General features: G+C 39.4%; 3 protein-coding genes across 12 annotated transcripts; 1 reads left to right on the top strand and 2 right to left on the bottom strand.

The window, feature by feature from the left end:
- Positions 1-6,435: 6,435 nt before the first annotated feature.
- Positions 6,436-72,065, bottom strand: C24H18orf54 (chromosome 24 C18orf54 homolog). Of its 6 annotated transcripts, XM_070361600.1 has the most exons (11): positions 55,901-55,969; positions 55,471-55,541; positions 24,061-24,164; positions 21,179-21,400; positions 20,039-20,245; positions 18,552-18,782; positions 15,710-15,863; positions 13,606-13,715; positions 12,935-13,048; positions 11,532-11,678; positions 6,436-8,794 (listed from the first exon to the last, which is right to left on the bottom strand). In XM_070361600.1, exons 3-11 carry the CDS (start codon positions 24,139-24,141, stop codon positions 8,660-8,662), a joined length of 1,401 nt encoding a protein of 466 aa, XP_070217701.1. In that variant the 5' UTR covers positions 24,142-24,164; positions 55,471-55,541; positions 55,901-55,969; the 3' UTR covers positions 6,436-8,659. The 6 variants fall into 6 exon arrangements, 5 of the variants coding, with proteins under 5 accessions (XP_070217701.1, XP_070217699.1, XP_070217698.1 ...); XR_011462434.1 differs by lacking the exons at positions 6,436-8,794; positions 11,532-11,678; positions 12,935-13,048; ... (2 more) ...; positions 18,552-18,782; positions 20,039-20,245 and adding exons at positions 63,162-63,264; positions 65,912-66,062; positions 66,401-67,183; ... (1 more) ...; positions 71,144-71,240; positions 71,854-72,065 and having other exon boundaries at positions 21,264-21,400; positions 55,901-56,032; XM_070361598.1 differs by lacking the exons at positions 6,436-8,794; positions 11,532-11,678; positions 12,935-13,048; ... (4 more) ...; positions 21,179-21,400; positions 24,061-24,164 and adding exons at positions 33,751-36,136; positions 36,784-36,831; positions 63,162-63,264; ... (3 more) ...; positions 71,144-71,240; positions 71,854-72,065 and having other exon boundaries at positions 55,901-56,032.
- A 3,044-nt stretch (positions 72,066-75,109) lies between these two features.
- STARD6 (StAR related lipid transfer domain containing 6) lies at positions 75,110-93,997 on the top strand. The gene is given in 6 exon segments (XM_070361609.1): positions 75,110-75,203; positions 75,361-75,439; positions 78,624-78,750; positions 83,739-83,856; positions 86,291-86,384; positions 92,900-93,997. Coding segments are annotated over 6 exon segments (714 nt in total). The 3' UTR covers positions 93,102-93,997.
- A 7,475-nt stretch (positions 93,998-101,472) lies between these two features.
- Positions 101,473-125,629, bottom strand: POLI (DNA polymerase iota). 5 transcript variants are annotated; one of them, XM_070361568.1, is made up of 10 exons: positions 125,459-125,629; positions 123,667-123,789; positions 120,181-120,345; positions 115,899-115,982; positions 113,896-114,132; positions 112,819-112,997; positions 111,924-112,015; positions 109,407-109,537; positions 104,131-104,336; positions 101,473-102,538 (listed from the first exon to the last, which is right to left on the bottom strand). In XM_070361568.1, exons 1-10 carry the CDS (start codon positions 125,604-125,606, stop codon positions 101,729-101,731), a joined length of 2,175 nt encoding a protein of 724 aa, XP_070217669.1. In that variant the 5' UTR covers positions 125,607-125,629; the 3' UTR covers positions 101,473-101,728. The 5 variants fall into 5 exon arrangements, with proteins under 5 accessions (XP_070217669.1, XP_070217668.1, XP_070217672.1 ...); XM_070361567.1 differs by having other exon boundaries at positions 115,899-116,051; positions 125,459-125,627; XM_070361571.1 differs by lacking the exon at positions 125,459-125,629 and adding an exon at positions 125,243-125,445 and having other exon boundaries at positions 115,899-116,051.
- Positions 125,630-127,631: the final 2,002 nt, after the last annotated feature.

The following is a 127,631-nucleotide window of genomic DNA, read 5'->3' as shown; positions in this document are numbered from 1 at the left end:
CAGTCGAGCCTTTTTATAGAAGCAGGAACAAAGAGCTTAGAGTATATGGCCAGCAGAATATGTATGAGCTTAAGACATAATCAGTAAAAGATATTTCAAGGACAGCACATTCTAAATGACCCAGGTGTTTATCCCATGACCCATTTAAATCTTGGCACGGGCATAACCAAAGGCAGGAGATGTACCACAGGAAAGACAGTTGTTCTGATACATATTTTCCCAAGGCTTCACACTTAATTTGATGGGGGATTTTCCTACTGCAGTTAAACAAAGGACATTTTACAAATGATACTAATTTGAGTTCATATTGATTTCTTAGATGCCTATTGTGGATGTGTGACTGGTGTTTGGACCTCAGCCCTACATCTAATCCATCGTTCAGATCATAATATTCTTACTAGCAACTGTCCCTAAACCCGTCGTACAAACTAAATTCAAATTTTCTACACATATTTTATAGCAAGGCCTCAAAAGGTAACTCTCTATTCTATTTGACCTTCACATCTTGGGTTTGGGGAATTTTTAGTGCCCACAGATGCAGGATTCTCAACATTTCATTTTACAAATGGAAATGGTTCTCATGCCCCAAGCAGAGGCACGTGGAGAGACCTCTCCAGATGAGCTCTGCCTCTGCAGTCACTTTTCCAATCAGGCAGCCAGGGTCAAGGACTGTGAGGAGGGACTTGCCAGAAGGCTTCAGCAGCCCCTGCCCCATAATCCACCTCCCGGACAGTCCTTCTCGCAGTCACTGCAGAGTTACAGGAGGGTCTGTATCTCCCTTAGCATCTAAAACCACAGCAACCATTACACTCTTCCTCCCACTTCCTCCTCCATTTCTCCCTGTCCTGCAAACACTGATAATAAATATAAAAAGAAATATCAGATGACAAATGCACAATTCTTTTGTCTTTGTTATATAACCACTTTGACTGCAACCTAAGAATCTAAGTTGACTTCATTCCAGAGAATCAGTTCAGTTCAGTCGTTTAGTCATGTCTGACTCTTTTCGACCCCATGGACTGCAGCACACCAGGCCTCCCTGTCCATCACCAACTCTCAGAGCTTGCTCAAACTCATGTCCATCGAGTCAGTGACGCCATCCAACCATCTCATCCTCTGTCGTCCCCTTCTTGTCCTGCCTTCAATCTTTCCCAGCATCAGGGTCTTTTCAAATGAGTTAGTTCTTCCCATCAGGTGGCCAAAGTACTGGGGCTTCAGCTTCAGCATCATCCTCTGCCTTTTAGGTCAGAAGAATAAGTTGGAGTAGTGTTCAAATATCTATTGATTTTCTTGATACTGCATTAGTAATTGAAGTAGACACATTCAGACAGCTATTGGCTTTACTTCTGCACTGTGCATTAAAATGAATGAACTGACACATACTTAGTAAAAAGAGGACCTTCAAAACTACAGAGCTACTATTATAAATTTCATTCTGCAAAGAGCCCAGGGGAAAAACTCTTGATAAAATCAATTGCTCAAACTTGAAAGAGTTATTTCATCTAAGCTATATGTTTGTGAAGTTTAAATCTCTCTCTCTTAAAAATAGCTGCTGTTAAATTTATTTTTATGAAGTACTAGCTCATTTCTCATGGACAAGGAAACCAGGAGAGGGAAAACAGTTATGAACAACTTGCCAACCAAACAAGAATGATGTTTTTTTTTTTTTTTTTTTATGAAAGCTGGTAATAGGTCACCTTCCTTTACTTCTAGGTCACCTTCCTTTACTTCTGCCTCCCTAATTAAAGAAAAAGGACTTCTGTTTGGGGGAAAGTGTTGCCATGGAATTGAACCTGGCTGGAGTAGTCAGCATTGATCACATTCCTCCCACCTGATGGACTGGGGTGGAAAGAGTTGGAGTAAGGAGAGTGTTAAAGGAAAAGAAACTTCAGACAGAAAGTGCTAAGTTTTTAGCACTTCTCTCTTCTTAGATCTCAGTTCTGCCCAGATAACAACCATGTAGAAGAAAAAAAAAGCAGGGACAGCCCTAGCGATGAAGGCCACCAAGAGGACCTGACTTCGAGTCACTCCACTTATACACATGTCATGGCTCCCTACACTGAATCAAGGAGGTGACACATGAAAGCAACATGTCTATCTGAAGAAAAAGGAAAAAAAAAAAAAACTAAGTGAAGAGGAGGAGCAACAACATGAATGAGTTTTGAAAACATAATGTTATGGAAAATAAATCAAGTCCCCAAAAGCACACAGACTATGATCCCATGCATACAAAGTTCAAAAACTGCTTATCATATTGGGGGTGGTGACTGAAGCTGGCCCCACAAGAGGACTTGCAGGTAATATAATATTTCTTGATCAAAGTGCTAGATGAATGCACATGTTCTGTTTGCAGAAATCACCAAGCTGTACACTTGCAATTGGACATTTTGCTCCTGTATGCTTTATCTAAATGAGGAACTGAAAGTTAAAAGACCTAAGGGGTAGTAGCTAAACATATAGGCCAAAGTAGATTATATCTGGCTAGAAAAGTTTTCCAGTCAAAAGCAAATATTTTAAAAGAAAACTGAACATGTCTCATGGAAAGGAAATTCAAGATTTCTACTCCAGCCCTTAAAACCACAGCTTTCCCTTTTCTTGTACGTGTTCCTGCTTCTCTCTGTTCTGGAGCTATCTGTGTATTTAAGAAAGCCTTCCCATACCCAGGCGAGGTGGGAACTCAGAACTATATAAACTTGTAAACTCATCTCCAATGGTTTATTTTACATTAGAGAAAGTACATTTGAAAGGACAATCCATCCTGGTTGACAGAAATTTCTTCTTCTTGGCTTTTACTATCTAAAACGCCTTACAAAGAGAGACAAAATTATCTCCCACGACAGCAATCCTCTGAGCAGTGCTGATTCTGGAGGAAAAGTTATCTAGGTACTGGAGACATTTAAAGGCTTTACATGAATCACTTGAGACCAACCTTAGGAGTAACTGTTCTATTTTTATTTAATTTATTCTCAACACGTACTAACAGCTGCAGCGTACTGCATGCTTAACACCAAAACAAAAACAAATTAAAAAACACTGCCTCTTAATTGTCCAATTTCCTGAAAAGACCAAAAAAAAAAAAAACACAGATACTCTTTCCTTTGCAAATTTTTCCTAGGTGATGATTTAAATATCTTAAAATCTTCATTGACCCTACATCCAAAGTGGTCTTTTGGGATGTGGGCTAATGCCTTCACTGAAGTTCATGAGTCCAGGCTCCCCCTCACTACAGCTGGCCCTTCTGGTACAACATCCATTTAGCCTGCACATCAAAGCCTGCTCCCTTTCATTGAGAGCTACTCCACATTCTGAACAAAGGAAGATGGAATTCAACAGGCTAACATAATAAAACAATAGGTATACTGCCAGTAGGATGAAGTTAGGCATTCCTCAATCAAGGTAAGAGATGTAAGGGACACCTGCTGAGGCTACATGGGGTTTCTTGTTAATGTTTAAAGAACAGAAGTCAAACACTCTGGATGACTAAACTTCAGGGACTAGAATGAGGTGCCTTCAAAAAAAAAGTAGAGGAAAAGCAATTTTATGAGAGTTATGAAAAATTTGAGGACCAAGAACTGTTATGACAGTCTCTGGAATGGGAACCACCAAAAAGACTGAGTGTTGCCTTCTCTGGAAATACAAATGCTTAATATAGACTCATGTCTTTAATTTTTTTCAATTCTGCTACTATGTACTCCTTGTGTGTGTGTGTGTGTTCAGTCATGTCTCTGTGACCCCATGGACTATAGCCCGCCAGGTTTCTCTGTCCATGAGATTTCCCAGGCAAGAATACTGGAGTGGTTGCCATTTCCTCCTCCAAGGGATCTTCCTAATCCAGGGATCAAACCCTTGCATCTCCTGCATCGGCAGGTGGATTCTTTACCACTGTGCCACCTGGGTAGCCCCTTAACGTGATCTAAATGAATAAACATTCTTTTGAATACTCATGATAAGGGCTGGGTTCATACAGGGGTGGGGAGGGAAGAGAAATATAGAACTAAATAAGAAATATTTAAATTATAAATTTGTAGAGACCACATCTTCATGTCTCTTGTGTATCCCAGCACAATGATAAGAATATAGTAAAGGCATAATTATTGAAAATGAGTAAAAAAATTCATAAAAATAAGGCCTGAGTAACATTGTATGACTCCACTTATATGAGGGACCTAAAATAGACAAATTTATAAAGACAGAAAATAAAGGTTACCAGGAGCTGGGGAGGAGAAGGGAATGGGGAGCTAGTGTTTAATGGGTATTATATTCCTGCTTGGGATGCTGGAGAGTTCTGGGAATGGACAGTGCTGGTGACTACGCAACAAGGCGAATATACTTAATGCCACTGAACTGTACACCTTAAAATGGTGACTTTTATGTTATGTTCATTTTATCAGTGTAAGTGTGTTAGTCTCTCAGTCACGTCTGACTCTGCGACTCCATGGACTATAGTCCGCCAGGCTCCTCTGTCCATGGAATTCTCCAGGCTAGAACACTGCAGTGCGTCACCATGCCCTTCTCCAGGGCATCTTCCTGACCCAGGGGTCGAACCCGGGCCTCCTGCATTGCAGGCAGATTCTTTACCGTCTGAGCCACAATATAAAAATTGTTTAATAAAACTTTAAAATGAAAACTCAAGCAGGGAATACTTGGCTACATAGGTACAGTGATCTCAGGGGGCTCTGGTCACCTCTTTACCAGGGGGTTGGACACCGGGCACGTTCCAGGCTCAGAAAAGGAGAAGCGGTGTTGGCACTGGGGCTGCTGAAGTGCAGGTGGCAGAAGCCACCTCTCCCACTTGAAGACGGTCCATTTCCTAGTGTAGAGTTCTGCTTCAGGTGGAGGAATCTTGTATATACTTGAAAACAGTCATCAAAAAACTCTACAAGGATACCACGGAGCAACTAACCCCGTGAGCCGTAACGACTGCAGCCTGAGCTCCACAACAGGAGAAACTACCACGATGACGAGCCTGAGCTCGGCGACTAGACAGCAGCCCTGCTCCCTGCAACTGGAGAGAGCCCACATGCAGCAACCAAGACCCAATGCAACCAAACATACAATAAATAAAAGTAAATAAATAAAACATTTACTAGCGGACCCTTTAAAAAATAAACTCCCCAGGGGAGGTGCAAAGCACCTCAAAAGATCCAGACTTTGTCTCAAATATCTTACTTACAATCTGGGCACCCTATCCTTGTCAGGTATCACTTTGTCTCTCTGCAAACTGAAGCACTGAGGTCACACGATACATGGCCTCTACCAGCTGTACAACTTCATTGTTTCTACGTCATCCCTTAACTTTTTTCCCGACAGTTCCAACTTAAGTACACTGAAGAAAACATAGGTTTTCATCTTTTTAGCATCAGTTTTCTTTTCTGGACTCTCCAGTGTCCTACTGTTCTGTATAAAGGAACAGTGCTCCAAAGTGAACATACGAGTTTCATGAAGCTATGGTGAGTGCAGAGAGTGGAAGAAATACCACTTATCACTTCTGATTATAGCACAAAGTCACTGTGGCTTTTTTTTTTCCACTTTCTTTTCTTAGTTTTTTTTAACAGTAGTAATGCTATATAACTGAAAATCACTTGCAACCGTTGGTAAATTACGGTCATTAAGAATCAAGTTATATAGTAAAAGTAAGTATTTTCCTTTTTCTAAATTGGTTTGGTGGTAAAAAGCAGCCTGATTACTCTTTAATAGGAAAGGATAAGAATATGAACAAGAAACTTTTTATAACCACCTTGCACTATTTATAAGCAGTAAGGAACACTCAGTGGTGTTTACCTAACCTTGTAGCTCCTCTAGGCAAATCAATTCGCTCCATTCAGTTATTCAAAGCTGCTGTTAAAAAGTTCTAAAGATTTAAGAACTTTTTATGTACAATTCAAACCATTTCAAATGAATCAAATGTAGCTGTATTATAGACTGGCTGTGTAAAGTGAGTAAGGTAGGTTCAGTTTTAAAGGAGCTTTTCAGTCAAATGCCTGGGTTTTGCCTAAATGATGACAAATAATCAGTCTGACTGAGCAATTCACTCTTCAATCTATTGATTTGATAATAAATAAAGTAGGTATACCAAAAAGCTTAAAAGCACTTGAGTAGTAATGGATGAAATTACCCTAAGGAATAAAATGGTATTAAAGTTAGACATCAGCTTTCCAAACAGGGAAAAAGGACTGAAATTAGAACCACCAAGTGAAAACTAAGAATATATCCTCCCCAGGGAATTTCCTGGCGGCCCAGTGGTTAGGACTTTGCACTTTCACTGCCATGACCCCGAGTCCAGTTCCTGGTCAGGGAACCAAGATCCCTGAAGCTGAGCAGTGTGGTCAAAAAGAAAAAAATCCCCCCATAAAATAATATACCAACAACATCCAATTAATATGTCTTCATTAGATCATTCAATTTTATTTTTACTATTTTTCTTTTTTAAATACATAATAGGCTGGAAACCTAAGTCAGGAAACCCAGAGAGTTCCAACACCATAGTATTTTGTCTTTAGATGATGATATAGCATATTTCAAGGATGCATAGAAGGAATCCAGTAATGTGCCAAATTCATAAAACTGCAAGAACAGGTTTCATTTAAAATTAAATGACAAAACAATGGGAATTTGCTGTATGACTCACAGAACTCAAACCGGTGCTGTGTGACAACCTAGAGCTGTGGGATGGGGTGGGAGGTGGGAGGGAGGCTTAGGAGGAAGGGGATATACATACACCTATGACTGATCCATGCTGATGTATGGCAAAAACCAACACAATATTGTAATTATCCTTCAATTAAAAATAAATTAAGAAAAGAAGAAAAAATTAAATGACAAAATAATATGCAGATACACAAAATCTTTATTAAATGATCACATAGTAATCAGATACACTTCCTGATTCAAGAAAAGGGATTATCACCTGGTTTATAATATATTTTTAAAAAGTCCCAAAGTAAAACAAGATTTGCAGGTAAGCTCTGTCCACACACACCGCCTCCTTTTATGAATACTCCCCCTCTCTTTGGACATCCACCTTCCACACACCTACTGTCCTATGCTCCTCCCTGCATCTTCTCAACCATGCGCCTCCTCCTGGATGGTGACGAACTCCCTACAAAGTCTCTTCAAAGCAAGACTACCACCACAAAATCCCCTGTGCTACCAAGCTCTAATCTCAGCTGGCTCTCCTGGAAAATGGCAATAAGGTAAATACACCTTGGTAGCAAGGGATGACAGGCCTTTCATGACCTGATCATATATAATATGCAAACGACTACTCCCCCATCAAAGGGGATCATTCCTGATTCTCTGTCTTCTATAAGGTCAACAGAGCTAGTTATCTAAAGAGAGAAACACACATAGAGAGAGAGAAAGGAACATATAAACAGATTCCTTCTTCGGCTAAGAACAAACATCCTTAAAATATCTAAAAATTTCATTATGAGTCAGGGAAATATAACTGAAAGAGGGTGCTGGCTGAAAGCATTAACAAGTGTCTATACTGACTAGAGCTGTATATAGTATAGCCCAGAATTGACAGTGGTACCCAAGCAAAACGCAGAGGTACCAGATACCTATTAAGATAAACTATAAAGAAAACTCAGGGCTTCCCTGGCGGCTCAGTGGTAAGGAATCTGCCTGCCAATGCAGGGAGCACAGGTTCGATCCCTGGGTTGAGAAGATCCCCTGCAGGAGGAAATGGCAAACCACTCCAGTATTCTTTCCAGGAAAACTGGACAGATGAACCTGGTAGACTACAGTCCACGGGGTCGCAAAGAGTTAGAACGACTTAGTGACAAAACAACAAAGAAAAATCAAGCACTGGTTAGATTTGAACAAACTCTTTTCTACTTAAGACAATGACCCCCAACTTAGAGACCACCAGCTCCTACCAGTTTCCAAGTGATGAAAAGTAGTCTTCAAATCCACATACACACCCACCCAATAGACTAAAGAAACACTTGCTTCTCAAATATACAGATGACTGTTCCTCAAAAGTAAATAGTCTGTGATGTGATTAATAAAATTCAAATACATTCAAAGAAAATACTGAATTTATAATTAGTTTGCCATTAAGTATTTTCTCAGCTAATATACAATAAGTAAACTACTCGTGTGAGTCCTTGAAATTTTGAGCCTTATAAAAAGTATCTTCATGTCGACAAAAGCATTGAGAGTGGCTAACCTAAGATTCTACACTAAACTCTCCAGACAAGGTTAGATGCACCTGGCTTCTTCTGGCTGCGTCTGTATGTACATACATAAGCAGGCTGATCTCCATACTTCCTTCCACAGTGATGAATAGCAAAAATACAAGCATGGCACTAAGTTTCACTCATGTGCAAAAAAAAAGAATGGATTTTCATTTGGAGTAATAAATCTGATGCAACAAAAGCAAAATAAATATATACATGCATACTAAAATCCATTAAAAAATAGTAATTTAATTGAGCAGAGCCCCTCTGTAGATAAGCTGCAGAGTACACGGAAATGTTCGCTTAGCACGAGTTGCCTATGAGCTTAGCTAAATGAGCCCGTGGGGCTGCTTTCACACCTGCTTGACCAATGTCTCTCTGTAAGGAGCTCCAAGTTCATGAGCCAAGTGGACCTTCTTTAAAAAACAGTAATAACATATGAAGAAAAAAAAATAGGTATGAACACGTCAGCAAATCTAAGGCAGGTTGACTGCCTGGTCTTCCTTAAATTGGGGGATCTTCTTAAACTCACTTTGCTTCTTGAAGAAAAGCTGAGCCAGGATGTGGTCTGCGGTGGCCTGGAGATAATCGTCCATGTCAAGGGTTTGCAACTGATAGTGGAAACCAAGAGAAGAGGTGTGAGCGCCAAAGTACGGCCACATATATCCTACAGCCAGCAGGGCATTTTCAGGACATTAGCTGCGCGGCTATGTAACACCAGGAGCTGTGAAATCCTGCAAATGGTCCCCTTGTGCTTATCTTCTCTTGCCAGGGGGAGCTCACCTTTTCAACTCCAGGAATAAGGAAAGTGACTGATGGCTAGAGATGCCGAGGCATCTCTTTAGAAGGGACCTCCATCCCACTGGGAGCTGGTTCTCTTTAAAGAGGGAGCACGAGCTTCTGCCCACCTAGAAGCAGGGATTATTGCCCAAAGGGCCTCCCCAGGCTCCACGCCCAGAGGCACATGATGGAGGCTCACCGGGAGGCCCTGTAAGCGGCCCTCCTTCTCCGTAGCCAGAGACAGTCGTTTGTCTCTGCCTCTGGGGCAGGGTGTCCAGCTGGTTTGACTCTGTCCGCCCTCTCTCCATCACTATCTTCCTGTCCTTCTCTCTGCTCCCCTCCCGCTCTGACACCACCTCCTTTCTCAGCCAGCCTCTCAATTTCTGCATGTATGTGGGTCTCTCTGTGTCGCTCACTGTGCTTCTCTGTCTGCGTGTGTCTCTGAGCTTGTATGTCTTTGAATCTCTCCGTGTGTGTTTCTCTCTAGGTCTGTCTGCCTTTCCCTCTCCTGTGTGTACAGGTCTGTTTGTGTGTGGGTATGTATGTGTCCGTGTGTCTCTCCTCCTGTGTCTCTCCCTATGGGTCTCTGTCTGTGTTTGTGTGTTTCCTTCTGTCCATATGTCTCTGCGTTGCTTCTCTGTCTGTGTCACTCTCCTTGTGGTTCTCCATCTCTATGTCTGTGCATGTCTCTGTCTCTGTGTGTGTGTGTGTGTGTTTCTGGGCACGTATGTCTCCTCTGTGCTCCCATCTCTCATCCTCTGTTTCCTTCTGGGTGTGTGTTTCCATCTCTCAGACTGTCTCTCATCCTCTCTCCCTCCTCTCTTTTGATGTTTTTCCCTTCTTTTCCTATTTATATTGGATTTGATTTTGCTTCGTGATTTGTTCTTATAATAACTGTAGAGAATAAAGACCAAGGCGGGGGGCAGTAGCAGTGCAAGTACCAGCTGAGCTACCAGGGAAGCCAGTGTATACCTTGTTTTGCATCATGTCCCCATGACTTGTTTATTTTATAACTGGAAATTTGTATCTTGTGAAAAGTGAAAATGAAAGTCACTCAGTCATGTCCGATTCCAGTGAGACCGACTCCAAAAGTATGGGACACCAGAATCCTATCCCTCACCTTCCCCCGAGCAAGTCTACAGCTGTTAATAGTTTTCTAGTACGTATCTTTCTCAAAGAGCTCTCCATAAACCTCACCCCAGGTACCACCAGAAAGGTTTGGAGACTCAGAGAAGCAGACTCTGGAGTTTTCCAGTCTCCCTTAAAGAGGGGAAGTGTCATCATGGAAAATGAGCATCACCCAGCAGGACAGGCTCGCCTCTTGGTGTAGGTCTTGTTGATGAAACTGCTGAATCCACACTGTGCTCCCCACTGGAGATCTTGCTGGGTCTCCACGTGGGAAGAACCATGGCCTGTCTGTTTCTGGACCTGCCCCAGGGGCCCCCAGACTCATAATTCTCACCCTGTCTCGGCAGGGAATCTAGTCCTAAGATCTTTTTCTAAAATCTAAGTTCTACTATTTATTCTTATTCTTCAAACACATTATTCCAGCTAATTAAGGAACACTGGGGTGAATTTTTGAAAGCAAACAACTATTTAATATAATAAATAATTTCTCTTAATATGGGTTTTATAATACAGATCATGGTATATCAGATTTGCTTCAAACAATGATGGGAGGGAATGCTACTCCTCCTCAGGAGCACTGCTGAGTCATACTTCATGCTACTTCGTGTCTCCTATAGTTTCTTTTCATATACAAGAGACTTTCTTTTCCTTCCTCCCTCTTTCTCTTTCTCTTTCTCCCTTATCTCTCTACCAAAATTTCAGAAGAATAATTTGGCCATGCTTACTTCACCTCCTCCCTCTCTGTTTGGGAGCTGGCAAAGCTTCAAAATTCAGGCTGTGTTTCTGTTTCTCTATGCCATAAAGTGTGTAAGAGCTCACCTCAACACCAATCCTGGCCAACCCAGTAGATATTAGGAAACCCACCTACCCACAGATGCTAATCATATTTCCAAATATCTTCATGATTAGTAATAGAAAGGATTTTCTAAGTCTCTGTATGCTGCTCTTTGGGCTTCCCAGGTGGCACTACTGGTGAAGAATCCACCTGCCAATGCAGGAGACTTAAGAGACACAGGTTCGATCCCTGGGTTGGGAAGATCCCCTGAAGAAGGCCATGGCAACTCACTCCAGTATTCTTCCCTGGAAAATTCCAGGGACAGAGGAGCCTGAAGGGCTACAGTCCATGGGGTTGCAAGGAGTCAGACGAGACTGAAGCAACTGAGCACGCACATGCTACTCTTTCATCTTTTTTCTCAGTTGGTTGAGAATTCGGGGAATTGAGAGAGAAATGTGATGTATTGGATCCCTTTATAACCAAATGAAAAGATTATTTGACCTCCAATTCTCCTCTTCACACATCGGTTCAGTCAGTTCATTAAACCAGTCATCGATTCAATATCCATGTGCTGAGTCCCCTCTATGACCCAGATACACTGCTTAGCAGAGGACTCTGCACATCACTGGCACTCACCAACATCTCTGCCACTGGCTTATTCTCACCTGGTCTCCAGTGCTGAAGGCAAGAATGAGAAGCAAATCCTCATCGCATGTGCTCTTAATGTAATGCTGGGTTCCAGTGGGGAAAAATATCACATCTCCAATGTGAATGTTAAACTCTGTGAAACTCTGAGCATTGATAATGCCCACCTAAGGAGGGGGGAAAAAACTATGCTGAACTGAAGCACATAAAATCATATATTCAATAAGGATAAGTATTCATAGTGAACAGATCAATAAAAGCACGTAGTTATAAAGGGACTTCTTAGAGAAGGTAAACAGTAAAAAAGAGGCAATCCTTCACGTTCACACTCCTGTTTCTGAGACAGAGTTCCACAAAACTCAGAAGATACTCTATTGAAGTAAATGTCCCTCAAAATGCATTAGTGAAATCAATACTGCAGAACTTCATACAAAAAAAGCATTAATTGCCATGTTCTAATTAAGGGTGTCAATGACATTCATTCACTAATTAGGCAGAGGATTTAAATTCCAGTGTTTTACTGCCCCTACACCCTCCTTTCCACTCATTTGGGAAAATTCAGCCTTCTGGGAGAGCAGCATCCTAAGGGTCTTCCTTTAAGAGGGCTGGAGACTGAATGCACATAAACGCACACACATGTGCACAAAGCACCTCACAAAGAACATCCGATCCTTGAAAGGAAATCTGTGGAGGATTAATGACAATGCCCTCTTCCAGTTTGGTAAAGCTGTTGCCTCTAAAAACTTAAAACTTTTGCTCCAGATGACATAAAAGGTGAATTTCAGTCTGGTCTGATTCTGTCACGACTGAGGCAGATATATGCTAGAGAAGCCCATTTTTACCTGCAGATCTTCCCAGGATCCCTACGAAAGCCCAGAGGAGCTTCTGTCAAATCACTGTAGTAAGATGATACTCTGTGTGGCTTTTCTTATGGTAATCATATAATTAATTGATCACCCAAACCAGGACTCTCTGTAGAGTCAAAAGGGGTGCTATTAATAATTTCACCAATGGGACATATGGCCACCCTACTGGGGCTCCACACCTCCCCACCACCCCCACTCATATTACACTGAGAGGCAAACAGCCAATTTCATGGTCCCCAAAGCAGAGCACATTAAATGCTTACGTTACCAGAGAATGCAAAACTCAGAAAATGTAAGCAGGTATTCCAGCCCTTCACCATTAGTGATAAGCCTCTCTATCAGTTCTGAAATGTTCTTAGAACCCTTCTCATGCTAAGAGCAAATTTGGAAGTTACCTCATAGGACATGCATGGTATCCTCTAAGGAAACCATGCCCAGAAAGCCATGTGCACAAAGTCCTATTCTATTACCAACAAATGAACCAAAACAAAGAAATACCTCCTTGTTCGCTTCCTTCTGCACTGAAAAGGAAAAAAAATTGTTCACAGAGAAATTACCTTTGCACATCCACTTATTACGTATCCCATTTCATTTGCATTAAAATGAAAGTGTGGCTGTCGTAATCCATTGTTATAAATCCTGAGTGTACTCAAAGTGAGGGCTTTTTGATGCTTAAGAAAAAGAAAAATGAATTCCAACATTTAGCCAACATTCAACTCAGCAATTTAGCAATTCATATTATCATCGTAGTAACTAATATTTATAAAGCCCTCACTGAGAACAGGCCAATTTTTTATATCCTTTACAGTTATCATGTCACTTATCCCTTATAACACTCTTGTAAGATTGCCACTAACCATATGAGATGAAAATAAAGTCTAGGTTGCCTGAGTAAACTAGGGACACACCGTGGCAGAACTGGGGTTTGAATCACGGGATTTGATGCCAGAGCGGTGCTCTTAGTCATTAAACAATACCGCCAGGTGAACATTTAAAACACATGAAAAGAGAAATCTCACAAGCCTCCAGTCTCTTTATTAATGTAACCATCCATGCCAAGAAGTTAAGCTTCCAAATTCACAATGAGGCCTCAATCCATAGTTTGCGCTGATCAAGTCAACGAGTGTTTGACTAGCTCTTTCCTTTTGCTTTGTCCAAAAAAACTGACCCAACCTAAAGCTCATATTTCATCCATTTTGATAATCATCAAAACATTTTTCTCAATTACCTGATTCAGGAACTCACTAAAAATTTTTTCATTGTGGCTCAGTTCACTTCTATTTTTCCAATATTGTGCCAACTGTATTATTCCTCCAGGAAATCGATGTTCTTTTGAGCCTGAATCAGATGAAATTTAAAAAACAAAATAAGACAAAACTACTTCAAAATGGTACCACAAACGGAGAGCCAAATGCAGTCCCAGGAACAGCCCTTCTATAGTCACAGAAGTTTCTGTGGTAGGAAGTGCTATAGCACATTCTGTGTGCTGCCAAGATATTGACCTGATCCCGCCAGATAGTCCTCCTGAAATTTCTAACATACAGTGACCTCTTTTAGGACGTTCAACTCAGGGGACCTCGTTGTACAACTAGCCATTCAGTTGTGTCCAACTCTTTGCAACCCTATGGATTGTAGCCTGCCAGGCACCTGTGTCCATGGGGATTCTCCAGGCAAGAATACTGGAGTGGGTTGCCATTCCCTTCTCCAGACGATCTTCCTGACCCAGGGATCTAACCCTGTCTCCTGCATTGTAGGTCGATTCTTTACTGTCTGAGCCACCAGGGAAGCCATGGAAAATGTGAGACTCATCCTAAATACCAATCTCTACCTCTCTCCTCGATCAGTCAATGAAGTCCTGTCAGTTAGGCAACTCTAAATCCCCTGCTTCTCAACAATTCTTTCTGTCTCACAGAGTGAGGCCACCATCATCTCCTACCTGAAAGACTGCAAGAGTCCCTGACTCATCTCCCTGCTTCTCAGCTGGCCACTTTCAATCATTCTCCACAATTCTGCTGGTCATCACTTCAAAAACAAAAACTAACACCAGCTCAGAGAGACAGCTGTGCCCTCGTTCACTGCAGCATTATTTACAATAGCCAAGATACGGAAACAATCTATGTGCCCAAGCTCACAGGTACAGGGAACAGAGTGGTAGCTGCCAGAGGCAGGCAATGGGGGTGGTTGAAGTGGGTGAAGAAAGTCAAAAGACACAAATTTCCAGTTATAAAATAAACAGGTCATGGGGACATGATGCAGAACAAGGTACCACAGTTAATAACACTGTAAAGCATACACTGGCTTCCCTGTGGGTCAGCTGGTAAAGAATCCACCTGCAGTGCAGGAGACCTGGACTCGATCCCTGGGTTGGGAAGATCCCCTGGAGAAGCAAAAGGCTACCCACTCCAGTATTCAGGCCTGGAGAATTCCATGGACCCTATAGTCCATTGGGGTCGCAAAAAGTCGGACACGACTGAGTGACTTTCACTTCACAATGCATACATTAGAGTTACTAAGATCTTGTAAGTTCTCCTAAGAAAAAAAATTGCAACTACTGATATGTACAGTGGTGATGTTACTAATAACTGGACTTATTGTGGTGATCATTTCATAATATATACAAATATTGAATCACTGTTTTATACCTGAGACTAGCGTAATGTTGTATGTCAATTACACCTCAATAAGATAATATAAAATAAATAATAAAAATAGGTAAATTAAAAACCTCACTGTATCACTCTCCTATTTAAAACCCCTTAATTGGGACTTCCCTGGTGGTCCAACAGTTAAGAACCCAACTTGCATTGCAGGTTCAATCTCTGATGGAGGAACTAAGATCCCACACACTGCAAAGCAACTAAGCCCGAGCACCTTCACTACTAAGCCTGTGCATCACAACTGGAGAGTCCATGTGCCTCAACAAAAATCCTGCGTGCAGACCTTCACAGGACCTTCACTGCACAAAGATCCCATGTAGCCAAATTAATCAATTATTAATTTTAAAATAAATAAAAATAAACCCCTTAATTGCTACATGGTTGGACCCCTCCTCTCTCATCAGGCTCTTCTGCGACAGCATTGCCCAGCCCCAACACACACCCCTTCATGCTCTGAATTTTTTCCCACATTCTCATTTGCTTCCAGGCCTTTTCTCTCATTTCCTAATCTGTTGAGAAATGTGTTTTTTCAAAGTTCTCTTGACTATGCCTTACTGTAAAAAAAATAAGTAAAACAAAAACACATTACATCTTAATTCAATACACCCATGTAATCATACATATATAAATACTTAACCAAAAAGTAAAAAGCCTTCACAAAATAACATACTATACCTTTCAAGTCATAGAAGTACCTCCACACAAAGTTATCTGGAGACTGTGAGTAATTAGCATTGACAACCAGTTCTGCCAAGTTGGGAGGAAGATTGACCCCCTGATCCTCCTCTTGCTTATGGAATGTTCTAATGAAATTAATTCCACCTTCAGGCTGAAACACATAAGAGACCAAATGAGTGAAAGTGAGTGAAATTCGCTCAGTCGTGTCCAGCTCTTTGCGATCCCATGGACTGTATAGTCCATGGAATTCTTCAGGCCAGAATACTGGAGTGGGTAGCCTTTTCCTTCTCCAGGGGATCTTCCCACAACAGGGATTGAACCCAGGTCTCCCACATTATAGGCAAATTCTTTACCAGCTGAGCCACAAGGGAAGCCTAAGAGACCATATAAGATATCTGTAAACTAAGACTCAGCACAGCTGAATAAATATTTTAAATTTTAAAAAGGAACAAAGTACTGATACATGCTACAACATGACTAAACACTGAAAACTTTATGCTAAGCAAAAGAAGCCAGACACAAAAGGCCACATATCATATGTTTTCATTTATATGAAATAGACAGAACAGGCAAATCCACAGAGAAGGCCAACTAGTAGTTGCCAGGGCCTGGGGGTAGGAGAGAATGGGGAACGAGGGAATGATATTTCATTTCTTTTTGAGGGAATGAAAGTACTCTAAAACCAGACAGTGGAGACTGTTGCACAGATCTGAAAACACACTAAAAGCTTTGAAACTATATACTTTAAAAAGGATGGATTTTACAGTACATGGATTACATCTCAACAAAGTTGTTATATTTTAAAGTGAATGTATATAAATTTCATTGTATAATGTTTTGATCCCATTAAAGTTGGTTAACCTGCACAAAAAAAAAAAAAAATGTCCAAAAAAAAAAGGTATTTGTGAAACATTCTACAAATTTTAGCAACAGAAGAGGACAGCTGAGGAAAGGGTAGCACTGACACCAGTGTGGTTTTCAATGGCCCAGTCAAAACAGCTGACCTCAACCACCCCAAGATTTGTGATCTTTATGAAAATCTTCCAAGTGTTCAATGGATTGGCACTGGTATTTTGTGTTCAATATAAACTCCTGTAAAAATATACACTGGTTCCCATGCTTAACAATACTCTCACTCTAACGACTCATTTCTTCTACTTCTCCCTAAAACGTTAGAGCAGGATCTAATGCAAGATAAATCTCAGAATCCCACTATTGAAGTCCCGAAATTTACCACAGAACCCCTCCAGATTGCCATGCCTGGACCATCTCCAGTTCTGATCACCGATCTGCACTTTCAGCATCTACATGTGACCCTCTAAACCCAGCACTATCAGCAGTTTCTCCAGTGATACTGAGATCAAAAGCAGCTATTCCTCAGGAAAAACTGTGAGCTCCTCTGCATTAGATTAAGAAAACACAATCACATCATCTGTAGCAAAGTTCTCCCTAGATGAGTTTATGGTTTTCCAGAGATGAAAAATTATAGTAATTTTTACTATCATAACCTTTATACCAATTCATTACATCAGTAGTTTCCGGGACTTCCCTAGTGGTCCAGGGGTTAAGAATTTGCCTTCCAATGGGATTGGAAGAGACTCAATTTGATCCCTGGTAGAGACACCACCCTTATGGCAGAAAGTGAAGAGGAACTCAAAAGCCTCTTGATGAAAGTGAAAGAGGAGAGTGAAAAAGTTGGCTTAAAGCTCAACATTCAGAAAACGAAGATCATGGCATCTGGTCCCATCACTTCATGGGAAATAGATGGGGAAACAGTGGAAACAGTGTCAGACTTCATTTTTCTGGGCTCCAAAATCACTGCAGACGGTGACTGCAGCCATGAAATTAAAAGACACTTACTCCTTGGAAGGAAAAGTTATGACCAACCTAGATAGCATCTTCAAAAGCAGAGACATTACTTTGCCAACAAAGGTTCATCTAGTCAAGGCTATGGTTTTTCCAGTGGTCATGTATGGATGTGAGAATTGGACTGTGAAGAAAGCCGAGCGCAGAAGAATTGATGCTTTTGAACTGTGGTGTTGGAGAAGACTCTTGAGAGTCCCTTGGACTGCACGGAGATCCAACCAGTCCATTCTGAAGGAGATCAGCCCTGGGATTTCTTTGGAAGGAATGATGCTAAAGCTGAAACTCCAGTACTCTGGCCACCTGATGCCAAGAGTTGACTCATTGGAAAAGACTCTGATGTTGGGAGGGATTGGGGGCAGGAGAAGGGGACGACAGAGGATGAGATGGCTGGATGGCATCACCGACTCAATGGACATGAGTTTGAGTGAACTCCAGGAGTTGGTGATGGACAGGGAGGCCTGGCATGCTGCAATTCATGGGGTCCCAAAGAGTTGGACACGACTGAGTGACTGAACTGAACTGAACTGAGAGGCACTAAGATCCCACACACCACAGAGTAACTACTGAGTAACTACATGCCACGGAGTAACTACTGAGCCCATATGCTCTGGAGCACACGCACAACTAGAGAAGCCTGTGTAATGCAACGTCTTTGCATGCCACAACTAAGACCCGATGCAGCCAAAGAAATAAATATTAAAACAAAGTATTTTAAAAAAATACTTTCCTATAGAAGCCCTTCACAGGGGAAAATAAAGAGCAATTCAACCTCAAGGAGATTTATGTGTTAAATAGGAAGCAAGTCATGTTCTTGAGCCCGTTACCCAACTGTTACTTTGTTGACTGCCACCTTAGAAACTCAAATAGCCATGCCCTCTTGGTGCCCACGGAATGCACATGCTTTCAGGATCTGTTCTCAGCAGTGGTTCACACCTTTAAGTGACCTGGAAGTATTCTCAGCAGTGATACAGACCTTAAGTGACCTGGAAGCAATATCCTCAGGTGTAGAAAAAAATACATCATCAACATCCAGGGTCTGAAGTTCCTCATGTGTAGAAAAGAAGAGCAAGAAAAAACAGTCTTCACTCCCCACATTCTTTATCCAGTGCACTGTGTTTTTCGGGAAGAAGATCACTTGGCCAGCTGTAACATTGTACGTGGTAATGACAGCACCATCATCAACCACCCCTACCCATGCCGTCCCCTGAAATGGAAATGGAAGAGCATATCCCAACATCAATTTAGAGCAGTGCTCTTCAACCCTTCTTCATTACCTGCCTTCTAAGGTACCATGCTAGACTGTTTTTCTAATCCCCACCCTATGAAATGTTACCATTACAGAGGTACTGGCGTATGAGACCTGTATACGGCATACACGTACTGCTCAGGTACTACACACACATCTATGCTGTGGACATGAAAAGAGTGATACTTTCACCCTGCTAACAACCAGTTTTTGCCCTCTTTGGGGCAATACCACCCCACTGAGCATTTAGAGCTCTAAGATCATGCTAGTTTGCAAAGACTGCAAGCACATGTGTGTGTTCATAGATGGTTGCACAGACATGCATGTGTATGCTTGTGTATGTTTGTGTGTTTGCAAACAGATGTGTATGTATTTACCAGGTAAGAAAAAGCCTACATATAATTTTAATAATAATAATAGTAATAACATAGTGCATTTACTGTTATGTCCAAGTATTCTTCTAAGGAGGGTTTAACCTCATAGATGAAGCTCTAATCTCTCTTCTTGTAAATTCTAAAATCAAGTGAATTGTCCAAGTATAAAAAAGGAATTTTATTAGCAATCAGAAATATGTCACACATAAAAACTGGCTGATCTATTAACAAGATTACCAGGGTAAGACCAAACTCTGAAAGTTCTATGAAAGCTTAATCACTCCAATTTCCCCAGTGTCTGGAACACAGAAGCCATAAATACATTTCAGAATTAATGAATTATTTGCAATTCAGGGAAGTACACTCATTTCTCTTCCAGCTCTATTTCACTTTACTTCCAAAGAATTCTGAAAAATAAAAGCCACAAAAGGGCATATCATTGGCTAATCTCAGGGACTCCAGGTTGAACATCAGCAAACTAGTTCGTTATTCCAGTCCCTGCTTTTTTCCCTAAAGGGAAACTGTAGTCTCTTTGATCATTAGATCAGAGCTACCAGGTTTAGCTTTGGCTCAAAGGATGGAACAGTGATCTGAGCTTAACAATGTATGAAAAATGATTTCATACTGAAGAATGAAGTTCAAAGTGATGCCACGAATAATTAAAACAAACAGTCTAATGTTCCAAGGCACTGCTAACTGGTCTAATTGGGTACACAGCCAAAGCCTAGATGTTGTCTATCATCCCCTATTAGTTAAGTAGGTTTTGCAACAACCTAAATAATAGCCTGAGGACACACAGCACAAATGCTCAAGCACAGAATGTGGGCAAACCAGTTACACCTGTACAAGATAGCCATGTTCGTTGGCATTGAAGTGCCAGTGAGGGGCCCGGAGGCCACTGCTTTTTATTCTCAGGGTCCCGAAGCTCATCTGTGATCTCTGGCTGTTCAAGCTGCTTCCAAAGGCCTCCTCTTCAATGCTGAGGTAGTCGTTGGCATTGTTCCTGTACCGGGCCCACTGGATTGCGCCACCAGGGAACTCAAACACCTGAAAAGTCATAGGTGAACCATCAGCATGGAGGTCATTTCCTGAGGAATGTGAGGCCACCACGGCCCCCAGAGTGAGAGGGCAGCACAGGGGAAAAAGAAACGGGGGTGAGTGGATACGGGGGTGAGTGGATATGGGAGGTCCCCCCAGAAAAGAAGAGAAAGAACAGGTCTGCAAGCTCCAGGAGACAACAGTGCCATCAGTCCCTGTTAGACAGAAAAACGAACACCTATCTTGACAAGAGAACACAGGGCTTTCCATCTGTCCGCCTGCACCTCCCCCCTCCAGCCAGAGAACCAGCTACTAAAGCAAAGTTCAGCCCAGAGCCAACATCCACCCACCTTTCCCCTTTTCCATCCCTCACTTCCCTTCATCCAAACAGCCCACGGCTACTTCTTTCCAATGAAGAGAGAACACAGCTTAGAAACAAGCAATGGGTGCACTGGGACGACCCAGAGGGATGGTATGGGGAGGGAGGAGGGAGGAGGGTTCAGGATGGGGAACACATGTATACCTGTGGCGGATTCATTTTGATATTTGGCAAAACTAATACAATTATGTAAAGTTTAAAAATAAAATAAAATTAGAAAAAAAAAAAAGAAACTTCGAAATCATCATTTATAATAGATGATTCTTTTTCTTAATACATGTGATCCATACCACAGAGAAGGCAATGGCACCCCACTCCAGTACTCTTGCCTGGAAAATCCCATGGACGGAGGAGCCTGGTAGGCTGCAGTCCATGGGGTCGCTAAGAGGCAGACACAACTGAGCGACTTCACTTTTACTTTTCATTTTCATGCATTGGAGAAGGAAATGGCAACCCACTCCAGTCTTCTTGCCTAGAGAATCCCAGGAAGGGGGGAGCCTTGTGGGCTGCCGTCTATGGGGTCGCACAGAGTCAGACACGACTGAAGTGACTTAGCAGCATACCTTGGATTTAGATAAATGATTAAGAAACTGAAATTTTGGATCAACAGCCTTTGGCACCATGGGAATTGCTGTTTGCAGAGATTGGGCTCCGGGTTCTGAATGAGGCTGAGGGTTGTTGACATAAATCAAGGAGACAATCAGGACTCCGATCACCGTGGTAATGGTGCAAGCCAAAAGACACACCAGGAAAATGCTCATCAGTGACCACTGCTTCGTCTTTTCCTGGAAGAAATTAGAAATTATTCTCCACTCTTGAGGCATCAGAAACATTGCCAACTGTCTGAGTTTGGTTTATTTCCTCTTTTATGAAAAAAAAAAAGCACATTTGTGGGATAAACATACCGAGTAAAATGAGAGATGTGTAAATCAGTACACACACACACACACACACACACATACACACACACTCACAGTATGGTCAGGCCCCATAAGATGGCTGCTCTCCTGCTTTCCGTACAGCCCTTGCCCCACTCTGCCTCACCCTTCCCTGATGCGCATGACTTCCTCCCCTCCTAAAGGGAAACTAATCAGTAACCACATGCATGATCGGCCTGACCCCCACTAATGATCGTTCCAGCCCTTGGACCACATCAGCTCCGGTATGTTCAGTCACCACGGAGGAACAGTGGCCCTTGCAATGGTTGCTAACCCAGAGCTGTGGGGAGATGCATTCCAACAGTCTCCCTGCAACCCAGGAGCCCTTCTGACATCATGCCCCTTATAATTGACAGCCCCTCCTCCCCTGTGCAGGGAAAATCGAGGCTGTGTCCGCCTGCCCTCGGCAGCACCCAGCGGGTGTCCTACCAGGCCCTCAGCCTCTGACCTGTAAGACGCCCTGTCCAGTGCACCACTGATGTGTCTGCTGCTGACTCGGGTTCTCTCTTCAGTCTAGCAGCTGGGCAAGTGCAAGGACTGTAGGACATTCACACATAGCCCATACATCAGATGACACTCAAATAAACAAGAATAAAAATAAACATTTGAGGACTGGGGCACAGAATAAATTAAGGAAATTAAGTACTAGGAAATTAAGTACCCAGCTAAGTACTTCCAAGTCAGTCAATTAGCCCCTATTTACCAGTTTCTTCACCTGAAAATCAATGAGGTTTTAAGGGGCTATTTTCTAAGAATGTTTTGGTTCCAGAATGTACAAATGCATTTATGTGTACAGGTACATGCATGGGAATAAGTAACATATCAGTAATCAATCAATGGGCCTGACCTGACAAGTCTCTGTCTCTCCCTCCCTCCTTCATTTAAATAGCTTCAGTAAATTCCCTTCAATAATAATACATATTATCATGTGTATTACCTATATGAGGTCCTAAGTCATCACTCAACTCTAAGTCACGGTATTTCCATGTATATCTATGTTACTACTTCCTGGTTTCATGTCACAAATATATGCTATAAACAACAGTATTATTTCTGAGTTACAATCCACATTACTGAAAGCTGCCAAGAAAATACTCACCCCAACCTTTGAACCAACTTGCCCTTACTCCTCTGACCACTAAAATGACGATTATCATCAATGACGGCAAGGAGTCCTTTTCCACTGCTCTCTGAGTTCCTGGTCTTGCTCTCTGAGCAAGTACATTTTTGATCACTAATAATTCTAACATAGATAGTCTTACTTTGAAAGTGAAAGTGAAGCCGCTCAGTCATGTCCAACTCTTTGAGACCCTGCGGACTGTAGCCTACCAGACTCCTCCATCCATGGGATTCTCCAGGCAAGAATACTGGAGTGGGTTGCCATTTCCTTCTCCAGGGGATCTTCCCGACCCAGGGATCGAACCCAGGTCTCCTGCATTGGAGGCAGATGTTTTAACCTCTGAGCCACCAGGGAAGCCTTACTTTAACACTCATAAATATTCAAAAGAACACAAATAACAAAGGTTGGCAAGGATGTGGGGAAAAGGGAACCCTGTACACTGTTGGTAGTCACTGTGGAGAACAATACGGAGGTTTCTCAAAAAACTAATGATGGAACTACTATATGACCTGGAGATTTCACTCCCAAGTATATATTTAAAACAAAAACACTAAATCAAAGGGATACATGCACCTCAATGTTCATAGCAGCATTATTTACAATCTCCAAGGTATGGAAGGAACCTAAATGTCCATTAACAGATGGCTGGATAAAGAAGATGTGGTATATATACAATGGAATACTACTCAGTCATAAGAAAGGAACAAGATTCCCTGCCATTTGTAGCAACATGGATGGACGGGGAGGGCACTGTGCTAAGTGAAATAAGCCAGACAAAGAAAGACAAATACTGAATGATATCACTTATATGTGGAATCTAAAAAATACAACAAACTAGTGAATGTAACAAAAAAAGAAGCATACTCACCACATAAAGAGCAAATTAATGATTACCAGTGGGTAGGGAGGGGAAGAGCAATGGACTGGGGAATAAGAGTACAAACTGCTGGGTGTAAGACAGGCAACAAGGATGTATTATTATACAACAGAGAGAATATTGCCAATATTTTGTAATACTTGAATGTAGTTTTGTTAATGTGCAAAAAAATTTTTAATGTTTTAAATTATTTAATGATATGTTTGGTATAGCATAATCATTTACCAACATATTCAGTTTAACATTGTGTGAGGGTATTATATTGAACAATAAATAACTCATTAATGCCAGGAACAACAATTCATGGAAAGCTGGGCCCCTAAACAGCTACAGGAGTTAACAGTTTAGGAGAGAAAAGGCAGGTCAGGAGATTTTCAGAATAGGACATGCTACCTTTCTTTAGAAGGTCACTTGAAGAAAACTGGCCTAAGGAGGGGCTCTTTCCTGAGATCTGCATAAAGGTTTTGAGGCAAGTAATCTCAAGATGTAAATCCCCATGTACATTCTTACCATTCTGGAGGTGTTCACCTTCCCCTCAGACACAACCTTCTGCTTTGCATCTTCATGCGTTTCAAATGCTAAGTTGTCCATTGGCTAAGAGGGTAAGCAATCCACTGAAAAAGAACAACAGGGGAGGGACGCAGCTTTAGCAAATGCAGAAACCCCTGAGAAGGATGATCATTCTTAAGTAAGGAAGTGCTTATATAAAGCTGAAAGTCAAGGAAATGAAATAAGGAAGCTGTTTCTCAAACAATAATCTTGGTTGGGGGAAAAAAAAAAACAACCCATAGAAAGAATTGCCAAATTAGAGACCAATAAACACTTCTGGTCCACTACTCTTTGCTCACTGATGACACATACAACAGATAATAACAGTAGCTACTAACGTTTATTTCCTCCCTTCCACTAAGTACCGAGCACAGTACTAAGTGCTTTCCATACACCATGGGATTTAATTCTTACAGCAATCCTGTCAGGCATTCCGGTGATTTATTCCCATTTTGTAAATTAGGAACCTAGGCACCAAGAGGTGTGACACCTGCCCCAAATCACACACCTAGTTTTAGAGTAGGAGCAAAGATACCCTTTATCAAAAGATTCTCTCATAACATTGGGTTCTCTGCAGAGTTTGATGTGAGTACAAATGTTTTTTCACCCGTATCAGTCCTGCCAGACAAGAATACTGGATTGTGTTGCCATTTCCTCCTCCAGGGGAGCTTCCAAACCCAGGGACTGAACCCATGTCTCTTGTGTCTGCTGCACTGGCAGGTGGATTCTTAACCACCGGTGCCATCTAGCAATCCCTGTCTCTTGACAGTGTGATTGATTGTTCTATGTGGTTTGTTTATTGGATAATGCTGTTAAAGTTAAATCTTTAAAATTCGTTTTACGTCATCTTTCCTGGTGATGAGTTGTGGCCTGAGTAAGCTAAAAATCTACTACTATAACCCACAAAACAATCAACCATCTGCATCCAGTAGGTGGTGTTTTGAGGGTTCTAAGGAGCTCTGGTCTTTCATGTCTCAGCACAAAAAGAATTCAGTGAAGGGCAAAGTGACTAGAGAAAGTCTGTGAGCAGCAACCAAGACCCAGAACAGCCAAAAATAAATATTTTTAAAGGATAAATTATTTATTAGAATAGGACATTTGTGAGGCTTACACACAGCTGGGTGAGAAGGTGCCACCCCGGGAACTTGGTGGGCTACATTCTTTTCATCAAAGGGAAAGTGGGCAGGGGGAATAGGCCGCCTCCTCCCTCATTCTTGAGTGGACATCATGCTTCCATCATCAGCTCCTTCTCCAGGCTGGGCACAGGAGTTTTCTTGTCCCTACCTGGTCAAGCCAGGACTATCAGGGCTCCATAGAAAAATTATTTCAGGTCTCAGTAAAATGAGCGTCTTTCAACTGTCACCTTTCCATAAATTATTGAATTTTAAGTGTGCAGAGAGCGTGTCATAGGGGTCATTTCCTTACTGAGCTCACTGAACAGAATGTGGGTCTCAGGCCACCATTACTTTATTGCTTTGAGGCATATCTTGTGCTTCTGTGGCATGGTTTGTTGCTAAGCAAGCCTGCTTAGTTTTGTGGTTAAGCAAACCTACTTTCTTGAGAACCAATAACTTACAGGTGTCTCCTATACTATATTCTTTATCTACCATTCTCTAGAGGAATTAACTATTTAATTATCTACTTTGTCCCTTTATACCTTCAATAAACAGGACTGAATGCCTACTCTATTTCAGGCTGTATACCACTCTACACATTAAGAAGGCTTTTATTACCGTGTAATCTAGTAGGAAAAACAAAAAGGAAAGCAAATAGTTTCCCCCAACAATGTGCTGAGTTATGATAGAAGTATGCACAAGATCTTGGGAAGACAGAGTTAGAGTAACTCTGTCTAAGAGAGAAAGAAAAGACAGGGCCAATCTGAAAACATAATTTTGAGCGAAGATTTCGAGTCCTGACACAATTTCACTTGTTAGGCATTCTTACTTCCATTCTATTTTATATGTCTGGCTGCCGAGAAGTAGCTTATTAAGAGAGGATGTAGTAAAAATATAGATCCTATCTGGGTCAGGCAGCTCTGACTCTGACAAGGCTGAAGGTTAACCTGTGCTCAAATGATGGGGAGTGACTTTGTGACTTTCCTACCATATCTTGTCAAATCTAAAACTTGTTAGTGACTCATATCAAATTAGCCTTTTCCCATAAAGACCTGGAATTTAAACGTATGGCATTTGATTTTTGAGATAATAAAATGTTCAAAATAATTTATCTGTGGCGCTAGCAAGGTGATTTTCTCATTGTGCTATTACAGTACCATAAAACATATTTTCCTGTTCAATTTTCCTGGTGCATTTGTCAAACAGAAAATTCTACATTTTTAGAATTCTACATTTTAACATCTCTAAAAAGGGGATGTGCTTTACAATGAGTGATCAATAAGATTCAAAGGAAATACAGTTGGTGTGGCCTCACCAGTATATACTAGATGAGTATCAGTCCTGCCAGTGGCTAAAACCAGGGCACAATCTTATAGTGTATGATTCAGAGTGAAAATTCTGGAACCAGACCATCAAGGTTTGAATCCTAATTCTGCTACTTAGTTGTGTGACCCAGGGCGAGTTATTTAACCTATTGCGCCTCAAGCTCTTCATTTTTTTGTTGTTTGTTATTTAGTCACTAAGTTGTATCTGACTCTTCTGTGACCCCATGGACTGTATAACCCATCAGGCTCCTCTAGTCAAAGGATTCTGCAGGCAACAATACTGGAGTGGGTTGCCATTTCCTTTTCCAGGGGATCTTCCCAACCCAGGGATCAAACCCATGTTTCCTGCATTGGCAGGCATATTCTTTACCACTGAGCCACTTGGGAAATCCTCTTCATCTTTACAATGGAGATAATAATGTTGCCCTCATAAAGGTTTGAAAAGATTGAGCCAGTTAATATAAATGTTTCATACAGAGCCTGCACATAATAAATGCCCAATGAATCCTTTTTAATAAGCCAAGTAGACTCACTACTTTAATAATTTGCTTATTTTAAAATGGCAGAAGTACATCTGAATTCATAAATCACCTATTGCCCCTCCTAGTAAGTCAAAGTGCTACATCTTCATCCATTACCTTGAATGATTTATAGAACTGTCCTTATTCTACAAATTAGAAAATCATAGTAAAAAACCTGCTTACATTAAGATAACAGAATTATAACTAAAACCCAGGTTTTCTTATTGCCAATACAATGAGCCTTCTATCTAGACCAGCTGGATACAGTTATGCACTGGGGTGGGGGGGCAGGGGGAGGGGGCAGAGCCACTAGAAGGGAAAGAGCCTACTTCTCTGATTCACTATGTAGAAGAAACCCACCTGCCAACCAAGAACACTCATCTCAAACTCTTGCATAAACAAATAATAAATTTCTGACATATTGAAATATTCTACATTTGGGCAATCTATTTTTTTTTTACCACATACTCAAACAAACTTGTATCCCTATAAAGTTATATCTCTAGTCCTAGTTCCACTAAAGTATGCCGCTAGGTTTATTCTTTGAATGTTTATCTCTATCACAAGGGCTGCTGCTGCTAGGGCATGCTAAAAATACACTTGGGAAGTGCAAAGAACTGACTCATTAGGAGACCCTGATGCTGCAAAAGACTGAAGGCAGAAGGAGAAGGGGATGACAGAGGATGAGATGGTTGGATGGCATCACCGACTTGATGGACATGAGTTAGAGTAAGCTCTGTGAATTGGTGATGGACAGGGAGGTCTGGCATGCTGCAGTCCATGGGGTCTCAAAGAGTCAGACACGACTGAGCAACTGAACTGAATTAACTGCTGATTGCAATATCTATCAAATGAATACATATTAAGATATAACTCTTCATTAGATGACTGGAGTTTATTTTCCTGGAACACATTCAATCAAAAAATGCTGTTTGTCTGAGTCAAGTAGGTTCTTCCTTTATGCCATGTTGGTGGATGAGAAAAGGAGGTGCTTCTATGTTCCAGTAAGAACATTTCCCCAGCTTCACCACCTCCAAGTTATCTGAATTATATAATGATTCAGGTGGAGAAAGCTGATAAGACGAAGTTGGGCAATCAGTTTTGATTACTTCCTTTGAAATGTCTACCAGTAACAAGACGGATCAATGCTCTTACTATGCAAATGTTTCTTATCTATTTCTCAGCTTTCAGATATCCAGACACTGGAGACAGTTACCAGCGTCATAGAAGATATAGACCCTCACCTCAAAGACAACAGAGTAATGATTCACACCAGCTAACAAATGCACCAGGAAAATTAAACAACAAGAAAATGATGTTGTATAGTATCCTGATAACAAGATGAGCTTCCCAGGTAGCACAGTGGTAAAGAATCCACCTGCCAGTGTGGGAGATGCAAGAGACACAGGTTCCCTGGATCAGAAAGATCCCCTGGGGGAGGACATGGCTACCTGCGCCAATATCCTTGCCTGGGAAATACCATGGACAGAGGAGCCTAGAGGGTCACAAAGAGTTGGACACAACTTAGTGACTGAGCACGCACACACACACACACAATAACAAGACAGGGACATCACCTCACTAGCCCCACAGATAAAACATTTTAAATATTTTGTCACCTCAAAATCAATACCATACATGTAAATTTCAGATATTTGTGGGGAAAGGCTCAATACATGTTCCCATTGCTCCCACTGCTACCTATTCCAGAATATTCTCAAGAACTCAAACACTACAGGTGTTTGGTGGGTACAGGCCCCTAAAATAAGTGTCAGCAAAGGGAAGGAGCAGGGCAGGAGCTCTGAACTTGTACAGAAAACGAAAACATTCTATTCATGCAGCTCTACATGATGATCTGATCTTGGCCTAGCTCCTTAGCCTTGCTAAGTCAGTTTTCCTCATATGCATAAAATTAAGGCTGGATTAAAGAACCCTTAATACCGTCTAGCTCTACCTACTTGAATTGGAGGTAAAATTATCTTGAGAAATAATATTCCTAGATTCCCAACACTCCCATTTTTTCAAGATTCTATTGACATAATTCAAGATATTCTACAGTTCAGCTTTTGTTTGTTTGTTCCCCCCAAATAAGTGCTTTATCTGTAATTTTTAGTGTCAATCCAACATTAAAAGAGAAGGCCACTGGGTGTTGATATGAACAACAAAATCAGCTGAGTCCAACTCTAGAACCTGTTACAGCTCACATGAATTCATGCAACGAATACTGACTGAATGCTCACAATGCCCAGGCAGTGTTTTAAGTGCCTGAGATAGATCAGCACACCAGACAGTAATTCCCTGCCCGATGTGCAGCTTACATTTTATTAGAGGAGTCAGGACAAATAAACCAATAAACAAAAAGAGGTGACATACATACTGTATTAGAAAGTGATAAGGACTACGAGAACAGACTAAACAGGAGTAGGCAGGAGGGTGTGGGGTAAGAGGGAGCAAGTTTAACAGAGTGATGAGAACAGGTTTTGTCTGGAGTTGGGTAAAATTTCCTAGAAAACAGAGTTTTATGCTAGTCTCAGCTTCATCGGTGACTAGCCACGTGCCCATGGATAAGAAATACAAATTCTTTGTGTCTTACTCTTCAGGTAAATGGGTAAGATCATAAGACCTTTCCAACAATACACTTCAGAAGTTTATGACAAAAATTCAACGACCTGTAGAAGAAAATGTTTTGGAAACTTTTACACTCACCATAAAACTAAAGGGATTCGCAGTTACCTGTCCTCCCCCTTCAGAGAGAAATAAACATACATCTAGGTTTCTCGCTTCCCTTACAGTGCTTCCACATCACTTTTCCTTCAAATTTCACCTGTCCTATCTGCTTTCTGTCTACTCCAGAGAGATGTGTTATGATCAATCCTTCAAATAAATTGGAGAGAGGTTTTAGGTGATCCTTCTGACAGATGATCTCTAAGCCAGGTTAATTTGCAGACATGTCATACTTTACATTTCATTTGGTACCACACACCTGGAATGGTCTCTGCCTCTGACACTGTTTCCTGAACTTGTGTACCACAGACTGAATTTTTTTTATTAGACAAAAGCCAAAGACCCGCAGTGTTAAGAATGAAGCAAATTACTGTGTACAAGGATCAGTCCATGGACACCCTCAGCCAGAAACCATTACAGCCAACTAACAGATCAACTGATAATGCATCAAGCACTTGTCTTATACAAACAGTGTGCTGAGGGGCTGAGAAGAGTACCGGAAAACATGCACCATGATTCCTGATAGCCATACACCTGAAACTAACACAAGACTGTACATCAACTATATGCCAATAAAAGTTAAATAAATAAAGAAGAAAGAAACTGAAATTTTTCATTTTCATAACAGCTGACCTGGGGAAAAAAGAAACATACCCCAAAAAATGTGTGCTTCATTCTAAAGACCTGCCGACTAGTGATTCAAGTACCTACATGAGACCACGGGTAAGGAAGGCAACATCTCTGAGGCAACCCTACACTCACTTGGGGAGCTTGTTTTAAACAACGGCAGACCGTGTTTGCTGACAAACACTGACACTATGATTGCCAGTCACTACAGTGGCGCATCCTCAACTCTTTTGCATCCTTAGTCTAACACAGTCTGTAAACTTTGATCCTTTTTTATTTTAATTCACAAAGATTTGGAACAAAATGTAATAAACTATTTCTTTAAAAACTACGAGGGGATTTCCCTAGTGGTCCAGGGCTATAGCATCTGCCTGCCAATGCAGGAGACATGGGTTTGACCCCTGATCTGGGAAGATCCACATGCCACAGAGCAACTAAGCCTGTTCGCCGCAACTACTGTGCCTGTGCTCTAGAGCCCAGGAGCCACAACTGCTGAAGCCCCCACACCCTGGAGCCCATGCTCCACAAGGGAAGTCACCGCCGTGAGCAGCTCGCACACTGCACCTGGAGTAGCCACTGCTCGCCCCAACTACAGAAAAGTCCACGCAGCTATGAGGACCCAGCACAGTCAAAAACGAACAAATAAAAAAGTTTTTAAAAACCAAGACATTATGAGTCTTCAGTAGCTACAATTTTATTTCCTGTCTGTGTGGGCCTTATAATGTCTCCAAATACAGCAAGTTCTTTGGACCTTACATCCACCTGCTGAGCGCCTTTTCCTTTCTCCCATCTATCTAAACTCTACTACCCCAACTGGGTTAAGCACTCCTATATGCTCTCAGAACACCTATGTGTTGACAGTCTCATTTCAGTTATATGTAAAATTATTTGTAGCATGAATAGCTCCACTGCCAGATTATAAAGAGCAGAGGCATCATCATTAAAGTTGACCACTAGATCTGACACTTAGTAGGCTTCAACGAATAAATGCTTAACTCTTACATGATCTTTACATTCAACATAATCACATCTCTTTCCCCCAAACCATCACCAACTAGTGACTAGGCTTTATCTGTCATCCTTTATCTTTACCCTCTACAATGTTGTTAAATAGGATAACATCTAAAGGATCAGTGAAATCATATTATAGAACTGTTTTTTAAAAAACAGAGTATAGGAATGCACGTGTTCCAAGTTGCTTCAGCCATGTCCAACTCTTTGGAATTCTATGTACCATTGCCTACCAGGCTCCTCTGTCCATGGGATTCTCCAGGCAAGAATACTGGAATGGGTTGCCATCTCTCCTCCAGGGGATCTTCCTGACCCAGGGATTGAATCCACGTCTCTTATTATGTCTCCTGCACTGGCAGGCAGGTTCTTTACCACTTAGCGCCACCTGGGAAGCCCACAGTATAGAAATACGAGGAGCTAAACAAGAAGTACAAATGTGAATTCATGTAAACGGTTCTGGCTCTTCATTACCAAAAACAGCCCAACACCACTTTCAGTCGCTGTGCTTTTGCCCTCCATCCACTCTCTTTTGCTTCTCAAGTGTCCAGACTTTGATCTCTAATGTAATTCCCTGCTATGAGGAACAAGAACTCCTGGTTCCTTGGGAGGAGGTTATAAATATGTCCTATGGCAGGAAAAAATCAGGAAGGTCTTGAATATCCAGCTGTTTCCAGAAAGCAGTGATGATGTCAAGAATGTCAACACGAAGGAGGCTTTCAAGGGACCTCACAGGCCAGACTGTGATAACTGGAACTTCAATAATAGTCTATTGGGGTTAATTAGACTATATTACACCTATAGAAGGTTCTAAGGTCATAACGATGCTTAAAAGATAAAAGGTAATATAAACTATTGATAATAATAATAGAATATATTTCTATATTGTAATAAGAGTGCTAAGTTGCTTCAGTCATGTCTGACTTTTTGCGACCCGGTGGACTGTAGCCCACCAGGCTCCTCTGTCCATGGAATTCTCCAGGCAAAAATATCGGAGGGGGTTGCCATTCCCTTCTCTGGGGGAATCTTCCCAACTGAGGGATCAAACTCACATCTCTCATGTCTCCTGCACTGGCAGGTAGGTTCTTTACCACTAGTGCCACCTGGAAAGCCCACTGTAATAAGAAGAAGAATATTAATATATTAGTATTATATATTAGGAAACAAGGAACCTTGTTTCTTCTATTAATGATATATCTGTTTAGAAGGGCATGGTAAACATCTCCAAGAAGCAGACAACAGAAAACTCATAAGGAATAACAATGATCTTAGTTAAGTATGATCAACACTCTATTGCTCCAATGCAAAAGAGACACAGAAACACTATACCTAGCTACTAATAACAATAATAGTATTGAATAATAATGTACTAGTTAACATTTATTGAGACTTCCTTTATGATCTATTTTACTGTTCCATGAGATATTTATGAACAATCCTAGGCTGTAGCTACAACCACTAGTCCCACTGTACAGATGTGAAAGGCAAAGTGTACAGAAGTTAACTAAACAAGGTCATATAGCTAGCATGTGGTAGAGCCTCAAACAAAGACAGGTCTGACTCCAGAGTCCCCACCTAGCCCTTAGAAACAAAGAAATCCCCAACATTTCTTGTTACACACAACCCTGGTTTTCTGAAACTTATGTAACTATGAAGATCTCATTGGTCAGCATTAAAGGATGAAAATTTACAGCATAAAAGGCGGTGTCAACTTCTTTTTGTCTTCAGAGACTGACACGTGCCACATATGATCCTTCCTCACAACCCAGTGATGGAGTTGACGAAGGAAGACCACCCACCAATCATGATACACCTATCTTGAGAATTCCACAGTATACACGCCCGTCTCTTTATTTGTGAGCAATACTACTTATGAAAGTGAAAGTGTCAGTCGCTCAGTCGTGTCCAACTCTTTGCCATCCCATTGACTGCAGCCCACCAGGCTCCTTTCCCAGGCAAGAATACTGGAGTGGTGCCATTCCCTTCTCCAGGGGATGTTCCCAACCCAGGGATCAGACCTGGGTCTCCCACCACTGCAGGCAGATTCTTTGCCATCTGAGCCATGGAAGCTCAAATACTACTTATGGCTCTACCCAAATCTTGCTTGTGGCTCTAAAAGACTTTTAAACAAGATGTATATTCAAAGATTTTTGCCACATTTCTCTCATGCAAGACTCATGTTAAAAAAATTTCACCATGTTCTTCAGTATCAACTTATATGAAAGAAAACTGAATTAATACAACATAATCTTAAAATGATATATCAGTTTATAAGTTACAGGTATATTACTTCTAGGAAGATACTGAAATAAACATAAAGAAAAGAACAATGAATGAGAGGAGGAATCCTGAGACAAACAGATACTGTATCCAAGTCAGGAAGGGTTGAGAGGCATCAATGGTTACATAATAAGTAGAAGGAGGAGGGTTCAACAGATAATCAGCACCTATCATTACACACTTGTCAAAAGAAGGGTTCCAATTGTGTGTTCCAAAAGTATTTGTTAGCTAAATTTCTGAAGAGAATAGATAATTACAGGGCCAATCCTCACCTACTAGGAGAAGAAAAATCCCTAGATGGCCCTACTAATCACAATCAAATTATTTGAGAAATGTATGTTTTTAAAATGTCAACACACTAGGTCAACAAAATATAACAGGACAATGGTTCAGGTACTGCTGGCCAAGGGAAATTTAAAGACTGAATTATTTCTGGGATAAATACCAAGTTTCACAAGTTAAATCTGTATGGAAAAACAAATACTTTAAGGTCTCATAATATAACAGGCAAAACTCATGAAAAGTGAAGTTACTCAGTCATGTCCAACTCTTTGGGACCCCATGGACTCTACCGTCCATGGAATTTTCTAGGCCAGAATACTGGAGTGGGTAGCCTATCCCTTCTCCAGGGGATCTTCCTTACCCAGGACTCAAACCAGGGTCTCCTGCATTGCAGGCAGATTCTTTATCAACTGAGCTACCAGGGAAGCCCTATGTAACCATTAAAAAAAAAAAAAAAAAAGAGGACTCCTTCTAACGCTCCTATAAGCAGGCCCATTATCACAACCAATAACTGACTGCTGATACTCAGTTCCTACAACATTTTGCTTCATTAGGATCCAAAGTCATTGCTCCTTATCAGCAAACGTTCATTTGTTAATGCTGACCTATTTGAGACTTTACATCTTTCATCTTTAAACATGTCTTTTCACATAGATAGTTACTGTCAAACACTGATACCAAGCACACTATTTTAATTGAGAATATTCACCATTTGGAAAGCAAGTAGAGAATTCTATTAGGTTCTTTTCCTGCTAGTTGCCTTTTTAAAATACATTCAGTTCAGTCACTCAGTTGTGTCTGACTCTTTGTGACCCCATGAATCACAGCACGCCAGGCCTCTCTGTCCATCACCAACTCCTGGAGTTCACTCAAACTCATGTCCATCAAGTCGGTGATGTCATCCAGCCATCTCATCCTCTGTCATCCCCTTCTCCTCCTGCCCCCAATCCCTCCCAGCATCAGGGTCTTTTCCAATGAGTCAACTCTTTGCATGAGGTGGACAAGTATTGGAGTTTCAGCTTTAGCATCAGTCCTTCCAAAGAACACCCAGGACTGATCTCCTTTAGAATGGACTGGTTGGATCTCCTTGCAGTCCAAGGGACTCTCAAGAGTCTGCTCCAACACCACAGTTCAAAAGCATCAATTCTTCAGCACTCAGCTTTCTTTACAGTCCAACTCTCACATCCATACATGACCATTGGAAAAACCATAGTCTTAACTAGACGGACCTTTGTTGGCAAAGTAATGTCTCTGCTTTTGAAGATGCTGTCTAGGTTGGTCATACCTTTCCTTCCAAGGAGTAAGTGTCTTAATTTCATGGCTGCAATCACCATCTGCAGTGATTTTGGAGCCCCCCAAAATAAAGTCTGACACTGTTTCCACTGTTTCCCCATCTATTTCCCATGAAGTGATGGGACCAGATGCCATGATCTTCATTTTCTGAATGTTGAGCTTTAAGCCAACTTTTTCACTCTCCTCTTTCACTTTCATCAAGAGGCTTTTGAGTTCCTCTTCACTTTCTGCCATAATGATGGTGTCATCTGCATATCTGAGGTTATTGATTTCTCCCGGAAATCTTGATTCCAGCTTGTGCTTCCTCCAGCCCAGCGTTTTTCATGATGTACTCTGCATATAAGTTAAATAAGCAGGGTGACAATATACAGCCTTGACGTACTCCTTTTCCTATTTGGAACCAGTCTGTTGTTCCATGTCCAGTTCTAACTGTTGCTTCCTGACCTGCATATAGGTTTCTCAAGAGGCAGGTCAGGTGGTCTGGTATGCCCACCTCTTTCAGAATTTTCCAGTTTATTGTGATCCACACAGTCAAAGGCTTTGGCATAGTCAATAAAGCAGAAATAGAGGTCTTTCTGGAACTCTCTTGCTTTTTCGATGATCCAGCGGATGTTGGCAATTTGATCTCTGGTTCCTCTGCCTTTTCTAAAACCAGCTTGAACATCTGGAAGTTCACAGTTCACATATTGTTGAAGCCTGGCTTGGAGAATTTTGAGCATTACTTTACTAGCGTGTGAGATCACCTTCAATTGAAGACCAGGTGAAAGCTCTTCAGCTGTACAATTAAATAGGTTTTTAAATTTCAAAGTCTTCTTAAGTCAGAGAAGGAGAAATACTGTATGACATCCCTTATATGCGGAATCTAAGAAGAAATGATACAAATGAACTCACAAAACAGACTCAGAGAATGAACCTATGGTTGGAGGGGTTGGAGTAGGGAAGGACTAGGGGAAAGGGATAGTTAGGGAGTTTGGGATGGACATGTGCACACTGCTATATTTTAATGGATAACCAACAAGGACCTGTTTATAGCACATGGAACTTTACTCAACGTTATGTGGCAGCCTGGATAGGAAAGGACTTTGGGGGAGAACAGATACATGTATACATATGGCTGAATCCCTTTGATGTTCACCTGAAACTATCACAATACTGTTAATTGGCTATACCCCAATACAAAATAGAAAGCTTTAAAAAATGAAAATAGAATACATTTTAAGAACCTACCAAAAAAAAATTTGGAAATCTTTGTACTTGCAGAGAGGTCCAAAAAATGCTACTGCCTTAAAATCTATTAAATTTGTGGAGTAGAACTCTTTCTTGTGTTAACATTTGAAAGCACGAGCAGTATTTGATATTAAAATGCAAACCACATTAGTTGCCCTCAAAATGATGATATCACATATAAGATAAGCATATAGCTGATGTTTTACCTTGCAACTTTAGGTTGAACTCATTAAGAAGCTTAACTGTCTCAAAAGCTAATTTCCAAAGCCGTTCAGTACTTACAGTAGAGGAACACAGGCTCTTCTCAATTAACAAATTTCGATTTGGGCCCTAAGATTTAAAAAAAAATTCACAGTAAAACTTTACCACTGCTGAGTCATCAAATTGAAGTGTGATAGGGCAAGAAAGAACAATCCTCTTCTATTCCTGATAAAAGTTCACAGAACTGATAAAGGTTAAGTCCACAAGGGCAAATGAAGTTCACCACTGACGCTACTGGTTCAGTTATACGTGGTAGACTCAAATACTTTCTGCAAAGTACCTGCTAACGAATATTACCACAGGCAAGCTATAAACATCTTACATTTCACAACGCTTGTCAATTTGTACAACTAAGCTTTTTTCCTCTGTTTGATGCATGTTTTTGTCACTGTAAGTTGTAATATGTCTCAGCAGATTCCACTTCATGTTTACTGATTAGTTTTTCTAAAATTCTTTGAACTATTCCCTTTTTACTTGTAACATGCAGACTATTCATAGAGGCTAATTCTTTGACACTTTAAACTCATCTTTGACCCCTGGAATAAAAAAGAAAGCAACTTAATAGTATCAGTAATACCTTTTGGACTCATCAAGAGATAAGAAAAACCAAAGAATCTCTATCAATAGCACTAGACCAATTTTTAACTATCAATGTTGCTCCCCAAAATCGTCAACTCTTTGGTCAATTGTTCTCCCTAAGAAGTTAATAGTATTAAACAAGTTTATCTCCTCTGGACAATTTCTTCAGGTGTTTCAATTAAGCAGAATTTAATAAACCCACTGTCCATAAGCAGTTTTCCTTATTTGGCTAACAAACAAGCCATTCTAAACTTACTGTGACTTCAGCCTCATTTTTATTTTTTTATATTTTTGAAGAAATTATGCTGTGATTTAAAAAAATTGTTTCTAGTTTGCTTTTCTGTGTAAGTTGGAAATATTGAGTGCTTGGTCTAGTAATGTTGACAGAGACTGTATTCTTTATGTGTCATAAAATATTCATCTTTTAAATTTTATTCAATCATTTAAAAACATACATTCTTAACCGTGGACTGTACAGAAAACCAGTGGCAGGCTAAATTCCAAAAATGAGCCATAATTTGCCCATCCCTACTCTAGACAACAGGCTTCCCTGGTGGTTCAGTGGTAACCAGAAGCCACCTGCCAATGCAAGAGACATGGGTTCGATCCCTGGGTCAGGAAGATGCCCTGGAGAAGGAGATGGCAAACCAGTGTTAGTGAATCTGAGACTCTGGGTCATGGAGAATGCTATAAAAATTTCATGCTATAAAATCTAGACATTTTTAGAATCTAGAACTAGGATACAGAGACTCCAGTTTTACAATTCAGAACTCTACAAACGTGACTCAAAGGGGAGCTCCCCATCTATCCCTACTGGACAACAGAAACCCCCACCTTTTGAACATCCTGGAAGATCCTCCCCTCTTCTCCTCACCCCTCACCTGTATACCTTACTCACTCTTTCATGTTTGGGGGTTCCTCTTTGTGGCCATGGCCAAGTAGAGCCCTGACATAGAAATCGGGACCCTCAAATTTGACATTCCATTGTATACAGAAAACAAATCCTAAGTCACAAGCAAACTAGGTTATAACCTCCCGTGTGTAAGGTTACATTGTAGGCATGGTCACTAGTTAGCAAACTGAAATTTCTACTAATCCATGAAAAGATTAACCTAAGCAAGGTCTGTGAGTTCAAAATAGTGGTGTTATCAACGTTTGTTCATATTTTATTTTTAAACTTTACAATATTGTATTAGTTTTGCCAAATATCAAAATGAATCCACCACAGGTATACATGTGTTCCCCATCCTGAACCCTCCTCCCTCCCCATACCATCCCTCTGGGTCGTCCCAGTGCACCAGCCCCAAGCATCCAGTATCGTGCATCAAACCTGGACTGGCGACTCGTTTCATATATGATATTGTACGTATTTCAATGCCATTCTCCCAAATCATCCCACCCTCTCCATCTCCCACAGAGTCCAAAAGACTGTTCTATACATCAGTGTCTCTTTTGCTGTCTCGTATACAGGGTTATTGTTACGATCTTTCTAAATTCCATATTATGTGTTAGTATACTGTATTGGTGTTTTTCTTTCTGGCTTACTTCACTCTGTATAATAGGCTCCAGTTTCATCCACCTCATTAGAACTAATTCAAATGTATTCTTTTAAATGGCTGAGTAATACTCCATTGTGTATATGTACCATAGCTTTCTTATCCACTCATCTGCTGATGGACATCTAGGTTGCTTCCATGTCCTAGCTATTATAAAACAGTGCTGCGATGAACATTGGGGTACACGTGTCTCTTTCAATTCTGGTTTCCTCAGTGTATATTTCACCTTTCTGCGTTTTTTTGCTTTCTGTCCTTCCCCAGGGCTTCCCAAGTGGCTGAATGGGTAAAGAATCAGCCTGCAATGCAGGAGACAGAGGAAATGTGGGTTTGATCCCTGCGTCAGGAAAATTACCTGGAAGTGGGCATGGCAACCCACTCCAGTATTCTTCCCTGGAAAATCCCGTGGACAGAACAGCATTGTGGGCCACAGTCCATAGGGTCGCAGAGTCAGACATGACTGAAGCAACTGAGCACACACACACTCCTTCCCCATCTCACACCTTTTCTCTGACTTGAAATTAAGACTGTTGGGGAGGCTCTGGCCACTGGCTTTGTCTACCAACTAAACTTGCTTTACGTATGGGAAAGAGGACTGAAGGGTAAGTGACAAGGGTACTTCCCCTGAACCTCCACTCCCAACTCAAGATGTCAAGCCTGTATCTTGTTGAAAACCCAAAGCCAGGTGTTCCTTTTAATGGCCACCACTTTACAAAGGCAAACACATGTGCCTAAGCTAAAACACCTTTCCATTATGTGAGTGTTGGGACAGTAACTAAGGAGAGAGAGAACACAAAGGACATTAGTGGTCTAACAGGAACCACTTCTGGACTGAAGCCTCCTGAAGAGGGAGAAGAGAATAGGGCTCCTAATCATAATGACTACAGTCTAAAGAATACATCTGGTTTACAGAATGGGGAGAGATGCTTCTTTCTAAAAGGTTGTAACTTGATGTGAGAAGGAAGAGGGAGATAAGATCATCTCCTAACACACCCCATCAGCTTTCAAGAGCTGTAACGGAGAATGAATGCCAGGCGCTAAGCTCAAAACCCTGGAGACAGGAAAGGCCACCCACTCCAGTATTCTGACCTGGAGAATTCCATGGACTGTGTGTAGTCCATGGTGTTTCAGAGTCAGACACAACTGAGTGACTTTCACAAGCTCAAAACCAGATTAAGGAGTAGTAGGACTCATCGGAAAAGACCCTGATGCTGGCAAAGATTGAGGGCAGAAGGGGATGACAGAGGATGAGATGTTTGGATGGCATCATTGACTCAACAGACAGGAGTTTGAGCAATCTCTGGGAAATAGTGAACGACAGGGAAGCCTGGTGTGCTGCAGTCCATGGGGTCACAAAGAGCTGGACACGACTCAGCGACTGAACAAAGCCAATGACAAAATTTCTTAATCTTGTTACTGCCAAAGCAGGCAGTGCCCTCTAGTGGGGAAAAAAAAAATTAAACAGTCCTTACTAAGACTTGGATTGGCTTCTACAAAATATCCATACACAGACAGCTAAATGGCAACAATTATGACTAGCTGAAATTCTGAAAACAAGCACTGACATAACTGTATTTAGCAATAATAGTTTACACTGGGCACTTCCCTACAGTGAGGCACTGTGTTAAGGAACTGTTTTACAGGCATTCTCTCAATCCCTTCAACTGTGTTCTGAAGCAGCCCCATTAGCTCTGCTTTATAAATTCAATCTTACAGCTCTAACTTGCTCAAGGCACCCCAACTAAGAAGGGGCAGGAGGGAATAAGATATTTAAAGTTTAAACCCTCGTAAGAAATCTCAGAAACACACACACAATGAATGAGAACTACAGCAGAAAGTAGGAAAATGTTTGCTAAACTTTGGCCATTTTTAATAGAAAATTGATACCTCTTTAACCGGAGATGATGAAATAAATCTAAATAAAATTTTTCATATGTCCCTCAGGTCTAAAAAAAAATGAAGACTGAAATGATTTGAAGGAGTGCTGAGTGGTTCATTTGTCGGGGGCATTATCAAGGTCCTTCCAGGGCTCCTGTCATGAGGACTTCTGAATCCCACCCCAAGAGACTTCTTTGTGCTTCTATTGTCTTCTTATACTCGTATCCAAAATCCCACATAAATCATTCAGTAAATCAAATAGCATCTAGTACTCCAACCTGAGACAAATAAATAGTCCTCTAAACATTATTAAAAAAAAAAAAAAAAAAAACCTATATTCTAGGGACTTATTTTACAATAAAACATCATAGGAACATCAGTAAAACTAATTCTGAGCAAAAAAACTAAATAAGGCCTGCTTTATAGTTTTACTTCCTAAGAAAAATTACTAACATAATGCATTTATGCTGTGGTATCAGATTTTAAAGACTTAACTATCAGAAGGAAGAAAAACTGTTGGTTTTAGTATTTGGAAAACAGTTCAGTCTGACTGCAGCCATAAATCAATGTAGGGACTAACAAAAATTAATATTCACTCAAGGCTGCATCAAAAACATAGGTCCCTTTTGCCTAGGGAATAAAATCCAATTCTCAGCTGAGCACACCACCTGCCTCAGAAGGGTCCCCAAGCCACTCTCTGGTCCTCATTCAGAGAAATACTTACGTAGCTCTTTAAATTACTACTAGGCACTATCCTAGTTGTTGAGGAGTAAATAGTGAACTCCGGGAGTTGGTGATGGACAGGGAGGCCTGGCGTGCTGCAATTCATGGGGTCGCAAAGAGTCGGACACGACTGAGCGACTGAACTGAACTGAAATAGTGAATAATACAAAGTTCCCGCCCTCACGATTCAGTGAAGAAAAATTAGGTCTGAGTTTCCCTGGTGGCTCAGTTGATAAAGAATCCGCCTGCCAAAGCAGGACACACACGAGATGTGGGTTCAATCCCTGGATCAGGAAGATCCCCAGAAGGAAGTGGCAACCCATCCCAGTATTCTTGCCTGGGAAATCCCATGGACAGAGGAGCCTCGCAGGCTAGTCCATGGGGTTGCAAAGACATGACTTAAGTGACTTAAGTGACTTAAGTGACATGTCACTTAAGTGACACCACCACCACCAAAGAGTAAAGTAGAATAGCGGGGCAGGGAGGAGGGTAGGCTTGTCTGATAAAGTGGCATTTGAGCAGACACCTGAAGTAAGGGAGGGAATTAAGAGGCGTTTGTGTAAAGACTGACAAGATGGAGGACACTGCAAAGGCCTGGACACAGAGGCATATTTGTGGTTATTTGGTTAACAGCCAAACCAGCGTGGCTGAATCAGAGCAGAGTGGTAGCAAAGGTTTCGGCCTTGAGGAGTGACGGGAGGGGTGTTGGCACATCATCTAGGGCTTTTCAGGGTACGGTGGGAACTTCACAACTACTTTTCCAGCAGGTAGCCACTGGAAAGCTTAAGAGGTACATCATCAGACACATTTTTCAATAATAATTCTTCCTGTAATGTAGAGCATATAGCTCCACCATAAAGGAGGCAGAGCTCTGAAAAACTGCCTTCCAACTGAGCTGCTGAAGACTCTTGAGAGTCCCTGGGACAGCAAGGAGATCAAACCAGTCAATCCTAAAGGAAATCAACCCTGAATATTCACTGGGAAGACTGATGCTGAAGCTGAAGCTCCAATACTTTGGCACTTGCTGCGAAGACCCAACTCATTGGAAAAGACCCTGATGCTGGAAAAAGATTAAAGGCAGAAGGGGACAACAGCAAGGATGAAATGGCTGGATGGCATCACCGACTCAAACTCTGGGAGATGGCTAATGATAGGGAAGCCTTGAGTGCTGCAGTCCATGGGGTCGCAGAGTTGGACACAACTGTGCAACTTAACAATAATGTAGAGTAGAAGGGGGAACCACAAGGGTAGAATCAGCCTATGCCTTATTCCTGGCACCTCCCTTACCTAGGTGTACTAGCATTATTAGCAGCTAGTGTTTACTAAGATCACAGATGCCAGGCATTATCATTCAATCCTTGAAACAAAACTTCGAAGCAGCTGTTACAAATGAAAAGGAAATTTTAAATGAAGCCTCAGGCAGGATCAAGGAGCTTGTTCACAAGTTAATAAATGGTAGAATCATAAAACATATCTGCCTGATGTTAAAGCACAGGTTTCCTCCACTGTGACACACAGTATACCCAACTCAATAAAAATTTTCGTATCCGGCCTTTTTTAACAACTCAAGTCTTTGCACGTCTTGTTGCTGTTGCCTTTTAGTCGTTATGTCCGGCTCTTTTCCAACCCAATGGACTGTAGCCTGCCAGGTTCCTCTGTCCACAGGATTTCCCAGGCACGAATATTGGAGTGGGCTGCCATTTACAGGGGATCTCCTGACCCAGGGATTGAACTCACATCCCCTGCATTATCGGGCAGATTCTTTACCACTGAGCCACCAAGGAAGACCCTTTGAATGTCTTACTCTGTCTAAACATCCTTCAATCCAATTTCTTTGATGAAAAACTTGTTCATTTTGGAGATCAATTCAAGCATCCCCTCCTAAGTGAATTTGTTCCTGATCCTTCCGGCCACTTAGCTGCTCCATCGTCTGTGCCTTAATAGCTATTGCTCCAGCTTCATTTCTCTGAAACAATACTTACTTGGTGGTATATAACTGTATCCGTTTATATATTTCCATCGAGTTCCTCGTGATAAGTCATACCTTATTTGCCATCATCTCTCCTACCCCTACCCTCTCCTCTCCTCCTTCCCACCTCCACAAAGCCAAATGCATGCTGAAAAGTGAAAGTGAAGTCGCTCAGTCGTGCCCAACTCTATGTGACCCCATCAACTGAAGCCTACCACGCTCCTCCGTCCATGGGATTTTCCAGGCAAGGGTACTGGAGTGGGTTGCCATTTACTTCTCCAGAGGATATTCCCAACCCAGGGACTGAACCTGAGTCTCCCGCATTGTAGGCACTTTACCGTCTGAGCCACCAGGGAAGTCAAATGCATGCTAGCTGAATGGAATAATAAATCATCGAAGAATCATAGACTTTTCATGCACCTATTCTACACATCTTGGACATTCGATGCCATATTTTTTAAAAATTAACTGTCCAAAAAAAGATAGTAATTGGTGATGAACATATTAACAAGATGGGAGAATCTTTTCACAATGTGTATACATAACATACACTTTAAATATCTTTACAATTTGTCAATTATACCTCAACAAAGCTGAGGTATAAAAATTAGCTATGGGTGGCAATAAGAAAAAATAAAGTGGGTGGATATTAACTAGACTTACACATAAACGTTCAATCATGTCATACACCTGAAACTAATATATGCTAATCTTCTTATCAATGTGCAAAATAAATGCATACTCTAGCACTTTTTTAAGTAGGGCTCTGGATCACCTGTACAATTTAGACATTTAAACAATAAAAGGAAAGCCAGATGGCACTATTACAAGTGAGGCAATTATGAACATAAAATTGTGTCCTAAGTATTTGGAAATTAAAAACAGCCTGAAAGATGGAAGTAGCATTATTTTTGCTGGTTTCAGTATTTTAAGACCAAAATGTGTATATGAGATTGCCTTGAATGGCAAAATTAAATAAGGGTAATATGTGGAAGACAAAAACAAATCGTGGCTTAATTGAAGCAATATACTACAATGCAAAGCATTCCAGTTGCAAGAAATGCTCCATTTCCAGAAACACTCATATAAAACCTATGTGGCTATCACGATGAAAAATTGAATGCAATCTACTCCTCTGAAATTCTGATCTTCATTTGTATTCCAGAATGTTTATAATAGTCCCAGATTTCTAGTTCAGTTTTTTTTCTATAAAATTATCAAATTTATTAGATTTTGAAAATATTGACCCAAGATTTCTTATTGGGCCTGTTTCCTAAATGAGCTGACATTTTTGTTATTTTACCTTTATGCCAGGTTATTGGTTTGGACAGGCTATATTGCAAAACAGGGTATCAGAGGTGGACAGGTGAAGCAATTTTTGATTTCCCCTTGTGATGTTTTTTCCCACCAAAACCTTTCAAGTACCTGACAAGTTTCCGAGCCAGTCATCAATTCAGTCTCTCAGCTCCAAATTCACCCCAAAGGGGCTCACTCGCAGCTTTCCAGCAGCTCCAGCATCAGTTAACTCGAAGGATATGAAGAAACCCAGTGGTTCTCTGTCCCAGTCACAGTCCCAGAATGCATGGTTCTCCCTGGCACCACACAGACCTGGCCCAGGCCGGTGATCACCTTCTTTCAACTTTCCCAATACAAACCCCTTTTGCTCCTGGCATCCAGCCAGCACCGTCCAGCATACGGAAGGTTCCCTCACTCTCTCTCCAGGCCCACACTTGGTCACTAGCTGCAGCTTCCCTGAATCTTGGAGGGTGGCTTCCTTCTTGCCCAGTGACTGCAAACAGACTCCGGTCTGGGCAAGCCTGTAAACTCTGCCATTCAGTGGTCTGCCCCTTCAACAAGATCAGACTCCCATCTGAGATCCCTTGTCCTTGAGTACTTGCAAGCTTGTCCCTACTTGAGTCCTCTCTCTTAGCTCTGGGGTACCAGATAAGACTTATTTTGTCATAATTTAGAACTTTTCCCCCCACTCTGCGGAACCTGGGAGGCAGGCAGGCAGCCTGGTCCAGGGAAACATCGCTTCATCAGCTGCTGCAAACACTGAACTCCGGTGGGTCTGACCAGTTTAAAACTTTTGTATATTGAGTTGCTCCTGTTTAAAACCACTGTGTGGTTTGTTTCTAGAATGGACCCAGACTAACAGGTTCCCGTCTAGCCAGGCTCACAGAAGCAACACAGTGAAAACCAGCCACTGAAAGTTTCCCTAGACTTAGTCTGGGGAACGGATTTGTAACATAGGTCATGTACGTGATGAAATGCAGAATATAGAAAAACCCCAAAACCATAAAAGTGTTGAAGGCTCAAGACGTTAGAAAGCTTACAGCCAAGTCATCCAAAATACATAAATGTTAATCTTGCTTGATAAACTGCAATATCAAAAAAGAAAAGTCTTCCAAAATAGGTTTAATTTACCTCATTTTAAAAAGGATTTGTAGGACATCACATAAAGGATGTGGTTTCCATCATGAATTTACAATCTTATACAGGAAACCTGCCTTAAACTAATCGATTAACATGTCTCTGGTTATTACATCACTATGTAAGGGACACTATCAAGGAGACAAAACAAAATCAATCTTCTAATATTTTTTAAGACATTTTCTCCCCTAGGGATACAAATCTTGCTACAAGAGGTACATCCAATACTTAAAATAAGAAATCTAACAGTTAAACACATGATGGGGAAAGAAAAAGGAGAGCCAATCTACCAGAGTTTGGAAGGTTAAAGTGTTTGGGCAATAAAGGATAAGCTCTGTCAGAGCTTTAAAGAAATGGCACAGTTATTTCAAGTATGGAAACAATATGTACAAAGGTGAAAATGAAAACATACATATGAAGTTTGGCAGAATCTGAGTAAAGCAATTTAGCTACAGCAAACTTGCTGAAATAAATCAGTAAGATTACAGTAGTGGTATGTGTAACAGTGTTTTGCAAAGACTAGTCAGGATATCTTTGAACCAAAAATGAGGGGAAGAATGGATAAGGTTGAAACAGGTATTAGGAGGCAAGTGGACTAGTCTCAGTAAAGAGGCTGCGACACTGAATTGGTCAGGTCTGGTCTACAGGAAGGACAATGTAGAATAAACTGGGAAGATAAAAAACTAGTTGTTCAAAAAAGATCTTAGCCATAGATCAGTTTTGCTCCCTTTCATGCTACTTGCCTTTTAGCCATTTTAGTATTGGAAAAGTTGCTTTACAATGTTGTATAAGATTCTGCAGAACAGCAAAGTGAATCAATTGTACGTATCCCCTCTTCTTGGATTTCCTTCCCATTAGGTCACCACAGAGCACTGAGTAGTTTGTTTCCCTGTGCTGTACAGTAGGTTCTCATTAATTACCTATTTTATACATCGTAGTGTATTATATGGGTTTCCCTGGTAGCTCAGCTGGTAAGGAATCTGCCTGCAATGCAGAAGACTCTCATTCCATTCCTGGGTCAGAAGATCCCTTGAAGACGAGACAGACTACCCACTCCACTATTTCTGGGTTTCCCTGGTAGCTCTGAAGGTACTGAATCCACCTGCAGTACACAAGACCTGGGTTTGATCCCTGGGTTGGGAAGATCCCCTGGAGGAGGGCATGACAATCCATCCAATATTCTTGTCAGGAGAATCCCCATGGACAGAGAAGCCTGGCAGGCTACAGTCCATGGAGCCACAAAGAGTCAGACATGACTGAGCGACTGAGCAGAGCACAGCACAGCACAATGTATTACACAGGTCAATCCCAATCCCCCAGTTCAGCCCACCCCCTTGGCAAGTTTACTTCCGAGAGCACTTCTACCAAAGAGATTTTTAAACACTGTGAAAAGTGGGACAGAAAAAGAGGAAACATAAAATCAAAACTATGAGTGATTCCACATATTCAAAACATCGGGGGAAGAAAATCTTGCCATGACTTAACTTCGGGCAATATTTTGGTATAATTACATATGATTTAACATTATCCCAAATATTAAATATACAAAATACCCCCCAAAACCCACATTTATAAACTTCAACAAGAAATAACAAAACTAGAGAGAGAAACACATAACACAAATGAACCCAACACAGAGTTCCTCAATGTGGTCAGAAATCTCTATGAATCTGAACTAAATTATCCCAGAAAAAACTGAAGAGTTCCTACTGATAATAAGGAAAATGTAGTTAAGTTCAAGTCTTCACATATTCATCACAGTTTTATCCCTGGATCTCAGATAATTTTTGTACTTAGGTTTGTTCAATTTTTTCATACTCAACTAAAAACCTGAAATGTCATTAAAGTTTTATCACTTTTTCTATTCAGTATTTTTCAATACGCCTAAAAGAGAAAAAGGTTGATAAAGCCTTATGTTCACAATGCTATTTTTAAAATCTAATTGCCTTAAATTCCCAACTCAGTTGTCTCAATACTGTTGTCTTTTTTCCTTTGGAAATCTCAAAATAATAAATGCTAAAATATTTAATTAATTAAATTCCTTAAATAATTTATTGAACACTTATCATTTACATTTTTCTTATTGAATCACTGATATATTTTTTAAAGGTTACAATTAATCATGTAAAGTTTTCTCTTTTTTGCTAAAAACTTCCATATTTAATACAAAAAACACTTTGGGATAAGTATCACCAAGTTTCTTAAAATATTAGTTAAAATTCTAGAACAAGTTTATGTTATTTAGTATTGGAGCTATGTTTTTGCAAATGAAGCACTAACCAAATCAGTGTTACAGAGTCATTAAGCACAGTCCCTTTGCAGATTCCTTCTATGTACACTAAATATATCATGTCTGATCAACATGTAATACATAATTATCCGGTATGTGCTGTGCCTTTAGAATTCGTCAAATCCTGGATTTCCCTGAAACATGCTCAGCTCAGATCCATTCATTCATCCACTTAAAAAGCTCAATTCATCCAACTTAAAATCAACCCATCCACACTTAACAGCCAACCACATTGCAATCATCAAAGTAATGTCTTGTTTCATTGTATGCAAACTATTTGCTGTGAAGCAGAAGACCATAATCAGAAAATTGAATGTAGGTGGCAAAAACACATCCAGAGTAAACAAACTTACTAGCAAGTGACTCTCAAACTGGGCAAAAAGAACAGTAGTGACTCTGATTCACTAGGCAAGGGAAAAAAGACAAGATTCACTCTACAGTCTTTGACATGTAATTTCTGCAACAAAGGTCTTATGTGGTGTTTTAAATTGAGGTGGTGGGGGCGGGGGGCAGGAATTCTTTCACCCAATGTGCTTAGAAATTCTTATTTGACAGTAAAGGTACTAGCAAAAAATGCTCCAAAATTTGAGTAGTGTTAATTTGTATACATACAAACATACTCTTTAATTTCATCAGGCTTTTTAAATATACTTTGCCACGTATTATGACTTATTTCTTCATTTTGTTAGTAAACATGCTTCCTGCTTATCAGAAGTTCACTTGATAGAAGTTCCAAAATTAGAGAACTCTGTTTAGTTCTAGCTAGTGACAAATCTTCTACAGACTGCTTTAAATAAAGTTCAGCATTTACAAAATAGCTTTAATATAGTTACTGATTTTCCATAGTCATTTCAGTTACCAAATTTCATAAAGCAATCGGTCAAATATAGTTTTTAACTAGTTTGAGCTAACCTCAAAATTTAAATCTAAGAAATATCAAAATGTTAAATTCTTCCCCGCAAAATGTTTTAAAAACTGTGAAATACTGTCAAATATTCTCACATAAAATAAAAGCATTAATTAAATGAGGTTTTTCTGGAATTCACAATATAAAACAATATTCCTTTTAGCACTGCATCAATTAATGTTATTTGCAAATACAACATATTCTTAAATGTTTGCTTTATGAAACTTGAAAGTAACATACTTCCATATAGATAAGATACATCAACAATTTTGATATTCCTTAAGCTCCTTACATTGGATGCTACCTTTATAAGTCTATTTAACTTAAGAGATTTTGGATAGAAACCAAGAAAAGCTTCTAAATGATCCAGAATCAGATAAAATCATGAGGATGCTGAAGAAGGTGTAAGTCCATGTAAGCTTCAAGAACAGAAATCATCCATCTTTGACTATTCGACATATGATAGCCTGAAGACCAAAGTCAGACTAGGACTATGGGTCCTCCCAATTCACCTCTGGTGTTTTGGCACAAAATGAGGAGAGGCCACAAAAAAATATACGGACGTTTTCAAGTCTGATTTTTAAAAAATATGTAATACTTGAACCAATCACAGAATAACGTATGGCTTATAGTTAACTGTCAGTTTAAGCGATGTGAAAAAAATACATTTTGTTCTGTGGTGACTATTTATTGGTTAAACTTTTATTTTCCTCTTCATATTTTCGGTGACTGTTTCCCACTGGTATCATCAACCAGGTCTCTCAGGCGAGATAAATGGTGCAAAGCCCTTCATTAAAAAGTATAAAACACATTATCAACCAACATCAAGGACTGAATAGGTAATGCAGACAGTAAGAAAGGGTCATTACATTGTTTATTAACTTCAAAATCAGTATGAGAGATAAACTTACGGAATATGTTTAGCATCAAAACTATGAAAATTTTTCTTTACAAAACCTTGCAATCTGAGTAACTCAAGGCTAAAATAATTCACCTAAAATTCTATAAACACATAAAAACTTATGTTTGACATCTAAAGATATTCTTTTTAAGTGTACCAAGTAGCCTAATAAAAAACAATAACAGGTACTATTTGTATCACACTTAAAACATCTTTTCCATGTGATTTTCAGAGTGAGATGATGCCTTTTGATATACTATGTATATCATTTAAGAATAAAGGACATAATTCATTTTTAACATATACATTCAAGGCAGCTAAAATTTTAAAAATAGCACTAAAGAATCAGTTACAATTGAGGAAAACTCATTTTTATTGAGCATGGGGAAAACAAATGACAATTACATTGAATAATGTTAGTATACCAGCAACCTAGTCTTCCCAATCATTCCTCAGACAAACCAAGAAGACAGGGACCCTTTCCAGTCTTCCTCTGAAAGTATTCTTCCAGTTTTCCCTCTCCCCTACCCTTTAGATCCTTGAGGATCACTCAGAAAATATAAGTTAATCAACCATACAAAAATATGTCTCTGATAAACAAGAGACTAAGAAAAACAGAAATAATGTAACAATTATGATGTGCAGTAATCTTTAAGGTGAGAAATTAGTGAAAAGTTGTAATGATGTATAATAAATAAAATACATCCTCCACTTTACCAAGAGTAAGATGGAGAAAACTAGTAGTGTTAATTACTATATTATATCACATCTATTTCCCCATGCTCTACTTCTCAGACACTCAAATGTAATAATCTGAATTCTGGCACCCATTCAACAGCTTCTGTTAATTTTTGAGATTGTCATCTTCATTAACTAAATGACAATAATTCACCCAGGGTTACTAAGCAATTACAGGTAAAACTAGACTTTATTATTTCTACATCCTATAGTAATCTCTCTCTACTTAAAGAATTTTCTTCTTCCTAGACACACATTTATGAGGAAGAATATAATCTGTAAATATAATACTTGGGGCTTATCTTCCTTTTTCTTTTCAGGCTGTGATTCAAGAGACAGAAAGACAAGCGGCTAGAATCCAATCTCATTGTTTACAAAATTGGAGGACCACAGATTCTTTAGATTTTAAGGATCTATACAATGGGATGGGGGGGAATTATCTTTATTTTCACTAAATGCTATCTCTAAATTAGCATTTCCTTCCATTATGAATGTAAGCAACAGACTAAAGTGATCTCATATGCTACAGAAGTCAGAGATATTTTCATATCACATAGTCATTGCAAGTATGTTCTATACTCATGACTATTCCAAAATTACAAGTTATATAATAGTTACAAACTTACAAGTTATTAAATCCACTGCTATAACACAGGTACTCTCATTCTTTCTGTCTCAGTCCAAAAGTTCATATGACATAACTAGGTAACTATTAGAAAATTTTAAGTCTAGTTGTTCATCCACCAAACAGTGAAGTCTCAGTGGTGACCCAGACATCAATGTCTTCCAATATTCTCTTTAACCGTTTGATGATCAACACGTGAAAGGTTAAGTAAAAGACCACACAACTGTTTAATGCTTTTATTCAAGTTTTGCAAAAGACCTTCACAATAATACGTTTTTACAAAATGAATTTTAACTTACCTGTATTTTAAATGTATTGTCTTATTTTAAATGCAATAGAGAAGCATATATTATTACTAATCAGAAATGTATTTAAATATTTTCATAATTAATTCAGTATAACTGGTTTCCCTTCTAATCCCATGTCGTATATTTTATGCCTTTAAAAAACTGTCAGGTGGAAAGGGGGGGTGGGTGGGTAATAATGGAAAGGAATAAAAAAGCTAAGTAGAAATATGAAACGTTTAGTCGCTCTGCCTCAGTTATACAATCAGTTGGCAGTTCCTTTCATCTAACTCTTTTGAGAATAAAGCCATCTACTTAGACTATCAAAAGTGATTGGTATTTCAAAGGTAAGTAAGGGAGAAGGGAAGGATAAAATTGCAGAAGGAAATTTTTCTTGATTTTCTTCTGTCAAAAAGTGAAAAAGCAGGTTAATGGGGAAAAGATCAACTTAAGGATTATATTACAACACTTAGTAATCATTCACCTTAAAAACTGAAATTTAAAAACTCATTTCTCATTGTGACAATGCATCTACCAATGACCATTCAAATACATACAAATCAACTCCCAGAAACTCAGCAACACTGATTATATGATGACAATTCAGCTATACTTTAATTTACTTATTGATATCTCGCATTTGCTTTTCTATTAGTACAACTACATTGGCTGTTCTCTTAAATACTATGTTTACTGACCAATATTCAGCTTAGTATTCAGCAGGAACTGAACAAAAAGCTTTTCAAGACAAACTGCCTACTATTTTCTAGATCTAAGTAACATACGAGCACATTAGAATAAAGAAAAATCTTTGCTTTAGGGTCATGTTTTACAAGTCTGAGAGCTGATTCTGTCTATCCCTAGTATAGAACGAACACCAGAAAACTGAGCAGGAAAGGAGATCTGAGAAACAAGACAATTTTCCAGCTATCATTAAGCATGGTCTTCACAGCATGACCTTTATTATTGAGAATTCTTACACATTCATCTCCAATTTATATACAAAACTACATGTCCTGAGGCCAAAACCAAATTATTTTTGGAGGACTGATAATTTTGCAATCATCCACCATTGCTGACCTTTATAGCGTGTGAACAATATGCAACTGCTCATTTTTTACAACCAACCTAAGCTTATACGACATAATAAAAGATCCTAGAAAAGGTACTGGCTCAAAAACCAATTCTTTCATTTGCTTAAAGATGATAATTTTAATATGCAAATGTATAAGACAAAACTAAGTATTATAGGGATACAAAACAAATATAACTTTGATTCCTACTAAAAGCAAAATCTTTCTGGAAAAAATAGTATCTTAAGCTGTATCAGCCATTTATACTTCAGGTCCAATGAACCTTTATCTCTGTTATTTCTAATAGGAGAACCTAAGAAAACTGTGTCCAGGGGAGTAAACAGAACCCATACTAAGATCTTGGAATTTCCTAAAGCTAAAAAAGATATTTTAATGAACTGATTAGCAATCCAAACTGTTAGAAAGAAAATCCAGTTATTTGAGGATTGGGGAGAAACACCCTAGAAAAGTAATTAAAGCACCTAAAATACAACCTATAACTTAGGCAAAAGTTGGGTCCTTTAAAGTATGAAAAGATGACCATAATCCTAAACAGAATATTTTGCAGTCTAGTAAGAGGAATTCTGAGACTGAATTAATTTTAACTTGTCCCTAAATCAGTCTTATCTAAAGACTGAAAATAAGGGGGAGAGGGGAAATGACATGCTTTCTTCATAAATCTAAACTTACTTCATAATACTACAAATGCCTTACTGATAATACTTTCAAAATGTAAAATAAAAGCCAAATTGAGGTTGCTTCAGCTAATCCAAAACAATCAACAGCTAAGACCCATCTAACAAAACTGGACTCTTACTCTCTAAAATTGGCCTTGTGTAGACAAGATTACTAGATAAGGCAATGGCACCCCACTCCAGTACTCTTGCCTGGAAAATCCCATGGACGGAGGAGCCTGGTAGGCTGCAGTCCACGGGGTCGCTAAGAGTCAGACATGACTGAGCGACTTCACTTTCACTTTCATGCATTGGAGAAGGAAATGGCAACTCACTCCAGTGTTCTTGCCTGGAGAATCCCAGGGACGGGGGAGCCTGGTGGGCTGCCGTCTCTGGGGTCGCACAGAGTCGGACACGACTGAAGTGTCTTAGCAGCAGCAGCAGACAAGATTACTAATGGTCTAAGCTAGAAAAAAGTTATTACTATAAAAAAAAATTACAGAAAATAGTAAAAGCACCTGTACAATCAGTATCAATTTTTGTGGTTAATTACATATGGTTCAGAGTTCATTTCCACCAAGAAAAACATCTTCTGGGCTATGTACTTTAACTCAGAAAATACACTTAAGTCTTGTGACACAAGTTCAATATCAATGTTTTTAAGAACTGTGGAAAGCTTGAGGTCATCTACTTTAAATTTTAAAGCAGAACGAGGTCTTTATCCAAGATAATCAATTGAGGCACTGCACGGAGACTAAAAGGATAATGCACTACTATCATTAATGAGAGTAGTATTAGGAACACAGACTGTAGAATCTGTCTGGTTTGAATTCCAGTGCTGTTTACTAGCCAGGCAGCTTTGGGCAAGTTACTTTATTACTTGATCTGTATTATGAAACAAATAATAGTACTTACCTCACAGGGTTGTAAAAATCACATGAATTACATACAAAAGCACTAAGAACACTGATATTTGGTAAATGTTCAATAAAGGTTAGTTATTAGTATCATTACTCACTGAATCCTATTAGATATGAAACATTACAGCCAAGACTATGGCAAGCAACAAAGAAAGAGGGATTATTTCTTCCCAGGATAGAGGCAGAAATTCATACATATTTTTTAAAGTATGCAAACAAAAATGATATACATATCTTTCTCATGACAATTACAAATTTACATGTCTAGGGTTTCACTTTTTCACTGCTTCCTTACATAAGAGAATCCTAAGCAATTCTGAAAGGACAAAAGGTAGTCAGTATTTGTCTAGCCCACTTATAGTCAAGCAAAATAATGTTACAAAGTAAAAAATTTTAATCTTAGTGTTTACTAAGCTGCATATTCCATCTTTTGAGGGCACTTCATATTCATACTCTAGTATTCTTGCCCGGAGAATCCCAGGGACAGAGGAGCCTAGTGGGCTGCCGTCTATGGGGTCGCACAGAGTCGGACACGACTGAAGTGACTTAGCAGCAGCAGCAGCATATTCACACAACCAAATCCATAAAATATAACCTTCTCATCTATCAATACCATGACTATAGGAAAGAACTGCATTCTTTCCAACTTTTAAGATAATGTAACTAAGAAAATAAGTAGATTAACACCTTAGGGCATCTGGACCTATCTTTACATCCAGAGCATTATATTCCCTTTAGATTTCTGCAGAAACATATCAAACAACGATACGATTACTTATCTCTTCTAGAGAGAACACAGGACAACACGTTTCAAGCACAAGCTGTTCGTCCAGAATGCCAACACCAACGCTCTCTCAAACTGTTGATGTTACTCAGAAGGGAAAAAGAAAACTTCTCCAAGCCATTCACATCTATTGTATTTTAAGTGTCCACAGTTATCTCATTAAGCCATAAGAATATTTTAAATAGAAAATAGCACACGTTTAAGAGAAAAGTCTCAGGATTAAACAACATGCTCCAGGAAGCTTAAATATACCTAGTACATGTCTTCCTTCTTAGAGCTACTTAATTCCATCCTGTAACCTTCTGATTTCAATCAAAGCAATGACTAAAACAGATTTGTATTCATAACATACTCAGAAATTAACAGAGAACACTTACTTTTGAAGTGACCTAGTAATAGGAGCCATACTTTCCTTCAACTGTAATTTAGAGAGATCATCCTCTGAGATCTATTATTGAAAACACCAAATATAATGAAATAGTAAAAATATTATATAATTACAAACAAATGCTATTTAATATGTGATTAATAAGAACACATTAAAAATATCATCTGTATTCCCAAGGAAATAAATCTAGTAAATAATTTTCAGTAAAGCTTAAATATATATACTTTTAATTCTAAAAATATAACTTTATTTTGCAACGGTCCTAAAGTATGCCTCTAAATGTTTGTTCACTATATACCATGCTTATTAACATAAAACTAGAGGGAAAAACTACAAAAAGATCTAGGAGGAAATCGTATCCTTCACAGATCTCAATTCACATTCATAAATTTCAATTCATAAATTAAGTTTATGCTTACTTGTTTAATTTCTCCTTTTGGCTCTGCAGTTTTGTTCTGATTGAAACTTTCTTGCACTGCCTGAAGATTAAATAACATTTGCTTCAGGGCTTCAACAGGTCCATGATGTTTCCCTCCAGAAAGGGTACAGCTCTAAAGTTAAAACACATGAATGATAAACCACTCAAAGTCTTAAGGGGAAAAGTTATATTCTGCCTTATTTCCCCACAATATAAAATTAATGCAAAATCCAAATAATACATGTCAATAAAGTGTTTTACCAAATCAAAACTGTAATTCAACCTCCTCTTACCCAGTACCCAGACGGAGTCACTTAAAGACAATCATTATTAAAATGCTGGCAAATTCTTTGTAGTCCTTGTTCTTTTACAATGAATGGTGCATGTTTACATTTGCAACACATTCATTTACCACATTTAAAATCATAGATTTTTACAAGTGAAAGGGCCTTAGAAGCAGGTAAGCCAACATGCTACTTTCAACTGTGTAAATGAAGCTCATATCAACTGAACAAGAACTAGCATTTCAAATACACAATGGTGTACTCTTCATTCTAAGAAAGAAAGGAAATTCTGATACAACATGGATGAACCTTGAGGACATTACACTAAATGAAATAAGTCGATAACAAAAAGAAAAATATGATCATCTTATACTATGATATGGATTGAATTTGTGTCCTTTCCCACACCCACCACCCCACCCCACCCCCGAAATTCATGATGAAACCTAACTGAATGTGGCTGTATTGAGAGACAGGGCTATAAGGAGGTAATTAAGTTAAGCGAGGTCATAAAGGTGGGATCCTGATAACCATAGGATGAAGAGACCAAGGAAAGGCCATGTGAGGACACAGTGGGAAGGTGGTTTGTCTGCAAGTTAGGGAAAGGGCCTTTACCAGTAAAATAATAAGTTAGCATCTTGATCTGAGATAATTTCGCCTCCAAAACCGTGAGAACTGAGTATCTATTGTTTAAGCCACCTAGCCTATGGCATTTTGTTATGGCAGCCTCAGCAGACTAAAACATACGTGGTTTCCAGAATAATCAACTTTATCAAGAGAAAGTAGAACGGTGCCAGCAGAGGGTAGTAAACAGGCATGGGGGTAAACAGGCATGGGTAGTTAAGTGTTTAATGAGTACAGTTTCAGTGGGTAAAGATGAAAAAGTCCTAGCAACAGATAGAGCTGATGGGTACACAACAATGTAAAGATACTTACTGCACAGAACTATATACTATACCCTTAAAAATGGTCAAAATATTATGAATACTTTAGCAAAATTTTAAAAAAGAAAAAAAAGAAACAGCATAAGGATTCAGTTTGGTTTATACTCCTACAACCCTGGAGACAGCACTTGAGGCGTTATCGCTAAATGATCTGCATCCAGTCACTGGTTTAGAAGAAATTCTAGCTGCCTAATGCTAACCATAAAAGTTACAAAGGCTTGCCTCTGAAATTTGGTGTCTGCCTTGAGTGAACTTTTCAGGCAAAACTGTGGTCAGAGTACCAAAAACAAGAAAACTAAAAAAACAGATTATATGAACTGTTGTGTGTCATTCATGAATGAATGTTTAATAAATGCTGTTCAGTACGTTTGATAGAATTTGTTCTGAGACTTGGCATTAAATCCTGGGAGTGAATGCCTCTGAGTACATCTTTTGGTATAGCTTTGACTCTTAGAACTGTAGTACTGTTTCACATATTCAAGAAACAACCATTTAAACCACACAAAATGTGGGAATAACCCAATTTACACAATTAAAAAATGACCTAACAATATTACAAATGAACAACATGACCACACTGAAAGGAGTTGAGCAGAAAATAATTAACCAAGGTAACTTTGTTAAAGAATACTTTCGATATCATAGGGCTAAAGACAAAAAGTGTGTGTGTGTTAGTCGCTCAGTCGTGTCCAACTCTTTGAGACCCCATGAACTACAGCCCACCAGGCTCCTCTGTCCATGGAACTCTCCAGGCAAGAATACTGGAGTGGGATGCCATTTCCTTCTCCAGGCGATTTTCCCGACCCAGGAATCAAACCGAGGTCTCCTCCATTGCAGGCAGACGCTTTACTGTCTGAGCTACTAAGGAAGCCCCAAAGACAAAGAGAATCACACATAAACAATATAACTTAGCTGCTGCTGTTGCTAAGTTGCATCAGTCGTGTCCAACTCTATGCGACCCCATAAACGGCAGCCCACCAGGCTCCCCTGTCCCTGGGATTCTCCAGGCAAGAACACTGGAGTGGGTTGCCATTTCCTTCTCCAACGCATGAAAGTGAAAAGTGAAAGTGAAGTTGCTCAGTCGTGTCCGACTCCTAGTGACCTCATGGACCGCAGCCCACCAGGCTCCTCCATCCATGGGATTTTCCAGGCAAGAGTACTGGAGTGGGGCGCCATTGCCTTCTCCAATATAACTTAGCTAGTAAATCTATTTCTTACAGCAATTCTGAAACTATGCATATGCTAAGACTGAAAAAAACAAGTAAATCTATTATAGATAATAAGAGCAAAGATTCTTACCAGAGGAGAAAGAAGTTATAAATAAAGAACAGAAAGGGCTAAAACTAATACTGTGATATTGAACTGGAATTAGTATTAGTATAAACTCATGATTTTATACCTAGACATAAAATATATTAATACATATGTAAATAGATATAGAAACATGTATACATGAATGTGGGTTAGTAAACATGTTTTCTAAGTCTGCCTGCTGAGAAAATCTAGCATAAAGAACCCAGGAGCAATAAGCACAACTCGTGCCTAGATCTTAGTTTCTAAACACAGTTTCCAAATAAAAAGAAACCATGGCTCCTCAAAGAAGTCCTCAAAAAATGATAGGGACATGTCGAAAGGATACAAGAGCCAACCTGAAGCAACTCTTACGGCCTAAACTGGAACAATTTAAGCAGCAAAATAATATTATTATATTGTAAAACTAGAAAATAATACCAGGCTTCCCTGGTAGCTCAGACAGTAAAGAGTCTGCCTGCAGTGTGGGAGATCCAGGTTTGATCCCTGGGTAGGGAAGATCCCCTGGAGAAGGAAATGGCAACCCATTCCAATTTTCTTGCTTGGAAAATCCCACGGACAAAGGAGCCTGGCAGGTTATAGTCCATGGGATAACAAAGAGTTGGACACGACTGAGCAACTTCACTTTCACTTTTCTTTCTTTCAAACCTAGAATTAAGTATCTGTAAGTCCCCAGATTTAGAGAATGAACTTATGGTTGCTAGGGGGGTTGAGGGAGAGGATGTTGGGGGGAAAGGATAGTTAGGGAGTTTGGATGGACATGTACACACTATCTATTTAAAATAGATAACCAACAAGGACCTACTGTACAGCACATAGAACTCTGCTCGATGTTATGTAACAGCCTGGATGGGAGGGGAATTTGGGGGAGAATGGATACGTATATATATGGCTGAGTCCCTTTGCCGTTCACCTGAAACTTTCACAAAGTTGTTAATCAGCTATACCCCAATATAAAATAAAAGTTTTAAAAAATCTGAGTCCCAATAAAAACAGTTTAATAAATGGGGAGGAAGAGCTCATTACACAAGAATTTCAACTAATAATTCAGACAAAAAACAAGATCCACCAATGATGCTAAAAACAGTGGATGGAAGCTTGAGACTATTAATACTTGCACAGTCTCACAGCATCTCCCCTAAGATATTTATTAATTACAAGGGGAAACTCTAATTTTACTAGAGAAAGCCAGTAGGCACCATATGTTCAAGACTAATATCACCAGTACTAACATATTATTATAGTTTTATCTATAATAAATATAAATTATCTATAAATAAATATAAAAATAAATTTCAACGATAATTACATATTATCATATCAGTATACTGCTCTGGACTGAATGTGTGTGCCCCCTACAATTCAAATGTGCAATTTGAATTAATCCCAACATAACGGCACTTGGAGGGGCTTCTATGAAGTAACTACGTCACGAAGGTGGAATTCTCACGAGCAGGATTAGTGCACTTACAGAAAAGACACAGAAAGCTTGTTCCCTCTCTGCTCTCTCCACATGAGGATACAAGAAGATGGCCACCTGAAAACAAGGAAGCAGGATCTCACCAGACACCTTCATCTGAACTTCTCAGCCTCCACAAACGTGAGAAACAAATGTCTGTTGTTAAGCCATCTGGTCTATGGCATATTTGCTACAGCAGCCTGAATTAAGACACATTATCAATATTATCAATGACATCATGACCCCTCTGATATGATGCACTGAGAAGGGCACAGCATGATTTCTGTTGCATTCTTGCTAAAAATTCATGACCCCATTCTAATCATGAGAAAACGTCAGATAAACCCCACTGAGGAACAATCTACAGGAAAAAACCAACTGACCATTAAGTCTTCAAAAGTATCAAGATCATGACAGACAAGACTGAGGAATTGTCAAGACTGAAGCAGACTGAGGAGATACGGCAACTAAATGCAATGCTACATCTTGCAACAGGACACTGGCAGGAAAACTGGTGAAATCAGAATATGGTCTGTGGTTTTAGTAACAGTATTATGCCAATGTGAAAATTACACTATGGTCAGTGAGATGTTAACATTAGGGAAGCTGAAAGAAGGGTGACAGGAACTATCTGTATTATTTTTGCAACCTTCTATAAATTTAAAACTATTTAAAAATTAAAAAACACAGTGGTAGTGAGGTGGTGTGTGTGTAAAGGCAGAAGAAAAGGAATTGGCTGGTTAGTATTTAATGGTCACCCATCTCAAACTTTACAAAATTTACGCAGATCTGTTCCTTTACCAGGGTTCACTTCAACTAAGTAAACTGCACCACCCACTGCTTTAGTTGTTCGGCTCAAACATCTGGGACTCATCCTTTGAATCTTCTGTCTCCACCCTACCCAGTCACCTTAAGAACACATCACAAGTCTAACTATTTCTGACCACTTATAACGCTCCCAACTAACCCAAGCCTTTACAATCCCTATTATGGAAGATGGCTAAAGCCTCCTAACTGTGTTCCTTGTCCTTCCCCAGCTCCTCTCATGTCTATGTTCCATACCACTGCCACTTTATATTTTAAAATGTAGATCTGATCATTTCATTCCTCCACAGTACTCCACGCACTTTTCATCACATTTACAATGTAAAATCTTCATTCCATTGCTTACATACCTACACGATCTGACTCCTGGTTACCATCTTATCTCTTAACCATTCTTCCTTGCTCATTCTGACTGAGCTATACTGACTGGACTCTGATTTTCCTTGAACATTTTTCTGCCTTGGGGTTTCTGCACTTAATGATTCCCTCTAAATGAAAAGTTATTTCCCTACATGTGTGACTTACTCACTCATTTTAGGTTTTTTTTTTAATTTTATTTTTAAACTTTACATAATTGTATTAGTTTTGCCAAATATCAAAATGAATCCACCACAGGTATACATGTGTTCCCCATCCTGAACCCTCCTCCCTCCTCCCTCCCCATACCATCCCTCTGGGTCGTCCCAGTGCACTAGCCCCAAGCATCCAGTATCGTGCATCGAACCTGGACTGGCATCTCGTTTCATACATGATATTTTACATGTTTCAATGCCATTCTCCCAAATCTTCCCACCCTCTCCCTCTCCCACAGAGTCCATAAGACTGTTCTATACATCAGTGTCTCTTTTGCTCTCTCCTACACAGGGTTATTGTTACCATCTTTCTAACTTCCATATATATGCGTTAGTATACTGTATTGGTGTTTTTCCTTCTGGCTTACTTCACTCTCTATAACAGGCTCCAGTTTCATCCACCTCATTAGGACTGATTCAAATGTATTCTTTTTAATGGCTGAGTAATACTCCATTGTGTATATGTACCATAGCTTTCTTATCCATTCATCTGCTGATGGACATCTAGGTTGCTTCCATGTCCTGGCTATTATAAACAGTGCTGCGATGAACATGGGGTACACGTGTCTCTTTCCCTTCTGGTTTCCTCAATGTGTATGCCCAGCAGTGGGATTGCTGGATCATAAGGCAGTTCTATTCCACACATTTTAGGTTTTGATGCAAACATCACCTCACAAGAGAGGCCGTTCCCGCCCACTCCAGCTAAAATTTCTCTGCCCTCGTTTCTCTATCTCAATCAGTTTTTCTTCACAACATGTGTAAGACTCTCCTTTATACACGGGCTTCCCAGGTGGCACAATGGTGTAAAGAATCCATCTGCCAATGCAGGAGACACAGGTTCAATCCCTGGGTTGGGAAGATCCCCTGGAGTAGGAAATGGCAACCCACTCCAGTATTCTTGCCTGAGAAATCCCATGAACAGAGCAGACGGTGGGCTGTAGTTCATGGGGCTGCAAAGAGTCAGACATGACTGAGCACAGCACTTATACATTACTGTTTGTTGTTGTTATTCAGTCACCATTACCTATTTCATTTTGATATAGCTCCTCTGTCCAACTTGGAATAAAAAATCCAAGAGGCAAGGATTCTTCTCTTATTCACCATTAGGAATACAATTCCTAGAAAAGTGTTTGGTACTCAAATTTATCTGGCAAATAAATATTTGATAATTAAGTTTCATTTACCCAGCATTTACTATAGTATCTTATTAGAGCACTAAGGTCAGACATATTCTGACAACCTCTACTTTCTATAGTAAATGTCACTGAAGGAAAAGATATATATTAAAATTTTTAGCTAATTTTTGTCTGGAATGTTCAATCTCTCAAATCTTCCAGATGTCAGTATCTCAAAAGTGTATTTAATATTCAACAGCCATGAATTAAAATTATAAATCGTATTATAATCATTCCTTACGTACATATATAAACATTTACACTTTGTTTCAGGATTACTTGCAAGATGTACATGTGCTGATTTTATAAAGCTGAGTGATAAATTTCTCATTTTAAATTAAACAGATGTATAACTGTATCTTAGAAACACAACTCTCAATAAGCAACTGCCCTATGGGAAAATATAATTTACTCTGTAAGGTGCTGTTTTACATGTTTTCCAGGAAAAAAAAAAAAAAAAATCACTGTAATGACAATTTAGGCTCCCCAGAGAGTTCAATCCCAGGTCCCTCTACTTCAGAATACTAAAATTATCGGTAATTCTAGGAGTGATGGTCTCATGGATATGTGCTGGGGAAGAAAGGATTTGAGCCATTTTTTGTTTTATAATATCCAAGTAACTTAGAAATTAATATCTATAAATTAGTCATAAATATTCCTTTAATAAGATAAAAAGATTTAACGTCACCCACCTGATTATCATCATTTAAAAAATCTTCAAGGAATTCATTAGCATACTTTGTCTTTGGAATTTCTTGAGGACTATCATCAGTGTTAACAGGAACAGGAGATTTGCTAGGATTTAAGGATACAAGACAGTATATAAGTTCCCAATTGATAAAAATTAGACAGTATATAACTGACTGTTATCATTTTAAATGGTCACCATGAAGTAACCATTATAGACAGGATTCCTATGGATGTTGCTTGTTAATTCCTTCATCTTCTCCCTAAACTTCTTCCTTCATCATGCCCTATCTCCTTGCTTCTCCTGTAAAGCTTTAAGAAAAAAGATAAAGAAACTGAAGACATTAGTCTTTAATTAAATAAATGAGCCTTCAAATATAGGTATCCTCCAAAAGCGCATTTGTTTGAAACAAGCAGTACATTTTTCCAACTAAACATTTTTGGTCACTCAATATTAACACACAAAGCCCCCACAAATTTATAAGTTTCTATTAAGATGGAACTACATGCTCCTACATCAAAGCAACAGAAAAGACTTCTCTAGAACTGGCACTAAGGACAGATTAAAGTGGGAGAAGGATTAATTCTGAAATTAAAATTCCTGAGTTCAAATCCCAATCCCAATCATTGTATGACTTCACAAAACTTTACCTTCACTTCAGTTTCTACATTTGCAGTCCTTCTTATCTCATACACTACATAAATTTAACTCTCCATACCTGGGACATTTAAAAGAAGTTCAATAAATAAAAGTTTTTTTCTTACTGTTCAAGGGGAAGAAAAGTACATCCCTAGCAAAAGTAAATATTTTCTCAAAACAAAATTCCATTAGCTGCACAGAATAAACTCATTCTATCTCTCTCATTTATATATCAATATGTGTTTCTAACTCGTGTCACATATCTAAGACTCTTAAAACACTTAAACATCATAATGCAAATTTTTTTTCTCAGTAATTAGCAGTTCTTCATTATTCACTCATCTGATTTGTAATTTACTATGAACTTTTTCTTGTTCCCAAGTAGTTTTTCCTCCCATTCTTTACCAAAGAGTTTGTACATCCACCAACTATCATCAAAAAAGCATTTATCTGATTATAAAAAAATGAGTGCTGGATACATATGGATTTATCATACTATTCCTCTACTTTTGTATGTGTTTGACATTTTCTATTACAGAAAGTTAAACCAAAAAAACAAAAACAATTTTCTGGCTGTGGTTATTCTTTTAGCACACTATTACCTAGTCAATTTTGTTTTTAATGACAGATTAATAATTTATCAATATCACACTGAAGTCAGATCTATATCTTATCACACCATCAATAATTTTATGTAAAACATATCCATCATAATATGATGGTACTACTGCTGCTAAGTCGCTTCAGTCGTATCCGACTCTGTGCGACCCCATAGACAGCAGCCCACCAGGCTCCCCCGCGTCTGGGATTCTCCAAGCAAGAACACTGGAGTGGGTTGCCATTTCCTTCTCCAATGCATGAAAGTGAACTAGGGCAAACCATTAATGATAATTATACAAGTCAGAAGTCATAGTATCTAATTACAAAATACATTTAGTATATTCAAAAACTTTACTCAATTTAAACACCTCTGATATTTGCTCACCCTATAGGATTTTACAAATACACACAATACAACCAACTGATAAGAAAATAAGAAATTAGTAAATATGAAAAATAAGAGAACTGTAAGAATTAAGTGAACTAATCATTAATCCTAGTTTTTTTGTGTGTTTTTTTTTAAACACATTAATGAACCAACAGTTGAGAAATGAAGCTGAACAAACAAAAAATATTCTGGATGATCACCACCACTATTACAATTTACAAGGGAGCGTCATAAATCAGAAACTGTCCTAAGTACCTTATATTTATTTTCTAGTCAACTGAATCCTCACAACCCCAAAGTAGAAGCAACCTGTACAAAATCTCAGCAAGGAAATGACAGAATCAAGATTCTAAACTGCAATTACAGTCAACGTCCACACTTAAGAAAATAAGACGCTCAACTGAGAAGTAATTGAAGGAGTCAGGAAATAAACTCTGAACAGAATGAAGGTTTAGACAATTAAAGATATTAAATTATCAGAGCCTAGGACAGGATTTAGGATTACAAAGAATGCATTTCTGACATGGAATTAATATCACTGAGAAAAGAAGCTTTCCTAGATTCTTCCTCTACGCTCACATTCATGGGTAAACACTTTTTAAATTATTCTGAGCAACTATATCACAGAGAGGTTTAGCACACAAATGAAAACACTCTTAGAAACTTCAAACATTTACTATACAAAAATTCTACCATCATTTATGGAAAATAATGATTGAAAAATATTAAAATGTAAATGAAGAGAAATGAATATTCTAAAATATAGAGAATATAGAGGGAGATAAAACTTAAAAGTGAAAAAAGAAAGTAGTAAAATTTTAATAGCCTTCTCCATTTGCAAAAGAGTTGCTTTTGGTTCTAATTCCTATTAAACATATATCAATATTTTATAGTGCAACGAAAGGATCATGTAACAAAAACAAAAGTTATATAAGGTACCTAAAGTTACCACCTTCTTGTGGTAACTAATGAAAAATGCGATCTAAAGCAAACAACACTGAAAGTTATGCTCTATAAAAATACCATGATACTACCATTGTTAATTATCATTAAGTTACTTAAAGATGAAACCAGATGTGCACATGGCATTCTTCATTTGGAAAACTGAATGCTGCATTTTAACTTACAAAGTAACAGGAATATTTTCCCATGATCTTTCCGCTTCAAGTTTATCTAATGAACAAGGACTGTCATCCTTTTTCATAGTCTTTGGTAACTCTTCAGTACAATGCTCTAGATTTCTCTTGGCCTTCAGGATAAGCAATTCAATTTTGTCACCTAATTTAAAAGATTACATTAATTATTTAAGAAAAGAAATAAACGCAAAGCATAGTAAAATCTTATAAAGGCAACAAGAATTTACATTATTTGGAATATAAACATATCCACAATAGCAAGCTATGTTAAAATGTAACATTTGTTGTGACACAAAGAAAAAAATAAGACATTTTTCTAGTCACAGAATACTACATAAATAAAGGTGATAAGAGTTCAAAACAAAAATATAACTTGAGCATTCTATCAAGAATATAACAGATCCTAGATACTACATCAAATTTACAGCACTTTCTTTGGTTCTTAAAAACAGTAAAAACACAAAAAAAAAAAACAATTACCACTGAATGGCTTTTTGGATCCTGGAAGAAGCAGATTCTCACACAGACAATGGCTAGGTTCAGGACCACATTTATATTCATTCAGTAATCCTTTATCCTCACACAAGGAATGTGAAATGCATGAAGGTTCAAAAGAATATTCAAAACAATCTAATTTATTCATTAGCCGAGAAGTTCTTTGTGCCTGGTAACTATGCCTCGGAGAACATTGATCTTCTTTAGACATTTGATGTATTCTTTGACTATCTGTATCAGGTAACAAGTCTTGATTGTAGAGCCAGACTGGGTACTTGAAGTCCGGTATACTAGTTATCCCTGAAATATTAAGGTCAGACTTCTGGCTAGTGAGCCATCTTGGGTAATTCTTTTCAAGATTGTGTTCTGAACTGTCCCTAAAAGATAATTTTTTGGAAAAAGATAAAGATGGTACAGAAACGCTTTTATTAGCCTTATTCATGAGTTTTGGGTTTTTTAGCCTACCACATTGCCTTCCTTTTATATTTGTGTATACAAGTGGGGTAACTAAGTTATCCTTGCCCTGGAGAGCAGCTGGTTCTTGAAAATTCTGCTTCTTTTCTCTGTCAGATGAACTCAGTCTTCCAATATGTTTCCTGTTTTTCTTGCTACTTCCGTGACCTGATCCAAAATAAGTGAAAGAAAATGATCCATCTGCTGGAAGCTTTAATAGATCATCAGTTGTTAGACTAATGGAGTCTATGTCATTAAGAGTTTGTCCTCTATAGGATAAGGATAAATGTCTTTTGTCATCAAGATTTTCAAAAGCTGAAAAACAAAGAAGAATTCTGTTTATCTTCCTGTATCACATATAAAAATACTTCATAACATTCAACAGTAAATGAGAATTAAGAATTAAGAATCATGTTTGCTGTTTTTCCTTAATCTTTACTCAAGCTTTGATTAAAAGCCTGAAAGGTATAGGTTGATGTAACTGGATATGATTTTTTTCCTTCATATGTCTTCAATTTAACTACTTGCTACACTTTTTGCTTTCCAGCCTCCTAAATATTCTCATATTCTTTAATTTACAGTTTCTTCATCTAGACACACCCAATGCACTAATACACTCACATGAATACTGGTCACTCAACTGGCTTCAACACAGGAAAAAAAAACAAGTCATTAAACTAGGTGAAAAAATAATTTGCTTTCTTGCTTGCTAACCCTGAAATAGCATTCACACGCACAGAACAGCTGTTCTAATTCTCCTTTTCTGGAATATACTGCCCACTTTTTTCTAACAGTTGATGTAAACTTTTTTCACCCTAGGGGTCAGTCAAGTGTTAACTGGGTTATCAACAGATGCATTTTCCAAACTTGTCTTCACGGACCTCGATACCGTGCTGTGCTGTGCTTAGTCACTCAGTTGTGTCTGACTCTTAGCAACCCCATGGACTGCAGCCTGCCAGGCTCCTCTGTCCAAGGGGATTCTCTAGGCAAGAACAGTGGAGTGGGTTGCCATGTCCTCTTCCAGGGGATCTTCTCAAGCAAGGGATGGAACCCAAGTCTTGCGCATTGCAGGTGGAATCTTTACCAACTGATCCACCAGGGAAGCCCCAATGGACCTCTGACCAAGGAAAAATCCTTAACATCCTGTGAATGTTACTGCCCCACAGAATACAGATAAGAAGACTAATATAGCCCTATCCTCTCAACTGAACTGATCAAGTATAAATTCTGAAAGACTGAGATTTGCTTAAAGTCATTAAGCTAGGTAATGAAAGCTAGAACCACCAAGTCAATGCTCTGTCCATTACACTGTAACAGAATGGCTTAAGGGTTTAGAATCAGCCATCTGCTATTACTAGTTGCATTTTATGAGCTTCTACTCCAAAGTTAAAAGAGGATCTTTACCCCAAAACTCCAGAGAACCAAAAATCACAGAATCATTTAAGAAATATATACAGATCTCAACATTACAAGTCATTTTTTATTCCAAAAGAACAAAATAAAGCATCTAATTTTCTAAGACTACTATACATCTCTCAAAATTCTTTAAATTAATAGGTAAAAAGAAAACAAAGGATAAAAGCATACCATTGTTTGGTTTACAAATGTAGTTGGAGAATTCCGGCATATTAGCAGAACATTTATCAATGTTAATCTTTCCAGTGCTTGCACCAAGACACATTTGGCTTAGATCAAAATCATCAATATAGGCCTGTAGAGCCTGAGATGCAGAACTGTACAGTTTATCCTTATACTGAATAGAGCCAGAGTTAGAGGAATTACTGCCACTCAGGTTGCAGCTTAACAGAGAAGATACTGAAGATTGCCGAGAACAAACTCTGTGTTTTGTATCTGATTTTGCCATGGCTTCCTCAAAATTGGTGATTTCTATTCATTTCTCCTAAAAGCAACTATAATACAAAAAGAAAAGATTAAAGTTCCAATTAAAATAATAGGCCACACACAGAGAAACTACTAAATTTGTATAAACTTTTTACAACTTTACAAAATAAAACTCATTATCTATAAATTATTTTTAGGCAATGCACATTATATATTTTCCATTTTAATTACTGTAAATTCTTTCATCATCGATTTAGAAAACATGTGAAGTGAAGTCGCTCAGTCGTGTCCGACTCTTTGTGACCCATGCACTGTAGCCCACCAAACTCCTCCGTCCATGGGATTCTCCAGTCAAGAATACTGGAGTGGGTTGCCATTTCCTTCTCCATGTATTGAGCACCTAATATATGCTAGGAATTATATATACAAAAATTATCTGATGAATGATGCAGGGAGCTCAGATCTGCTGCTCTGTGATAACCTAGAGGTATGGGATGGGGTGGGATGGAAGGTGGGAGGGGATTTAAGAAGGAGGGGACATATGTATGGCTGATTCATGTTGATATGGCAGAAACCAACACAATATTGTAATTATCCTCCAACTAAAAACAAATACATTTTTTAAAAAATCATCTAAGACTATATAGAAAGTGTCAAGGGAAGAATACTCACTTTTTTTAAAGTCCTGTAAACTACTGACATAGTCTTTTCTTATGCTCATACACTCTTATGACATCATAATACATAACATTCCCCTATACAAAATACTGTTCAACTCATAAGCCCACCATACACTACACACAGTAGGAGCCTGATAAATTTTTAAAAGGCATCAAATGACATAGTTGAAACAAGAAGGAAAAATGGAGACTAATTATCCACTTTCAACATTTTAAATGCCAATATGTAACTTTAGGCAACCTTTTCCCCAAAGATTTGAGCAAACAAAATAATTTACAATATTCATCAATAAATAAACTGCAAGTCTTACCATGAAATAAGCTGGCAAAATGTTCTTTTCCTAAAATAATGCAGTTTTAACAATCCTTTTCTGACATTCGTTTTTTGATACTACCCTATTTTCAATTCTCATGTAAAACAGATTCAGCCCTCCTCTCGAAGGAGACTTAACAGTATGGAAAAATTGCCTCAATGCACTCTTTTTTTTCCATTATTAAAATTGAGAGAATTTCAGTCTACATTAATATAGCAACAACAGTATATTTGAAAACCTAAGAAGTAACAAATGAACCGGAGAAGGCAATTGGCACCCCACTCCAGTACTCTTGCCTGGAAAATCCCATGGACGGAGGAGCCTGGTAGGCTGCAGTCCACGGGGCTAAAAGTCGGACAGGACTGAGCGACTTCACTTTCACTTTTCACTTTCCTGCATTGGAGAAGGAAATGGCAACCCACTCCAGTGTTCTTGCCTGGAGAATCCCAGGGACGGGGAAGCCTGGTGGGCTGCCGTCTATGCGTTCGCACAGAGTCGGACACGACTGACGCGACTTAGCAGCAGCAACAGCAACAAATGAACAGGGACTACTTCAGTAAATAATACGACATTCTTTTAAGAATCAAATCATGGATTTTCTGAAGTAAAAATGAAAGCTTAATGTCTAGGACTTATCATATGCTATGATATTATAACATGTTTCAGTTCAGTTCACTCACTCAGTCATGTCCGACTCTTTGCAATCCCACGGACTGCAGCAGGCCAGGCTTCCCCTTCCATCATCAACTCCTTGAGTTTACTCAAATTCATCCAACCATCATCCTCTGTCGTCCCCTTCTCCTCCCCCCCCTCAATCGGGGGTTATAATTTTGGGAATGTTTAAGTTATAACAATATTTAATGTAATTTCAATAGCTGTCAAATTTGATTTTAGAACAGTGAGAAAGTCTTCAGTTTAAGAAGAGAAAAAGGTCAGAGCTGACAGTAGTCAACCGAAGCATCAGTAGAATGTAAGATAATTGTTATTTCCCTGAATGTTCTGATATGGCTAGACCAAGTCAGCTTTGCCCTTTCTTCACCTTTCTAATGATTTTAAATCTTCTCGAGTAAATATTGCTGGGATGACAAACCTGACCAAACACTTCTTCCCTTACTCCAACACGGCACAGGTTACCAATTTTATATTTTATTTTACAAAATCTTAAAAACAAAAACAAAACCCTAAAAGGGAAAGCTGTTAAGTTACAGTTCTCAGTAAGTGGGTAATAACATTTATCTTAATTCACAAGAAGCAAAAAGAAAACCCACGACTGAATTATTACTGGGCAGTTTCCAAAAGTACACAGAAGAAGAAAATTTAAGTCAACTCCTGGGCACCCTCATTCTGCATCAATAACCAACACAACCACACTCTTTATCCACCCACTTCTCCTCACGTTCGCCACAGAATTATTTTGAAGCAAATTCGCTGTCTCTTACCGTTTCTTCCGTAAACACTTCAGCATGCCGCTCCAAAAGGAAATCCATCATTCCGACGAATATAATGCTGAAACGAGTGGCCAGTGGTTTCAACTACCTTTGATTCAAACGCAGAACGTACAGCGTTAACCAACCAATATGGTAATAGCTCACAGGAAATAATAAACAAACGACTCAACGGCTCTGTGATTTATGTTAGGAAAATGAACGTGTTTGTGGTTGCCGCAAAAACAAGACTTAATGACCCTGGAAAGCGAAGATCGCTGGCGCCCCTGCTGAGGGGCATCTTCGGGTTCAAAGCCTGCCCCCTGAATGAACTAGGACCCACCTCCCTCGGGGATTCCAGCATCCCCCGCCAGCCCACCCAACGCCGCGGTCACAGACACAGCTTCTCTAAACCGTTATCAGACAACAGGACTGGGCGGGCTGAGTCTTTGCGAGGCGGCGGCCCCCGAAGCCCGAGAGCCTCCCTCCCCGCCCGCTTCAGCCTCCGGAAGCGCCCGAGGGCCAGGTCAGGCCCCCTCCATCCCATTCCGAGCCCCTCCTCTTGAAGCTGCCCGCTTCCCACCCGGCCTGTCAGCCCGCGCCTTGCCTCGGGAAACGCCGTCCCTCTCCCACCCCGCCATCTTTCCCTTAGCCCTCCCCTCCCTCAGGCTGTCAAGGAATGGGACGCCCCTCGGAAATACACCCACCGTTCGGGCCGAACTCACCGACGAAGGCCCAAAAAATTTTAAAAAAACGAGAAAAGCGCACACGTCCACAACTCTCCACTGAAAGCCTTGGGCTGTCACCGGATGGGAGACGCGACAAAGCATCCCGACCGGGTAGCCGCCCCGCCTCCGCCTCAGCTCGCTCGCATCTCCCTGCGCCGTCACATCCCAGGGCTACGCCCGCGCTAGCTTTCAAACTGACCCAACATGGCGCTGACTTGCGGTGCGCATGCGTGGTGCTCGGAAGAGGGCGGGGCGAGGGGCACGACGGAGAGAACGGGGCTGGGTCGCGGTCGCCGCTGGGAAGTGTAGTTTTTCCTTCCGGGTCTTCCGGGGTGCGGAGATCCCAGGCTACCTCGGCGTTGTTGACCGGCACGCGCTACGTCCTCCCGGTCTTGGTTACGGCTCCGTGCGGCCGGTCTCCACGGATGACAGGCTGAGCTTCCTTCGGCCAGTTTCCCGAGGCTTCAAGAGGGGACTGGGAAGAAAGGGGGACCTGGAACCCTGGCGGCTTCCGTTTCAGTCTTTTGAGAGCTAGCCCCTCCATTCCAGTCCTCCCCACACGCTCGGCCTCCCTGCTTTCAGAAACCCGCTCCCAGGATAAAACAGCCACTGGGCCCGGGGGGCCGCTCCCCAGACCACGTTCTTCCCTCCCTCCCTCTGCGCCTTCCCCTTCCCTTCCGTGAACCCGGCTTCCCTGGTCTCCCCACCAGCCCCCTCGAGTTCAAAGCAGACGCGGAATTGGAGGAGGGAGTTGGGCCCGCGATGACACTTAACAAAGTCCTTGGGGACCTTGATTCCCAGGGAAGAATGGCAGTGACCCAGCACGGATTGGGGACCCACTCAGGCAGCCCAGAAAGAGGGAGATTATACAAACAGATGTAAAGAGCCACTTAACAACATATGGGAACCTGTTTACAAGGCTGGGACAGGATGTGGGGTGCGAAGAAACCAGTTTCAACCGAGTGGTGTTATCAGAAAAAGATGCCATCTCAATATTGGTTTGTGCTTATTTTCCACTGACCCTGTGGGTGAAGATATCCTTGATCATTATCCCATCTGAACATGTTCCTGCACAACCAGTGTTACATCACCAGGTAATACTGTCCAACTGGAGTCTTGCCGTTGGCTCTTTTCATCTCGTCACCCTCTCTAGCCCACTAGGCTTAACCATACCTTTTTTTTTTTTTTTTGGCAAACGAAAAGGTCCAGAAGCTATAAAATTTAGTTGAGTGGTTCAGTTAAGCACATGTTTGTTGTGGCAGTAAGCAGTGCTAGCGATTTGAAAATGAATAAGACAAAGTCCTTGCAGAAAGTTTATATTCTAGTGATATGTTGCAAAAAATCTGCAATTTCCTGATCCTTCAGTATCAAGTATGTTGTTGGTAGGAAATAAAGGACTGTGTTATATACGCTGGGAGAAGCCCAGGTCAGGGACCAACCAAGGATTGTTAGTGGCATGAGCTTAAAAACTTAGACATTTTAATCCACATTTCACACTTAAGTGTCTTTTAAACCTGTCCTTTTAAAAGGTAATTTCTCAAAGATTCTTTTCATAAACATTATCTTTATGTTCTTACTACCTTTTTCTTACATTGAGGAAACATATAGTACATGTTTCCGAATGAGTACATAAAGTACAAATCAAAGACACTGAAAAAATATTAAGGAAATTATCAAATATATTTTCTAATTCATGGATCAAAATAATTCTGCTTCCACTTTTGTTCCTTCACAGGTTAAAAGATATGGAGATATCCATCAGGATTTGGAGAAGAGTCCCAGTAGTTATTAAAATTCTGGCTTAGATCTACTAGGAAAGGTAAAGAAACCAAGAGTCTCCTAAGAAGAAGGAATTATAACAGTTTACCAAACGTTTTTCAAATATATATGTCAATTAGGTGCTACACCTTGCCGAAGAACTAAAACAAGAGAAAAGTAGATTTATGATCCAACCTAAAGGCATTTAGGTGAGAGCAGGAAGACATATGCTGATAATTAAACTCTGAGAAGGTTTATTCAGGCAGCTTTTAGGAGAGTTTTTGGTTGTTTGTTTGTTTTTAGCTAGATTTAAATATGTCCATTTAAAGAAAAAGCAAAAACTAACCTTTGATCACCAAGAAGGGCCTGACACTGTTTCAGTCACTTCTACATATATTAAATCACTTAATCCTCATAATAACCCCATGAGACAGGTATTACTATCCCTGTCTATAGAAATGAAAATCGAAGTCCAAAGGCTAAGCAGTTTACCCTAAATTATAAAGCTGGTGGTAAATGGCAAAGCCAAGATTTGAATCCAGTTCTGTGTTGTCATTCTTTCCACCACACCAGCCAGCTTCCCTTATGGGTGATAGGCCAAAGGACCAATGAGACACCACCTTCCTGAGCTCATTCAAAGCAGGAACAGGATCATACTCAACTGCTTTTGCCACAGATACCACAATATTTAGCCCTTAGCAAGAGTTTAATACATCTGTTTGATCTGAATTGATATGAACTTGATCCTCTCTGAAGAGAATATTTAAGCAAAGACACCCATGAGGAGGAGTCAGTTGTGGGCACACTGAGGAAGAATGTTACAAGCACAGGGAACAGCAAGTACAAAGACCCTGAGGTAGGAAGTTGCTGATTGTATCTGAGGAACAACCAGGAAGCTCAATGTGATTGGCGCTAAGAGGGAGAGAAGGAAACAGGAAGACGTTGACTTTACAGAGGAAGCCGGGCTCAGGTCCTCAGCGCCACTGCCACTCACTGTGAAAGAGACGAAGCCCCAGTAACCCCTGATCAGCAGATTATGTTGCTTCACAGGAGAAAGGAAGCAAGACTGAGCTGTTAGAAATAATATGTGCCAGGGAAAGGGGTAAGATGTTTAGTGTACTGTTTCAGTTAATCCTCACATCAGTTATACTGACTTAGGTATTATCCCAGTTTTACAGTTTGATAAAATGGGGAAAGAGAAATATTAAATAATGTGGTTTACAGTTTGTCAGTGGCAGAGACAGGATTTGACTCCAGTCTCTGACTCCAAAGCTAAAGCCTGCTCTTTGTGATGTATCACATTTTCTCATTTGAAATACTGAATAAAAAAGAAGAGATCCATGCATGCATGCATTGAAAACAGAATTATTGTTCATTGCTATGTGACAGACATTTAGAAATAGTATTAAAATGAAATAGAGCATTTAAAAAAATCTTTGTATGATTTCTTTCTCACCAGTCATTTGCTTTTAATACTTTGCATATTTGCAGGTAGATGGACTATAAGGCACTTGCCCAACAAACTGCTCAAGAAATTTTAGGTTACTATCAAGATACATCAGGCTGGAAAGTGGTTAAGAATTCAGTAAGAAAACAAGTTAAATATATTTCAAGAGTTTGTTTTTTAATGGAAAATAAATCATTGCAAAGACTTTTTTTTTAATATTTTCTTTTACAAACCAAAAAAGGTTTTTACTTTCATTTTTTTTTTTTATATTTCATTTCTTTCTGTATCTGACAGCTAATTTATTTGTGGATTTTTTATTCCTCTTTGAGAAAAAAATAACTGTTTCAGCAAGGCTTCTAAAAAATTCCATGGAAATCTGTGAGTACAATTTCCTATTTATAATCATGGTTTTGAATTCAATGACATTGATCTATCTAGAATTCAGTGCTGCTGCTACTGCTGCTAAGTTGCTTCAGTCGTGTCCGACTCTGCAACCCCATAGATGGCAGCCCACCAGGCTCCCCATCCCTGGGATTCTCCAGGCAAGAACACTGGAGTGGGTTGCCATTTCCTTCTCCAGTGCATGAAAGTGAAAAGTGAAAGTGAAGTTGCTTAGTCGTGCCCAACTCTTAGCGACCCCATGGACTGCAGCCTACCAGGCTCCTCCATCCATGGGATTTTCCAGGCAAGAGTACTGGAGTGAGTTGCCAGTGCCTTCTCCAAGAATTCAGTGCTACTTCATTAGCTGTAAGACATTATTTGATAGTGAACAGGAAATAGAAATTACTTATAAAGTCACTTGGTTGAAACGTGGATTAATAAAAATAGAGTAATATGTACCATCGAATTTTCAAACTTGAAGACAGAAAAAAAAATCACTTCTAGTGAATACTTCACAAAACTAGGAATTTCCACTTCAAGAACTAATAACTGTAAAAATAGATTGGTTTTTTCTTAGAGTATTTTGTGGTCTTTTCAACATTTCACCTTTCCATTAAGTGAACCACTTAAAGATAAAGTTTATTTCCCCAATATATTTCTCTTGCAAATATATATAATTTTTTCTGTAAGTGCTTTTAAGGATATTGTGTATGTGTGTGTGTACACATGTGTGCGTGTTTAGTTGCACAGTTGTATCCGACTCTTTGCAACCCATGAACTGTAACCCTCTGGGCTACCCTGTCCATGGAATTTTCCTGGCAAGAATACTGAAGTGGGTTGCCATTTCCTCCTCCAGGGGATCTTCCCAACCCAGGGATCGAACTTATGTCTTCTGAGTTCTCTTGCATTGGCAGGCAGATTCTCTTATAATTTTTTCTGTAAGCTGATTTTTAAGGATATTTTTTAGGAACCTGTTGTTTCAAATTCAAATACACTAAGGGAAATTGTGCAGACTTTTTTAAACCATATTTTTAAGAGTTGTTTATGTGTTATTTAGAAAACCAAATTTGACTGAGTTTCTTTTGGTGGCGGGGGCAGGGGGGAGGGTTGTTGTTCAGTGGCTCAGCGGTGTCCGACTCTTTCCGACCCCATGGACTGCAGCACGAGAAGCTTCCCAGTCCTTCACCATCTCCCTGAGCTTGCTCAAACTCATGTCCATTGAGTCACTGAGTGCATTCAACCATCTCATCCTCTGTCACCCCCTTCTCCTGCTTTCAATCTTTCCCAGCATCAGGGTCTTTTCTAGTGAGTCAGTTCTTCCCATCAAGTTGCCCAAGTATTGGAGCTTCAGCTTCAGCATCAATCCTTCCAATGAATAATCAGGGTTGATTTCCTCTAGAGTGGTATCATCTGCATATCTGAGGTTGTTGATATTTCTCCCAGCAATCTTGATTAGAGCTTATGAGTCATCCAGCCCAGCAATTCACATGATGTACTCTGCATAGAAGTTAAATAAGCAGGGTGACAATATACATACAGCCTTGCCTATTCCTTTCCCAACTTTAAAGCGGTCCATTGTTTCATGTCCAGTTCTAACTGTTGCTTCTTGTCCTGAATACAGATTTCTCAGGAGACAGGTAAGGTAGTCTGGTATCCCCATCACTTTAAGAATTTTCCACAGTTTGCTGTGATCCACACAGTCAAAGCCTTTAGCAGAAGTCAGTGAAGCAGAAAATTGGAAGGAAATGGCAACCCACTCCAGTGTTCTTGCCTGGAGAATCCCAGGGACGGGAGAGCCTGGTGGGCTGCTGTCTATAGGGTCGCACAGAGTCAGACACGACTGCAGCGACTTAGCAGCAACAGCAGTGAAGCAGAAATAAATGTTTTTCTGGAATTCCCTTGCTTTTTCTTTGATGCAACAGATGTTGGCAATTTGATCTCTGGTTTTGAAACCCTGCATTTTCTAAATCCAGCTTGTAAATCTGAAGTTCTCAGTTCATGTACTGTTGAAGCCTAGTTTGAGGGGTTTTGAGCATTACCTTGCTAGCACATGAAATGAGTGCAGTTGTATGGTTTGAACATTCGTTGGCACTGCCTTTCTTTGGGATTGGAGTGAAAACTGACAGTTTAATTATAATACAGACAGACCCATTTATTATATATTGTCTATGGCTGTTTCACTGCTGCACTAATAAAGTTGAATAATTGCAACATGGAACATGAAGTCTATGTTCTATGTCATGAAGCAAAGCCAGATTATTTACCATCTGGCTCTTTACTGAAAAGTTTTCTGACCTCTGCTTATATCATATTACATTCTTAAGAATTAAGGCCACAAGATGCTGCACAACCACATAAGCATCTCATCAGTTACTTAAGGCTTATGATAAATAGAGCATGTAAAAGTTTATGAGAAAGAATTTAGAAAAATTGTAAATGAAAGTAGTCCTTTTAAAAAGACAACAATAGGGACTTCCCTGATGGTCCAGTGGTTAAGCATCCACCGCCCTATACAGGGGACATGATTCAATCCCTGCTTGGAGAACTGAGATCCCACAAGCCATAGGGCAACTACACCCACTCCCCTTGACTACTGAGCATGTGCATTCTGGAGACAAGCCAGACCCAGAGGGGAGCCCGCACACAGCAACAAAGGCCCACCTGGGTTCTGCGCCTAAGACACGGTGCAGCCAAATAATTAAAAAAAAAAAAAAAAGACAACTATAGAAACAGTACAAACAAAATTTGTTGAAAAATGAATTTTTAAATAATTTATATTAACTATTGCAATGCATATTTAAATAAAACTGTTACTGGCTTCCCTGGTGGCTCAGTGGTAAAGAATCTGCCTCCCAATGCAGGAGACACAGGCTTGATCTCTGGGTCAGGAAGATCCCCTGGAGAAGGGAATGGCAACCTGCTCCAGTATTCTTGCCTGGAGAATTCCATGGACAGAGGAGTTTGACCGGCTACAGTCCATGGGGTCACAAAAGAGTCAGACATGACTTAGCAACTAAGCAACAACTTACAATTGAATATTAGTATTTTAAATCGCTAATATTACCTTCAAATTTTCTTTATATTATTTGTTAAATTAGTGTGCTTTATACTGTGATACCATATTTTCAACTTAGGCTAAATTCAATTAAATTTTGAATTTTCTTTATTTTGTTAACCATAGATATCGTGTTGAAGCAATGATTCCAGAATCGACATCTAAACTATCTGATTTCCTCTTCAAACCTGAAAACAGAGTCACATGGGACAAATCATTGAAAATGTACAACATGGTACTAAAGATTGATTTGGTAATTTATTGTTTAATGTTGGACTTTTACTGTATTAATGCAGTTTTAGCTTTTATATCTTAGTGATTTCAGTTTATTACATCTGTATTTTATATATTCAAATCAAGTTGAAATCTTTATAAAAAGCTTAAAACTTTTTTCTTTATTAATTGAGAGTTCAATTCCAGTTAGCTTTATTCTATTTTTAGTGCATACCACATTCTGAAACTGGTCAGCTCTCCTGCAGATGTGTGCCTTTGGTTATTGATAGGACTGAACTCATGGATTTTCCTCCTCCATCAAGGGGAAAAAAAATTAAGCATGCCTTGTTGATGGAAGTCAGTAGATTTATCGTAGTCATAACACACTAGATAACATTGTAGATACTGTTAAGGACTTAAGAACAAATAGCATGTAACTTTTTAAATGCATGTGTGAAATAACGTTATGATGGCTGTGGTTTTAGAAACACTTTCAAATACATTATCTCAGAGATGAAGGGGAAGAATAAAAACAGAGAAAAGAAAAATAGAGGTGATGGAGTAGGAAGTTAAAGTCCTAGAGGTGAGAGAAAGGAAGACAGAATGCAAGAGGTAAATGGGGCTTAGAAGGGCAGAGGAGCAGGGTGAGGCGAGGCCACACTGAGAGCTCAGGAGGAGAGGAAATGGGTGAAACGAGAGAGACTGAGATGCAGCGGAAAGGGGGAGAAACAGAAGACGGGAGTCGGCTGAGGGACTCCGAACTCTGCTGCAGTACCGTGTCACTCTGGTACTTACGAAGACTGTTAGACGTCACGATACGTAAATTACACCTTAGCAGGCTGTTTTTCAGAGAAGGCAATGGCAACCCACTCCAGTACTCTTGCCTGGAAAATCCCTTGGATGGAGGAGCCTGGTAGGCTGCAGTCCATGGGGTTGTGAAGAGTCGGACATGACTGAGCGACTTCACTTTCACTTTTCACTTTCATGCATTAGAGAAGGAAATGGCAACCTACTCCAGTGTTCTTGCCTGGAGAATCCCAGGGATGGGGGAGCCTGGTGGGCTGCCATCTATGAGGTCACACAGAGTCAGATACTACTGAAGTGACTTAGCAGCAGCAGGCTGTTTTTAAAAAATGACTTCTATATTTTGGCTAATAATAATTTTAATAGAAGGAAATGGTAAAGGTGAAGAATGTTGGCGGAATGCAAACTTTTATGATTTTTACAAACAGTTGCATTTGTAAAATTCCAGATTACTGAGTCTGGTTCTTTAAGTCCCCAAGCCCATTTCACTCATCAAACAAATGTCCCACATACCTGCCATCACTTTACCAGTTATTTAGAACTCTGTAGGTTACCTGCACCTCCTTCTGTTAAACTGATTTTAAAATCTGGGATGAGGATGAGGTTGCAGAAAAGCCCGGGAAGGTAAAGTAGTTTCATCTTGAAGAAAGGCTCTGGAGTTCTTGTCCACAGAGAACACAGTTCTGTGGCCCTCTTGGGATTTGAACTTGGTCTATCACAAATGAAAATGCAAACATTGTATTGTTTCATTCATAATTGTATGATACTAATTATACAGTTTCGTTAGCATTTCAGATATTTCTGTTTTTGCTGCAAGTCAGCTACAATAATGGAAAGTATAGTAGATTTGGCATCAAAAGACTTGAAAACATATTCAGAGAAATTTCAGTTCAGTTCAGTCACTCAGTCGTGTCTGACTCTTTGCGACCCCATGGACTGCAGCACACCAGGCCTCCCTGTCCATCACCAACTCCCGGAGTTTACTCAAACTCATGTCCATTGAGTCAGTGATGACACCCAACCATCTCATCCTCTGTCATCCCCTTCTCCTGCCTTCAATCTTTCCCAGCATCAGGGTCTTTTCAAATGAGTCAGTTCTTTGCATCAGGTGGCCAGAGAAATTTAGATTTGCCCAAGGTCAACACAGACAGTGTATGGTAGAACCAGGACTTATACTGATCTCCTGATTCAGATTTGATGTCTTTTTCAGTATACCATAATATCTCTGAATCACATTACACAATGAGAAGACTTTTTCTGCCTTCTTATGAATGTTTGTAGCATTCATTTTGCAAGGGTGCATTTTAATTGACTCATTCACTCCATTGGTGAGGAAGGGATTCCTGCTCTAGGGTTATGGCGGTGGTCAAACAAACACTTTGACACCAGCACTTAGACAAATAAGATCTACAGCAGTTTATTAAGACTAATCACAGCCCAGGAAAGGAAGACTGTTAAGACTTTGTTAAATTAACATTTGTTGGTGGGGCACAGGATGCCAGTGGTGAGCCAGGTTCAACAAATGACCACAAAAGAAATTGAAATAGAGAAGTTTATTACAGTCCTGGAGGAAGTGCGTAGCACACGTTAAGGGCCCTGTGTGGGGAGGTCAAGGTAGGGTGCAGACAGGTGGACGTGCGCCTTTATTAGGGTCTGTGGGTAGAGTGCTTTGGGGTTCCTAGGCTAAGGCCAGATTGATCATTTGGAACCAAACATGGCAGGATTTTAGTAAACTACACAGGTGGTCTGATTTAAGGGGCTCACAAGGGGAAGGCCCTGGGAAGTGTGGGAGACTGCTGATCAGAAGGGCTGTTGGGGAAGTCATATCAGGAACTTAAATTTGCTTGTGACTCTTCAGGCTATTATCTAAGCTATGCTTACGTGAGAGAGCTGGTGTTAGTTTAAGCCCCTGCAGGCTGCTTGGCCAAACAAAATGGATGCTGAGGCAGCAGTACGTGGAGTAGCTCAGCTAGGCTCTCCAGGACACACCATGCCCCGCAGTGTGACAGGGGGGTTGCACTCAGTAACAGAGTTAATAACCAGGAGTTGTGCACAGCAGGTTTTGTAGTATCAAGAAGCTGAGGTGACCCCTGATTCTTGCAGGAGGATCTGATTGGTTGTTGGACTAACTCTACAGGGTAGCAGGGAACTGAAACCTGCCGGGGACCAGCCCCAGCTGATCCAGGGTATTCGAAGGAGAGACGGCCTAGGCGACTATTTATATGCTAATTAGAGATATAGAGAACAATAGAATGAGGATAGCTCAGTAGGAAAATTCAGTGGAGAAAAGAAGCTGAGTAGCTTGGTTTACGCGGGAGACCAATAAAACTTCAAGACAAGAAGTTTGCACCACTTACGTAGGCCGCAGGCGCCCTCTCGAATAGCGGAAGGTGTCTGACCCTAGACACCTTCTCGAGTGGGTCTTAGAAGCCCAGGCATGATTAGTAAGCGTGGTGGGTTCCAAGCCCAGATGGAGACTCAGCTGGAAGTTAAAGGGAAGAATGACATGGGGAGACCAAGCGTTGGTGAACAAGGCCCGTAGCTTTATTTTTAACAGGGGCTTTTATACCCTAAGTTACACATAGAGGATAATAGGGGATGCAAAGTCAGCAGTCTTTGGTTCTTATCAAAAACCAAGGTTTCTTTCCTGCAAATGTATCGTATACAAATGGTTTAGGTGATTTACATCATCTTCTGGCCAGAAGGCCTACTAACATTTTATGACTCAAGGACTTATCAACAAAGACTTATTTTCTCTAAGAGTAATTATTTCAAGGTTTGGCACCATCTTCCAAAGATAAAATTGCATTCCTATAGGGCGGATGTGTAATGGGTTTACAAAGAAAGAATTTATTACCTTAAGGGTCTAAAGTTACTAACACCGAGGCCACTACTTATTTTTTCTACATACCCACTATTAATTGATACATATTCAAGGATACAATTCAGGGGATGTGAAAACTTGGCAACAAGCATTGACTCATCAATGAAATCCTTTACTAGTTTATTCTGACAGTTTTTAACTCTCTGAGAGGCTCTAAGCTATTTGAATATCTTAAGCTTCCCGTGCCTCTGGAGGCTAGGAGACTGTAAACAATCGTATGCATAGCTGCAGGAGTCCGGGTAAACTTGTCAGGCGAGTTAGAGACCCATCTGAGGGGTTTGGATTTAAACACTCCTAATTGCCCAGGAACTTTATTAATTGGAGCTGTAAGTTAACTCTTTGACAGAGAGAGAGAGATGGTGGTAGGGGACAGCCCCCAGTAAAGTCAGAGGTGAGAGCACAAAGCAATAAAGTAGGCAGACTCTGGTTTTTTGGGGGAAAATGCTCGAGAATATCCGGGGGGACTCCTGAGGCTCGATCCCGCCTTTGCGTATGCCGAGCCTCCTTCCTCATGACCTTTGTCACGAGTGGAATGCCTCACCGGCTCCCCGCAGAAACCCACTACTCAGGTGTAAGTAGGAACTGTGTCTTATCCTGCTGATAAGGAGAATTGTTGGACTAAGGGCTCTTACCTATGGGAACAGAATGAAGAGAGGATCTTGCAGTTTGGCCATTCAAGACTCAATTTTAACAGATGTCAAAGCAGCACATATACTGGTCTTTAATTCTAGGCTTTACACCACAGGCTGCTACGTCAATATATTATTCTGAATATATTACCTAGTCAGTGTGGAGTAGCAGACACACTATGGTACTGGAAACCTGGAAACCCAGGTTCTAGTTCTGTACATCTCTCTAGTTCTACATGTAACTTAATCGCTAAGTCGCTTCAGTCATGTCTGACTCTGTACGACCCCAATGTTAGGCTTCAATTTCTTCATCTAAAAATTCAAATATTAGATAATATCAAGATTCTTTTCTAAATTTATTGTATTTGTAATTTATATTAACCCCTTGTTAGATATATGATATGCAAATATTTTCTCCCACTCTGTGGGTCGCCTTTTCATTTTGTTAATGGTTTCCTTTGCTGTGCAGAGGCATTTTAGTTTAATGTAGTCCCACTCTTTTATTTTTGCTTTTGTTGCCTTGCACTTATAATTACACATCTAACATTTCTTTAACACTGAAAATGCAAGCTGACTTGGTGATAAATTCTTAAAACCTCAAAGCCATGCTTTTTCCAAAAACAGGCCAAACTTAGTGAAATTCTTTGGGGAGCAGTACAAAGAACAGATATTAAATAATTGTTGCAATTTTTATGATTTGATTTGTTTCAGGATACATTCCTGTGTCATACCATTACAGAAAGTTTTGCCATGGGCTCAATTTCCCCCCGAGACTTTATCAACTTAGTCTCTGTGAAGCACTATGAAGGGAATATGGATGTTATCAGCTGTAAGTTGAAATATTTTGCCCACACTTGGGAATTACTATGAGTCATTAATAATTTTTTTTCTTTTAACTCAAAGTTTGAAAGAATATTTTCAATTAATTACTCTTATATTTATTTGGTGAGTCCAATAAATACATGTGTACTGTAGGTAAGCCTGCAGTTTTTAACCTAATTCCGGAGGTGCCATTTATATCATAGTCAATGACTCTGGCATCTCCTGGCCTTTTTGAAGCATATACCCTGCAGCACTGAATATAGATAGATACTTGCAGGCTAAACCTTCACAGCGTACATCACAAAACTACTAAGAAACAAAATGGATCTTTGGATATATACTTCTATATTTGAATATGTAGAATGGGTATATCTAAAAACTGATAAAAATCCTGAAGAAAATTCCACTAGATAGCTCTTTTCATAAATGTGCTTATATTTCTTTTAAAAACTGAAAGTTTTAACATACTCTTATCCATTGCTTGTTGCTCAGTCACTAAGTTGTGTCCAACTCTTCATGATCCCATGGACTGTAGCCAACCAGGCTCCTCTGTCCGTGGGATTTCCCAGGCAAGAATACTGAAGTGGGTTGCCATTTATTTCTCCAGTCCTTATCCTATCCCCCACCCCCAGCCAAAAATGTGTCACTCTGTAAAATGCAAATGTGTAGCCACTTCCTATTTGCATTATTCACTTAAAACATGCCAGTTTACACTCCAGAGATCTTTGGACTCCTAGAACTCAAGATAATTTACGGAGAAGGGACTTTGGTAGGACAGTAGTAGCCTAGAGCCTGTTTTTTTCCTCTGCAATTCAATTTAATCTCGCTATTCCTATGTGAATAGTTGCCCCTACTGTAACTACTTGGGGACAGGGACAGTTAACTGTTGCTAATTACTCTTTTCCGCTTGTAGGACTCTAATTTTCAGAGTACAAGTCTGAGTAATAGCTCTGCTAATAGCACTCACGCGCACAATTAGCTCTGTTGACCGTATATACCACTGGGGACTGATGTTCATCACTTTCACATATTTGTCTCATATATTTTCATACAACTGTCATTAGTCATCTCATTTTCAAATGAGGGCACATAAACACTTATTCACTGCCTATAACACAAAATACTGTCCATTTGAATCAGAGATCTCTTATTGATCTCTTATTGTCTATCTTGAAACCATTCTATTTGTGTCTCATTTTTGATGGTCAGAAGGAAGGTCAAAAAGAAGTATAGAAGATAAAATCCATGAATAGTTATAATCAGTCATTCAGTGATCACTACTGAATTTGCTTTTAAGTGATTTTCTTTGAATGAGTTTTTGATGAACACTGATAGTTTTCTTCTTAATGTTTCCACTGTTGTTTAGCTTACTGTGTACTTTGCTTTTAGCTAAATGTTTTGCATGCATTTTCTCACCAGTAAGGAAACTGAAGTTCACAGAAATCAAGTTACATAGCTAAGCAGCAGCTCAAGTCTTTCTGATTTTCCAGAATCTGTGCTAACTACCATACTGTGTGCCTCACAAAAGACCCATACTTGTTTGTGGAATGTAACAAAATTTAAAAAAATAAAGACAAATATAATCTCCATATTTTAAACAGAGAAAAAAGATGTTAATATCAATTTTGGCAGTACCATTTTGCCAACGCAACTGGCTCTATTAATATGATGGAACAGATAGTGAAAATGGGAAATGCATACACATTTCCCACATTTTGTCTCCTAACTAGAGCTTAATGTTGTATTTCCTACTGAAGTGATTATGTATATTAAAATCATATAGGAAAATTCTCTGATGAGCAGGATTCAGTTGCACAGACTAAAGAAATACATATTTTAAAATGTTTTTAGGAAGAGTATCTATAATTATCATAAACGTGAAGATAATCAGATCTCCTCCCTTCTACCCTCACATGCAGTTTTGCAGTTACACTGCATAATTCCTAAAACAAAATCTACTGATTTTTAATCATACATTGAAGTTAGCTACAGGGAATTGGCAGAAAAGAGCATTTAAACTGCCTCCATTGACAGGCTAAATAACACATCAAATATTTTATTTTAAAAATGATAAACCAAAAAAATTTATCCTAGTAGATTAGTCTGTTTCTTTGTAATTTCTGCTTCAGACCTCAGAAAGTAAATAAATTATACTTGTAACAGTTCTTCTTGTATGTAAAAGGTAGCAGCGTCTTTAGAAGTACTAGCCTGAAAAAGTGTGAGAGGACAGTAGTGATACTTTTTCATGCTAGTACTTGTAGTATGATACTTTTTCATTTTTGGCCTGTGTACACAAGTGTGAAAACATACATACCTATGTTAATTAATGTCAGTGTTAAATCAAATGCTATGTCATGCATTTTTGAAAATATGCTACTGGAAACAGAATTGTTTATCTTTGTGGCATAGGTTTCATTTTAATTTTTCTTTTGATCACTTAGCTACTAGTGTGGATTTTCCAGCATATCCTCCATCCTCAAGTTACATCCAAGGTTATAACCATGCATGTGGCTATATATGTTTACCTGTGCAAGAGTAAGTGTTATTTCCATATATTTATTGTTTAACCATTTTTTAGTTCAGTTTGTAACTTGCTAACTAACTCACCAGAAATATTTTCTGGTATATCCTGTTGGGGGGAAAAATGCCCCTAAATACATTTTTTAAAATAGTTTTTCAAGTATTTTTCATCTTAAGTAGAATCAGAATAGATAATTCCCTTAAAGTATAATTTACAGTTTTCCGGCAGTAGTCATGTGTTCACAGACATCATCAGCCCTCCAGTGAACCTTGACCTGATGTTTTATGTTTCTCCATTCGTCACTTCTGTGAATTATTAAAGGACTTTTGCAAATGAAAAATTAATTTCTCTAGAATTATAATAGTTACATTTATCAGCAATGAATCATGCTTTACTTTGAATATATTCTTTCCAATGGACTACTTACTATGAACAGATACCTGCAGAATAAGCCACCCAGTAGGTAAATTCAGAGAGGGAAGAGCTGGAGAAATTAGAGATGAGCCTCTGCCCACAGGTGGCCAGCCACTGGATAAGATGGTGACATTCAATACACATATTCTGTAAATGCATATATATATTAATTCACTATATAGCATTCTACAACTTCCTTACATATTTGCTAAATGACTTTATATTAAATAAGATACTGGCACATAAAACGACATGTAAAACTTTATATTGGTCAGATGTAAACCACTCAGTAGGAGAAAAATACGTATGTGAAGGAAGTCAAAATAAAATGACACTTAGGCCCATATTCCTTAATGTTTAGACCCATATTCCTTAGTGTTTTCTACTGAATTAGAGAACTAAAAGAAATCCACAAATATTTACATTGATGGACAGGATCATTGGTTCAGATGATGATGATGATGACAGTGTAGTCTTTCTCCCCATCTATCAATTTTGATTATATAGCCAAGACTGTATTCTCCACAGCAGGAAAGGATAAAACAAGGGAAAGATTATTACTCCATATCAGGTAGGTGAATCAGCTGCTAGTCGGGATCCTGGTTGGGAAGTTACACAACCTAAAGTGTGCTTCACAGGCAAAGTCCCCTTCTTGCACCTTGTCACCATTCCCTTTCCACTGCAAAAAAAAAAAAAAAAAAAAGAGACAGAGAGAAAAACACTAATTTAGATATTCTACCCAGAGTGGGAACTCTGCCTAGCAACCTGCTGGAGAAGGATGCTGACAAAAAAGTGATTCTTCTGTACCTTTTCCTTTTGTGCAGCTCAAGTCCTGTAGTAAATTTATAAAGCATATTATCTACAGTAAACATACTCTCCAGTAAATCTTGGAAAAGCTTTGTTAAGTGTGTAAAGCCCTAGTAAATTCACATAGAGATTTAAGGCCATACAAATTGCTAATGAGTCCAGCCATTTGAGACAATGTAAAAATAGTCTAAACTCTGCATAGAAAAAGGTTTAAGAAAATAGATGCTCATATGGTTGGTTGGAGCAGTGGTCTTCAAACCCCTCTAAGAGAATTTTGTAAAATCGTATATTGCCTTGCACATTTTTAAGTTGATATTAAAATTTTGCATAGCATTATATCAAGAGGGTGAAATTTCCAGCATACTATAAATCTTGACACTTTAAAAAAATGTTTGTATCACACTTCTAAGTGCATTCATCAGAACCTAAATACTGTAACAACTTGAAACCTACCACTACATTATCAGTTTCAAAATACATATAACCTTTAACAGTCAGAAATATTATATCATTTCTTTTCTCCTTGATCTGATATTTTTACTCTTTTTCCCTTGCATAATTTTATCCAAATAAAATATATTTTATGCTTCAGGTTCTTTTATCAATCAGTGTTTATGCTGTGGGTTCTTTTATCAATCACTGTTTACTTTCTATCATACCTCTATAAGTACCTAATTTTTAAAATTTCTTTTAATTTCTGTGACCCTAAGTATCTAACGCTGAAGAAGCTGAAGTTGAACAGTTCTATGAAGACCTATAAGACCTTTTAGAACTAAAGCCCAAAAACAATGTCCTTTTCATTATAGGGGCTGCTGCTGCTAAGTCGCTTCAGTCATGTCCGACTCTGTGCGACCCCAGAGACAGCAGCCCACCAGGCTTCTCCATCCATGGGATTCGCCAGGCAAGAACACTGGAGTGGGTTGCCATTTCCTTCTCCAATGCATGAAAGTGGAAAGTGAAAGTGAAGTCGCTCAGTCATGTCCGACTCTTCCCGACCCCATGGACTGCAGCCTACCAGGCTCCTCCATCCATGGGATTTTCCAGGCAACAGTACTGGAGTGGGGTGCCATTGCCTTCTCCCTCATTATAGGGGACTGGAATGCAAAAGTAGGAAGTCAAATTTGGCCTTGGAGTACAGAATGAAGCAGGGCAAAGGCTAATAGCGTTTTGCCAAGAGGATGCACTGGTCAAAGCAAACACCCTCTTCCAACAACACAAGAGAAGACTCTACACATGGACATCACCAGATGGTCAACACTGAAATCCGATTGATTGTATTCTTTGCAGCCAAAGATGGAGAAGCTCTATACAGTCAGCAAAAACATGACCGGGAGCTGACTGTGGCTCAGATCATGAACTCCTTATTCCCCAATTCAGACTTAAATTGAAGGAAGTAGGGAAAACCACTAGACCATTTAGGTATGACCTAAATCAAATCCCTTATGATTATACAGTGGAAGTGAGAAATAGATTTAAGGGACTAGATCTGATAGACAGAGTGCCTGATGAACTATGGACTGAGGTTCGTGACATTGTACAGGAGACAGGGATCAAGACCGTCCTCAAGAAAAAGAAATGCAAAAAAGCAAAATGGCTGTCTGAGGAGGCCTTACAAATAGCTGTGAGAAGAAGACAAGTGAAAAGCAAAGGAGAAAAGTAAAGATATACCCATTTGAATGTAGAGTTCCAAAGAATAGCAAGGAGAGATAAGAAAGCCTTCCTCAGCGATCAATGCAAAGAAAGAGGGAAACAATAGAATGGGAAAGACTAGAGACCTCTTCAAGAAAATTAGAGATACCATGGGAACATTTCATGCAAATATGGGCACAATAAGGACAGAAACAGCAAAGACCTAAAAGAAGCAGAAGATATTAAGAAGAGGTGGCAAGAATACACAGAAGAACTGTACAAAAAAGATCTTCAGGACCCAGATAATCACGATGGTGTGATCACTGACCTAGAGCCAGATATTCTGGAATGTGAAGTCAAGTGGGCCTTAGAAACCATCACTATGAACAAAGCTAGTGGAGGTGATGGAATTCCAGTTGAGCTATTTCAAATCCTAAAAGATGATGCTGTGAGAGTGCTGCACTCAATATGCCAGCAAATTTGGAAAACTCCGCAGTTGCCACAGGACTAGAAAAGGTCAGTTTTCATTCCAATCCCAAAGAAAGACAATGCCAAAGAATGCTCAAACTACCGCACAATTGCACTCATCTCACAGGCTAGTAAAGAAATGCTCAAAATTCTCCAAGCCAGGCTTCAGCAATATGTGAACCGTGAACTTCCAGATGTTCAAGCTGGTTTTAGAAAAGGCAGAGGAACCTGAGATCAAATTGCCAACATCTGTTGGATGATTGAAAAAGCAAGAGAATTCCAGAAAAACATCTACTTCTGCTTTATTGACTATGCCAAAGCCTTTGACTGTGTGGATCACAATAAACTGTGGAAAATTCTGAGGGAGATGGGAATACCAGACCACCTGATCTGCCTCTTGAGAAACCTGTATGCAGGTGAGGAGGCAACAGTTAGAACTGGACGTGGAACAACAGACTGGTTCCAAATTGGAAAAGGAGTACGTCAAGGCTGTATATTGTCACCCTGCTTATTTAACTTGTATGCAGAGTACATCATGAGAAACGCTAGGCTGGAGGAAGCACAAGCTGGAATCAAGATTGCGGGTGAAATATCAATAATCTCAGATATGCAGATGACACCACCCTTATGGCAGAAAGTGAAGAGGAACTCAAAAGCCTCTTGGTGAAGGTGAAAGAGGAGAGTGAAAAAGTTGGCTTAAAGCTCAACATTCAGAAAACGAAGATCATGGCATCTGGTCCCGTCACTTCATGGGAAATAGATGGGGAAACAGTGGAAACAGTCAGACTTTATTTTGGGGGGCTCCAAAATCACTGCAGATGGTGATTGCAGCCATGAAATTAAAAGACACTTACTCCTTGGAAGGAAAGTTATGACTAACCTAGACAGCATATTGAAAAGCAGAGACATTACTTTGCCAACAAAGGTCCGTCTATTCAAGGCTATGGTTTTTCCAGTAGTCATGTATGGACATGAGAGCTGGACTATAAAGAAAGCTGAGTGCTGAAGAATTGATGCTTTTGAACTGTGGTGTTGGAGAAGACTCTTGAGAGTCCCATGAACTTCAAGGAGATCCAACCAGTCCATCCTAAAGGAGATCAGTCTTGGGTGTTCACTGGAAGGAATGATATTGAAGCTGAAACTCCAATACTTTGGCCACCTGATGCCAAGACCTGACTCATTTGAAAAGACCCTGATGCTGGGAAAGATTGAGGGCAGGAGGAGAATGGACAACAGAGGATGAGATGGTTGGATGTCATCACCGACTCAATGGACATGAGTTAGGGTAAACTCCAGGAGTTGGTGATGGACAGGGAAGCCTGGCATGCCACAGTTCATGGGGTCACAAAGAGTCAGACATGACTGAGTAACTGAACTGAACTGAAGTATCTAAATGTTAAAATAAGTTTATTTGTACTGGTTTAAATTGTTATTATTACCCATTGATCAAAATAAAAATGTATTACATAATTGTTAAATGTAAAAGCAGATTGTTACTGGAAACACTTCTTAGTAGCAAAACTTAGCATTTACTGTGTGTCAGACACTGTTAAAATTTACAGATACCAAATGTCAACTATTTGATCCTCACAAGAACCCCATAAAGTAGTCGTCTTACTATCCCCATTTTGCAGAAAAGAAAATGGAAACCCAGAGAAATAAGTAACTTTCTCAAGGTTTCACCTAGGTAACAGCAAAGCTCAGCTTCAAACTATGCATTCTGGTTCGAGAGTAAATGCTTCTATCACTTACACTCACTTACCTGTAAAAAACGTGGGACAAAAGGCCTACTCTAGATATCCCATCAGATAGAACGACATTAAGTCTACTTCTACTTTGCATTTTTATGAATGTAACTGTAGGAAACTTTGTTCACATGAACGGGTGGGTTAAAATGGAGAGTAGAACTCTAGGGCCATCACGCAATCCCTTGACATTCTTCTGAGTTATATTCCATGTTACATAGTGACCTATAATCAAAAATCGTTTTTAATGACTTTCAGCTGACAATTCAATTAGATCCTTAAATTTTATTGAAAGCAAAGAATTGACATGGTAAGGTTTTATTACTGTCATCCGTCATTCACTTTCTTAACTCACTTCCAATTGATTGAATTTTTCCTTTAGCAACTCATGTTTATATGCCAGGGTAAAGCACCTTAGTACTATTCAGTCTTATTTGGGGGAGATGACAGACATCCCTTGGTTCTATAAAGCAGAAGGTTCTATAAAGAAGGCTGGTGTGATCAGGCTGGTGGAACAAAAGCTGGAATGTCCGTCAGAGATATATTCTCAGATCAGTTTAAGGAAAAGGTACATGGGAGTCAGAGATTTGAAAATTTATTCCCTTAAATGTTATTCAGCCTCTCATACCCCTTGGCAAGTCTTCATATCCTCTAGTTTGAAGTTCACTGGGTTAAAATATAAACTACTATGGTCTTCTTGGAAGGTAGTTTGGAGATAACATTTCAAAATGTTAAATACACAAAAACATTGACCTAGAAACTCAATATTTCTAGAGGTGCAAATGGATATATTACAAGGTGTTTTATTGCAGCTTTATTTATTGTGGCAAAAAGTAAGAAATAACTCCATGATAGTCAATAGAGGACTGGTTAATAGAATATGAAATATCATATGCAATCATTAAAAACAATAAGCTGATCTGTATAGACACAGAGGTGCATGGTACCGTACTAAGAGGAAAATGAAACTAGTTCCAGAAAAATAAATATGTCTCATTTTTGCAAAAGTAAGAATGTACATGTGCATGTATATAGGGTACATAATCATATATGTACACACGTGTTATCTTCATATATCCATAGGTGATAATCTGAAAAGATACAGTCAACACTATAAATAGTGACTGTCTCTGGGGAACAGAATGAAGAGGAATTATGAAAATGCTCTACTGTTTAAATTTTCATAAGCATACATTAGTTTTATAATTTTAAAAAGTTGATAAAATGACAAGAAATGATAACTAAAACTGAAGACTTTAAGATATAGTCTGACTACTTAATATTTTTATGTAAAATAATTTTGAGTGTGTAAATCATTCCACATGTTTTTTCCTTCTTCAGTCACTATTTCCCCTGTCATAAGCAGTGTTGGCAATCAATGGTAACTAAGAATCCTGCTTCTTATAAACTTGTAAATTCAATAGATAAAAATTCTTTATATTTTTTAACTCTTCCTTTGTTTACAGGAATCCAGCATATTCCAAATTAGTGATGTTTGTTCAGACAGAAATGAGAGGAAAATTGGCCCCATCAATAATTGAAGCAACCATGCCTTCCAATTTAGTAAGCTTCATGATCAATGTAAAAGATGGAATAAAGACACAAAAAATTCCATCAAGACATGGATATCATCATAATGGGCATTCATCATTCCTAAAGAAGAAATGAGGCCATTTAAAAAATCACGTGTGGCAGTTACAGCCTTTTGCTTCTAAGTCAATATGCATAAATACCGTGACACTCTTCTAAACAGTATTCTTGAACAAATTACTGAAGGTACTTCGTGAAAATAAGACCACACAGTTGTACAAGACAACAGCATTAAATATAGTTTTTAATCTCATATAAGAATAATGTTAAATAACAAGGGTTCTTAATGCACTTTTATCTTTTTCTTTTTCCCTGGAAAATTCTCTGCAAAAAGCATCAAAAAGAAAGCATATACAATCAGAAGTCAGCACTAATTAAAGATTAAAATATATTTCAAATTGTTTTACCTACTGCTTAAATCGACAACTGTAGGAAACATGAACATAAAAATTGACAAGAAGTCCGCTAGAATATCTAACAGTTGATGTCTGGAATGTGCAGGCTTCCCTAATGAATCAGTGGTAAAGAATCCGCCTACCAATACAGGAGATGCAGGTTTGATCCCTGGGTCAGGTAGATCCCCTGGAGGATTGCACAGCAACCCACTCCAGTTTTCTTGCCTGGGAAATCCTATGGACAGAAAAGCCTGGCAGGATGCTATTCATGGGGTCACAAGTGTCTCGGACACCTCTTAGTGACCTGTTGGGGAATGTTAACAGGAGGATTCCTACGTGCTGTTTCTCACAAGTCCTTTGTTTCTTTTTAAGCGGAACAGCACACTGCTCCCGGGAACTGGGGTCATTGTGTGAGACAGGCTTGAATCTCCTTTGGTAAACATTCTCTTTACGACAAAACTGCTTAGTCTTGATCCCCTTTCTTGAGATATGGATTGTCTCCTGTTCCCTTGGTAATGGTTACTGTACATTTGGTTTTCTGATCTTTATCATTGACGAAAGAAACTTCTTGTACTACAGACTATATATACTCACAGAAAAATCATTAAAGCACCTTTGCTCCATCAGAGCTTGGGTCCCTGTGTCTTTCTCTCTCTCTCGCTCGCTCTCTCTCTTCGGCTGATTCCTTGGAGCACAGAGACCCGTCTTGCTCACTCTCCTGTCCGGGCTTCTAAGACTCTCTCGAGAAAGTGCCCTGTACCTTCACCCCACCTCGAGAGGGCACCCGGTGCCTTCGTGAGAGACTTAAGTGCTGTGTCAAGGACTTTGCTGGTTTTCTGCGTAAACCAGGGAGTATCAGCCTCTTTGTCTCTTTCACTTTGTTATCGTTGCCTCCGGACTGCCAGGTCCCGGTTCATTAAAGGACCCCAACAGTGACCAAACAATAACAACAATCTGGCATCAGGAGCTGAATCATGAATCAATTTCTGGTCTAGCCAGAATGTAGTAGCCCATTCCTCCCAAGTCTTCCCTCCTAAAACTAGAAGACCGTGCACTCACCAGACAAGCATAGGAAGACTCCAGCTTAGATGGAAAGAAGGTGGCAAACTGGACAAGGACCTGGACACCTGAGGAATGTCCTAGCAGAGAGTTCTCTGGGTTCCCTTATTACCATCTATATATTCAAGACGGGGCGCTGCAGAGGACTCCAACCTGGCACTGCTGAATGGCAGGTAGAAATCAGAAGAGGTGGGGGAGGCTTTAGGAAAGAGCCTGTTCCCCTGCTCCTCACGTAGGAGTGTCCACACACAGAAGGCTGGTCCATAGAACTGTAGCCAAACAGCAACCTAAAAACCTCAGCCGCCCCACCTCCTGGTGTCTGCAAGGGTAAGCAGGAGCTCCCTGTCCACCTTCACCGCCAGAGGCAGGTTCGGAGCCTTGGTATCCCGGCTGGGGTGGTGGCAGTGAGAGCCAGTGGCAAAATGAGCTTCCAGCCCCGCCTGGCAGCACCATGAATTAACCAGCTAGTTCAAGGAAGGACTGCTCACCAGTCAGCCTCCCTGATCCCCAGTGTCATCGCCGCCCCACAAATGCCAAGCCGCCCACCCCACCCAGCTGCGATGGCCTCCCCTCTGTGGTGAGTGGACTGGTGACCCCAAAAAGTATGTCCTTGTCAAATCCCTGGAGCCCTGTGGCCGTATTTGGAAAAAGGATCGCGGCAGATGTAATTAAGAACCTCAGAATGAGGTCACCCTAGATCATCTGGGTGGGCTCTCAATTCAACCCCAAGTGCAGGAAGAGTTGCACATGGGAGAGCCGTGTGAAGAAGAGGAGGCTGTGTGGAGACAGAGGCGGGGATGACATGCTGCGACCACAAGCCGAGGGACACCCGGAACTGCAGAGGCTGAGAGGAAACAAGGATTCTCCCCTAGAGCCTTCAGACTGAGCTCGACCCTGCAGACGCCTGGATTTCAGACTTCCAGCCGCCGCAACGGAGAATATCTGTTCCTCCAAGCCACCAAATTTGTGGTCATCTGCACCACTTAAGGAAACCGGTGCACCCTGGCTGCAGTCAGCAGGGCTCAGTGGGAATCTGGGCCTCTGCTCCTAGGTGGCGAAACTAGGTGTGGGTCGTAGGGCCGGTCAGCACTGCATGTCCCCGTCCTGCCCCGGTGTCTTCGGGACCAAGTGCAGAGCTGAGCTTGTATTTGTAATTGGAAGCAACATAATGCAAATCAGGGCCCATTCCTGCCAGGAAGGGGGCTGTTCTGCCCTCTTATGGCTCGGTCAGTGTCTCCGTTCAGCAGGGTGGTGAGAGCTGGGCCTGGTGGGAAGCTGAGTGCACACTTCCACCAGCCCTCCGTGACACAACTAGGAGACTGCCTGCCAATACAGATCATTCAAAAGGATCCACGGTCCTTCAGAAAGCAAGACCAGAATGGGTAAAAAGAGGTGAAAACGGCAAACGTCATTAGTGTATCCTCGGGAGTACTTTAAAGCACATTTGATGGCTGTGCATGCATGCTCAGTCGTGTCCAACTCTTTGTGACCCCATGGACTGGAGCCCGCCAGGTTCCTCTGTCCATGAGATTTTTCAGGCGAAAATACCATAGCGGGTTGTCTTTTCCTCCTCCAAGGGATCTTCCCGAGCCAGGGATCGAATCTGTGTCTCCTGCATCTCCTGCATTGGCTGCTGCTGCTGCTGCGTCGCTTCAGTCGTGTCCAACTCTGTGCGACCCCACAGATGGCAGCCCAGCAGGCTCCCCCGTCCCTGGGATTCTCCAGGCAAGAACACTGGAGTGGGTTGCCATTTCCTTCTCCAATGCATGAAAGTGAAAAGTGAAAGTGAAGTCACTCAGTCGTGTCCAACTCTAGCGACCCCATGGACTGCAGCCCACCAGGCTCCTCCATCCATGGGATTTTCCAGGCAAGAGTACTGGAGTGGGGTGCCATTGCATTGGCAGGTGGATTCTTTACCACTGAGCCACCTGGGAAGCCCCCATCTGATAGTTGGCAAAGGTGCGAAAGCAATTCAGTGGAGGAAGGACAACCTTTCAGCAAATGGTGTTGAAGTAACTGACATCCAAAGACCTAACCTTGCACTTTATACAAAAATTAACATGGAACAAGGGCTTAAATGTAAAACATTCAATTATAAAACTTTTAGGAGAAAAATCTTCATAACCTACAGCTAGGCAGAGTTCTTACACTGGATACCAAAAGTATGATTCATGTAAGGAAAAGTAATAAATTAATCTTCATCAAAATTAAAAGTTTTGCTCTAAGAAAGGCCTTATGAAGTAGTATTAGGAAAGGTGTCATCTGTAGTAACAAAAATCCCATATAACACAAGTTTGAAGGTAATACTGTCATCCAAATAATATGAAAAATAATTCTAAACTGATTTTTAAATCTTTTAAATAATCTAATCATGCAACTCTCCTAATAATCTCAGATACTCAGACATTACTGGAATTACCAAAATAAAATGTTTATATTGAATCGAATAAATGCTTATTCCCTATGCACCTTCATAGCTTGGATCTTATCTAACCATGATGCTGGACATATGTTAATGAACCAGAACATGATAATATCAATTAAGAAAATATTTGGCTGCAAAAAGAAAAAAAGGACTTTCAGAGAACATACTGTTGAGAAGTTTACTGCTCGCATACAAGAAGTCTGGGAATGCACAGTACAAAACTAATGGTAATTGAGACCGGAGAGGCTCTTTACATCAATTCTGCTTTGCTTGCAGCTCCTTTCTGCCCCAGTGTTACGGGCAGAACAAAGAAGGGTAAAAGCTAAGACATTTTACTTGATTTCACCCTGTTACGGTAGCTTTTTTGGAAACCCCCTCATTCAAAGATGCTCACATCTCATTAGCCAAGAGTGGAACATGGCCCTGTTTGGTATTTAAAGATATTCCAGCACCTGAGGTAGAAAAAGCAAAAGGGGTGGGGGTGGGGGTTCCACTGGAGTGCAGAAATAAAACAGTACCACTTCTATTTACATTTTTCAAAAAAGCAAATCGCTAATTACTAATATATACTGTGTACTTTGACTCCAGTGTCACACCTAGCCATTTATGAAAGAGTCCTGAGACACATACATCATACATGACAGTCTGAGGAGTAAGAATAAGTTCCACAATGTGGAAGTTCTGTAAGTGACTGTTGGCTTTCAGTATATTTTGAAAATTGGGTTTTCTATGGGTACGTTTAAATTGATAGTTTTAATGAAAAAAAAATCCTTGGAAAATGGAGAAATGAGTTTAAAAGATTTCTACAAAGAAACTAAGGACTGAAAATGCAAATAATGAAAGCAAAAACAATATAGCAGAGCTGACGTTTCACTAACGTGAGCTCTCTGCAACATCAGAAAGCAAACAATACCAGTGTATGCAGTTAATCTCACAAGCCAGAAAAAGTACCAAGACTCTGTGAAATATAAAATTGCATCCACTATCAACGAAAATGAGTTTCATCCTAGATGTCTTTCATGTCTTGAGATACTTAACAGAATAAATTTACAATTTTAAATTCTATAAAAATAAGTACATTGAAATAAATTTACATTTTGATCAAATAGATGAGTATTAAAATCAGTATCTGTCCAAATCAAGGTCCCTCCTATTATCACCATCATAGGAAGAACTGGGATAGATAAACCTGAAGTTTTAACAAAAGATATTTATTATAATTTTGCTTAAATTTTTCTGAAGTCCATATTTTAAAGTTTGACAGGGTGCAAGAAAAAATAATTTCTCAGTTTTGTCAGCTTCTAGATGATACCTGCAGACACTATATTGTACACCTTCACTACACAGGTTCAAGTGGCACATACAGTGATACGTCAAGGCTGTATATTGTCACCCTGCTTATTTAACTTCTATGCAGAGTACATCATGAGAAACGCTGGGCTGGAAGGAGCACAAGCTGGAATCAAGATTGCCAGGAGAAATATCAATAACCTCAGATATGCAGATGACACCACCCTTACAGCAGAAAGTGAAGAGGAACTAAAAAGCCTTTTGATGAAAGAGGAGAGTGAAAAAGTTGGCTTAAAGCTCAACATTCAGAAAACTAAGATCATGGCATCTGGTCCCATCACTTCATGGCAAACAGATGGGGAAACAGTGGAAACAGTGTCAGACTTTATTTTGGGGGGCTCCAAAATCATTGCAGATGGTGATTGCAGCCATGAAATTAAAAGAGGCTTGCTTCTTGGAAGGAAAATTATGACCAACCTAGATAGCATATTAAAAAGCAGAGATATTACTTTACCAACAAAGATCTGTCTAGTCAAGGCTATGGTTTTTCCAGTGGTCATGTATGGATGTGAGAGTTGGACTGTGAAGAAAGCTAATCGCAGAAGAATTGATGCTTTTGAACTGTGGTGCTGGAGAAGACTCTTGCGAGTCCCTTGGACTGCAAGGAGATCCAACCAGTCCATCCTAAAGGAGACCAGTCCCGGGTGTTCATTGGAAGGAATGATGCGGAAACTCCAGTACTTTGTCCACCTCATGCGGAGTCGACTCATTGGAAAAGACCCTGATGCTGGAAGGGATAGGGGACAGGAGGAGAAGGGGATGACAGAGGATGAGATGGCTGGATGGTATCACCGACTCGATGGACATGAGTTTGAGTAAACTCCGGGAGTTAGTGATAGACAGGGAGGCCTGGCATGCTGCGATTCATGGGGTTGCAAAGAGCTGGACACGACTGAGTGACTGAACTGAACTTCTTTGGACATAAAATCTGGGAGTTTTTTCAGTTATATGAGTTTCTTCAGAATGAACTTTGATTTAGGGTTTATAGCTTTGACAAATATCAAAAATCCTTTTTAAAAAATGGCAGTCTATAATAATTGTTTTAATAAGTTGCTTTCAACTTTGTTGAACAAACTTTGTCCTTTGAGCAACTTTGTCCTCCACTTGAAGGTTGTTTTGGGATTTAACTGAATAAAATGTTTTCCACTGCCATTTTTTTTCACTAACACTTTCTTCACATACTTTATCTTCTTCATAAATTAAGGTGACTTCTGTACTACTTCTGACTACTGTAACTTATCATATATCAATTGCCACAATAATGATGTATAACAGACCATCACAACACCTCAGAGGCATACAATTACTTATCCCAAGTCTGGCACTGGCTGTGGGTCATCTGAGAAAGGATGGCCTGGGATGGAACAACTGGAGTGGCGTCGCTCTGCTTCCTGAGTCTCCATCCTCCAGTGGGGGATGAAGCTGTTCTCACAACGAAGGCAAAGGAGCAAGGAAAGTGGAAAAAACCTCACGTGCTTTTTCAATCCTAACATCCCACTGGCAAAGCATGTCACCTGGCTAAACTCATAATCTATAAGGAAATAAAACCTGCCTTTTTAGTGAAACTGCAAAGTCACGTGGTAAAGGAGCATGAATACAAGAGGTGCAGAAGTGAGACCGTTAATCTTGATGTTTGACATATGCTCACCGCTCACTTTGCCACCTTGTTAACCAGGGTGGCTGGAGAGTAAGATGGCAAGTTTTCCACTTTAGTAGTTCTGGTTCTCTGTGTTTCCTTTAATTTCTGCTTGCAGCCTACCCATCTCTCCAGTCTCTAAAAGCGCCACTCTTTTCCTGCATGTAGTACTTTAACCCATATAGCTGAAAGCCACCAGGTGGCGCTTCAGAGATTCTGCCTGGAGATGACCTTTCATTAGGTATGCTTTGTTTTCCAAGATTCCATAGGTAGCTGTTTTATCAAATGTTTCATAAAAGCTTTTTAATAAAGCAACTTCCTCATCATTCTTCCAGCCTCAGCTAACAGTTTTCTCAACTCCCTACTGAAGCCAAAAGCACATTTTCAGGCATTTGTTGGTTGGTGACAACTCCCCACCTCTTGAATTTTGTAGTAGTTACCTATTAACAAAATAAAGCCAAAAAACAAATAACCACACATTTTTTGTTGACGCAGAAAGAATGTTTACCATAAAGTTATCGAGTATTTGCACCACCTCAACATTCGTATTAACTGTCAATACCTTTCCCTACTCAATAACTGAAAATTGTTGTCTCCAATACATAGCTTTCATAATTAACAATTAGTGCAACATTTTACTTTGCAATAATTACAAATGCATACTTTGACTAATGGAACTTGGTGACATCTAGAAAGAATGCTTACCTATATTTGAAAATGAATAATACTCAGATGCCCATAACAAATCTAAATGTGATAATAAATGCTCATAATAAATCTCAGTCAGTGGATTAACACTGATATGATGTTAACCTACATAATCACAGAACTGCTCCAAACCAGTGCTGAGCCATACTTTGGTGTCCTCTATGCCTTGCAAATTATAAAATGCCCACAATCTTATATCCAGTTTTTAATCTGGAAGGCAAAAAGGGACAACGATGGGGAACAGCGGACACCATCAGTGTAGTCACCGTGTGTATCTTATCTCATCTCTCAATCTTCATCTACAAAATTGTAGAGAAGATTCAAACACATCCAATCCCTTGCTTTTTTTAAACCTTACAGACGGGCCAGAGGAAGTGGACTTATATTATCTGACAGTCCTAAAGACAGATCACTTTGAAGTTCTGGTGTCATCCTTCCCTTAATCAACCCGTATGGAGAGTTCCTTCTAGTTCTTTACAACATATATATTCCACCACCCAATTCCTCATGGGGCCTGTGCCACACAACTTTCTTTCAATATTTACTGAGCATCCTCCATGTGCCAGGCATTGTGGTAGGTTCTAGGTATACTAAGGAGCATTAATTGAATATACACTGCTTTGGTATTTTTTTAAAAATCAACTTATCAAATGGTACATAGTACCAAGACCTATACATTTTTAGCAGCTTAGCTGGCAATAGAATTTTTTATGGCTATTTCCTAAAGAGGTAAATTTCTTGAGCAACTCTGTACTTCATAGGAAAAAGCCCTGTTCTTTGCTCTAGCATAGCAATGATTTAGCTACTCTTATTTTTTATACACAGTCATATATATCTTCCTCCCAGTGTTTCCACGATGTATGGAAAATATACTAATGCTGATCATGATATTCTTTTTATTGAAAAGCAATATAAAACATGTTAGGAATGAGAGGAAGGTAATATTTTACATTATTTCTGTTATATTTTTATGCTTTATGCCAGAATTTCTTCCCATAACTATGTTTGCTTTATCTGGAACATTTCATATTACATTTCTACATTATTGAAAGTATTAGTGTTTAATTTAGGAGAGCTTAATAAACTGTTAATCTGGGAACAACGGTCTTTCCCTTTTTTGGAGCGCGCTCATTTATGTAGTGTGGAAATCTGATCCCGTTCTCTTCCAATCAGCCAACAGTTCTTTTTGTACCTCTTCAGGCAGTTCATAGAAAACTTCAGGATCAATGTCAGAAGGAAAAGTAATTTTCTCATCGGGAGACTCTTGCTCTCTATTTTCTTTAAGTCCTTCATAACCAGAGACTGTTGCCACTGGTTGCTTATGGCTGTCTGTGGTGCGGTTTTTGGACAAAAGTTGTTCACTCTGCAAATTTGGAAATGAATGGAAAACAGATACAGCAGGGTTTGTATTTGAAAAGTGGAATCTTTGAGATTCTTTAGGTCCTTGACTCATTCGTTCATCTTTTAAGCTACTGTCTAAATAATGTGAATACTCTTTTTGGCTAGACACATACGAGGAACTGCTCCCGCCTGATGTTCCTGGTTCACAGGGAGATACAGAGGAGACCTGTTTGCTTTTGGGTACATGATCTTTAGGATTTAAGGAACTATCCTGCTTTTGTTTCGTAGAAAAGAAAGACAACACTCCTCTAGAAGCACGTAATGGACAACTCAAACTTCCTTTTCCTTGAACTTTTTCTCGGGATTTTCCAGAAAGGATTTCTTCTTGAATATCTACAGGAAGCTGCTTGAAGACTTCTTGGTCAATATCCTCGGGAAGTAAGGAGACGGGAAATTCATTACTGTCTTTTTCTTTAGAAGAATTTATGGGATCTGGTGGAGACTCCCCAGTTCTTGTACTTTCAATCCTTCCAGTTGGTAGAAAATCCCGATTTGTTTCCTTGTCTTTAGAAAAATCCTCCATATGACAGTCTTTCATTTTCTAGAACATAAGGATAACAGAGTAATTTAGGTGTCTGATATCTTTTAAATATTCATGCTGCTGAAGTCTAACTGTAGCTATTATGGGACCAACATGCTTCTATCCTGCTCCATAACTTCAGTCCTTCCGGCCAGTTCCAAATAACTAGAAATGATTAATCCACCACAATTAGTCACACTGCTCTGTGGACCTTTGCTCACTATTCCAGGAAGAGGGCTTCCTTCCTAGACAGCACTGAGCCAGAAGGTAGGTATGTATCTGGAGACCTGGAAAGGACCTTAACAATCATGTATTCAAACTTCCAATTGTGAGGATAACAGAATGGTGGCCTATGCAAATGATGACTCACCAATGACTCAATCTAAAACACATATGTGCACAGATAGGATCAAGGACTGGTTTTCTAAAATTCTCTACTTTGAAGTGTAACATTTAACAGAAAGAAAAAAAATACTTCTACAGTAAAAATCCGATATCATTTATAAAATGTAACATTCTTTTATATGTACCTGAAATAAAAATTTTAAAACATCCTCCATTTTAATGTGTATAATTCTCCCTCTAGTTTTAAGCACCATAAAAAGTGTATAGATAGTCAAATATAATTCAAGAAACATTAACACAACAGTAATTTCAAAAAAGTAAGAGCAGAAGAGATTTGGGCCAGAGCACTGACTGAGCGCCTATTGTGTGCCAGACGTGAACAAGGTACTTGCACTTACGTTTACCCCTCTAACACTACTGTGAATTAAAGACCTTTAATCGTCATTCTACGGACTAATTTTAAAAAGTAAACATCTTTCAAAATTTCTGTTAATAAAAAGCGTCACTGAAAAAAAGTACTTTGAAGAGGGCACTAATTCAGTATTTCCGTAACACTATTCTGTTCTCACTATAGGCTTAAATGTAATAAAAAATACTACTAAAATTATATTAACAATAAAAGAAAATAACAAAAACATTTAAATTAAGAGTTAATGGTAGGCATAAATAATTTAGTAAAAGATTATTTTATAAAGCATCCCACATTTGGTAAACAAAAGTTATAGAATGGCCATCTATATAGCATTTTCTTTAATCATTTGAAATTATGACTGACCTCTGCCTCTCTATTACCATACTCTTAATTCCTACAATTATAAAGTGAGCATTCATACTCTATCAATATTGCTACCAGAATCCAATATAATTTCAAAACCAAGAAAATTTAAATACTTGAACAAAAACATTGGTGTGGGGGAACTGCTGGTAGCTTGTGTATAAATTGACAACAAGATTCGATTTCTAGTTATTTGAAAACATTTTCATATGCGCTCACCATCATATTCCTATATACTGTTAAAAAATGTTTTAACAGTTCCAAAACAGAGTACCTCTATCAAGGTTTTCTCTTTTATCCAGTGATGCTTATGTTTTATTTTTAGACTACACTACAATATACTTAAGGCTAGTAACCATAATATGACAGATACTACTAATATATATAAGTAAGTCATTCAAATCTCATCCCCCAAAAATCTCTAAATTATATCAGTTAAACACAAATTTATATTTGTAATTTAACTAGACAAATCCAGTAACAGTGTACTTACAAAACTGCGCTTTCCAGCGTGTGAAGTTGTTGATAATGAAGGTGTTAAGTAATAATCCATAGTCCCTTTCTTCGCAGTATTTAGGGATTTAAGGTTGCAGAAGCACACACTTAATAGGGTAAGATGAAATGGCACCTTCACATTCACCATATTTCGAAAAAGTTTCATAAGGATATCAACCATTGGGGTCATCACATCATAATTTCCTAAATAAAATGTGTAAGAAGACAATAAACATACTATGTCATAAATTAATGTTAAGAGCTTAATCTAATTTATATTGCCTAGATTAAGAAATTAAAATCCTAGATAGATATCATTGGGACACCGTGACATTACATACTGAACTGGGACATCTCAACATTAACACCAAATGCCAAATAAAACTTTCCAGAGGGTTTGAAATGTTGAACTTTTAGTTGTGGGAGAATGTAGAGGTTGGAAAATCTCCGCATAAAATTAAAACTGAACAAAATGGTCAAAAATAATCATTTTGAAATTCTGGAATGAACCAAAGGTGAAAAAATTGAGAAGCACTGACTTATGAAAAACTGCCAGAACTCAGGTACGAAAGCGGGGACAGCGGGCTTCTCAGCTGGAGTCGTCTGTATCCCCCACTCACAGGGCAGCTGGGTAGCAGTCTCACCAGGAGGCGGCTGGCCATCAAAGCCAGCAGCTTTGCTGCCAGCAAAGACTGACCTGATTGGAGGAAGAGGGCAAGAGCCCGCAACCGGCAATGACGCCAGAAAAATGAGCAAACTGGCCAGGAAACCAATGAGATCACGTGGCTCTTGAGCTGGGACAGCAACTGTGGCTAGGGTGAGTGATGACCAGTGGCCCAGACATAACATTCAACCAGGAGATCGGAAACGAGAGAACCACAGCTGACTGAGAGCAGAGAAGGCCTAAGCGCGCCACGTGTCTCTGCCTAGAATAGACAAGCATACCAGGGAGATGCAAGAGGGAGGAGTGGAAGACAAAAGCCGAGGCAGTCCTGAAAAGAGCCTACGTCTCAAAAGTGCCCTCCAACCCAAGCACATCTCCCTGTACAGATGAAAGCCTTCCAGCCTGTGGTATTTGAGCAAACTTTTGACCAACTATTTTCTAACCAAACTATGCAGACAACAGGGTAACCTCCTAGGAAGCCAAAATAAATGTTTTTAATTTCAAAAAGAACCTAAGCAGAGAAATCAGGGCAACCCATCACAGGAGAGGTAGATTATGCAGCTTAAGTCCAGACAAGTTACAAACAAAGAAAAGAAAAAAAAACACCCACAGGGGAAAAAATCCAAATTGAGAGTTTTACATTATCTAAAATGTCCAATCGTCAACAAGATATTACAATACATACAAAAAAACAGCAGTGTAATTCATACTCAGGTGGGGAGACCGGTCAATAGAAACTGACTTTAAGTATGATTTAGCAAAGACTTCAAAGTTGCTATTATTTTTCTCATGAGTTTTTTAAATTTCATTTTCAAATTTTCGGGTGCACTGGGTCTTCAGTGCTGTGCTTGGGCTTCCTCTGGTTGTGGGAAGCTACTCTCAAGTGGTGGTGTCCGGGCTTCTCACTGCTGTGGCTTCTCTTGTTGCAGAGCGCCAGCTCTAGGGCATGCAGGAGTTGGGGCGCACGGGCTTAGTGGCCTCATGACATGTGGGATCCGCTCAGACTAGGGATCGAGCCCATGTCCCCTGCAATGGCAGATGGATTCTTAACTACTGGACTATCAGTGTGCCTGCATGCATACTAAGTCACTTTAGTCTTGTCCCACTCATTACCCCACGGACTGTAGCCCACCAGGCTCTTCTGTCCAAGGAATTTGCCAGGCAAGAATGCTAAAGTGGGTTTCCACACCCTCTTTCAGGTATCTTCCCAACCCAAGGATTGAATCCCTGTTTCCTGCGGCTAACACGCCTATAGGACAATATCAAGCACATGTGCAATGAGAGTCTCAGAAGGAAGAGAAAGAAAAAGGAAAGAATATTTGAAGAAACAAGAGCCCCAAACTTCCCAAATTTCATTTAAAAATTTAGTCTACAGAATCAAGAACCTCAATAAATTCCAAGTAAGATAAACACAAAAACCACTGGAGAAGCGAATGGCTACCCACTCCAGCATTCTTGCCTGGAGAATTTCATGGACAGAGAAGTCTGGCAGACTCAGTCCATGGAGTCACAAAGAGTCAGGCATGACTGAGGGACTAACACACATATAGTCAAACTGCTAAAAGAGGTAAGTGACTTGTCATATAAAGGAGAACAAGGCTACGACAATGCCTGGTAACAATTTACTGCCTCTCAACTCCAAATCACACTTACTGCCTGCTGTGATAATGGGGTAGACTCTGAAACTCTTTTTACATTAAACATAATCCTTAAGCTTTGTCAGTGGAGAGAACTGGAGGATCACTACATTAGAAAGGGGGCTTCTCTTCCTGTTCCAGTATACTGTTTTTTACTTTTTCTTGCTTCTGTAACCTGGTCTGTGCACAGTACATACGTGTGGAAATATCTACTAGTGCTCTGCCACACCACATGTGAGTGGAAGGCCCAGTCCCTCAGCAACCCCAGCCCCAGTCAAGCCTGGCACCACCAACGCAAACACTGCACACAGCAGGCCTGTGGCTCACCTGGAGTCCTTCCACACACCCACCTAACAGGCTTGCCCTGCCTATGCGGGTTGTTTCCTCCAGCTCTTCCTATGCAGGCACCATGCCCTCCACCTTTGTACTAGCAGAAAAATGAAGATCTCTTCAGTATGAACACCTACTGATCTCAGCTTGCCCACATCCTGGAGGACTATCAACAGAAGCCCTCCCAACACAGACGCCTGTGTACCCCAGCTCATGCGCTGCCCTGCCAGGGAGAAAACTCCCATCATCCCAAGGCTGCCCATGTGCCCACCAACCAGCTGCAGCTCCTCTGGGGGTCAGGGGGTGGTTTCTCTTGGCCCAGTAACTACGGAGCAGCTCTGGGCCAGGTAACTCAAAGGATTTCTCCACCATCCAGTGTTCTGCAACCACATCTTCTCCTGGAGGGGAGGAAGACTCTCTTTCCAAGTCTGCTCTTCCTTGGCTACTTTTCCTTAGCCCCAGGGTACCTCTTAAGGGTATCTTTGTATCTTGATAGTTATTCCCTATCATAGTTTAGTAATTTTTGAAACCTTCAGTGTTCAAATTTCTGTGTGGTTATGCTTTCTTGATTGAAACTAGTAACAGGAATCTCTCCTGATTAAACTATTTAACAGCTGCCTCTTCATCAAAAATAATGGAACACAAAGCAATGGAATACCATACTCAAAGTATGCAAAGAAACCAATCAAAAATTACATACCCGGACGAACTGTCATTCAAAAAATGCTATTTTAGAGGAAGAGGCCACAAATTTTAGTTCAGTAGAATGGTATGACAGTGTTGCTCAACTCTTCTTTTCAAATGCAAATCCTGGAACACGCTCCAGGACAGACCATAAGCAAGGCAACAAAAGAAGGCTCAATAAATATAAGAGGACTGAAATTACTCAAAGTATCTTCTCTGGTCAACATAAAGACAAATTGGAAATCAACAATAATTATATGAAACATAATTATATGAAACATAATCAAATATTTGTAAATTAAACAGCAAATTTCTAAATAAGTTTAGGGGTCAAGGAGGAAATCACAACAGATATTAGAAACTATTCTGAGCTTAATGAATAAGAAACACAACACAACTTATGGAATACAGCTAAAGAAAGCACTGCTTAAAAGGAAATGTGTAACTTTAAACCTGAATTATTAGAAAACAGGTAAATATAAAATAAATAAAGTAAGCTGCCCATCTTAAGAACCCAGGAGGAAAAGGCATATTAAACCTAAAGCAAGCAGAAAGAAGGAAATAACAAAGATCAGAGTAGAAATAAATGAAATACAAAGTAGAAAGAAAACTGAGAAATTAATGACACCAAAAGTTGAATCTTTGAAAAGATGAACAAAACTGATAAACCTTACTAGAATAACAAAGGAAAAAAAAATCATCAAAATCAAGAATGAAAGAGAGGATATCACTGTAGACCCTATAAAAATGAGAAGAATTACAAGGGAATATTAACAATTCATGATAACAATTTAGACAACCTGGATGAAATGCATACATTCTGAGAAGATACAAATTACCAAAACTGACTCAAAATGAATAGAAAATCAGAATAAACTCATAACAAGCAAAGAAATAAAATTCCTTTAAAAAAAAATATTTCCACAAAGCCAAGGACCATGAATAGCCAAAACAACTTCATAAAAGAACAAAGCTGAAGAACTTACACCACCTAATTTCAAAATCGTACAAGTATCAAGACAGGGTGGAACTGGAATAAGGATAAACATACAGATCAATGGGATAAGAAAGGCAAAAAAGAAACCCTTACATTTATTATGGTCAGTTAGTTTTTGACAAAGATGCCACGGCAATTTAATAGGGAAAGAACAGTCTGTTAACAAATCCTATGGAACAAGTGGATACTCACATGCAAAAGAATAAACTAAAACTCTAATTTTACACAACACATAAAAATTGATTCAAAGTGGATTTAAATATAAATCTTAAAAGTATAAAATTTCTGAAAAAAAAAAAAGCATAGGAAACATTTATAATCTTTTCATTAGGCAAAGAGTTTTTATATATGATATCAAAAGTAATATCCATAAAAGAAGAAAAAACAATGAAAGACTACTACATAGTCATGAGAATGAGTCAAGAAAATGGTAGTATAAAACATAAATGAGAATATGAAAAAAACTGAAAGCCTCTATACTGTTGCTGAATATCTACCTTGTTATACTTACTGGAAAAAAATCTGGCAGTTTCTTAAGAGTTCAACTACCATACAACCCAGAAATTCCATGCTTTGTAATCTACCTAAGATGAACAAAAGCATATATCTGCCTGATGACTTGCACCCAAATGTCCACAGCCCAGTTTTTTAGAACAGCCAAAAAATGGAAACAATCTAAATGCTCATAAAGAAATTATCTCATGCCATATAGTTAATTATCATAGTTTGGTGTTTTCTTTGGAGTTGGGAAGCATTCTCAACAGGGCATTTACTTTTATTATCTATTGAAACAAGAAAAGTTTTCTAATGAAAATTTCTTGTAGAAAAAAAGTACTTAATAGCTCACTAACTCCATGTGAGGATTACCCATTTTTGGATCATTTTTCTAACTCAAAGTTTGTTTTTTTAAGAGTTCAACCTGCCAATTAAATGATCAGAATGCCAATTAAATGATCCATTACCTGCTCCTAACTTCTGAATTATGTGGGATGGAATTGGGCACTGACGACTCTCACGGTTGTAGTGCTTCTCAGATGAATACCGACGGATTATTAACCTTATTGTATGTGGCTTCCTTCCATCTTGGCAGACTCTAAAAATAAAGAGAAACAGGAAACAAGGAATTAGAAAAAGTTGGTTTTTTTTTTTTTGGATTATCGACTATACCTCATTTATTTAAAGGTGCCAGACTGAGTAACTGTAACAATTATAAATATAGTTGATAATCAGGCAGTAAGCAATAAAGGTCCCTGAATAGCTCAAGTAAATTTCATAAAGTCTTCATAATAAAATTCTTGAAATTTTAAATGTAAGGCTCTCAGGCCTCACACAGAATTGAGTGCTATCAGGAAAAAAGCAGAAATAAGATACAACTGTAACAAGCCATTTTATTATCCAAATCCAAATCATAACTAAAAGTAACATGTTAAAATCAGCAGGAAATTTAAGAAACTGAGAATCATTTACTGACAGAAGCAAATATATGAAAAATGACAAAATTTTTACACATTAAAAAGACTACAAAGAGAAAACAAATATTTAATGAAATTATTTGTCAAAAAGCACTTCTCAAATATATCCAAGGGAGTCAGTAATATCATCATTATATGGCATATTAGAACAATAACGTGAAGGGTCAATTACATATTTAGGAAAGGAAACACTCGTCCACGAATCTTAAAAAGTGATCCACCAAATGATCTTGGTTTTGTTGTTGAAAACAAAAGTTTTAATGCCATGGAAAATTTGCTTAAAAAGTAGAAAATCTAATCACTAACAGAAAATAAATGTCATCAAAGAATAACATTTACCTTTCTATATGTATGCCAATGCACTAAAAGATCACAAACATGAAATACAAATAGTATTAAGCATAATCAAATTGATTCTGAATTAGAATATTTAGATTTTTGTAGTAAGCATTTTTTTCCTTATTGCTTAATCACAAAACTTCTTGACTGCTGTTTTATTAAGATAATAAAATATCTCAACTGGTTCCTATAAACATGTTACTAGTTTAAACATCTTCCAGTTAAACTTGTTCTGTTAAGTTAATATGCAATTCAAAGAGTATAATTTGGCTCCTGTAACTAATTAAGACATACAAAAAAGGGGTTAAACTCTAAGGAATCTTAAGGCCAGTGCCTGGAGAAAGGATTAAACAATGTATGATTTTATACCTCTTACATATCTGTCGTATTAATAATCATATGCTCAAGAACAGTCACGCATACTCAGATACTTTTTTTTGCCAGCTAGATGGCATTATATACCTCAGTCACTGAAATAAGAAGCCACTGTATAGAAGAGGGCATGCTAAGCAAAGATAAGGAGATACGGTTAATAGTGTTTCATAGGTTTAGGGCATCTAGACTCATTTCTGGGTTGATTCTTCAAATAAGGGAACCTATAAAATGTATAATTCTTGTGGTTTCCCTTTGTCTAGAACTGTTTCCAGTGGCTTGGCATTTCATAATAGTCTTGTTTAGCTGAAGCAAAGCAGATGACCCAGTTTCACCAGCATCCTCAAAGGCTCGGCCTGAGTCATATCCCTGAAGCTGCGTCATACAGTCAGCCAGCTGCATGCAGCAAATGATGAGTTGCATGGCCTTGCTCAAGACACGAGAACTACAATGCATGTGGCAGCAAAGTTGAAGGACATTTCACTTTATCCGTTTTCTGAGAGTTAGTCATCCAAAAACGATTTTTTTTAGTCACAGAGGCCATCCTAATATCATTACGGAAGCACACTTACCCAAAGCTGTTAGACCCCTAACATCCCATTTTGAGAAATCAAAGAAATGGGAGCAAAGGAAGTAACACTCTCCTATGGAGTATTGAGAAATTGATATATGACGGCAAAGGAGCATCAGAAAACAAAATGTCTTTTAGTTTATGCTATGCTATTTGTATACTCATAATTCCAATTAACACTCTTCATGTATTTAAAGGCCAGTAACCCTGAGCATACACACAGTCACCCTCACTGCTCACACAGAGTCCCATTAAGTTATTCCTTCGTCTGACTCTATAGTCTGAGGCACAGGAAATAAAAGGGTTCTTCTGCTTTCTCCATCAATTTGCTATCCTCAATCATCACAAATTTGTAAGTGTAGCGATTCCAGAGATACCCACAAAACTCCCTTAGGTATGATCAGCAGCTTAAGAGCCACAGTAAACCACAATGTTACTAATACTAAGACCAGTGGAAGTAGATGAATTACATTTAGTTAAGGACATGTGTCACTATCTTTGTAATACTTTATAATGTGGAGGTTCAGAGATAGATGATCTTTACATGTTTAGTCTCCAGTTAATCTGCAAATTCCAAGAAAGAACATCAAGTATACACTATACATAGTATATATATATATATATATATATATATATATATACACACACATATATAGTAAATATATAGTATTTCCATGTACTATACACAGAATCTGTAAGATGATATGGTAAAACGGAAAAATCACCTGTTCAAAAGACTAGCAAGTAGTTCTTCAATCTTAGTTTTAGCTTCAACTTCTGATGAACATTTTTTAAATGAATCTTCCTCACTAAAGGACTACCAAAGAAGCACAAATAAGTATTAATATAAACCCAAATAAGCATATCCAATTATCAGTGTATATGTCAAATAAATAATCAACACTTTCTTTACCTCTTATGCTTGATTTGAGCCATTTAGCTCACTTTTATACTAAATCTTTTATCTGCAAGTTGTACTCCACTAGAAAGTGCATTGGAAATCAAGAAAATTACAAAGCTCTAGTACCAATGCCAAGCTTTAATGTGTAATTACAGTGAGGCTCTTAATTTCCTAGGACTTGAATCTCAGTTTAATCTTGGGCAAGTTACTTACCCTTTCTAAAATACAGTATCTTCATCTTAAAAAAAATTATGGGAGGAAAAGGGAGTAAGGGAGGGAGGAAAAAGTATGAACAAATGTTAATACTACCTACATGAAAGGTTTATGATGACTATGGGATAATATATATATATTATTATCTCACAGGAAAAAAAAAAATCACTGTTACCTGGGTGATTATAAACTTTCTCCACTTCCTAAATCATTAGACTACTCTGAAAACAATATTTTTACAAATTATTTTGCCTCCTATATACAATACAGGCTATTAAAATTAAGCAATAGTCAAAGTGGCTAACTTGAGATTTAAATACTAATTCTTAGATTCAATTTAAGAATATTTATTAATTTAATATAATAGCCTTCTCACAGGAAAACGATCACGTACTAACCTAGTAAGCAAATTGGAACGGTAAGAATACAGTAGTAAAACTGGAAATCTTTATCTCAAATAATGTGACCACCAGTACTCCATTAAAATAAGTAACATCGTCACATACCTGAGGTGGTCCTGAGGGAGTCACAGGAGAGTCATCCTCTCCAAAACTGAGCTTCTGGATACGCTGAGCAACTGAAATTCCTAATTCCTTTTCTAATATCTTGGATGGAAAGGTCTGAAGATCACGCACACTACTGATGCCCAGTGCTTCCAGACGTTTGGTCGTTTTATAGCCAATACCTAAAGCGAAAAGAGGCGCATGTAGTGTTACAGTAGCTTTGCTCTTTAAAATTAGCTAGTTAAAATATTGTAAACATATCAACCACATCTTTTGATACCATAATTTTGGATACCATTGGTATTTTTGTTGAGATCAAACTTAAAATTTAATGCCACAGAAATGAATTTTAATACACATATTACTGATAGTCTATAAAAATGTAAGCATTTGATCTTCAGAAATACAAATTTGCCCAATGATATGAATAGGTCATTGAACCCCTCAAGAAAATCAGTTTCCTCACCTTTAAAATAAAAACTGGACCTAGCTGCTTTCGAAGGTCCTTTGTGGCCCTAATATTTTATATACAATCCCAAAATAGAGTTAGTGAAAGACCAATTCCATTCTCTAGATGGAGGTACAGTATTAAAGTATGAACCAGGTACTAAAAATAAAGGACCATATGTTTCCAGGTTATAACTTTCATGATCATATTCAAACAATATAAAAGCAGGGAAAATTAGAAAAGTACTTTCATATATATAAATTCCTAATATAGATCCTCTCCAGAAAACGTCAGGTTTTTGGGGGGGGCTTTTGGTTTTCACCAAGAGCCAAGTACACTTCCCTGATGGCTCCCGCAGTGCAGGAGTGACGGGTTCAATCCCTGGGTTGGGAAGATCTCTTGGAAAAGGGCATAGCAACCCACTCCAGTGTCCTTGCCTGGAGAATCCCAGGGACAGAGGAGCCTGGTGGGACTCCACGGGGTTGCAAAGAGTTGGACCTGACTGAGCAACTAACACACACAAGAGCCAAGTACACAGACTCTACAAGAATTAATTATGCATAACTGTAATATTTAAACTTAAAAGAAATATAGTAAAACCAATATATGTTTTTCAAATATATTTGTCTTACCAGGCATTTCCTTTATGTGGTTCAAACTATGAATGAGCTCTTGAGAACTTTCAGGTAGTAAGACTGTTTGTTGATTTGGTTTAAAGACGCCAGAAACTAATTTTGCCAATAATTTATTAGATGCCACTCCAGCACAGCCAGTGAGACCCAGCTGTTGGTACATGGCTTCCCGCATCTCGGCCACAATCTGAGATCCAACAAGGAGTCTGATGTGCAACATGTCACGTGGGTTTACAGCTATAGAAAACAGCCGATGTTGTTAAAAGTCATCATCAAAACGTTATTTGTTTTTTAACAAATGAGTTTTTAAAAGATAAAGGGCTTAATCTATATCCAATCCTACCCCTCAACACCACCACACTGCTGCACACTTAACTAATCTCTTTTGGCTCTTCACAGCAATTCTGTAAAATAACTATCACAAGTGAATTCCAAGGGCCTGTGATAGCAAATAGATACTGAGAGTGCTGAATGATTAACAGATTACAAAAATTGATCTCTCATAAAAAATTCCTACTGGCACTACCAGAACTTTTACTCATGTTTACCGGGAAGTAAGCATAAAAGTAAAAATGTTACATTAATGATATAGCTAACATTTCAGATTCAAAGATTTGAATTTAAAGTTTTCACACTAGTGGTATGTGCTACTAAAAACAATTTTGGATTTGTATACAGTTTAAGACATCTTTTATTAAAAGTAGAGGGAAACTGCCATATAGAAACAAACTTCCTTAGACGTGAAAATGACACTAGAGTTATATCCTGATCCTCAGGAGTATTTATGTCTGAAGTGCCATGATGTCTACAACTTGCTTTCAAATGCTCAATGATCTATCAGCAGATCAATAAACAGTAAGATAAAGCAAATGTGTAAAATGATACAAAAGGAGTATCTACAAGGAAGGGCATAATGACTGTTCTCACTGCACTGTTCCATTAACTTCTCTGTAGGTTAAAAAAAAATTAACAAAATCTTATGCGAAAGAGAAAAGAATCATGAAGAATTACTTTGTAGGCCATAAAACCTAGGTCTCTATAATATGTTCTAACTAGTAGACTCCAAGTTTGCTGTAAAAATTATACAGAAACACACCTGGAACCTTCTTGTTACCCAAGACCTTGTAAGTGACAAAAGAGCACAAGTACAAAGGACACGTGAAAGCTTCGTATTTGCTTATAAAAGAGAACTGAAGCTCCACCTCTTTTCTTCTTTTATATCAGACAGGTGGAGAATGACTGGAGATTGATCACATCAGCTCTCGAAAAGGGGAGTAAGAGGAAGCACAGGCGGGCTGAGACCCAGGAGCAAGTAGGTCAGGACAAATCTTATACAGGAACACAGGAGCTTGCCTTCTACGTGGTAGGGTCTAGAAGTCACCAGCAGTCACTAGATGTTTGACAGCCCAAGGAGATATTCAGTGGAGCTGACTACAGCTTATTTTCAAACACAATACTGCCCTGGAAATATCATCAGTCATTGGCACTTTAATTGTGAAGGAGATGAATTTGAACTGATTAACTATGAGCATGCAAAGGACGGTAGGTAGGCCAGGATAAACTCCCACAAGGGCTAACGTGGGAGGCTCTTGGTGCCCTGGGAGAATAGAAGCGAACAAGCAAAGAGGCAACAATGGCAAATTTAGTCTACCTAGAATTTTGCTTAAGGTGGTTTTAGGAAAACCAAAAATTACTCCAAGAAGCCAACTCCTGTAACTTAAGGATGGCCTAAAAGAGGTATGACACTTAAAAATGGTTTACACAGGACTGTGTCAGAGAAATGAAAAGTGCACAAAGCACTGAGCTGTAGGCCATCAAAATACCTTTTTCTGCCTGTTTAATATGGAATAACAATATCTAATTTTAATCACCTTAGATGGCTGAACTATGGCAACAAAAGCCATAAAACTTTCGAAAGACACAGTCAACTCACTGAACTGACTGAACATTGAGAAATGCAGGTACTTTAATTTACTAAATAGAGTGCATAAGAACCCACTTACGTTGATTATTGTATACATGACCCGACACAGTCAGTGCTGAGAGCTCATCACTTTGAAGCTGCTCGAGTCTCTTCTCAACCATTTCTGTTAGATCCACAAAATTTTCATCAAACCCAAGTCTCTCAACAACTGGACTAAATTCTTCCAACAACTCTAAATTAAAATAAAATTTTCATCAAACCCAAGTCTCTCAACAACTGGACTAAATTCTTCCAACAACTCTAAATTAAAATAATACTGGAGCACAGATGTAACTGAAGTTATAACTAGAATAGATTTAACTCTTTTATGCTTAAAAAATAACAAAATAAAGGTTGTACGTATATTCACAATTACACAATATCTTGAATAAAGTCAGTTAACTGGGATTTTTTTTTTCTGTGCCATATTCTGCACAAAAGCAGTATTTTCCAATAAAATAAGTCCAAAAATAACATTCCCTGGGCAGATACTCATAGCAATATATTTAGCACAATCTCCTATACCAATAATTTATCTGTAGTACATTAAATGTCAATGAAAATAGTTAATTATGATCTTGAAGCAGTAGGTCATAGAGTTTGCTTAGAAAAGTAAAGTAATAATATACTCAAGCTATATTTTTCACTAGAATTTTAAAAAGGCAAAACAAAATAAAACCTAAATTTCCAATGAATACTAAGTCAAAAAGAAAAGTTACTTAATACAAAATATACCACAATGCAATATTTTGACTAGTCACCCTCCAACTCATCCCATAAGGACAGAGACGGATCGTGACTCACATGTATGTCCAGCCTCTAGCGCAATGCCAGTCCTTATGTCAAATGTTTCCTAAATTGAACTGAACCAAGATTTGAAATAAGTTCAAAAAGACTATCAGGTCTCATTTTTAGGATTAAAACTTAACTTTGAAACCATTAAGAAGAATTTTCACTTCCCTCTGAATCATCTACTGATACCAGCTGGGTGGCAGAAAACAACTTATTAGTCACTTATTACACAAAAAGGCTTATGTTCTTAAAGTCCTATAATATGAAAGCTCTGTTTTATTAGTGCTAACACTGATAACAGCAGGGTAAAACAGTTAATAAAGAAACAGTATGATCTAGTGACCATCAAAAATCACTTCCAACCTACTGAGAGAAAACCGAGGGAAAAACTGACAATGTGTCTGCCCATATAAAAGAATTCTTTTGAATTTCCCTCACCAATTTCTGCCTTTTTTCTCCCAAAAGTATATATCTGATGCCTAGCAGTAACAAGTAAAAAATAAAAGCTTATCAAAACAATACTACAATAAGAAAAATAAAGGACAAATTTTAACTACCAAGCAGAAAAGCAAGTTAAATACAGAATCATGTACAAAGCTGGTAACTGCTGAACATGGATTGATTATATTATTTCTATTACCAGGTCACAGGAATAAATCACTTATCCATTTGTGAAGTTAATCTTTTTTGCTGTCAATATGTCAATTTCATAAACAAGATGCATTTATTAAACCTTATGATTACACAAGGCCAAAGAAAGGAGTTTGTAATTAGAGAAAAAAAATGGAATACTGTAGAATAAAGGTATGAAGTAAATAAGGTTATATGTCATACATAGGTCTGAGATAAATTCAGTATAGGACTATTAGGCTACATTCCTATTTCAACTCTAAAAATATCATGAAAAAAATCAACAAAATAACTTTTTATCAATGTATAAATCATGCTTAGAATATTTCTTGTTATTATATTAGTGCATTTTTAATTCTTTCAAGATACTAATTTATAAATTAAGAATCAGTGTAAAAACTGAGATTTATGCATTGATTTTCTAGTATACTTTTCACTGTGAAGAGCTGCAGTGGTACAGAAATCATTTAGACCGATGAGTCTGACATTATAAAGCAAAAAAGACAAAACATGTATATAAATGACCAAAAGTACACCAAAAAAAATGCTCAAACTTCTCATAGAGAAATGCAAATCAAAACAATGATTTACTATTTTTTTCGACTATCAGGCAAAATCTTTATGAATATCTAATACTCTCATACATACTAGCAACGTGCTAGGAAAACCTGAAGTACACCACATAGCAGTATTCAAACTTCCTAACGCAAATTATCTTCGATCAAGCAGTTACCCTTTAGGAACTTAGGTTATCTTCACGAAACCTAAGGATATCTTCACCAAAGTATATGAAAATTTCCATATGAAAATGTCTACTGAAGCACATATTGATATTTTTTAGGAGCAAAAAGTTGGTAAGAGCCTAATAACCCCTCACTATAAGAGTAACTTGGAGAAGGAAATGGCAACCCACTCCAGAGTTCTTGCCTGGACAATCCCAGGGACGGGGGAGCCTGGTAGGCTGCCATCTCTGGGGTTGCACAGAGTTGGACATGACTGAAGCGACTTAGCAGCAGCAGCAGCATAAGAGAAACTACATAATTTATCATCCAAAATGAGATATCTTTTGAATTAAAGGAGATGCAATTAATGATTACATACGGACAACAGGTGTAAAATGAGACATACTGTCTTCAAATCAGTAAAGGAATGGTTAAATAAGTTTGGGACAAAATAGAATATTGTGCAGGCATTAAAAAGAATGAGAAAGAGCTATATGGATGATGTGAAAGATCACCAAAAACAAAGATGTACAAGTGTATGTATTACATCATCTCTTCTATGTACATAAAAAAGTATTTTCTGAATATTCAGATATATACATACAATTGTGCACAGATACACAAGTGGTATTTTGGGAGCACAGTCTTGTCTTTTTTGCTTGGCTATCCCTTCTTCCCTCATCCCCCTGTTTCAGCACCACCCTGCCCCTCCAGGGAGAAGGAAATGGCAACCCACTCCAGTGTTCTTGCCTGGAGAATCCCAGGGATGGGGGAGCCTGGTGGGCTGCCATCTATGGGGTCGCACAGTCGGACACAACTGAAGTGACTTAGCTTAGCTGCCCCTCCAGAAGTTACCCAGTAATACCTAGTACAAACCCTCTCTTCTTTCTCTTCCTAAGCGTACATAGACACATACACATATGTGGGGGAAGGTGTTTGGGTCACTGTTTTACACATATGGAAAAACCTGATACAGGTTTTTGCATCTTGCTTTTTACCCACTCAACAAGGCATACCTCTATGAATCAAATGAAATGATACCAATGAGCTATTTTTAATGGCCATGTAATATTCCATTATAGAGAAGTCTTAAATTCATTTAGCCATTTTCATCCTGATGAACATGTTTTCATTCCATATTTTTAGCAATTATGAATCATGCTATGAGACATTTTTGTACATATGTGTTATCATTTTATTTCTATTTGATAAATCCCTAGCAGTTATATTTTTGGGTTAAAGAACACAGTATGTATCTTTAATTTCAAAAGATGCTTCTAGATTGCTTTTTTTAAGACTGTAATTCTTTGTTTCTACTTTTTCTCACATTCTTATTTTTAGGAATGAATTTAAGCATTCCATTTTCACATTGTCCAGTTTGCTTTTTGTCAACTGCCTATTCATATCCTTTGTCCATTTTGCTTAAGTTTGTTTCCTCTTATTAATTTGTAAGAGCTCTGGGATAGTATATTTAACCCTTTCAGCTGAAAACTGCTACAAATAACAAAAGAACAAATAAAAAATACTAGCAAACAAGTAAAAAGCTGATTCTTACACACTTTAAAATGATATCTATTTGCCATATTCCAGTACACGTATGGTTTCATTTTTCCTATAATTTACTAAAACAGCAAGATTCAAATCCAAACCTTAGTAAGGGGGAGTTTATCCACACTGAAATATCTAAATATTTCAAATTAGAAATATTTCAAATACATAAAAATCTAAAAAAAAAATCTAATATACTCATTATCTTTGCTAACAGTTCCTAACAAATTGTTTTCTAATTATGTTAAACATTACAGAGGTCTCTCAACTACCATTAGTACATTAGAGTACAGCATATTTCTTCATAGTTCATTCAAGCTTGCATTTAAATTTAAGTATCTGGTTTTCTTTGGTTTATCTTCTTCCATTTTCTCACTTTAAAATTTTTTTACATTTTCTCATATTCATATAAACATCACCCATGACTGAGTTCAATTCCTTCCAACTATACGTTTCTTTCACCATTTACTCATGACATATTAAGTCATTCTCATATAATTTTTTTTTAAATGAGAAAGCCCCCAAATAAGAAAACTGACTTATGCACTTTACACTTACTGAACAATCATGTAGCTAACAGGCATCCTATATAAAATTTAATGCTGAAAGTATATTGCCCAAAATCTGTACCTGTAACCTTGTACGACATCTCTCTGTAGCGAGTCAGGTCTTCTCCATTAACTAATACTAGCTGTGGACACTTTTCTTTTGCATCTCTGACACTCATAAGTTTCTTAACTCCAAGTTTCCTAGCTTCATAGTTGCAGGTAACCACCAAATACTTCTGCTGAACCCCTATAAAAAACAAACATTTTATGAGAAAATTGAAAATTAAAATTTACTTATTCCATATTATAATTGTAAGTTATAATACAATGTTTTGATAAGAATAAAAAGCTCTATCTCAGTTAAAAAATATAGCCTCCATCCATCAAAGGTCTATGAAGTACAATTTAACAATCAGGGGCTTCCCTGGTGGCTCAGATAGCATAGAATCTGCCTGCAATGTGGGAGACCCAGGTTCAAACTCTGGGTTGGGAAGATGATCTGGAGAAAAGAATGGCTACCCACTCCAGTATTCTTGCCTGGAGAATTCCATGGACAGAGAAGCCTAGCGGGCTAAAGTCCATGCAGTTACAAAGAGACAGATATGACTGAGCAAATAACACTTTCACTTTTACCACAAATCAACAATTCTATGAAGTCTTCAGCAAAAAGATACAAATAAAGTCCTTCCGGGATTTTTTTCAAACAATAAAAAAACAAATTACATTGAATTAACTCTATATAACTTTATATATAACTCTAGGTTATGTTTGGATGTGAGAGTTGGACTGTGAAGAAAGCTGAGTGTTGAAGAATTGATGCTTTTGAACTGTGGTATTGGAGAAGACTCTTGAGAGTCCCTTGGACTGCAAGGAGATCCAACCAGTCCATTCTAAAGGAGATCGGCCCTGGGATTTCTTTGGAAGGAATGATGCTAAAGCTGAAACTCCAGTACTTTGGCTACCTCATGAGAAGAGTTGACTCATTGGAAAAGACTCTGATGCTGGGAGGGATTGGGGGCAAGAGGAGAAGGGGATGACGGAGGATGAGATGGCTGGATGGCATCACTGACTCGATGGACGTGACTCTGAGTGAACTCTGGGAGTTGGTGATGGACAGGGAGGCCTGGCATGCTGTGATTCATGGGGTCGCAAAGAGTCGTACACGACTGAGCGACTGAACTGAACTGAGGCCATGTTTTACCAAAAGTAAGGTGGATGAAAGTAACTGACTATAATTAACTACTAGAAAATCTAACTTGTCTTCTGAATAACTTCCCAATTAATATAAAGCTATGTTCTGTTACAAGTGCCAACCTCCTGCTGCTGCTGCTTAGTCGCTTCAGTTGTGTCCAACTCTGTGCGACCTCATAGACGGCTCCCCCGTCCCTGGGATTCTCCAGGCAAGAACACTGGAGTGGGTTGCCATTTCCTTCTCCAATGCATGAAAGTGAAAAGTGAAAGTGAAGTCGCTCAGTCGTGTCCGACTCTTAGCAACCCCATGGACTGCAGCCTACTAGGCTCCTCCGTCCATGGGATTTTCCAGGCAAGAGTACTGGAGCGGGGGTGCCATTGCCTTCTCCGAGTGTCAACCTACAAAGTTATTAGTAATCTCCCCCAGTAAATGTTCTAATGACTGAACTTTTCTTCACAGTAACCTACAGAAAAGATTAGACAGTGAAGTGGCATTATGAGCCCCCTCCATATCAAAAAGATTAAATTATGATCATCTACACACTGCTTAAAATTTCTAATTTACCAGTGACTTATAATTGCTAAAACTGTTTGCTTTTTTCCTAAAATTCTCATATTATAAACAGGAAAAGAAACATTTCACTTATTTTTGATATGTCAGATGATGCCCCAAAACAGAATCACGGGGTCAAAAGTAATAAATCATGATTCATCAGTAAACTATATTAAAAAATCAGATTAGTCACTTCCTTAACTAAAAAATCAGTCTTTTAAGGCAGGATTATACGGACTCACCATTGTGTCACCAGCCCAAGTTAAGTAGTCATATATTTGTTAATGGTGGCTCAGCAGTGAAGAATCCACCTCCAATGCAGGAGACTGGCGCTCGATCCCTGGGTTGGGAAGATCTCCTGAAAAAGGCAACCTACTCCAGTCTTCTGGCCTGTTGAATCCCATGGACAGAGAAGCCTGGCAGGCTACAGTCCATGAGGTCACAAAAGAGTCGGATATGACTTATCGACTAAACAAATTAAAATGCAGTAATGAATAATTACCAGGAAATAAGGAATATTATGCTGACAGTTTCTAGGAGAAAACAACATAGGCTTTCATTTGTATTAGCAAATATTGTCGTTGTTGTTGTTTAGTCATTAAGTCCTGTCCACCTCTTTTAGGACCCTGTGGCCTATAGCCCACCAGATTTCTCTGTCCGTGGGATTTCCCAGGCAAGAATATTGGGAGTGGTAGCCATTTCCTTCTCCAGGGATCTTCCAGACCCAGGGATCAAATCCACTTCTCCCACATTGGCAGGCAGTGGATTCTTTACCACTGAGCCAACAGGGAAGCTGGCATCTTAATTACTTACACAACATCTTACAATGCTACTAATTAGAAATGCCTAATGAAGAAAATTCAGGTTCCCTAATCCTAACTCCTTGACATCTTTAGGAAATTTTAAAGACCCTAGACCTTAGAAAGCCAAAATGTACTCATCAGTCATCCTGTTCCTTAGTAAACTAAGCTGAGCTGAATTGGGCTTTATCAAAACCAAAGTAGACACCAGGGGGTAGCAGCAAGTGACCAAAACTGCTGTTTATGCTTTTCAGTTTAGTTCAGTTCAGTTGCTCAGTCGTGTCCGACTCTTTTCGACCCCACGAATCGCAGCACGCCAGGCCTCCCTGTCCATCACCAACTCCCGGAGTTCACCCAAACTCATGTGCATTGAGTCAGTGATGCCATCCAGCCATCTCATCCTCTGTCGTCCCCTCTCCTCCTGCCCCCAATCCCTCCCAGCATGCTTTTACTCAAAGATAAATCCTTACTACATGCATAAAATTTTAGAAATTTACTTTTCTAATGTAAAAATAAAATATTAAAATAAGCCAACACAATACTAACTCCCCAATGTAAAATGTCTTTGCCTTTTATTTTAAAACATACTTATGTTTTCATGAAAAGCTTGTACTATGCATGCCTTAATATTTTGGGTTGTTCAAAATCCAATTATTTTGTCACACAAAATCCAAATATTTTGTTACACAATTCAATAGTTAATTTCAAAAGTGGGAGAATAGTTGAAAATGCCTATTAAAATTTTTTAAAGGTTATTCTTGAGATAAAATGGCTGTAAAATTTCAAACATTGAGAAAAAGACTAGAAGTTTATTGTGGTCTTCCTATTTGATTAATTATACTACTTCTCTCACATTTGCCATTTAGAAAATGAGGCTCATAAAGTTTACATCCAGTAGTGAAACAAAGATTACTGTCTATGAAGCATCACAGAACTGCTTCCAACATTAATATGATTAATAAATCAGAATAAATAATAACAAATCATATCATACAATGAAAATAGTATCAAAGTCCAGAATTACCTAAAGGTTTGTCCTTTAGTTCTGGATTGGAGATCATTTCTACTTGTGCGTAAAAGCAATCCAGATCCACGTGTACTATGACTCTACATGAAGAACTTCCTGCTGGTTCCAGCTCATCATGTACTGTGGCACAATAAGCAACCAAATGAAAAAAACACATTCAGCTTGTTTATCGTCTCTGAGCAACTGCCATTCCCTTAAAACATGGCAACCAAGAAAGAATATAGAGTGATTTTTAAGTTTTTTTTCCTGGATTTATCACATGTGTCAAAGAATCTAAAACTTACAAGGATATGAGAGAAACTCCACCCACAATAGAGTCCTCAGTCCTGTTTACTAGTTCTTTGTGTATTGCATTTTTCTCAGGATAGTAATAAATTTTAAGGGAAAAAACCTTTTATCAATAACAGAAGATGCAAGAGTTAATCCTAGGACTTTGAAGTTTATAGGAAAATTTACAGTAAGTTGGAAAGGGCTGAAAAGTTTATAAACACAAATCTTCCAACCAACTTAAAAATTATCCTTCCCTGGTGGCTCCTTGTAAGATTTAACCTGCCAATGCAGGAGACTAAAGTGACTTAGCAGCAGCAGCAGGAGACATGGATCAAACCCCGGGTGGGAAAGATCCCCTGGAGGAGTAAATGGCAACCCACTCCAGTATTCTTGACTGGAGAATTCCATGGACAGAGGAGCCCGGTGGGCTACAGTCCATTCCATGCAGTCATAAAAGAGTCAGACGTGACTTAGGGTCTAAACAACAAAAAATTATTCTAAGTGGCGTGTCCTTAAAAAAATAACCTGAAACACAAAACAGAAGACAGAATCTCTGGGTCCCAGTGGACTATATTTAGCTCCCATGAGATCAGGATTATTTGGTTCAATGCTGAATAGCCGATACCTAGACTACCAACAAATACTTGCTAAATTTAAATATTTGCTATTTAAATATTTAAATACTTGCTAAATGAGTAAATATTTCCTGAATTTTAAAAAGTAGTTCACATCTTGGTGGAGGGGGCAGAGGAATAAGACAGATTTCAGCTATTAACAGCAGTTAAAAACGTGGCAGGCTAAAATGCCATGTGGTATCCTGGTTTGGAGTTTGGAACAGAAACAAATTAAATGGAAAAAAAAATCAACCCTGGTAAAATCTGAATAAAGCTTGTCCTTCCGTTAAGAGTATTAATTACTATGCCAACCTTACTTTAACAAATGTATCACGGTGACGTAAGACATTAAAGTCGGTAAAAGTTATTTGTGCATCTCTCTGTAAACCTAAAAGTATTTAAAAATTTTAAACCTTTTTAAAAACGAAGGGCGGGAAGGCTGGGAAGGAGAGAGCCTTGGCCCCAAACCACGGGGGCTGGGCCCCGAGGCTGGAAGCGGGTCAGCAGAGGCGGCCACTTGCAGACCCGGCCGGGTTCGGTTCCGAGCCGGGCGGTCCCTTCCGCTGAGGCCGGGCCGCAACCTCTGCCAAGTGGGCGACAAGGTTCCCGCTTCCGCAACCCTGAGACACCCGAGGCCCCTTCCGCTTTCGCGGGGCTGTTTGAAGGGAGACGAGCGCAGCCTCCATTACCCCACTGGACGCGCCCGACCTTCCCCTTCTGGGCCAAGCCGCCCCTCTCGGGGACCTTGGCCTCAGAACACCAGGCGGCGATGGGCCGCTCTCTCGGCGGAGCCGGGAAGACGGCGGGACGCGGGCAGGAAGGGGACGGTCGCTCTCCAACGGCGGCAGCCGCCGCCGCCGCCCGGGGCGCCCGCCCTCGTCGCCCCGCCCCGCCTGCTCATTTACACCAAGGGAGGTCGTCGAGCTCGTCAGGCTCCAGCGCCCCGGGCCAGCCGCCGGGCGCCCCCGCCTCCGCCCGCTCCATGGCCCGAGTCTCGTCCGCTTCCTCGTTGCCGCCGCCTGCCTCCTCAGGCTCCACCCCCCGCTTCTCCATTCCCCGCCGGCGACCGCCCACCGAAAGACAGCTTCCGGCCGCGGCTGCCCGCGCTCCGCGGGAACAGCGGGGCTCGCACCTGCGCAGTGTGCGCTTAGCCGCGGGCTACCGGGACGGCAATGGCACCCCACTCCAGTACTCTTGCCTGGAAAATCCCATGGATGGAGGGTCCTAGTAGGCTGCAGTTCATGGGGTCGCTAAGAGTCAGACACGACTGAGCGACTTCACTTCCACTTTTCACTTTCATGCATTGGAGAAGGAAATGGCAACCTACTCCAGGGTTCTTGCCTGGAGAATCCCAGGGACGGGGGAGCCTGGTGGGCTGCCGTCTATGAGGTCGCACAGAGTCGGACACGACTAAAGTGACTTAGCAGCAGCAGCCCGGACGGCCACCGGGGCTGCAAATCCTCCTGACCGGCGTCTGGGACTTCTCTCCTGCGTAGCCTTGAAGGAGGATTTACCATTCCCAAACAGCTCTTTTTTTTTTTTTCCCCCTTTTGGTCTTCGGAGTTACTTTCTTATCACAAGTTTTAAATGTTTATTTTTATGTAGAAGGCAGCTTGTTCTCCCGGTCAACTGTTAGAAATGCTAACCTGGAGATGCTGAAATTTTATGGTGATGGGGGTGGGGGAATAGATGGAAATTTTGGTGAGAGCCAGGCGACCTTGTAAACTAATATGATTGTGTTAGTTGCTCAATCGTGTCCGGCTCTGCGCAATCCCATGGACTGTAGCCCACCAGGCTCCTCTGTCCATGGGATTCTCCGGGCAAGTATACTGGAGTGGGTTGCCATTTCCTTCTCCAACTAACATGATTAGCTAGTATGTTAAAATTTGCGTTTTGTTGTTTGACTCAAAGATACTGTGACACTGCTGTATTTAAAGTGGAAAACTTAACAAGGACCTGCAGTATAACACAGGGAACTCTGCTCACTGTTAAGTGGCAGCCTGGATGGGAGGAGAGTTTGGGGGAGAATTCGTGTATAGGTGTGGCTGAGTTGCTTCACTGTTCACCTGAAACTGTTGCAACATTGGTAATTGTCTATGTGCCTGTGTGCTAAGTCCCTTCAGCCAGCTGACTCTTTGCCGCCTTATGAACTGTAGCTGGCCAGGCTCCTCTGTCCATGTGATCCTCCAGGCAAGAATACTGGAGTCGGTTTGCCAGTTCCTTCTCCAGGGGATCTTCCCAACCCAGGGATCAAACCCACATCTCTTAGGTCTTGTGCATGGGCAGGCAGGTTCTGTACCACTCAGTTCAGTTCAGTTTGGTCAGTCGAGTCCCACTCTTTTTGCCACCCCATGTACTGCAGCACGCCAGGCTTCCCTGTCCTTCACCACTCCCAGAGCTTGCTCAAACTCATGTCCATAGAGTCAGTGATGCCATCCAACCATCTCATCTTCTGTCGTCCCCGTCTCCTCCTACCTTCCGTGTTTCCCAGCATCAGGGTCTTTTCCAGTGAGTCAGCTCTTCCCATCAGGTGGCCATAGTATTGGAGTGTTAGCTTCAGCATCAGTCCTTCCAATGAATATTCAGGATTGATATCCCTTAGGATTGACTGGTTTGATCTCCTTGAAGTCAAAGGAACTCTCAAGAGTCTTCTCCAACACCATGGTTAAAAAACATCAATTAATCAGCGCTCAGCTTGTATTAAAAAAACTAAGATCATGGCATCTGGTCCTATCACTTCATGGCAGATAGATGGGGAAACAGTGGAAACAGTGACAGACTTTATTTTGGGGGGCTCCAAAATTACTGCAGATGGTGACTGCAGGTATGACATTAAAAGACGCTTGCTCCTTGGAAGAAAAATTATGACCCACCTAGACAGCATATTCAAAAGCAGAGACATTACTTTGCCAACAAACATCCATCTAGTCAAAGCTATGGTTTTTCCAGTAGTCATGTATGGATGTGAGAGTTGGACTATAAAGAAAGCTGAGCACCAAAGAACTGATGCTTTTAAACTGTGGTGTTGGAGAAGACTCTTGAGAGTCCCTTGGACTGCAAGGAGATCCAACCAGTCCA

The sequence above is a fragment of the Bos mutus genome, chromosome 24 (genome assembly GCF_027580195.1).
Source record: "Bos mutus isolate GX-2022 chromosome 24, NWIPB_WYAK_1.1, whole genome shotgun sequence".
NCBI classification, from domain to species: domain Eukaryota; kingdom Metazoa; phylum Chordata; class Mammalia; order Artiodactyla; family Bovidae; genus Bos; species Bos mutus.
Note: the sequence above shows the minus strand (reverse complement) of the source record. Positions and strands in the feature narration are given on the sequence as shown.

What these genes read in the sequence shown, in the direction of transcription:
- POLI (XM_070361567.1), bottom strand. Translation starts at nt 125,606, where the DNA reads ATGGAGAAGCGGGGGGTGGAGCCTGAGGAGGCAGGCGGCGGCAACGAG. An exon ending in TCATGTATACAATAATCAAC is followed by an intron (nt 114,133 to 115,898) that starts GTAAGTGGGTTC and finishes TGTTTTCTATAG; the next exon opens with CTGTAAACCCACGTGACATG. An exon ending in CCACATAAAGGAAATGCCTG is followed by an intron (nt 112,998 to 113,895) that starts GTAAGACAAATA and finishes TTTTCGCTTTAG; the next exon opens with GTATTGGCTATAAAACGACC.
- C24H18orf54 (XM_070361597.1), bottom strand. Translation starts at nt 68,732, where the DNA reads ATGGCAAAATCAGATACAAAACACAGAGTTTGTTCTCGGCAATCTTCA. An exon ending in ATCCAAAAAGCCATTCAGTG is followed by an intron (nt 66,063 to 66,400) that starts GTAATTGTTTTT and finishes CTTTTAAATTAG; the next exon opens with GTGACAAAATTGAATTGCTT. An exon ending in CAAAAGGAGAAATTAAACAA is followed by an intron (nt 55,542 to 55,900) that starts GTAAGCATAAAC and finishes TTTCAATAATAG; the next exon opens with ATCTCAGAGGATGATCTCTC.